Here is a 117,027-nt window from a genome sequence, read left to right as displayed (position 1 = left end):
GACCACTAATTAGATGAGTGAGAAGGGAGGGTGAGGTGAGGAAGGGATCTGGAATGTTCTCTGATTCTGGCTTGAGTCTAAGGAGGTACTATTCATTTACCGAAATATGGAGGAATAGTTCTGGAGGCGAGAGAGGAGATAAGTTAATTCAGTTTTGGACACGCTGGGTTGGAGATGCCTGTGGGACACTCAGGACATCCAAGTAAAGATGAAGAAGGCAGTTGGAGTTTAGAGTTTGGGACAGGAAATCAGAGATGGAGATCTACATCTGGGAGTCAACAGCAAATAAAGGACAGTCACAATAGAAGTGTCATGTTCACAATCCTGGCTCCATACAGGGAAAGTTACAGGATGCTGTCCTGTTGAATTTGCAGGTTAGAATCAGGGAAGGTAATCTAGTTCTCCAATTTAGATCTTTTGTTAGAATTCTGATCTGGATAATCTTGACTTGGCCTTTGTTTAGTTTTAATTCTTTTGTTCCTATTGTGGGTCTATGTCACCATTAGGGCCAAATGTAGTAAAAGAATAATATAAAAATAACCAACTTTTGTTCACAACAAATTGTAGTCACATTACTGATGTTTATAATGCCAAAATGAACAAAAGACAAGAGTGTTTCCTACTCACTTCTTTCAGAGCCAGAATTAACTGTTTGCCTAAGGCTCCATCATGAAGGCCATTAGCATCCAGAATCTGAAGGAAAGACGATTTTTACCCAATCAATACCAGATATTAAGTCTGAGTCTCTATCCTCTCTCTCTCAAAAGTGAGGAGACCTGTGGAAACCTAACTTAACTTTTAGGATGGAGGCCCACCAAAGAAATTACTGGGCAAAGCAGGCACTGAAGTGGAACAAAGCCTGAGGAGTCAATTTCCCAACAGGGGCCAAGTTAAGCATGAAGGAAGGGAGAAGAAAGGAAGGAACTAGTCCTCCTAACACATCTTACAGAGTTCCTTACTGGTGTAACTGAGGGATGATAGGGAAAATACATTTTTTTATTCACTTAGTCATTACTGGAGGCTTCACCTCCAGCTACGTAGCCTAACACATTGATATAATCTTGTTGCTCTGTATTAATCTGAGCCACTATGTATTCCTTCCCCTTTCATTTCAGCACTTCTCTAAACGGCACCATCATTTCCCAGTCCCTAAGTGGAAAAGAGTTCAGTGTTTAAGTAGACCACTGTGCATAAGATTGGTTCCTTTCCTTACCATTCCTTATTCAGACTACCTTTTTGTTGGCAAAGGTAGTTGAGTTCCTGCTCTATAATCAACTCACCAAGATCTTTAATAGGAAGTGTCAAGTTTAGTCTCTTTCACTGTATCTTAACAAGGAAAACTTACCGAAGAAATAATGCAGGCTTGGCGAGCCAAAGAATCAAAAGAAAGATTTCTTAGACTCTCAAGGTCTGGTAGCAGTGTTCCTTTATTCAGAGAATAGCATGGGGACAGGACCCATGGGCAGTGAAGAGCTGCAATGTGTTCAAGGTTAGGGCTAAATTTATAAGGCATGGGTACGTGACTTATTTTTACCAGACAAAGGAAAGATGATGTAAAAAGTCATTAAATGGTTTCAGTGCAGGTGGGGTCTGGTTATCGTTTGGTTGTATAACTTTAGATATGAATCGGGTCATACAGATTCAGCATGTAGGCCAGGATACCTTGGGTTTCTCTCCCTGGGTCAGCCTTGATCCACATCAAACAATACTGGAAATTGGCCATGGGCCTTACCTGAACTTAGATTTGAAATAATATCACCATATGAAATAAATTTTTAACATTTTTGTTCCTGGTAGTCATTCTATAAATTATATGACGGAATGTGGTATACATGTAGAATGATGAATAATGGTACTTGTGGACAAAAGCTCTGTTTTTGGAAATTCGGAAGGTGAGTTGAGATTTATGTGACTACTCAGTCATTTGAAAGGTGCATATCAACTTAATGAGGAAGGTTTTCCCTTCCCCACATATATTTGCATAGGTGCTACACATCCCTTTAAATGTTAATACGGAAACAAAATACTTTCTCCTTACAAACTCCTAAGGGATATCCTGCTTCTTAAAGGTCTTCAGTATTAAAGAGCATGTTTTTCCTGATTTAATAGGAATAGTAATGGTTTTTTTCCCCCTTAATATTTTAGAAAGTTAGCTTTAAAGAATTATTTCAAAAGGATATCCACGTACTGTATATACACTTAATGAACCCACCTCATCCTCCAACTCACCAAGCTCACAGAACGCAGGGCCAAAGCAAAGAATCTCTTGGTCTTCTTCCCCATCCTCACCCTTCCTTCTCCATGTCTTCTAAGCCTGACTCAGAGGAAGAGTGACCCCTCAATAGTCTGCTTCTTGAATTTCAGCCGGATTTATCCTGGGCTCTCAGAGGCAGTGGTTATCGTGGGTTTGGGGTATGGCTCAGTGGAGTCCGACTACCTGGGTTCTAATCCAAAGTGCTTCTTAATGGCTGTATTAATAGCTGATCATGAGCAAGATACCCTCTCTGTAACTTAAGTTTCCTCATCTGTAAAACGCGGATCCCATACATCTACCTTATAGAGAAATGAGCTAATTCTTATAAAGCGTCTATAATAGTGGCTGTCGCACAGTAAGTTTCGAGGCTTAGATAGTATTATTATCACAGAGCTCAGTCCACGGCTACGAATCACTTTGTTGGACTTCTCTTAAAAGTTGGGCGAACACACGTGAACAAGGGAATTTGGAGAGGAAGGGCCGACTTTCTAATCCTGACTCACCCTTATTTAAGGCAAATCTGCGCGCAGCTGTCCTAGCAAGGAAACAGAAGAATCCTAAAACCACCGCCTGCAGAACAAACTGAAAGGCTGGAGAATGTACAAAGGGCGGGGACAGGACCGCGGCAGGCACAAGACAGCCACTCGTCTGGGGTCCTTCCCAGCGAGGGCGGAAGTGGGCTGAACACGTTCGGATTGGGCGGAAAGAGCTGCCAGTCATGGCAGGCGCACCATGGAGACCAATCGCCCTCGGGCTCCGCCTTCAGAGGGCGGGAGAGTCGGGACGTCCACGCGCCTTGGGCGGGGATCTGCGCCGCTTACCCCTCAGCTGTCAATCCTGCTTCGGTTGGTTAGCTGCGCTCTGCTCCAGCAGGGTGAGCGCGGGAAAGGTACCTGAAAGGGGCCAGGGAAAGGGGTGAAAAGGGAAAGAGAGGACATATGACCGTCGGAGCTGAGAAATAGGAAGCGATGGAGAAGAAAGTTAGAGAGGGTGGGAGCGTGGGAGGATCCGGAGTAGTGGGGAGAGGGAGGAAGGGAGGGTTGTGGGAGGAGCGGCGTGGTGAAGAGGTGTAGGGGACAAGGAAGGGAGAGTGCCGGCGGGGTATTGAATGGGTAAGGGAAAGAGTAGGATAACTCACCCGAGTATGGGATGCCCTAGGGGTTCATCCCGAGTGGGACAGTAAAGCAAATCCTGGGAGAGTGTTAAGAGTCAGAGCTGTTGCCCGGGCCTGTCTGATCACCTATAGCCACCCCTTTTACCTCAGATGGCGTGCACATTAACCTGATGAGTGCAGAGGTGGTGTCTGGCCTTGTAAGACAAGACTGCTGCTGGGAGTTTTCCTTGGTCCCTCTGAGTGGGACTGTCATTCTCCTCAAAGGACTGGCCCTAGACAGCCAGAACAGCAGATTCAACCTCTAAGTTACTGCAAGATCACCGGTCACGTCCTCCAGTTTTGAGAAAGGAGCATCTCTCTTCTAATGTCTGCCTTTACAGGACCTGACACTTTGACTCCCGCAATGCATTCTCTGACATAAACTCCCTGAAGACAGTCGCTACTGGTTTATCTGCCATCTTTCTGATGAATTTTCTTTCACTGACTTTCATGTTAGACTATTTTCTGTTGTAGTTCACCCTCCCATCCCACCTCCACCTAAGAAACCTGTTCTTGATCTGTAGACTTATAGACTGGTGAAGCAGGAATGGGGCTTTTGAGATAATCTGGGAGGGACCCCTCATTGTTAGGTGAGAAAACTGAGACTCAGAAAGGTAAGTGACATGTAAGGAGACCTTAGGAAGCACCAGGTGCTATGCATATCTTATATGTGTTCTTCAAAAACCTAGGCTGTAGGTACTATTGTCGCCTTTTTACAGATGAGAAGACAGGCTAAGAGGGATTAATTTGCTAATACGTGGTGGAGCTGGAATTTGGTCCCAGGAGAGCTGAGTCAAACCCCCCTGCTTAACCAATTGAGTAAAAAGAATTACTAGATGGTGGCGGGGCTGTGACTCCAAGTCAAGTAGCACACCTTTTTTTTTTTTTTTTAACCACACCGTGGTTTCTATTTCTTAAGTCCAAGGCTCTTTATATTTTTTGCAGGTTCGGTTACCTAATAGTGTATATGCATGGCACATAAATCTACTTCTGCTGTGCTGCCTCAAACTCGTTCCTTCAGTTTAGTCCTATAAAACACTTAGTTTCAAGAAAAATTTACATTTTGGGCTTCCCTGATAAATTAGGAGTTAGAGAATGCTGACTTTACAGTTCTTACTGTAGCGGTACATTTTGTTATGGCTACTATGGAATAGGCAGTTAGGCAGGGGTGGCAGAAAGTTGAGAAATAAAGCTGGTAATTATTGGAATGACAATTGCTGGCACTTCAGAGTTTAATCTATTGGATTCCCTTCTACCCAAGGCTGCCAAGTTTTAGGAGTGGCTTAGGCAAACTCTAAATCTATAAATAATTGTCTTATACTGTAGGTGCCAACTTCTACTTACATTGCTTATCATGAAGCTAGAGTTGGCCATCTTCCTATTACCATTTTTCCTGCATGTGAAACTCTTGGTACAATGAGCAGCACCATAATTTCTGGCATGTCCTGAAATCATGCAATAATCTCAAGTCCTTATCACATAGAATTTGTCCTTTTCAAACTGTTCATTGCCTTTTTATAATTTATCCTTTTTTCTAATTATAACTAGATAGTTTATCTTCCCAAGAGCAACCCTCAGTGATGAAGCAGTCATCTCATATTTTAATTTCCAGAAAATGGCATGGTATATATATATATATATATATATGTAGTTTTAAATTATATAATACCTGAATTAATGTGTAAAAAATTAAAACGAGAAGAATATAGAGTAAATGAGAAGATCCGATTTTACCTTATCCTTGTAATCTCACTCCTTTTCCTGAAATAATCACTGATAATAATTTGGTGTATTCCATATTGTCCATACATTTACATAGAGGTGTGTATGGCGTGTGGATGTGTGTGTACACACACACACAGTTTTTGGAAAACGTAAATGAGATACTGTATCAGCTAGGGTCTCAGTCAGGAGACAAGCTACACATTAAATAGGAAAAGTTTAATACAAAGGATTATTAACTAGTAGCAAGTCACAAGTAATTACTACTAAGGGGTAAAGAGAACTCTAAAAGAATACAATAGCAGATACAGGTAACAGTCACCAATAGGGTTGCAGCAAGGTGCTCAAGGGAGGAACAAATATGGAAGAGGTCCTCTTTCCTCCAAGACTGATAATTAGACTTTATGGGAGATTGTGTGATGGATGGCATCACTGGATGACGAAATTCGCTTCTTTGCTGCTGATTGGGGCTGGCATGCAGGAAACCACAGGCTGAAGGTATGAGTTGGAGTGCTGACGAAACTCCCTAGGTTGTCACTGAGACTCTGGGAAGCTGTTCACAAAGATGCTGTCGGAATAAAATGGGAAGACACCCACAGGATACTGTTGAAAGTCACTGGGAAGCCTCCCGGTGGGGTGCTGTTGAAACTTGACTGTAGGCAAGCACCACTGGGTATTCCCCAATACAAAGAAAAAAAATGAAGAAGGCGTCCAAGAGCTAGGAAGAAAATCTTTCTTCCTCCTGCAGTGTCCCTTCAGCGCCCTCTACTGGTAGAGCTTAAAATTCTATCCTCTGGCAAAGGAAAAATGTTTACAATATCCAGTATCACAAAAGTGCGTACTGAAGGATGGATTTGGAGCTGAGGAGTGATAAATTGATAACTGGCACAGATACACAACTTACTTTTTTCATTTAACATCTTAGAGAATTCTCCATGTTGATACGTAAAGATCTATCTTATTCTTTTTGATGATTTCAAAATATTTCTTCTGCTTTAACTTCTTTCGTTGATAGACATTTGAGTATTTCCAGTTTTTCACTGCCGTGGTGAACATCCCTATACATATCACTTTGTGTACATGGCACCTATTTCTTTAAAGATTTTTATTTTTTTCCTTTTTCTCCCCAAAGCCCCCCCCCCGCCCCCCGGTACATAGTTGTATATTCTTCGTTGTGGGTCCTTCTAGTTGTGGTATGTGGGATGCCGCCTCAGCGTGGTTTGATGAGCAGTGTCATGTCCGCGCCCAGGATTCGAACCAACGAAACACTGGGCCGCCTGCAGCGGAGCGCGCGAACTTAACCACTCGGCCACGGGGCCAGCCCCTGGCAGCTATTTCTTTAGAATTGATTTCTAGAAGTGGAATTCCTGGATAGAGGGATATAGATGTTTTAAACCTTGGTAGATATAATACAAATTGATTTTTCCACTGGTTGTGTATGATAATGCTAGTTTAGTCAAATTTTCACCAAAATGGATAATTTAAATCTTTTCTTTTTTTGCCGTCCGATGGGCAGAAAATGATATTATTTTAGTTATGTTTTCTTGATTCTTAGTGAGCATCTTTTCATATGTTTTTGGCCATTTTTTCTCATTCTGTGAACATTATTTTTTTAATTGTAAAAGTGATTTTTGTAATAATTCAGTGTCAAAGTATATAAGGTAGAAATGATAATGGTTAGCATGTAATGAGCATTAACTATGTGTCAGGCACTATTCTTTACATATATTAACTTAAGTACAGTCTCTCAACCATTGCTCTCTGAGGTAACTGCCACTAACAGTTGGGTATGTAGTCCTCTAGACTTTTTTCTAGGCTAACACAAGCAGATATACATTTACAAAATGATGTTTCTTGGAACTTTTTGTTTGATTTTACAAAAATGGAAACTACTATGTATGTATCTACTATGTACATATTGCTCTCCATTGTGCTTTTTTCCCTACTTAATTACATTTTGGGCCTCTTTATAAGCCAATATGTAAAAATCTGCCTCACTCTTTTTGTTTATTTATTTTTCATTTTATTTTATTTTATTTTTTGAGGAAGATTATCCCTGAGCTAACATCCACCACCAATCCTCTTCTTTTTGCTGAGGAACATTGGCCCTGAGCTAACATCCCTGCCCATCTTCCTCTACTTTTTATATGTGGGATACCTGCCACAGCATGGCTTGACAAGTGGTACATAGGTCCACACCCGGGATCTGAACCGGCCAACACCTGGCCGCCGAAGCAGAGTGCACAAACTCAATTGCTACACCACAGGGCTGGCCCCTACCTTGCTCTTTTTAATAACTTCATAACATTTCATTGTATGGAGTTACCATAAATTATCTGTTTCCATACTGGTGGATATTTACTTTGATTCACTTTTTTTCTTTTGCTAAGAGAATCAATGGTGCAATGAGCATTTGTATGCATACAGTGTATACTTGTTAGGCTAACCTTTCAACATTATTTTCTAAGAATTAAAATGTTAGATTACTGCTTCATTAATCTTCAGATTTTCCTATCTGTCCACTGTAGTTCAATTCATAGAGCTCAAATGTGCATGTGTATGTATATACTATACAGTATCCACACAATGTATAGTTGTAATCCAATCCAGGTTTCCTCTCAAATTGCTTGGATTGGTTTAGGATTTAAAGCTTTAATAGTCTCTGTTAGGGGCTGGCCCGGTGGTGCAGCAGTTAAGTGCACATGTTCTGCTTCTTGGCAGCCTGGGGTTCGCCAGTTCAGATCCTGGGTGCAGCCATGGCACCGCTTGGCAAGCCATGCTGTGGTAGGCGTCCCACGTATAAAGCAGAGGAAGATGGGCACGGATGTGAGCTCAGGGCCAGTCTTCCTCAGCAAAAAGAGGAGGGTTGGCAGCAGTTAACTCAGGGCTAATCTTCCTCAAAAAAAAAAAAAAAAAATCAGTTGGCCATAGGTTATGGGTTTATTTCTGGACTCTGATTTCTATTCCATTGGTCTATATGTCTGTCTTTATGCCAGCATCACACTGTTTTTAGATCACTGGGACCATGTAGTAAGTTTTGAAATCAGAAAGTGATCCTCCAACTTTTCTTCTTTCTCAGTATCGTTTTGGCTAATCAACATCCCTTACAATTCCATGTGAAATTTTAGAGGATTGGCTTTTCCATTTCTGCCAAAAGGTCTGTTGTTTTTAGTATTGTCTCCTCGTCCCTCAATTACTCCTTCAGCTGATACCAAAATTTCCTACATTGTAACTCACTATGCTATTAGGGGAGGAAGCCAGAGCAAGCCAATTCTCAGAAGGCCCAGGAAAGTTTAGGCATTGGAGGTACTAGATATCTGAAAGGGGGAGTGTGAGTGAGACAAAAAAAATATGAGGCATAACTGAGGACAGGGAAACTGTACTGAAAATGGGAATTAAGTGAAAGTCAATATTAGATGGTGACATCTCAGTCCCCTTCTCCAACTCATCTCTGAGAATGCTAGCAACCACTTACTCCATTCCGTCCTCAGCCTACAGGTGATTGGATAATTCCTCACCGGGAAAACTTTCCAGCCCAAGAGGGGCCAAAACTCTGCCATGATAATAAGATCAGCCTACACTGACCAGCCCAACCTGCTACCTTGCCTCACCCCTGCCATTGGTCTCTTTGCTCTTAAATGGACAATCAGACAATCAAGGAAAGCTTGCAGCGTGAAAGACCAACATGAACAAAAAGAAACTCAGAGGAAATAGAGGCAACGAAATTGGCAGGAAAACTTGTTTTAAAAAACTCTATTGTCTATCCTTGTAGACATCCTCTGCCTCCCAAAAGAAAGGCTTTAAAAAGGAACATTGAGAAGAAAAAAGACTAATATAAATTGGAAATAGTAGAGTAGAAATGAAAAATTCAACAGAAAGGAAGGAGAATAAGGTGAGGAGCCCTGAGAACTGAAACCATGTATGCCCACACAGCTTACTGTTGGCATTCACAAGACTTACTCTTTCACTCATGTCACCAATTTAACTTTATACAGGCAGTAAAAGATGTAAATAACTTCGTTTATTCTGGGAATTTCCTCCCCCAAAAACCCATTTAAATGAACATTAAACTGTTCAGCTTACCAATAGATAGCACCAAACCACAGTTTACTCCTCAAGACTCTTTGAACCTCTCATCTTAGAATCCTTGCTTGCTGAGTCCACCAAACCTAAACTCTTACGCTTGTCCAATGCTAATCAAGCCCTAGCACTGAAAGACCTGCCTTCAACCAAATTTCAAAACCTGACAAATATCTCAACTCTGCCCTTCCTCTTCTGAGAGGCTGCTAAAACTGTCAAGTCAGTGCTCTCCCTTACTTCACTAAGAGTAGGCTCAGCGTCGTTTTATCAACAGGTTGTTTTGGTGATATTTTGGTGGAGCCACACCATCACCTCTGAAAAAGTAGTAAAAAAACAAAAAGACAGAGAAGGGGAAAATGGGAGAAAAAGGATAACAAAAAAGATCAATTCAGGAGATCTAACATCCAAATTATAGGAATTCCAAAAAAAAAAAAAAAAAAAAAAAAACAGAAAAAATGGTGGGGAGAAAAATATCAAAAAAATAATTCATGAAAATGCCCTAGAACTGAAGGACATACATTTCCAGAATAGAAGGCATGATGGATCACAGGAGACTCATACCAAGGTTAAAGTCGTAAAATTTCAGGAAAAAGGAGACAATAGAAAGCAGAGGGAAAAGTTCTTGGTTGCCTGTGAATTAAGATTATTGCCACCAGGTGGCAGTACTGCCTCAAAGGCCCTATTTCTAAGATTGCATTTTGTTTTTATTTCATAAAATGTCTTCATTTCTTTCCAAAGCATTAGAAAGAGGTAACTCAGTTTGGATTCTTCTAGTCCTGCTCTATCAGAGCTCTCACTCAGATTTCTTCCTAAAAGGCTCTGCTAAAAGGTCACCATACAGTCAGTATGAAGGAAGAAATAAGACTCAATCCTCTTAGAGGAATGGCTCATGTAGCTCTGAGGGGAAAAAAGTCTTTTTAGGGAGTGTATTCTAATCTATCCTTGTCTGTTGTGAACAGGAGGACATCTATCATGCAGCTATTCTACAAAGCATTCATTCATTCTCTCACCAAGTTTTATTGGTGCCTGCTCTAGCCAGGTACTGTGCTAGGCACCAGGAACACCCCAGTAAAAAAAAAAAATCAGACATGGTCTTTGTCTTCTCAGAGCTTACGTTCTGAGAGGAGAAATATCCAATAAACAATTACGTCTATATCTGAGGAGTCTGATAGAGACGGAAGTAAGCAGACTGGTTAGGAAGCTATTGCAGTTGTCCAGGTGGGAGATATAGATGACTTGGACTGAGTAATGCTGGGGGAAAGGAAAGTAAAGGAATTCAAGATATAGTGGAGGTAAAGTTGACAGGACTTGGTAATTGTATGGATCTGAGAGTTCAGAGAGCAGGTGCATTAGCATCCCCAGACTGAGCAAGTGGCTGGGTGGATGGGGTGCTGTTTTCTCCGGTGGAGAGAAAGAGGTGTTGGAGGAGGGGATGGTGGTTAGAATCAGGAGTTCAGTGAGGAATGTTAATTAAATTGGGCTTTCTCCCCAGGCCTTTGGGTTCTGGAGGATGTCGCTGATCCTGGCTAGGATGAGGTTTGCTCTGATTACTGCTCAGTAGGATGGCTTGGTCAGGCATATTTAGTTTAAATTGGCTCACCATTGGTGTTCACTAAGTTAAAAATTGCTGTTAATTCAGTCCACTACAGAGCAATAGCAAAGTCAGCTTAAATTTGCAGTGTTTTTTCTGAGGTGGGCAGTTGAGAGTTAAAGAGAACAGGCCATTTTAATTTTTGTACTCTGTTCAGAAAGCGCATGCATTCTCAAAGACAAGAATCTTCTAGCAAATGCAAAACTAGTTGTTTTGGTGGATAGTAACCTTTCAAGTTACTATGTATAGGTAAGATCCTGAGTGTGATTCTGAGATAGATGAAAACTTCTTCCCTTGACTCTGATTGTCTTATTTTATCCCCAACATAGTGGCTGATACATATTTACTCAATAAATTATTTGTTGAATTGAAGCCGCTCCATCTGGATTTGTTTCCCAGCCTCCAGGTCTGAGTTGAACTCTCCGTAGGACTTGAAATACCTCGTCTTACATATTTCCAAAAAAATTGTTACACAGTAAGCCGTAGACTGGGAGGAGGTGCCTCTCCAGACTCATTATGGCTTAGGACCACCTCACCAGATGTGTTAGAAAAAGACGTGTTTCCTCCCTTTATCCAATAACCCGCTCCAGGGGAATACTTTGCCGTCATCAACAGTGTTAGGGCAAAGTTTAAAATTAGCTCGGCTTGGGGCCAGCCCCGTGGCCCAGTGGTTAAGTTCACACGCTCCCCTTCAATGGTCCAGCGTTTCAACGATCCAGTACGGATCCTGAGTGCACACCTAGCACCACTCACCAAGCCACGCTGAGACAGCGTCCCACATAGCACAACTAGAGGGACCTGCAACTAATATATACAACTATGTACTGGGGGGCTTTGGGGAGAAGAAGGGAAAAAAAAGGAAGATTGGCAACAGATGTTAGCTCAGGGCCAATTAAAAAAAAAAAATCAACTCAGCCCTCAACCTCAATGTTCTCATTTGTAACCCAGAGTTTGGGTATTCTGTACTGTGCCCATAGTCAACACTTAACTCCATCTCCTTTTGTGATTCACTGTTTGCATTCTTTTTGTACCTATTTGTTTGCACCTATGGACTACGCTTTTTTGAGGGTAACAATTGTATATATTTAAACTTTATATTTTCGTATAATTTAGAACAGTGCTTTATAGCATTAGCGACACAAAGGAATGACCTAGGAGAACTTTAGCTCCCCCCATCAATGTTCATAAACCCCACAACCCCCTCCAGAATCATAATTAATATATAAAAAGAAAAAGCTTGTAAATTATAAAGAAGCATCTTTAGAAAACACATTATTATTTTTTTTCAAAGATTGGCCCTGAGCTAACATCTGTTGCCAGTCTTCCTTTTTTTCTTCTTCTTCTCCTCAAAGTGCCCCCAATACATAGTTGTATATTCTAGTTGTAGGTCCTTCTAGTTCTGCTATGTAGGACGCCTCCTCAGCATGGCCTGATGAGCCGTGCTAGGTCCACGTCCAGCATCCGAACCCGTGAAACCCTGGGCCACCGAAGCAGAGTACGAACTTAACCACTCAGCCACGGGCCTGGCCCCAAAACATATGTTATTTTTATCGTTGTGTAACATGCAAGCTAAGTAAAAACAACGTGCTTACGATGCAGAAGCAGCACTAAATTAATACAAGTCCTCCAGCTTCCCCTTGCCTCCAGATTGCTACCCCTAAGCGTTTCCCAAGTGAAAAATCTGACACTCCCACTGCTCAAGAGATTGTTAACAACTGTTGCTAAAAAAGGGGAGCCAATGCCTGGCAAAGGAGGTAGCATTGCCCTGAAGGCTGGCTCTCTCACTGCTTGGCTTTCCTTCTGTTCCCGTTAGGTTATGTTGTTTTTTGCTGTGGCCTGTATTCTGGATTTTCAGAGGACTCTGTCCTTATTTATCTTTACATGTGTGATTCTTGTTTTCCTAATCCAGAGTTTATTTTGTAATAAACTCTTTGGGGAAATGATATGTCTAAAGTCCTGTGCAAAGTCCCCCTTGAATATTTGCCTAAAATGGTAAGTAAGGAAAAAGTCAGGCTGCCACCTGGAAGCCAAACTCTGTTGTAAGTTCTTTCAAGGCAATGCAGATATGAGATACTTAAGCTAAAATTCTGGGGAGCTTTTTATTTAGCGAGTTTTGGTTCAAAGCATTTCGGAAGGATAGTTTGGAAACATCACGCTACATGTATACCTCAATCTAAATAATAACATTTGTAAAATAGTTTTCCTATATATTATTTTCCCCCAATTCAGAAGATGTTTCCTAGTCCCAAGTTTTTCTCATAAAAATAACTGCTTGATAGACAGTGTCATCTGTCAAAAGAACAAAATAAGGGGTTTAAATCTTGAAAAGGAGGTGGAAAAATTATTATTTGCTGATGACCTTGTGATATACCTGGAAAACCTTAGGGAATCAACTTAAAAAGTTTTTAGAAATAATGGGAGCATTCAGTAAGGCAGCCATTACAAAAGAAATGTATAAAAACCAATAGTATTCTTGTATTTCAACCAAAACCAGTTCATCAATATCAGAGGTAAAATTATTACAACCACAAATTAAAACAACAATGGCAGCAAACCCTAACAGGAAGTATGCAGGATAGGTGAAGAAAAGTTTAAAACTTATTAGAGGATGTAAAAAGGCTTGATCAGAAGACTCCAAACTATAAATGTATCCATTTCTCTTACGTTAATCTATGGATTCAATGAAATCCCAGCAAAAACTATAACTGGATTTTTTTTTGGTAACATTACTTGATTTTCAGCCAAACAGGAAGAGTAATTATGTGAAATTGATCAACAAAATAAATAAACGATTATGAGGGAAGACTTAGCCCTGGTAGCCAACCTCCAAGACAGACCCCAGTGATCTCTTGTGTGCCTTCTGGTTTTCACACCATTGTGTATCCCCTCCCAGATTGTACCAGCGTAGGGTTACCAGATAAAATAGAGAATGCCCAGTTAAATTTGAATTTCAGACAAACAACGTGTAATATTTTACTGTAAGTATGTCTCAAATATTGCATCGGACCTACTTATACTAAACATTTTTGTTATTTTTCTGAAAATCAAATTAAACTGGGAATAGCGTATTTTTATTTGTTAAATCTGGAGCCCTATTAAACCAGGGTTGGTCTATGTGACCAGGAGCGTATGACAGAAGTAATGGTATGTCACTTTCAAGGTTCAGTTATAAAAGACTGTGGCTTCTGTTTGGACATCCTCCCACTCCCTGGTCTCTCATCCTGGAGGAAGCAAGTTGCCATGTTGTGAGCAGCCCTCTGGAGAGACCTACATGGCAAGGAATGAAAACCTCTGGCCAACATCAAGTGAGGAAGTAATGCCTGTAGGCACATCACAACTGAGCTTAGAAGTGGATCCTTCAGTGTCAGTCAAGCCTTGAGATGACTGCAGCTGCAGCCAGCACCTCCATAGCAACCTTGTGAGAGACTGAGCTAGAACCCCTCAGCTAAACTGCTCCCAGATTCCTGGCCCTTAGAAATTGTGTGAGATAATAAAAGTTTTAAGGTGCTAAATTTTGGGGTAATTTGTTATACAGCAATAGATAACTAATACACTGACCCAGTTACAATGATAAAAACAGTTTGGTATGTTATGCAGAAATCTACTTCAATGGAATAGTATTGAGAGTCTAAAAATTGAGTATGTGTATGGGAATTTCATGTATGATACAGACATGATTTCCAATCAATATGGAAAGATTAACTAGTAAATAAATGACATTGGGATAATTGCCTAGCTATTTAGAACCTTGCCAATGATAAAGATGACCTGCTGTCTCTAGACTAGGCTTTTGGATGAAATGAAATGGAAATTTTAGGATATAAAAAAGGAAATAAAGTTCAAAAGATTTTTTATTGTTCCTTTATTCTCTAAGACAATGGTAAGCAATATTTATGTATTATTTGCACTACTTTTTTAGTCCTCTGCCAGAGGTGAGAATATCCCAAGTGTGTGCAGTCCAGGACCCCCAGGCTGATAGTTTTCGGTTCACAGTAAAATTGAGAAGAAAATACAGAGATGTCCCATATTCTTCCTTCCCCCTCACTCACAGCCTCCTCCACTATCAACATCTCCTACCAGAGCGGTACATTCATTACAATCATTGAATCTACACTGACACATCATTATCACCCAAAGTTCATAGCTTACATTAGGCTTCCCTTTTAGTGTGCATTCTATAGGTTTGACAAATATATAATGACATGTATTCACCATTGTAGTATCATCCAGAGTATTTTCACTGCCCTAAAAATCTTCTATGCTCCACCTATTCATCAACCCTTCTGTTCTGCTCTAAGCCCTGGCAATCACTGATATTTTTACTGTCTCCATAATTTTGCCTTTTCCAGAATGTTGTATTGTTAGAATCATACAGTATGTTTCATATTGGCTTCTTTCACTTTAGTAATATGCATTTCAGTTTCCTCCATGTCTTTTCATGTCTTGATAGCTCATTCCTTTTCAGCACTGAATAATATTCTGTTGTGTGGATGTACCACAGTTTATTTACTGATTTACCTACTGAAGGACATTTTGTTGCTTCCAGGTTTTGGCAATTATGAATAAAACTGCTATAAACATCCATGTTCAGGTTTTTGTGTGGACATAAGTTTTCAACTCCTTTGGGTAAATACCAAGGAGTGCAATTGCTGGTTTGTATGGTAAGAAGATGTGTTACTTAACTGGATGGGGGAGTCTTTTCACAATGTATATGTATATCAAATCACCACAAGGTACGCTTTAAATACCTTACAATTTTATATGTCAATTATATCTCAATAAAGCTGAATTTTTTTTTTTTTAAAAAAAGAGTATGTTTAGTTTTGTAAGTAACTGTCAAACTGTCTTCCAAAGTGACTATACCATTTTGCAGTGTATGAGTTCCTGTCACTCTACATCATTGTCAGCATTTGGTGTTGGCGGTGTTCTGGATTTTGGTCATTCTAATAGCTGTGTACTGACATCTCCTTTTTGTTTTAATTTGCATTTGCCTGATGACATATGATGTGAAGGATCTTTTCATATCCTTATTTGTCACTTGTCTATCTTCTTTGGTGAGATGTTTGTTAAGGTCTTTTGGCCCATTTTTTAATCAGGTTATTTCTTTTCTTATTGTTGAGTTTTAAGAGTTCTTTGTATATTTTGGATAACAGCCCTTTATCAGGTGTGTCTTTTGCAAATATTTCTTACTGGTCCTTGGTTTGTCTTCTCATTCTCTTGACATTGCCTTTCACAGAGCAGGAAGTCCAGTTTATCACTTATTTCTTTCATGGATCATGACTTTGGTGTATCTAAAAAGTCATCACCAAACCTAAAGTTGTCTAGGTTTTCTCCTATATTATCTTCTAGGAGTTTTATATTTTTGCATTTACCTTTAGGTCTGTGATCCATTTTGAGTTAGCTGTAAGGTCTGTGTCTAGATTTTTTTTTGCATATCTATATCTAGTTGTTCCAGCACCGTTTGTTAAGAAGACTGTCTTTGCTCTATTGTATTACCTTTGTTCCTTCGTCAAAGATCAGTTGCCTATATTTATGTGAGTCTATTTCTGGGCTCTGTATTCTGTTCCCCCAACCTATTTGCCTATGCTTTTATTAATACCACACTGTCTTGACTATGTAGCTTTATAGTAAGTCTCTTAAGTCAGGTAGTGTCAGTCTTCCCAACTTTGTTCTTTTTCTTCAATATTGTGTTGGCTATTCTGGGTCTTCAGCCTCTTTATATAAACTTTAGAATCAGTTTATTGACATCCACAAAATTATTTGCTGAGATTTTTATTGTGATTGTGTTGAATCTATAGAGCAAGTTAAGAAGAACCGATATCTTGACAATATTGAATCTTCTTATCCATGAACATGGAATATCTCCATTTATTTAGCTCTTCTTTGATTTCATTCAATAGAGTTTTGCAGTTTTCCTCATCTAGATCTTGTACGTATTTTGTTAGATTTATACCTCAGTATTACCTTTTTTGAGTGCTAATGTAAATAATGTGTTTTTAATTTCAAATTCCACTTCTTTATTGCTGGTATATAGGAAAGCAATTGGTTTTTGTATGTTAACCTTGTATCCGGCAACCTTGCTATACTTGCTTATTAGTTCCAGGAGGTTTTTTGTTGATTATTTCAGATTTTCTACATAGAAAATTACCTCATCTGTGAACACAGACACTTTTATTTCTTCCTTCCCAATTTGCACACATTTTATTTCTTTTTTATCTTATTGCATTAGCAATAACTTCAACATGATGTTGAAAAGTAGTGGTGAGAGGGGACATTCTTGCCTTGTTCCTGGTCTTAGTGGGAAAGCTTCTAGTTTCTCACCATTAAATATATGTTAGCTGTCGGTTTCTGTAGATGTTCTGTATGAAGTTGAGGAAGTTTCCCTCTATTCCTAGTTTTCTGATAGATTTTATAGGAATGGGTGTTGGATTTTGTCAAATGCTTTTTCTGCATCTATTGACACGATCATGTGATTTTCTTTAGCCTGTTGATGTGATGGGTTACATTAATTGATTTTCAAATGTTGAGCCAAGCTTGCATAACTGGGATAAATCCCACTTGGTCATGGTGTAAAATTCTTTTTATACGTTATTGGATTTGGTTTGGTAATATTTTGTTAAATATGTTTGCATCTATATTCATGAGAGATATCAGTCTGTGGTTTCCTTTTCTTGTAATGTCTTTGTCTGGTTTTGATATTGGGGTAATTCTGGCCTCATAAAATCAGTTAGGAAGTAATTCCTCTGCTTCTATCTTCTGGAAGAGATTATAGAGAATTGGTATAATTTCTTTCCTAAATGCTTGGTTGAATTCACCAGTGAACCCATCTGGGCATAATGTTTTTAAAACAAAATTTTAAAACAAATTTAAACAACCCTAAATCTACATTTTATTTATATTGAAATAAGCTTATTTCACTGAAATAAAAATTTACTTAGATTGAAATAAAATTTATTTTTCTCACTAAAAATAATAGTCATATTTTCTGTATTGTTCCTAAATAAACCACAAAACATTTATGTTTTGCAAGTTTTCCAGATCAAGAGGAAGAAGTAAATATAGTCATAGAAAGAAAGAAAGAAGAAAACAGATGAATCAGTTGTCAGTATCCATGTCCTCTGATTCTGGGTTGAGCATGATACGGAAGTATTTATCATATACCTGATAAAAAGCTTATGATACAGGCAGGTGTAGGCTCAAGAAAGTAATCTAAATAGCAACAACCAGATGTGAAACAACGATAGGCTCTTCTATTCGAACTTCAATTGTAACTTGTTCCTTTGGGTTCACTTGATAAAGACAAAACCTACACTGACACCGTTGTCTAAGGAGCTCACAGTTTTTCTCTCTTCCCTTACAGATTTTTTTTTTTTTTAAAGATTGGCACCTGAGCTAACAACTGTTGCCAATCTTTTTTTTTTTTCTTTTTTCGTTCTGCTTTTTCTCCCCCAAATCCCCCCAGTACATAGTTGTATATTTTTTAGCTGTAGGTCCTTCTAGTTGTGGGACGTGGGACGTGGGACACCTCCTCAGTGTGGCCTGATGAGTGGTGCCATGTCCGCGCCCAGAATCTGAACCAGTGAAACCCTGGGCCACCGCAGCAGAGCAGGCGAACTTAACCACTCGCCATGGGGCCGGCCCCCTCCTCACAGATTTTTAACATATACTTAAAACTTCAACTAGTCAAAGGTCGATTGTGAGAGACATTGTAACATTTTATAAAATGTATTCCTTCCTCCTACACCTCCTCCAAATCTATTCCTTCAAAGAACTGATAACTCAATACAGTTGGATCCATAGTGATGATAAATGCTGTGTTTAAAATGACTTTAGACAATTCCAGAGTGCCAGTATCAGAGATCATGCAGAAATGAAATTTGGCACTTTCAGTACTATCTCCTGAAAGAATAGCTAAGTCTTCAAAGTGTGAGCATTAAAACAGTGGTTGTTTAAACAGATAGATTATCAATAGCTAATTTATTCAATTGGAGCCCTATAGGCAAAGAAATTTGGTAACTGGCCTATGTATACTTTACAGCTTTCCCCCTAAATATTAAACATAGGAGAAAACCTATTTTTAAACATTCCCTTAGGTATTTTTGAGAGTTTATGAATTATCTATAGGAAGCACCGACTTAGATGTATAGATTTTGATATATATGTCTACAATAAATCCAGATCATGTTTTATATAAAAATTTTTGTTAAGCAAAACTAAGTTACTTGACCTTCAATCTGTCAAAGTGTTCCTCAGGTAAGCTTTGAGACTCATCCATTTTCATGGCACTTATTCTCAGCTTTCATCACAGGAATAGACAGGACCTTCAGCAATGCATAAACGTTAGGAAAAAACTAGAGGTCCGGCAGATGGAGGGCTTCATACGTGGTGGATGGAAGCTCTCTCTCTTTCCTTCTGTTTCTACTTGATTCTCCAACAGTGACACTGTGCTGGGAGTGTGTCAGGATTGGCTAAGTCACTTCTGTACAAGTCAGCCTGGTGTCCTTCTGATGTGTTGAATTTGAGCTGTTCCATGACAGACGGTACCAGAGATAAGCGTTTACGAGCTTTGGGGTGTTGTTCTGAGAATATATCGTTAAGTTCCTGAGTAATGTGCTCCACTGTTGGAACACTTAGGAACTCTTTACAGTCATTTTCAGAGGTTGGTTGAGATTCCAGGTTACCTTGCTGAGCTCTGTGGAGTTTCCCAGGGAGTTTCATTTGAATATCAAATTTGGTTATCAAATTTATAGCTGCCTCAAATGAAATACATGGTAAGTTTTGATATTTTCCAGCACCTCATTAGTGAATGCAACACTGCAGTGAAGCTGCTGACTGCAAAGAAAACATCAAAGATTCGCCCCCCGGAGATTTTTTCCAAAGGCTCTTATAAAAGATAGGACAATTTTTTTAAAGTTAAGATAGGACATTCTCAAGTACAAAAATGAGATAAAAATTTGTTGATACACTGCAGAGGACACATGCTCTGCCAGCTATACAGTTATTCCATCTAATATTTGTGTCACTTATTTATACCTGAACATGAAACGAGTGCTTGCAGGAGAGCTATTAAAATTTCAAAAGCACCATGCCTGTCTGTCCATTGAGAATGACAAATTTCCTTCAGGTCATTACCCTTCATTATTCAGAGAAAAGAGGAATTACATTGTCAAGTTATAAAAGTGTTGTGGTAATTGAGGGATAAAAGAACAAACTTCTTCAGTTATTTCCAATGCAACAGATACTCCCACAACAGGCACTGGTTTTGCCAGTCACATATTTAAGGCACAGGAAGATCTGAGTATGGAGGCAGCTCAGGGATATTTCTCCAAAAGTCGAATCAGCAACTGTTTTTCTTTTTTTTTTTGAGGAATATTGGCCCTGAGCTAACATCCATGCCCATCTTCCTCTGCTCAATATGTGGGACGCCAGCCACAGCATGGCTTGACAAGTGGTGCATAGGTCCCCACCTGGGATCCAAACCCCAGGCCGCAGAAGCAGAATGTGCAAACTTAACTGCTGCGCCACCGGGCCAGCCCCACACCTTTCATTTTCGAAGAAAACCTACTGGACGCAATATATGCCACGTTTGGTTACACGTTAGTGTACTCCACGTTTAGTTCCCACTTCTCAGTTATCATACAGTGAAATTGCACAACCAAAATTTCTGCATCAGCTTCATGAGGCAGGAAGCCCACAAATTCTTCTCTTGATCATCAACAAACCTCACCAGCATGGGCTGGTGTTCTTCCCCTGCTGTGTCCACACATCGTTAGTGATCATGGAAGTGAAGTGTCTCTCACTTCCCGGAGAGTTTCTTCCCAAAGGCAGCTCTCACAGATCTCTAGAGTCTGATTCTGCTATTTTCCAATGGAACATGTTAATTTGTGTTGTCTCCAAGTGCTTTCTCAGGACCTTTTCACCAGAACTTATCCCACACTTCAGCAGTGCTTGAAAGCTATCAGGAGTAAAGAGAACTTAAGGGATTTCATCATTCTCATGTCCATTCAGAGGTAGGTTTTGTTTACTTAAGAATTGAAATTTCAAATAATGATTTTAGGTGTTGTTTTCCTTCTCCTCGAGAGATGCACATAAAAGGTCTTCATCCAGTTCTTCACCTCCTTCTTCTGCACTGGGGTTCTGAGCATCATTGTTATTTGTGTCCTTATATTTTTGTTCCTGTGCAGAAGTTCTGTCAGTTTTTTTTCTGTTTGTTTTTATGTTTCAGTGTCCTCATTGCATCTTCACTCAATTTTTAATTCATTTTCTGTGTCTATTATGCAGACTGTTCAGATGACTGATAAGGTAAATAACTGTCCTGTAAGGACTAGTTCTATAGATCATGTAACTGAGCAAAAAGGGGCTCGTTCTGCTCACTGCAACCTGGTGCCAATCAATTACAAACAAGCCGGTGGTTGAGAAAGGAAAATTTATACGATTAGTTAGCATAATCGGAAGATGGTCGACTAGTTTCCTAAAGAACCATCTTCAAATCATACGGAATCTTGAGACAGTGATATAGGGGAAATGGGCAGGGAAGGAGGGGGGTTAGGGATGTCGACCATCCAGTGTGATGAACTTCAAGGTACCACATAATCTCTTTCTTCTGTCATTCGTGATGGGTACCCACACAGAATTTTTCTTTCTGGAGGTTGTCATGTTCCTGGAAAACTCAGAGAACAAAGTTGTTTTATCACAGCTGGGAGATATACGTAAGCAGAGTCATAGAACTAGCAGATCATGAATTCTGTAAAAGGGAGAGGTGCTTAATCATCTAGGCTACATGCAGGCTAGAATGTATTCACAGAGACTAGTGAGTCAGGGTCAGAATTACTATATTGCTTCCTTTCCCTAAGATGTTAACTTAATGTTTCCCTCATGTTAACTTAAGATCCAGCTGTTACAATCATTGTGGGATCAAAGTGTTTGGCACACAACCAATAATGTTTTATCTTCTAAGTTTTATCTTTTAAGTCTGCTCTTCTGCAATTCTTCACCTACTTCTGCATCTGGTCAGTGGGCCTGGGGAACCTAAAGACCAGGCATGGCTCTTCCTCAAGCCGTTGGGGGCTGTGAAGGTGTTAGGTGTCCTCACCCCGCAGGTCCAGGTCTCCCTTTCCTGTCTTCTCAGGGTAGCCCACCCTCAGGTAGGGTTGGGGAGGAGAGCCAGGCCAGCACCGTCAACCTAGAATTCTGTAACAAACTGTGGATTAAATGTGAGAGTAGAAAAGACCTTTTCAGGCATGCAAACATTTAAAAAAAAAAAATTGCCTCTCTGTAATTTTTTCTCTGTATCCTGGGGTAGGCAGGCTTCTAAGCTGACCACTAATGATCCTGCCTTTAAGGCTGGGCTGGACCTAGTGGCTTGCTTCTGATAAATAGAATAAGGCAAAAGTCATGGATATGACTTCTGAGATTAGGTTACAAAAAACTGACATGGTCTTGCTTGCATTCTCTCCCTCCCTCTCTCTCTCCCTCCCTCCCTCCCTCCCTCCCTCCCTCCCCCCCTCCCTCCCTCCCCCCCCTCCCTCCCTCCCTCCCTCCCTCCCTCCCTCCCCTCTCTCTCTCTCTCTCTCTCTCTCTCTCTCTCTCTCTCTCTCTCTCTCTCTCTCTCTCTCGCTTGTTCTGATGCAATGAGCTGTCATGTTATGGGCCACCTCAGGGAAAGGTCAATGTGGCAAGGAACTGAAAGAGGCCACTAGTCATTTAGTCCTGAGGAACTGAGGAGGTCAGTTCAGCAGGAAACACTGTATTACCAACAAGAATAGCCACTACCTCCCCCAGTAGTAATTCCCTAGTATGTCTTCTAAGAGAGGAAGAAGAAAGAACATCATGTAGACAGTTCTATTTCTAATCCAGTGGTTCTCAACTGGGGGCTATTTTGCCCTCCCCCCCCCCCCCCCCCCCCCCCCCCGCAAGACATTTGACAATGTCTGGAGACATTTTTGATTGCCATGACTTGTGGGGTTGGGGGCACTACTAGCATCTAGTGAGGAGAGGCCAGGGATGCTACTAAACATCCTACCATGCACAGGACAGCCCCACAACAAAGAATTATCTTATCCAAAATATCAGTAGGGCCAAAGCTGTGAGAAATCTTGTTCTAACCTGATAGTATGGTTCTTCAACTTGATGTCCCACCTGTAGGTAGTTTGCCATGTACTTTATGTTTGTTAAGGCTGGCAAAGTGTAGAATATTGCTGGATGGCAACTAGTTGCAAGAATTTAACCATGGGAGGCTAATAGGGGTACTGGCAGTGAGACCTGTCAGCTATGACAGGTGAGTGCAAGAATGGAGCCATAATTTCAGGAAGGAATACCATTTCTTAATGGCTTCCTTCCTGTGATATTGTGAATTATAATAAGAAATATATATTTGGTCTTTGTCCTCATTTCTAGCACAGAGCTTCTAAAACACTTTGGAATCTCCTTAGTGGTAAGAGAGATCTTGGTACCTTTTGTTATGTTAATAAGGTAACTTTTGGAATGCCCCTAGGTCACCTAAGGATGGGGTCTGGTTGCCAGGGGAACCAACCTTATGACTGGAGGGCTGGAACTTTCAATCCTACCCCCAGACCTCCGAGGGGAGCCGGAGGTTGAATTGACTATGAATGGTGAATGATTTAGTCAATCATGCCTATGTAACGAAGTCTCCATAAAAACCCAAAAGGACAGCATTGGGAGAGCTGGGTTGGTGAACACATGGAGGTGCTGGAAGAGTGGTGTGCCCAGATAGGGCCTCCGCATGTCCTCCCACATACCTTGCCCTCTACATCTCTTCCATCTGGATGTTCATCTGTATCTTTTATCATAACCTTTTATAATAAATTGGTAAACATAAGTAAATGTTTCCCTGAGTTCTGTGAACCGCTCTAGCTAATAAGTCAAATCCAAAGGGATGAGAAGTCATGGGAACCACTGACTTATAGCCAGTCAGTCAGAAGTACAGGTAACAAGCTGGACTTGCGACTGGTATCTGAAGTCCAAGGAAGGGGGTCTTTGGAACCTCCAATCTATAGCTGATTGGTCAGAAGCACAGGAAACAACCTGGGCTTGCGATTGGCTTCTGAAGCCAAGGGCAGTCTCATAGGACTGAGCCCTTTACCTTTGGGATCTGGTGCTATCTGCAGGGAGCTAGGGTCAGAATTGAGTTGAATTGTAGGACACCCAGGGGTGTCCCGAGTGTTGCATGGTGGTGTAGGGGGAAACACACACACAGACACACACACACAGCCACGTCAGAACTGATCTTAAAACCATGCTCCTTCCCTGGAGAAGTCCCTGCAGCTATGCTCCAGTAACTCTTGCAGTATTTCTGATGAATTTTTAGTCTTTCTTTTAAATGCTTGTTCTATGTTGGCGGCTTAAGATTATACCCTTATCCCATGCCTGCTTTTTGTCTCTGCTGTGCCAGACTTGATTTTATTTGTGTCTCAGAGTAATGCTTTCAGATTTGCTTGAATCTAAACTCTGTACTTCTTAGGACAATCCCAATACATCCCATATCTGACACAGCCTCCCAGAACCCCAGCACAAAGATGACACTACAGGGCTTTGCTCGTTCAGGAGGGGAGTTTAAACACTTATAACAAATTGTTACTAATTTGTTAATCCATGTATTCATGAAGTTCAGCATTAGCGAATAGTAGGTTAGATTTTACAATAATTTACGTGCAATTAATATCATAGATCACACTACTTAAAGTTAGAAAGATTTTCTAGTAAACATTAGCTTAATAAATTTTTAGTACTACCTACGAGGTGTCTAAAAGCATAGCATAGAGGAGCATTCAATATTCTACAATACGTAGAAACTGGTTTGGCCCATTGAACTAAATTAGCTGATCCTAATTGCTCACTATTTTCAATCAAATAAATATTTAATGACTAGTTGGTAACTAGTCCCAGATTTGTTATATCAAACAGCCATAAAGCCATTGTTGTAGAATAATCCCAAATTGATGGGCAACTATATGTTTCATGTAGTACTCTAGAATTTATATTATTTATATGAACAGGATATTATAAGTTCCTTTAAATTTATTACTTACAAGCATAAATTGTTTTTGGAAAAAAAGAGCATATTTTCCATTGAATTCTCCAACTCCTGTTTTCTTTTCTAAAATTTTTAGCCTTCCACATGTGCTCTTAGAGTTTTCTTAGTTAGCCTCTGCTCCAGCCATCTCTTGCTACATAGCAAACCACCTCTAAACCTAGCAGCACGAAAACAACAGCAGTTTTATATCCTCACAGAATTCAGATAGGGTGTGGTAGGGATGTGTTGTCTCTGCTCTGCTGTGTTCAGGGCCTCTGCCAGGAAGACTCAATGCTGAGGGGTGACTTGAAAGACTGGAAACTGGAATCATCTGGAGGCCTCTTCACTCACATGCCAGGACCTGGGCTGGGATGACATGAAGGCTGGGCTCAGCCAAGGCTGTTGACCAGACCACCTACATGGGGTCTCTCTCACTGGCTTGGGCTTCTCCCAGGATGGTCCCTAGGTTCCGAGAGGGAGCTTCCTAAGAGTGAGTGTTCCAGCAGACACACGCAGAAGCTGCAGGGCCTTTTATGACCTAGCCTCAGAAGTCATATTGTGTCATTTCTTCCATACTCTATTGCAAGGATTGTAAACTATGGTCTCATGCCAAATCCAGTCGGCCACCTGTCTTTGTAAAGAAAGTGTTGCTGGAACACAGCCATGTCTGCTTGTTTACATACCGTCTATGGCTGCTTTGCAGTCAAGTAGTTGCAACAGAGACCGTGTGGTCTGCAAAGCCTAAAATATTTACTGTCTGGCTCTTTATAGAAAAGATTGGCCAGGGCCAGCCTTGAGGGATAGTGATTAAGTTTGCATGCTCTGCTTCGGTGGCCTGAGGTTCATGGGTTTAGTTCCCAGGCACGGATCCACACGCTGCTTGCTCATCAGGCCATGCTGTGGCAGCATCCCACATACAAAATAGAGGAAGGTTGGCACAGATGTTAGCTCAGGGCCAATCTTCCTCACAAAAAAAAGAAAAAAAAATTTAAGAAAAAATTTTTTAAAAAAAGAAAGAAAATACTTGCCGAGCCTTGCTCTGTTGGTTAAAGCAATCACAAGCCTGCTCGGTGTCAAGGGAGGGACTAGACCCCGCTCTTAGTGGGAGGTGTGTCAAAGAAGATGCAGCCATTAAAAAATCTCCTTAGCACCTGTTTGCCTCTCAGATTTTAATCCTTCTTTGGTTTTTAATTTTGTAAGCTATGTAAACTAGCTTTCTAACTATTTGAATGTATGCTAAAGTTTGTTAGAAAAAGTTAGTGGGATTCAACCACGTTATTTCAAGTTTTATTCCTTTACAATTTGCCTCTGTCAGCTCCTGTGGGTAAATATTTGGCTGGTAATTCTTTCAGAGAAAGGTTAGAAAGGTTAACCCGTGTTTACAGAGTTAATACCAGTGATAAAAAAAGACCTTTAGCTCCAGAAAAAAAAAAACAAAAAAAAGGTAAACAATTGTCCAAACAGTTAAGCTTCACTTGGTCAACAAGTTTCAGGTTTTAGAAGTCATTACTTACTTATTTATGAAAAAATTTGTACTTAAATATGCTATATTGGTCCCGTTTTCATTAAACCCCAAATCTGCTCATCTATAGAATGAGGGTTTGGGTAGGCAGTGGTTCTTAGCCCTGGCTATGTATTCAAATCATGGGGAGCCCAAGTCCCTAGCTAGATATTTAAATCAGAATGTCTGGAGGTGAGGCCCCCAAGGGTTTTGAAAGTTCCTCAGATCATTATTATATATATATATATATATTTATTTTTGGTAAGGAAGATTGGCCCCAAGCTAACATCTGTTGCTAATCCTCAGATGGTTTTAATATACAGCCAGGGCAGAGAAATGTGTGGTTAGGTGATTGCAGGCTCCTTTATAGACGGTAAAATTCTCTTGTTCTGTGATTGTAAAGGAGATACAAAACGGAAAATTTTCCCATGTTTTTTGCTTATGCTGCTGAGAAAATTATTTGGAATGAAAGTTGTATTTGTCTTAATATGATAACCAGCATGATTTCAATATCTCACAGTTATTTGGACTATCTGATTTAGTATAAACCTAAGTCAAATATTTTGATTATCAGATATTTTGTGCCCTGCTGATTCTGTCATTTCACATTATTCATTTGCTGAAGCAGACCTAAAATTTGTTTGTTAATGAACATGCTAGTATGACCCCCCTTTCAGAATGATATTGACAAACATCTGCTAATATGTATTAACACAGTATTTCTCAAACTTAAGTGTGCACATGAATAACTTGGGGAATCTTGTTAAAATGTAGATTCTGATTCAATAAGTCTGGGGGGTAAGAATCCGGCCTAAGAATCTGCATTTCTAACAAGTTCCCAAATGGTACCTATGCTTTCCATCCTTCATCCACGCACTACACTTTGAGTAGCAAGATATTAACAAAGCCGGCCAGACTGGCTAGTGTAACTTAGAATTGCAAGTTTAGGTCAGAATTGATTGAGAAAAAGAATGGAGCCACAGGAAAAAAGAGGAGTGTTAGAGGCATTTTAAAATTTATTATACTGTGCACGATGGCACTTTTTTTACTTTTTAAAGAAATAACCCTCTGAGAAAACTATGGAACTCTGTTGCTGGTTCTTCCCACAGGTTTTACCAGTAATTATTTTCTTCAGCTGTGTGATAATCTGTCCTCTACAATGTAGGCCTCACGCAGTGGCTAATCAGCGGCTGAGAGCTCACTTCTCAGAGACAGGATGGTATAGTGGCATATGCATTAGACTGGAGCTTACAGGACCTGGGTTCTTGCCTTTATCACTTTTTGACTGTGTGACCTTGAGCAGGTCAGTTAATCTCGTTGAGCCTCAGGTTTGTCTTTAAATCTAGGCTAATAATCCCTGTCTACCATACAGGGTATTAAAAAGAGCAAATAAGAACATTGTGAAAGTGCTTTGTAAATTGCAAAGTGACTTATACATGTAAGTTATTGTTATTATTGTTCACAGGGTATTCTTGACTCTAGACCCACATCCAAAAACACATTGGCTTTTAAGACTATTGACCTTCAACTATCTTTACTAGTAGAAGGAGCGTTAACAAGAATTAGATGATAAACAATTTTTCTCGTTTTGGAATGGCCTGGGTTCAAAGAATAAAAAGATGGAGTTTTAAGAGAGTCAGGAAAGAAAGTCTGCAGAAAGAATCCTAGGGGGAAATGGTGGTAAATTCAGGCTCTGTTACTCATCCTCCTAGGTACTTGACTGTGTCTAGCATTGGGAGCATCAGTGATGTTGATGGGAAGGCCTATAAAACTGATTGCGATTAAAAGCCAATTTTGAATTAAAAAAATGAAAGGAAATGGGTTTCTCTGATTCTTTCAAGGAACTCAGTTTAGGGAAATGGTTAACACCATGTCTTTCCTTCACTCTCTAGAGTGTTTGCTGCAGACTGATGATTTACTATCATAGAGCAAAGAGGCTTGGCTTTCATTACAATATGGGAATAAAAATATTAATTTAGAAAAAAACGAATTCAGCTTCTGTGGTTGGATAAAAAGTCTATCTGATGAGATAGTTAAGTTCATAAATGACCTCAGGGTGATAATCTGCAAGTGGAAGATTGAATTAACTCCATGTGTTAATGGCAATGAAGCATTTTCCCCTGAGCTGGTTCAAGTAGCCATCTGTGCACTGGGGAACCTTAGGAAAGACCTGAGAAGGAGCCCCATAAAAAGTAAATTCCAGGGAGACTGACTAAAGCAAAACTAGTGACCCGATCAGTAGACTGACCCATAGCGTACCAGTATGTAGTTCTAGGAAATAATTTAAGTAGGAAGGAAAAGACATTTTTATTGTGTTTATTTTGCTGTCTTGCTTGCAGACTACCCAGTTAATGTAGGTTACTTTGGGCACAGTAGCCACAGAAACTCTGTGTGGCAGGAAACATTTTTTGTGAGTATATTAGTGGCATATATCTTTTTCATTATATGACCTCAGATATTTTCATAAACATGTCTTAGAGTCCTCAAAGCTCTGCTGGGTGTAGAAGGTTTCTCAACAACTTTCTTGTAACTTTCCACAATGATAGAAATTCATCCTTGCTTTTCAGTTCACTTGGGGCCTTCCTGATGGTTGACTACCTAATTCTCCAAACTCAAGTTCCCACGTTAAAATAACTTGCTCCTTCTACTTCTGGGGTTGTTTCATGAGCAGTGTAGCCAGTGTTCTTTAATTTGCTTCTGCCCACACCCTGATCCCGATTATCTTTCTTGTTTGCAGATGGAGGCACTTCTAACTCATCCATACACGGCAGACTGTTGCTCTCTGAAATCCATGCCTTTGTGACTGGGGACTTTGCTTCCACTGCAAGAAGTGTGCTGGATGTCTACATGTCTGTTGTTAAGGCTTTGGCAAAAGCCAGAGCACCAGACAATGATCCACTGAGGAAATGTAAGCTTTTAATATAGCATATTAGACATGTAATACGGTTATTTGCCTGTCCCTTCCAGAGTATTGAATCTGGAAGATGATCTTGGCATTTTCTTACTGGTTTTAATAAGCACTTTGGTCCTTTAGGGAAGACCAAGGTAAAAGAATGAGAACTCCAGGGGAATTTCCCGTTGAATTCCTAGAACACAAGTACCCTAAATATGGTATTCTTTTGATCCAGCCTAATTTATCCCTGGGAACATTATCTGAATATGAATAACTATTTTCAAGGTAGTCTAACTTTCCAGTACAGTATGTTCCGGAAGCCACCATTATAAGGATGTTAAGGAATCCTTTCAGTGTACTTGTCCTGCCATCCTGTCCTAATCTTGGGGGGAGGTTGGGGAGTGCTAGTCTGTCCACAAACTTTAGGGTGTCTAAGGGATCTCTTATGCCTTCAGGATAGACCCAGAAAATAAGCCTTTGGGTGAGATGTTCGCTTTAGTCTTGTGTTAGCTACTAAGGAGAATTCCAGTGGCAGAGTTTTGCTCTAGCCATCTGAGCATTTCTTTTTCCTGTAAAGAATTCCAGGGCATTCCAGTTTAGCTCAGAATATGTGGAGCTTAACTGAAGTAAAAGCAGACCTTTCTTGGAGTAGCTGGGCTAGAATAATTCCAGCTCATCCCTACCTCTGTCATCCTGCATCTTCCAAAGTTTCCCTGAGGTTCAAATGTGGGTTACTCAGGGACCTACATACTCCCCAGGGATGCCAAAAGATTCAGATGCCATTGTAGCAGTGCTTATCTGATACAAGTAATATTTCTTTAATTCCACCAGTTAAATTTTACCAGAATTAAGAGAATAAACAAGCATCACTATGTACCGTAATGGGGACTAATATTCCTACTGTCTAAAATGAAGTTTAGTTCTTGCTTGATATGCCAACACTAGGAATGATACAACAAGACTCCAATGTGGTTATAGGAAATACGTCAAGAAAATACATTGGGATAATATCTTTTAAAGTTTATGAGTTTCTTTCTCCTCTAATATTTACTGAACTCAATGCCAATTTGTACTCAGGAGTCATCCTAGACATAGTAGTGGGAGACAGAGCATTCTCATCAACCAGGAAAGTTAGCGTAATAAAGAAATCCCTGTTACGCTGACCTTGCCAATTGGCTCCTCATCTTTGCTTGCTTCCTCTAGAATGGCTGCACCTTGAGCCTTTGCCTATCAAAACTGATCTACCCAGAACTGGAAGAGTCCAATTTTTGGAAGGATAAAAAGTAGACAAATGGTAAAGGAATAAAATAAATTAGCTTCCACATTCCATTTCACATTGCTATCCCATTATAATAAAAACGTTTTTTCTTGACACATCCCCTCTGACATTTTACTATATTCATCTTTGGGTGGAGTTTTTTCTTTCTCATTCTTTCTGGAATAATCTTCTTTCTTGTCAGACACAATGGACAGACACTTGGCCGTGAAGTCTACTGCTATTTTTCCCCCCCAAATTTCCCTGTGTAGGGTATTGCAGGTTTCTCCAGCGGAGTTGTTTATAGGCCCATAAAACCTTAACAGTTTCCAAAAATGTGTCATAAAAATAATTTCTAGGGGCCAGCCTAGTGGTTAAGTTTGGCATACTCTGCTTCGGTGGCCCAGGTTCAGTTCTGGGGCACAGACATGTGCCACTCATTGGCAGCCATGCTGTGGTGGCGACCCACATACAAAATAGAGGAAGATTGATAACAAATGTTAGCTCAGGGAAAATCTTCCTCAGGAGAAAAAAGAAAAATTCTAACAGTGAAAACAAGGAGGCTCAGAACTTCATGGAAACTGCTACCAATGGAGCATCAGCCCCATTCTATGTAGCTGAGATGGTAGGAATGAAATGTCTCTGGATGTTTGTGACCTATCAGCAGCTGTCCCAGTGTAGGAATAAATATCTCTCTGGAATAGAAGAATGGGCAAGAAAACAATAACAGTACATTTCTTTAAATAGCCTACCCACAGAAGCATACAAAGTTACGTCCATACCAGTCTGTTCACAGTGAAATATGGAAGAGAACAATACAATCCCCTCAGTGTTTTGCGGAAACCAAGACAAGGTTGATGCAGAGAAATGAAGACAGAGCTATGGCTTCCTGCTGCCCTGATATTTCTGAAGGCTGTGTTGTTAAAATTACCATTTTGAGTTTCTTTATTGCTATCACTTTCTTATTGAAGAAGCTTTTTTAAAAAAAGAGTCTTGGATAGTCCACGAGAAAGTCCAAAACGGCTTTGGCACACATAAATATAGAAGTTAGAATAAAATCTAGAAAACTACCTGGTGTGTTCTAATTCCTTAAACAGCAAGTATTTATACCGAACAGAAGATTTATGGGATTCAGGAAGATGGAATCTCACAAATGCCAAACCAACCGTTTGATTTCATGCACAAGATTGTTGGCAATTGATAAGTTTTAATTATAGCCAATAATTTTATTCTTTCTTATTTTAGCAAAGCTTCTATTAAAAGGACAAATTTTAATTCTTTAATTTGAATTTTAATTCTTACCCTGTTTCAGCCCCTGCTGAAGGTGCTAATGAGCACCAAAATTTCTCTAAGTAAGTGGAGGGCAAAGAGAAAGAGAGAAAAAAGGAAGAGCCAGACTTGATAGCTGGCCCTTTAGAACTGACCATTCATTCCTTTCCTAGTTAATCCATCTCACTCCCAGAAAATTACGGATATTATTGGCCCCCAAAATATCATAAAATAATTTTCAAATCCATAGCATAAAGAAAGCCAGGTTCCCTAGCCTGCCAATAAAGCATAGTTATTTCTATCTCTGACAGTTTCCCTTCCCTTAATCTGTGTTTTTCTTAAGTTTTTCCCATATAATTGGGATGATGGGAACATCTTTGGTAGGAAAAACAAACTTCTCATATATATTTTCTCTTTCTCAGGTAAGAGCAGAAGCTGTCATGTTTGTCCTTTGTGGGTTTTCCAGTCTGGGCCTCCCTGGGATCACGTCAGGAGACCTGTGAGCACAGCAGACACTCTCAACTTCTTTTCCTCCTATTAAACCTCTGTGGGGCTACAGATAACTTTAGAAATGGGTATATAGATAGTTAGGGCAAAAGTGAAGGCCCTGGGGAAAGCTTTGGTTCTATGAAATGAGAAGTATGAATACTAAATTTATTTAAACGATCAAGACACAGGAGAATAGAAATAGAAATGGTGTCAATTCCCTGTATGCTTGCTCAGTAGACAAACACAGGATTAATAATGGATGGCAGAACGAAAGAATGTTTCTTAAGAATACATGTTGTTATTCACTGAAATTTTAAAAGTTATAAAAGATTGGCAATCAGAAAAGAAATAAGTGATGAAGAGATAGGAATTAGATGTTTAGAAGGAATATTTTAAAAGAACACTTTGGACTTTTGCTATCTCATGATAGATTTTGGCTTAGATTTGCAGAGCTGGCATTCTAGAAGTTGTTTCATTTCTTCCTGGGTATTAATTAAGCTACCACTGGACATCATTCTCACAAACAGTGGTTAACCGGGTCAAAGATTGGCATGCTTTTAATTTTTTAAAAGAAAAATAAAGGAGCTAGACATGAATAATTCCTAGAATTATCCTCAAGTTTAAAGAATTATACACAGTTAGAAGCAGTTTCAAGGAATACCTAGGTATAATTAATTATATCCCATACTTACTTTGAAATATTATCAATCATTGCTTATTCTAGTGTTATTTGCTTACCTCATTTTATCCAAACCTTAAAAAGGAAAAAATTTTTAAACTCACCCTGAACTCTTCTTGAATTTGGTCTTCTGAGGGCCCTGGTCACAGTTCTGGGACCTTCAGCAGCTTTGTCAAGTATCAAATGCTCTTGCTTCTTCTCCCGAGGTTTTAACAGCGTTAGGCTGGTGTCTGCTAATCTGGAATAAACTTAAGTAACCTTTCTCAGTGTACTTGATCATGTCCCTAGTATTCAGAGTTGTTTTCCTTCCTCAGCTAAGAAGAAATAGAGGAAGAACATTCTTTGTTGATTCCTTTGCAATGGTTAATTCTGGGTGTCAGCTTGGCTAGGCCAAGTTGTTGGTTAAACATCAGCCTAGGTGTTGCTGTAAAGGTATGTCTTTTGGAGGGGATTAACATTTAAATTAGTAGACTTTGAGTAAAGCAGATTACCTTCCCTAATGTGGGTGGGCCTCATCCAATCACTTGAAGGCCTTAACAACAAAGACGGAGGTTGCCTTAAGGAGAAGGAATTATCCTCAAGACTGCAACATAGAAACTGTGCCTGAGTTTCCAGCCTGCCAACCTGCCCTACAGATTTCAGACTTGCCAGCCCCACAAGTGCATGACCCAGTTCCTTAAAATAAATCTCCCTCTCTCTCTGTATATACATGTATATATCCTATTGGATCTGTAGCTCTGGAGAACCCTAATACCACCTTTCTAATAAGAAAATTATCCCTAGTGAATTAAGTCAGACAAAAACAAATGCTGTATGATCTTACTTACATGTGGAATCTAAGAAAACTGAACTCATAGAAATAGAAAACAGGTTGGTGGTTGCAGGGATGAGGGGATGGTGGGGAAAAATGGGTGAAGGTGGTCAGAAGGTACAAACTTCCTGTTTATATAAATAAGTTGTAGGGATGTACAATATGGTGACTATAGTTAACAATACTATATTGTATATTTGAAAGTTGCTAAGAAAGTAGATCTTTTTTGGTTTTTTTTGAGATTTTATTTTTCCTTTTTCTCCCCAAAGCCCCCCCAGTACATAGTTGTGTATTTTTAGTTGTGGGTCCTTCTAGTTGTGGCATGTGGGATGCCGCCTCAGCATGGCCTGATGAGCGGTGCCATGTCCACGCCCGGGATCCAAACCGGCAAAACCCTGGGCCGCCGAAGCAGAGCACATGAACTCAAACACTCAGCCACGGGGCGGCCCCAGAAAGTAGATCTTAAAAGTTCTAATTATAAAAAAATATTTTTTAGATATGTGAGGTGATGGATGTTAACTAAACTTATTGTGGTAATCATCTCCCTGTATACACATATATCAAATCATTATGTTGCACACCTTAAATTAATACAATGTTAGATGTCAATTACATCTCACTAAACCTGGGAGGGAAAAAGGGTTATTCTTCTATCTTTACTTTAAGCATGTTCTTTTGAAACTAGAATTGCACTTCTAATTTGCATCAATTAGTTGTATTTATTTGCAAGCGTTTCTTCATGGGTTCATGGATTTCCTCAGTAATAGCTCTAACAAATTTCTACTGTGCAGCTTCTTTTTTTTTTTTAAGGAAACATCATTTATTTGTCTTTTCTAGAAAAGAACATTTCAAAATTACATTTAATAGAAAATAAAGTAAAAACATAAACCCAAAGTGCTTCTTCATACTTCTTTGTCACAGTTTTTTCAGATGCTCTTAAAAATATTTTAAGTCTTTGAGGAAATCTATCCGATAATGTTCATTTCCTTTTTTACAGAATATAATTAATTATATTTGGTGGATTATGGATGGAGGCGAAGAAGCGTATTTGAATGAATTTATGACATAAAAGACTGCAAGATTGATAGTAAGAAAGACGACAGAGTACAAATGCCAATTTGCAAGGGAGAAGGTAGAGCTGTCAATAGTGATAAATTAAGAATCTTTAGAATTTCTCCTAATAAGCTGGTAGCACATAGAACATGGCTACCTTCAGTTCCTTTCTCCTAACCTCCCCTGTTACCTGAACCTCAACTGTGTCCCACTGGAAGAGTGACTTTCCAAGACTGTCATGAGTGCCTTCTTTTTTTTTGCTTTTTTTTGGGGGGGGGGGGGGAGTTTAGCCCTGAGCTAACTACTGCCAGTCCTCCTCTTCTTTGCAGAGGAAGCCTGGCCCTGAGCTAACATCCATGCCCATCTTCCTCTACTTTATATGTGGGACGCCTACCACAACATGGCGTGCCAAGCGGTGCCATGTCCGCACCAGGGATCCGGGCCGGCGAACCCCGGGCCGCTGAGAAGCGGAACATGCGAACTTAACTGCTGCACCACTGGGCGGGCCCCGTGAGTGCCTTCTACACCGGGACTTGTGTGCCAAGTAGGTACTTTGAGTCTTGGTGATAGAAACACATAGAAATATGGTTTAGTCCTTAAAGATTAAAAAAGAACCCACCCAGTTCCCAAGTGGGAGAAAAAATTCAGAACAATCAGCAAAATTTTTTTCAAGTACCCGTCTATGCAAAGCACCTTACTCAGGCACTTTGGAGTGGTTAAAAAGCAATGTAGAAAACACTTCTCCTATCTTCCAAGAAATTACAGAGGGGCTGATTTTGTGAGAAGACATCTTACCATTTAAAAACTCCCAGAGGGCCTTAGATTCTACATCCCACGTGTGGTAGCTCTTTTCCCCATTACCATCATTTCTTAGGATCCTCTATGTCCCAGCAGAGGGAAAGCCAACTCTGTTTCTTTCTTCAATACAATCATCCAGCAGCAACTGTGACAAGTATGTGTGCTGCAAAGAACTTTTCCAGAGTTAGGTGTCTCCAGGGCCACAGAGATCCCCCTCAGCACTTTGTGGGGAAGTTGACCATTTGAGAGTAAAGGATAAGAGAACCCTGTGTGAAAGCATTTGGATGCGTATAAGTAGTGTGTGTAAAGGGAATGTAATGTCCAGACTTGTGTTTTTCTTTTCTTCTTCCTGCTGGAACGAGTCTGAATATTTGTTGCCCAGTTAGTAGGAGAGATTACGGGTCTGAATAGAAGTTTCCTCGTCGGTCCAAAGGGTGATTATAGCTGATGGTTGGAAGTTTGGCATTTCCAGAAAGGAAGAGATGGCAGCACCCTTTTACAACTTTTGGACAGTGGTGAGAATTCTGGCCCTTTGTCTTTAAGCATTATATTAAAAGCAGACTTTGACTTTTTCTTTCAACATTTTATTCAAGAGAAAGGAGTCAAGGATGGGTCCAAAATATGTAGCCTGAGCCATTGGAAGGATGGAATTACCTTAACTAAATAAACTGAAGCAGACTCAGGGAGAAGCAGGTTCTGGGGGAAAGATGAGGAGTTCGGTTTGGAACATGTGAAGACTGAGATGCCTACTAGACATCCAAGTAGAGATGTTGAGCAGGCAGTCGAATACAAGAGAGCAGACCAGTCAGGACTGGCAATATGAATTTGGATGTCATCTGTGTACGTGACAGTGAATGAGATCCCCAAGGGAGAAAACGTAGAGAGGTGAAGACAAAGAGCCAAGACTGAGCCCTGGACCACTCCTGTGTTTAAAAGTCAGAGAGACAGGAGGAACCATGGAAGAAGACTGAGGAGTAGCAGCCGCTGAGAACGGAGGAGAGCCGGGAGGGGGGCGTCCAGAAAGCTAGAGGAAGAAAATGTTTCAAGGAAGAAAAAAGCGATCAAGTGTTGAGAACACTGCTGATGGGTCCAGTGAGGATAAAGAAGGAGATTTTCCTAGGGTTTTGTAATGTGGGAGACATCAGTAACTGCAACAAGAGCAATTTATGTGGGGAGGTGGGGGTAGATGCCTGAGTGAGGGGGTTCAGGAGAAAATGGGAGAGGAATTGCAAGACAAGGAGGAATAGATGATTGTTTTGAGGAATTTTTCTGCAGAGAGAACAGAAACAGAGCAGGAAGCTAGAGGGGTAAGTGAGGTCAAGAGTGGTGGTTGTTTTTGTTCTTTTTAAGTGGAAGAAATAGTACCATAATTGTATTCTGATGGAAATGTCTGGTAAAGAGAAAAAAAAGTGTTGACGTATCCAAAAGAGGGGAGAATCGCTGGAGCAGCTTGGAGAGTGTCTCGCAGAACTGAAGACAGTCTAACCTTGCGCCAAAGTTTGTTCTCATTCTCTGCACAACAAATACCAGCAATTCTCATTATGGAAATACTTTTCGTAGGGACAGAATGGAAAGAGTTTGCAAGGCTCGTTTGCAAGCCACAATCTCTGTTCCTGGAGCCCAAGGAAAGGGCGTGTGGATAAAAATGCTGACCTCAGTGTCTCAGCTTTGGCGGAGGGTACATTTTTCTGGGCGTCCACACAAATACCACCCAGGCATCCTTTCTGTGGGTCTTTCAATGTACTAACACAGATTTTACCATTGTGATCATTTGAAGCAACAAAATCAAAGTTTCTTCTTTTATTTCAGAGAGAGTTGTTTTCATAGGAAATTAAGTCTGTTTAGATAATTATACGGGAAATTCTGATTAGTTGTTTTTTTCTTTTGAGGAAGATTAGCCCTGAGCTAACATCTGCCGCTAATCCTCCTCTTTTTGCTGAGGAAGACTGGCCCTGAGCTAACATCCGTGCCCATCTTCCTCTACTTTATATGTGGGATGCCTGCCATTGCATGGGCCAGCCGACAAGTGGTGTGTAAATCTGCACCCGGGATCTGAACTGGCAAACCCTGGGGCACTGAAACAGAATGTGAGAACTTAACTGCTGTGCCACTGGGCTGGCCCCTCTACTTAGTATTTAAAAAGGTTTCAGGCATTATCTTTGATGTATATGCAAACAATAAATTTCAATTTAAGTAGTGAGTTGGGTTAAGCTCAGGCTTGCTTACATCAAATCAGTTCTTTTTTTCTCCCTTCCACAGAGGTTCTCTATTAGGCAATGCTTTCCTAGCCGACTCTGAATTACTGCACTATAGTAAGAGAAAATAATAAAACCACTATTTGTGTAAAATGCTGCTATTGTGTACAAATGTTTTATTAGTCTGATTTTTAAATAACTGAGAAAAATTTCCCCCATGGGTATGGTTTAGAGGAGTTTTAAATAATTCATACCTTCCTAAGCTTTCCGTAAAAAAAGAAAACCAATTCAATCAGGACATTTCAATATTTTCCACCAATTACCCCTACTAGCAGCGGAGGGCAAATACATAATCTGAAGAGTACAGGGGCAGGGCGAGTGAAATCATAAAATTTCTTTGAAGAAATGTTGGTGTTTTGTGTGGATCACAAGCGCAGCATTCCTTAATTATTTCTGTTATTTGTCACAATTGTTATTTAAAGAACCACGTATGTATTACATGAAAACGTTATGACTTTTCTCTTAGTTTAAATAAACTCCAAGGTAACTGAGCTTCTAAAGTACCTTTCTGTTTGCCTGATATCTACTTTAGCAATAATTTTTTTTTTATGACCCTCTGACTCAACAAAGTAAATAAAAGTATATTTTATCACAATTAAAAAAAAATTTCTGGGGCCAGCCTGGTGGTGTAGTGGTTGAGTTTGTGAGCTCTGCTTCCTCAGTCCCAGGGTTTGTAGGTTCAGATCCCAGGTATAGACCTAGCACCGCTTGTCAAGCCACACTGTGGTGGTGTCCTGCATAAAATGGAGGAAGATTGTCACAGATGTTAGCTCAGGGCCAATCTTCTTCACACACACAAATTATTTCAAGTCTCCTTTTTAAGTATTAAAATCCACATTAATTCTTCATTTTATACCATAATCATACCATTTAAAAATGTATTAAATTATATTTAATATTTAAATAAATTAAATATTGTATTTAATAAATTATAATTAATGTTTTAAGTTATCATTTGGAGGAAAAAAGTGTCCTACTTATCTTGTTGGTTGAATGAAGAAGCTGCTTTTCATGGATTCTGTCCATGTCAGAAAACTGGGCTGACAGTCCACTTCCCCTATCCAATATTATTTTGAACCAAATCTTAAATATCATATTATTTTATCCATAAATATTTCAATATACCAAAACATTTGATTAAGAGCAATTATGTTAAGAAATTGAATTGATTTGTAGGAGTCAATGGCTTTGTGTATAATCCAGGTATAATCACGTGATTTATAAGGTGACAGACTATTCTCAGGTAGATACAAATATCTATCGTACAATAGATATTTCAGCCTTCTTGGACTCACTGAGAAGTCACATGTTCCAGTTTGTCTACTCTGGTCAAAGCCCAAACCATGTGGACCACAGATCTGCACCAAATTTGTTCTTGCCTCATAGAGCATCTTGCATTCACTTAAAGAGACTCCAGAGCTAACATCAACGGGTTCCCCAATTACACCAAAAAATGTCAGAGTTTTCAACCACTCTCTATACATAAACATTTTCTACTCTAAAGTATGCATTCAAGAAAAACACAAGTTCAACATGGAAAAGCAGAATTTTGCTTATTTTATTTGCACGTGTCACGAAACCCTTTTAAGGGGGAAAAAATTTGAAACAATTTTCTTCCAAATCCTTGAATAATACTGACACTCTCTGAAAATGTGCCATAGTTATCCTAGAGCTTTGAGAACCCAGTTATAAAGCTGCAGTCATAGTATATATAAATATAATATATACAACCCCAGTTACAATACTCCAAGAAGAAGTATGCCCCTGCTTGAGACCAGACGGAAGCTTGAAGGCTGGCTTGTGCATGTGTGTACTGGCGAGAGGAGGAAAGGCGAGGAACGCTGCGGGGGGTGAATGTGTAGGGCCTCCTGTTGATCTCTCTCCATGTTAGCACGCATTAGGGCATGAGTTTCTTGGCTTGGAGAAGAGTGCAATAGAGAATTATTTTGGTTTCCCTCCCTCTTCTCTCTCCATTTTGTTTTTCATTCTTTGACCCACCCACTGGATCCATCACTCTTTTCTTATCTTTCCTCCCAACTTTGGACACTGGAATGGGGGAAAAGAGAGGTTTGTGAAGAAAGCAGCCCTTCCAGGAGTTTTTTTCCTAGAGTCTCTCTGCCTCTGCTTTTGAGTAATTATTGATAATTTCATTCATTTTGTAGGTGCTGATCAAAGTGTAATTATGGGGAAAATAAGTATACCACACCCACCTCATGAAACTCTACTGCTGGCAATGCTATTTATCAGGATAAAACTGTCGTGACATTAATCTGTATTCATTCATTTAATAACTCTTGTATGCCTATGGAGTACCTACTAAGAGTGAGGAAGCAAGGAGGAATCAGAAATTAATTTTTTAAAATGGTCCCTGACCACAATAAGTTTACAAAGGAGATAAAACCTGTACATAAAAATTATAACACAAGTTGGCATGTGGTATGTTCCATGTCAGTATTTCTTTTAAAATGGTCTGAGCCTCTTACTCAGTCAGAATCTCCAGTTGTAGGACTACATTTTAGCCAGACTTCCAGGTGGTTCTCATTCACATTAAAGTGTTTTATTATGTTTAAACATTTTTCTGGGAGAATATAAGAAGAAAGAGATAATTCCAGCATAAAGAGAATCAGGAAAAAAAAATAGAGAAGAAAATCAGGAAAATTTTGTTACTTTCTCCAGTAGTGATTAAATGACTAGGGAGAGAGAAAGTAGTATTAGACTCTTCTCTGGATGGTTGACTTCTTACACGTCATCACATTGCAGATTCATCACTGTGAATTGAAGATTAGGTAGAAATTCCTAAATTGCAGTTAAATGGATTTTAAAATATGGAAATTTCCTTTGTACTTGCATGAAGCTTTGAAAAACACTGCTGGAACTGTAGTTCAAGCTCAGAAAATACATCTTTGTATAAAGCAACTTGATATGACTTGTGGTTGAAAGAGCATTAGTTGTCATTGAAAAGACTTTACCACACTATGTTTTGCACGTAAGCACTGTTTTGCCTTGTAATTTTAGGTTGAATTTATTAAGAAACACCATCAAGTCTGCTGCAAAAGCTAATTTTCAAAGCTATTTAGTGTTCAATAATTTTAGTTGAAGGCAGTTCTCTTTCAGAAAAATTTCAATCTCAGCTTGAGCTCAAACAATTGCAATAAAGATTTTACCATTGCTAAGCCACTGGCCTACTCTGTGGGAGGTTAAGTCAGGATAGTCGTACAATTCTTCAGTCATGTTAAATTCGGCATTGATTCCTTGAATAATCAACAACTGAACAGTATTGGTAACATCCACTGACCCATCAAGAGCCAAGAAAAACCGCTCAAAATCATTTGCTTTCTTGTTTAACTGACTATTGATGTTGCTTCTAATGTCCTCAACTCTCAGAGCGACTCTTCACATCAAATGGCTCATACCTGGTTTTAAACTAGTTTGTTTTTTCTGGACCCTTTTCTTCAGCTGCTGTAATCAAACACGATTTAATTAACTCACCATCAGTCAATGGCTTTCCTGGCTTGGCTACCAAATGAGCCAGTAGGAAATGTACTTTTGCTGCAGCCTTATTTTCACTTTATTTTTGTGAAGAAATTTTGCTGTGATGAGATATTCCATTTTAAATTTTCTAATTTTTCTGACTATTGTTCTCCTGTGAGTTGGGAAATATTATTATCAGTTCTTAGTTTAGTAATGTCAACATATATTCTTTTAGCACAGCTATAAGTCACTGTAGAATAAATACAATGCTTTGCCATCTAATTTGATCAAAATAATCCATATTCCCCGTGCCTTAAAAGCATGACATTTGAAGTCCACTTTTTTGTTTTGACATGATGTGTAGGCACTGAATATTTTTTACGAAATAAAAAATAAAATATCACAGATACAGTGATACATAATGCACTTGAAACCCTGTCTAGTTGTAACTGTGTCAGTATGATCTGTCAAGTTATAACTGTCAATGTGATTCACTGTATGCCAGCAGCAGTGTGAAGCAATGATAGAACCACATAAGGTCTCTGTCCAAACTACTCAACTCTGCCATTGTAGCCCAAAAGCAACCATAGACGATACGTAAATGAATAAATGTGTCTATGTCTCAGTAAAGCATTATTATTATTATTATTATTATTTGCTTGAGGAAGATTTGCCCTGACCTAACATCTGCACCAATCTTCCTCTATTTTGTATGTGAGTTGCCACCACAGCATGGCTTGAAGAGTGGCGTAGGTCCGTAACCAAGATCCAAACCCGTGAACCCAGGCCACCAAAGTGGAGGGTGTCAGACTTAACCACTATGCCATGGGGCTGGTCCCCACATACAGCATTAGTTTTGGACACTGAAATGTGAATTTCATGTAATCTTCACATGTCATGAAATATTCTTTTGATTTTCTTTCAACTATTAAAGAATGCAAAAACCATTTTTAGCTCACAGGATGTTAAAAACAAGTGGCAGTCCGGGGCTGGCCCCGTGGCCAAGTGGTTAAGTTCGCACGCTCCGCTGCAGGCGGCCCAGTGTTTCGTTGGTTCGAATCCTGGGCGCGGACATGGCACTGCTCATCAGACCATGCTGAGGCAGCGTCCCACATGCCACAACTAGAAGAACCCACAACGAAGAATACACAACTATGTACCGGGGGGCGTTGGGGAGAAAAAGGAAAAAAAAAAATAAAATCTTTAAAAAAAAAAAAAAAAATAAGTGGCAGTCCACATTTGGTCTGCAGGCTATAATTTGCTGAACCCTGCTATAGAGGATGAACCAAGGGAAGAGTGTTTCAAGAGAAAGCCTAGAAAAGGGCCACTAGAACTCTCAGTTCTTTAATGAACTCAGAGGAAGTGAGACCAGAGAGCCAGGCAAAGAAAGGGTTACTGAAGATCTGATCAAAAACTAACATGGTCTGTCAGATGTTTTCCAGACAGGAAGAAACTATGGGTTCTGTTTTGCAGAAATTGATGTCCCCATTTTGCAGATCTTGCTATCTTACACAGAAACTCAAATGTTTGCAGCAAGACTTCTGCAAAATGTTCCAGCTTCAAGCCTTCTAAAGTTACCTTAAGCTCGTTAGCATCTTACATCCTCCTCCTCTGGGAAGGTCCAAGTAGCCATTTTCAGATCACGCAATGTATGTAGAAGCATGTTTACCGAAACCACTGAATTCGCTTACAGATGCAGTTTCTGACAACGTCGTGGGGCAAATTTCAGATGTAAGTGGATTGAAGTGAATGGTAAGAAAATGGATATGGGAAACATAAGCAATCGTTTCATGAAATTTTGCTCTGAAAAGGGAGAAAGAAATGAGAGCTAGCTGGGTAATGATGTGATTTAAAAGAGAATTTTTTATTAAAATAGGAGAGATTTGAACATGAGCACTTAACCTTTATTTTCTCTTTCTTTTTTAATAAGGACAATAATACCCTTGACGTTTATTAAAAAGGTCAGATGAGGTAAAGTTTGTTTTGTACCCAGGATGATGCCTAGCTCATGATAGGTTCTCAATAATAGGTGTTAATATTTATATATGCTCAGTATTTTTTTTTGTAAAAAACCACTGAGTTCACGTTCCTCATGTTACTTTATTAGGTTCTTAGACTATCTTATTTAAAATCAAGATTGTACTCTTATTGAGGTGTTTTGAAAAATCGTTAAATAAATCGGAAGTTAACCAATTGGTCACTATTTTGTAACCTCAGTCATTTTGGTTTTGTGACTTCCTCAGTTTTCCTCCTTCTAGACTGAGTTCTAATCTATTTAGTCTATCTTCACATGGGAGTCACTTTTTCCCTTAGATCATTTTCATTGTATTTTTTTGACCATAATACAATCATACAAATAATTGTACACATGAATCATATAAATCATGCTCTGATTTGGTACATTAGTGGGTTTATTTTTATTTTTATTAATTTTTTAATGTAACTTTTTTTTTCTGTAAGTCATACATGGAATTACCATATGACCCAGCAATTCCATTCTATACCCAAGAGAAAGGAAAGCATACGTCCATGCAAAAACTTGTACATGAACATTCATAGTAGCATTATTCATAATTGCCCCAAAGTAGAAATAACCTACATAATCCATAAAATGTGGAACATCCATACAAGGGAATATTATTCAGCCATAAAAAGGAATCAAGTACTGATATGAGCTACAAAATGGATAAGCCTTGAAAACATTTTACCAAATGAAAGAACCCCATCGCAAAAGACCACATATTGTATGATTTCATTTATGTGAAATGCCCAGAACAGATAAATCTATAGAGCCAGAAAGTAGACTAGTAATGGCCTAGGGCTTGGAAGAGAAATGGGGAGTGCCTGCTAACGGGTTTGGGGTTTCTTTGCAGGAGGATACTTTAGAGGCTATGTCTGATAATCTGCTATGTGGACTCCCTGTGGATATGTTCCTGTTGATGTCGTTTTGCTGAAAGGGTCTTTTCTCCTCCTGCATCCATCTATCTTTGGTTGTGTATGGGACTCTGTATATGTAATTCTATTTTTAGAGATAATTTGAAGACTAGATGGATATTATATTTCTTCAAAGAAGAATGTTGATTGCTTTTTTCGGGCACCTGGGAGTGTCGGCAATCAGGTAGCATCTTAATCCAATTCCAGGCTGGAGATTTTCTGAGCCACCCAGATGATTGGAAGCTGGGGGGGGAGACAGTGCAAAGGCTGGTTTACCTCCACTTCCCCTTAATTCCTAGTGTGCAGCTGGTGTCATGCTGTGCCACATTGGAGCCTGAGGCAAAAGAAACATCAGTAACACTGATGCTCTTTATTTAAAAATTTGATATTTTGTTCATCATGGATTGATTTTATTAATTAATGTTAATAATATTGCATTAAAGTATTATTTATCTGGATTACTAAGTTTTCTGGTCCCCCTAAATTGTGTGCCCAAGGATTCCTTCACTTACTTCACTCTACTCCCAGCCTTGAGATGTTTACATCCTGAGAGCTTGAAGCGAGAAAATTGTGGGTCTCCCTAACTTCCTATAAAGTCTCATAAAGATTTGGGAGCACTCCCTCAATTTCCTCCTTTATCATGCTCTGTAGACTTAACTGTCTAAAGACTTCCACACAATAAGGGACTGAAGCGGATGACACACAAATATTTATCTTCACTTTCCCCAGAACCAGCCCTAAAATGATAGCAGCAGGATAACAGAATGAAAACCCTTAGGGACTAAGAGCAGGGAAAAGAGGGAACAGTAAATGAGAGCTGCCCAGAAAGTTTCGGAAGACAAGACAGCTGATGGAGGAGTGATGACTGATCTAGACAGCAGGGTGCAGGAAGCAGAGACCAGTGTCTACAGAGATAGATAAGAAGAAGTCAGTCACTTCACCCCACAAAATCCCACAGAAAATGTGTTGTTCTCAGCATCAGTTGCCAGGGAGAGGCAACAGCAATTTGCATTCACGTGTTATGGTCTGTAATATGCATTTACTGCACCACCTCAGGATATTTGAACTCTCCCACGTATTGTCACAGTCTGCAGGTGGGACCTAGACCTAACACAACTGGATGTGTTCTAATACACTACATTGATGATATTATGCTTGTCTCAAAAACTGAGGGTTGAGCTAAAAGAGACGATACTAAGGTCATAAATGATATGACTGATTGGGGATGATGGATTAACTCCAAAAAAACTCAGGGCCCCACGCAGACTGTGAAATTTGGGGGGATTTCATGAGCTGGAGCAAGCTGTGGCATACTGCAGACAACTAGGAACAAATTGTTGTTGCTTCCCACCTCTCCGACTAAACTAGGGACTCAATATCTAGTGGGCCTATTTGGCTTTTGGGAAAATCATATCCCTCACTTACGGATACCGTTAGTTTCAATCCATAAAGTTACCCAGAAAAAGGTTATATTTGATTAAGGCTTAAACAGCAACAAGGCTTCTTGGAACCGCAGACGGGTGTAGCCCAAATTATCCCGTTAGGACCATATGATCCTAATGACGAAATATAATTACAAATATTGACTGCCTGCACTCATGCCAACCAAAGTCTCTGGCAAAAACCCATAGCCACTGCTCAATGGTGACCTTTAGGCTTTTGAACTAGAAAAGTACCAAAGGCTCCTCTCTAGTATACTCCTTTGAAAGACTGTTACAGGCTTATTATTGATCATTTATGAAACAACCCCAATAACTGAAGGATATAGGATTGTATTAAGGTCAGAAATACCAGGCATGTGAGGGGTGATGTTAGAAAAGTATTCCAACAAGGAGGACGATGCCCAAAGAAGTGCCATCCTAAAGTGGAAATGGAAAATACAGCACACTACTGGGAGTCTCCCAGGAGGAACTCATTGTATTCACAAGCCAGTAATCAATCTCTTTTCCCCTAGGACTGACTATGGAGCCTCCTGAGCAGGATTTGCCAGCTGTTATTTGGCCCCTTGATGCTCAAACTCATAATAAAAATTGCCCTATTTGCCAAGAGGAAAGGCAGGATTTTCAGTTCTTTTGGAGAAGTATTTCCAGGAGGAAAGGTCCATCATATAGCTGGCAGGTAGCTTACACTGTCCCTTTACCTGTCATTTTGACTTAAATATTGGCAGGACTTGATACATATTCTAGGTTTGGCTTCCCACACCAATGGCTAAAGCCAATGCTGCTAACACCATCAAAGGACAACAACAACTATATACATACACCCATCCGGTCTGGCTTTCCTGGTTCCATTTCATCAGATCAGATCAAGACACTCACTTCACTGCCTATATCCCATGAAACAATGGGCAAAGAAACATCATGTTCAAGTATCATATTGTCCCCCTCAAAGTCATGGGTTAATAGAAAACTAGAATGGACAATTAAAACATCTGCTTTTAAAAATGAGGGGTAGTGATTGAAGGGCTGGTCCACAAATTACAGCATTGTGTCTTGCAACGTATCATGAGAGGTATTAAAGGTAGATCTCCACTAGATAATTAGGTAAAATTAATATTGTAGAAGCTAATAAAACTTACTGATTTTGATGATCAAATGTGCTGCGAGATTGAATTAAAACACCCTTAGGATATTATTCCTGGGGAGAATTGGTCTGAAGAAAATTTTCACCAGAGCAATGATAGGTCCATTACAGTTCCCTAATCCCTCAACAGACACACACCATAAAATACTGACGGCTGTAGAACAGGCAGACAAACAAATTGTAAAGTTAGTTCAGAAATACGAGAAAGTTCACCCTGGAATTTTTGGATGGTTCAGCTGTTTAAATCCATCCCAACCCCTCACAGGTCATTACAAATGTGTGGGATATGCATGTAGATTTCAACTGTCTGTTTGATTATATGATATTGTCAGACAAGTAATGGCTCTCAAACTGAGAGGGATCATTCTGTCATAAAAAGGCCTTGACGGTGGATCAGGGGGATGGACTGTGCTGTGAGAGTTAATTCCTGCAGGCCTGAAATTGGCCTGAGCTGTTTTACTAAAATAAGAAATGTAGTCACATGACATTGACCTCTGGTCCAGGTACAAAGTCTACTGATTATTAGAGCGGCTTTGTAACCATGGGTAGGAGGAGTTTCAGAGCAAGCTGTTTGCATCATTTATTGATAACAGTGAAATTAATGATTTGCACCTGGTCTGAGATGCCCAGAGGATTCTGTCATTGGAGCTAGTACAAAGCAAGTAAACGCCCACATGACCAACAGGGGATGAGAAATCCTGATCGAGACTCCATTTTGGGCTCCCTGGTTCTGAGATGGTGCATGCCCACATTGGTAGTTCCTGATCTGAGAAAGTGTGTATAGAGGGCCCTTACAGGAGGATAACAAATGGAGCTCGAGCTTGGCTGCCCTGGACCTTCTGCTGTGAAGCAGCCTTTGGCTGAGATACATATCCTTACTTTAGTGCTGATGCTATACTGTGTTACACTTTTTTTCTTTTGAGGAAGATTAGCCCTGAGCTAACTGCTGCCAATCCTCTTTTTGCTGAGGAAGACTGGCCCTGAGCTAACATCCTTGCCCATTTTCCTCTACTTTATATGTGGGATGCCTACCACAGCATGGCTTGCCAAGCAGTGCCACGTCCACACCTGGGATCCGAACCGGTGAACCCCAGGCCTCCAAAGCGGAACGTGAGCACTTTAACCACTGCGCCACCAGGCCAGCCCCTACCGTGTTATACTGTATCCTTCTCCCGCAATAAACTGTAGATTTATAAGCACTGTCATTTTGAGTCCTGCGAGTCTTTAGCAACCAAACCTCATTTAACTGTCACTGTAGGTGCACTAAGTGATGGGAATCTGAGTATTTTTTATATTATTCTAATTTCTCAAAAGAAAAAAAAAAAGATTCTATGCATCCAAAAGTTGACCAAAAAAATCTGAGGTGGTGTATTTTTACATTCTCCTGAACTATTGGGTGATATTCCTATGTAGTTACAAGTTAACACACAATAGCGGTCAGATGCATAAGCTTTATTTTAGAAAGGCTATTCCTGAAAGGAATATCATGCTTTTTACTAGGAACTAGACCTGCCCTACGATGTCAATTTTAGATATTTTTATTTGAAATTAAGTTTATTTTTTATAACAATGGGTTTGTCCTAATGTGCATAGCTGTTTCCTTTCAACAGTGAATTACAAAGGGGCTTGGTGTTCACTAGGAAGAGTGGCAATCCGAAGATGTTGGCATGTGATCTGGAAACCTGATATCCATAGCAGCAGATGGTGAGCCTTCTGCCTGCTACAGATCACAGAGAAGCCACTGGGTTGCAGGAGTGGTGAATGACAGAAGAAACCTGATGGCAACTGTGTGTTGGAGACTAGGCTGCTTGTTTTCCTCCACAACCTTGACAAGACAGCAAACCCACAAGCAGTGTCAGAGGATCTAAAAATAGAGACTTTATTAAATCATTCAATTGAGCTTTGTTGAAATAATTATTTAATCACAATGCGAAGGGTCAATGGAAAGAACAAGATGAGATGGGGAAGAGTGAAGAGTCCAGGATGGCTTGGCCAAGTGAGTCAACTGTGATATTGTGTTGAGCCTGTGATGCCTTTCCACAACCAGATAATGTCCACAGGGAGCAAGACCTGGAGCTCAGGATAAGGTCTAGACTAGAAGGACTAGGCATAGGGCCTCCCCTCCCACATAACGCCTGGGACTTATTAGTGGATATGAGGGAGGGGAAGACCTGTGCACAGATGAGATCAGCCAGGAGGATCTAGGTGAGGAGAAAAGGCACAAGGACAGGACCTTGTGAACATCCACCTCTTAAGGGTAGGAAGAAGGCAATCCAGTGAAGGAGCTGGAAAATCAGTAAGAGATGGGAGAAAGTGTATCACAGAAACCCAAAAGAGGAGAGACATTCAAAGAAATGGTCAGTAAGGCCTGAATAGTCTCCACTGGAAATGACACTTAGAGGTCAGGTCAGGGCTATCATTAGTACTTTGCAGTAATAAGGCAGAAATCATATAGCAGGAGATTGACGATTAAATAAAAGTGAAAATGTGGAATAGTATATGTATTCTTTCCGGAAGCTTAGCTCTAAGGGAAAATGCAGTTGTCGGAGGAATAGTTTTTGTTTTGAACATGATTTTGAACATGACTATGTGCTGAGAGAAAACACACACAGTGGCTGGAGTTACAAGAAAGACGATAAGTGATGCAGCGAGTTCCTGAAAGAGGAGAGCAAGGTTAGACTCAAAGGACAGTTGTGGCTTTGCCCGGGTAAGAAGGCTCACCTCTCCTCCTGCAGCAGTGAGAGAAGTGGCTCTTGGTAGAGGTTGAGAAGTAAAGGCAAGTGATGAGATGAAGGCCTGACTTTTCTCCTTAGAAGCTTAGCTAGTAAAGCCAAGGAGAGAAAGAATGTTAACCAGAGAATGCAAATACAGAGAAATCTACAGGGGATCGGAGCAGAAAAGCTGAAGGAAGTGACACCTGACTTCTATTTTCTCTGTGAAAAATGAAAAAATATGATCAGATAAGAGAACACAGTGAAGGGTTGGAATAGCCACTGGGGAAAACGTGGAGGGGATGTCATAGAATTGCTGAGCAGTAGTTAGGCCTGGGAATATATACCCTAAGCATGCACCAATTCACACGATTGTATAGATCTCTTAAGTAGGATTCAGTACAAGTGTAGCAGTGGTTTCTGTGGTGGACAGAAAAGGACACCAGGATACAAAGGAGTTAAAGGTGTTGGAAATGGCGTGGTCAAAACCTATTACTCTCTTGAAAGCACACCTCCCCCAACCCCCTGAGTTTTCATGAGTCAACACATTGAGCACCTTGAGAACGGAGACTTCTTTTTTGGGGGTGCCTAGGATTAGTCCCTCATATTTGGAAGACATTCAGATATTTGATTCTGATTCTGTGAATAAATAAATAAATAAATAAATTCTGACTCTGCTAAACATTTCTGAGTACAAGTACTAGCTTTAAATTTTTATCTCCTAGGGATGAATATAGTGATTATTTCCGAACATTAGAATTCTGTCCCAAGAGCTACATTCCTATAATTTACTTATGATTAAAATAATTAGACTGATGCCAGACTCTGATAAAAGCCATTCTGTAACACAAAAGTTTATTAGAGTAAAAATCCATGTGCAATATCCAACATTAAAATTATTTCACATCGCATGTAGGTTTTACCTCCATTAGTTTTTTTAATGTTTTTAAAGTCTGCATTTTAAATAATTTGCACATCTGTAAACAAATCTTAGTTTACCAAAGATACAACGTACCCATTAGATATTGAACATCAAAATTTAAGGATAGGAACTGATAGTTATATCCTATTGCACTAAATATTTCTGTAAAGTTTTGGACAGAGAAGAAAAAGATATTCAAATAAATCACTTGAAATGAGGTAAGTTGTATGAAAAGGTTTTAGTAGCAAATATCACCAATGCTGAGATGAGAATATTAAAAACATTTATGGAAAATTCACTTAAATGTTTGCATAGTCTGTTATTTTTTTAAAAACAAAAAATTAAAAGTTATCAAAATCCTTAGTAGAAAAAGAGAGAATTATCTAGTTCTACTTAAGATCTGTGTACATTCTTTCTCTCATTTAGAGAAAAGAAGTGATACAAACATTCAAAAGTCTAGCAAAAAGGAAAAAAATAATGAAGATTAGGACCAACATTTCAAGCTGCCTTTTGGAAAGAAAATTAAAAACAGAGGTAGATGGTTAAATATTAGTGGCCAAGTTACTCAAATGACTAATTTTTGTCTTGGAACACATTCACCAAATTTTTACGCTTCAAGCCAAATAGTAAATTTAGGAGTGGAGAGCAAGACCTAGCACGAGTTATTTTCCTTATATCGAAGAAAAGTAATAAAAATAAACCAGGCTTAAGACCCCTGTTAAGGATATGATTGTTTAAAGCACTACAGTTCATGCAGTTTTTAAAGCGAGAGAGTGAACCTTATCCCTAAGCTTCCTAGGTTTATTTGCGGCCAAGCCACAAGCCCCACCAGGCCTGATCAGTCAAAGTAGGACTGCAGGGTGCCTCGGCGCCGGACATCGCAAGTCCAGCAGTGGAAGCCTCCTCCCAGGGAATTGGCGTTCCGAATGTTAACCTTAATGGTACTGATACCTGCATTGAAAGAGAGAGACGTGGTCAGTTAGACGGACTCAGCTGGAGATGCCCTTGTCGAAAGGAGAGCCTAACGATGGGCAGGGACCTTGAGGTTCTAACCCTTAAGTCTACCCCAACTCAGGATAGTCTTTCAATTTTATTGTCACCAATTATACTTCATCTAATCTATTCTACTGCTAATATAAAACCTTCACCAGAAAGTCAGCGGACTCTGAAGTCTATTTCGTTCTATTGACAATTCGCAAGTCAACAGGTTGGATGAGCAGATGTATTTGTCAAATGTTCAAAAATGATCGAGCACTAAAATTTCAAGCCCTTTTAGAATTACGCTTTAACTATTTTGTCAGACTGTTTCTAATTTTATTATGCCAATTTAGTAGGAAAAGTATAATTTAGCCAACCTGAAAAGTTGACTTTACCTACTCACATATGAGCAGAGTTTACCTAACACAATTAACTTTACCAGGCCACCTTAAGGAAACGATGGACTAGAGCTCGTATGTTAATATCTGGGTTGTGTGGTCATACAGGTACCAAAGCTATTCAGACAGTAAATCTGGCACCATTTGTACTGTCATGGCTATGATGCGCATGGCCCAATCAACCAATGGTATTTAGGAAGAATCTGTTGTGTTTGGTAAAATGGGGTTTTAAAAAGAAAATCTATTCTCTTCAAGGAACTTAATATTTTGAGGGAAAGATGAGCTACAGAGCCACTGATGTGTCCACTGGTATAGTCAGGGAGGGGAAGGCAGCAGGAGCCATCAGGAAAGACTTTCTTGAGAAAGTGAAACTATCAGGGGTGTGAAGACTAAGAATAGGGTTTGGCCAGGGGCAAGGAATGGGCTTGGGAGAAGGGGCAGGCTTTTAAACATGAGCATGTTTTCTATAGATAGACATAGCTATCTTATTCAGATGGCTAAAGCTATATTAATACTGAATTGGAGAGAATTAAGTTGCGTGCTAAACTCTGCTTAACAAATTCCCTGTGTCTAAAAAAACTTTATTAAAAATAAAATTATCAATCAGATATTTGGTACTTAATAATTTTTTTTCGTGGTGAGGAAGATATGCCCTGGGCTAACATTTGTGCCAATCTTCCTCCATTTTGTACATAGGATGCCACCATAGCATGGCTGATGAGTGGAGTAGGTCCATGCCTGGGACCTGAGACTGAGAACCTGGGCTGCTGAACTGGAGCATGTGAAACTTTAATCACTCAGCCACAGGGCCAGCCCCCTTAAATATGATTTTAAGTTGAGAAACAATAAAATCTTAATGGACAAAGAACCCGAACCCAAGCAATTGGGTTATTTAATGAGAAACAGAAAAAAAAGTGGCATAGCATGAAGGGTCAATCTAAAATTGACAGGCCAATCCTTTTAAACTGATAGTACATTAAGGAGGGATGTGTCAAAGGGTCAGATAATTTCTTCTGAGTACTATACCTGAAATATAAGACATAGATCAAAACATGACTCCATTTCAACAAGCATACCTGGCTTTCCTTGGCACTTAGGATATGTCAAGTATGCTGAGTGATAAACAGACATGCTTCTATACTCTACATAAGAGCCATGTGAAAACCCTTTCTTTCAACACTTTTCTCAATAATACTAGAATAACTAGTCTAAATTTTGAATATCAGGGTAAGCAAACTCCGACTCAAGTAGATACCTGTTCTGCCTCTTAGTTCAAAGCTGAATGACTTAGTGACATCCTCTACTGCCATTTCATTCCTTTGTTCACCGTGCTTATCACACTAATAACTCACTTCTGTATCTGGACTCTTATAAGTCCTTTAAAATATGTAATGACAATTAAATTACTTTTAAAGGACCCTCAACAATTTCCCATTTGGGGAAGGGCTGAATACTCTATATGCTCATCTCCACACATGGGCACCGGGAGGCTAGAGAAGTCATAGGAGATTGATAAACTTACTGCTAAGGGGATGTCTAAGGAGCCTGGCATATATCTCCAACCTTTTGAGGTTACAATTGTTGAAAACAAAAATATTGTGCATCTACAAAATAATAACTTGGTACCTCTAAAAGGAATGGAAATTGAACTAGATATATCATACATCAGACTTAGCATGTCCTTTCTTCACTTCTTCTCCTTTGATATTTTCTTGTACGACAATATGTTTTATTTATTGTACATACCCAGCTTTTCAAACATCTTTTGAATCGGGACTTCATTGGCATCCACCATAACACGCTTTTCATCTAGCATTAAGACATTCATGGAAAGCCATTTGGATGACATCCAGAGCGGGTGATCTAAAAACAGCAACAACTGTTAAATCATGTCTGCTATCGTTGTCTAAAGCAAGACTGTGAAAGCGAAGACTATTAGAGTGACAGCTCAATTCTTTCAGTAGTTCACTTTCCCTTGTAAAATTTTATTTCAACCTTAAGACAATTTATCTATAAATGTTATGAATCAATCTATACTCATTGTACATCGGGATTTCACCTTGTTTTCTTTAAAAAGTCATTTCTTGCTTTATGTGATGTTGTTTTATACCGACTTTTCCCATCTTCTCACTCTCATTTTCTAGGGAAGGAGAGGTTGTGAACACAAGCCCAGCCTTGTTCTAGTATGCACAAGTCCCAAGCGCCAGTTTCCTCCTTACAGGAGAAATCTTTTCTCTAAATTGCGAAAATTTGGGCTGCTATCTGTAGGTGAAAGATCCTCGGTCACTGAAGGAATCATTTTAGTCTGTGAGTATATAAAAGTAAACATACCATCTGGGATGACGGGTATTGGAGGAGTCACTATGGTCCATCCTGCTTTCTTGAAAAGATCAATCTGCAAGACCAAAAAGACCCCCCAAAACCCAAAGAGACTTAAATCTACATATATTATTCTTATTCTTGGTTTCTGATAGCCCTTATGACTAATAATTCTTTTTGAGAAGCTGTCTTCTCAACTGCCAAAATAAAGAAATTAAATTTTCAAAACATTTGGATGATTTTGTCTGAATCTTAATTAAAAATATACATAAAATCCTCAGACTACCAGATTGAAGTTAAAAAGTAACAGAAATGTTAAAGCTTTTAAAAATATCCTCATGCTTTTCTCAGGTCTCAGAGATTTTAAAATGCCAAACATGCTTTCCTTGAGAAATTATCATTAAAGAAAATGAAAATATTTCCTACGTAATTAGTTATAAGAAAACAAAAATGTGACTATGTCAAATCCACAGTCCATCTACTTCATAGTCCATCACTGGGTGTCTATCACCAGGGTATAAAGACAAATGTTAGGGATGTACTCCCAAGGAGCCATAATTGTCCTTAGTGACCTACTATAACTCAGCCATCCCTATGTTCACATAGCCACTTAGGATATCAAGAAATTACATTAAAATGAAATGAATAAGTAATTTTGGTCATTGAGTCTAAATATATGGGATAGAAATAAACAGTGACATGGTAAAATAGTGATTTAAAAAGGTGTCCTGCAGCCTAGCAAATAATGCAAAATGACTCACTGCCCAACGGGAAGTAGGCGCAGCAGGTGGAAGTAGGAGACCACAGGTGATGGGGATGGACCAGCTGCAGTGCAGCGGCTCTGCTCCCCCCTGCTGGGTGGGGCTGGCTGAGGGGTCCTGACCTACTGGAGAGAATAAGATACCCACTGCCCACGGGCACTGCCCTAGACATGCAGAGATCATTGTACTTGTAACTCAGCTGCTGTGGAACTTCGGCTGCAAATTATGAAATCATACCACTCTGTTTGATAAAAACACACACAAATGCATAAACTTGAGCCTTTGACAGTGGCAGGCAGGCAAAGTCTGATGCCACTATACTAATGATCATGGTTACAACATATATTTGTGAGTGTTGGACGTGTTGTAGTAAACATACCATAAACAACCCAATGTTTGATCACAATAATGTTGAGCATTGCTGAATTTGTCATTTAGAACCACTAGGAACCATGGAAGTAATTAAAATAAAAATGGCAACTACTTCAGTTGCTAGATGCTATAGCTTTTCAAGAGTCCTAAAAACTCGCTTACCTGGTGACATGGTCGATCAGGGTTGGAAAGCACAAGACCAGGTCCAATGATATTGAAGGTGGCATCAATATGCATTGGATTGGGATCTTTAAAGGAGATGATGTGCACTTTGTAGTCTGGAGCAAGATGCCTACGCATCCATTCAATGCCCAGGTAGTTTGTAACCTGAGAATAAAAGGAGGACATAAATCTATAAAGATTTGGTTCTATGTTTAGATAACTAAAAATTTTTAGGATCAAAATATTTTAATTTGGAAATAAAAAGTAAAGTAATAGAGTGCAAAATTTCACAGGCAGCCTTTATCAACCTGGCTTCTTTGTGCAAAAATATCTCTTCCAGCTCGAATGAAGTCAGCAGCATCAAAGCATGGCTCAAACTCAGTCGTCACAAATTTTCCCTGAGCAGCCAATTTGTGTCTGTCTTCTACAGAACGGATGGGGTAATCCTGGTTGGAACAAGAATGCACACACACAATGCACTGGTTCATGAGGAAATTATTTATAGGGCATCCATTACTAAGAAAATTAGTTCAACATCATCATTTCCCAAAATACTACTACCCTGTTTTAGACTAAAACACGCATGGGGAAGATGTAGGTCCATGCTAACCAAACCAAAACAAACCAACCAACAATGAAAAAGAAAAACAACTAGGCACGACAGCAATTTCCCGATCCTTAGAAGCAAGTGGTACAGAGGCAGTAATGATTCTGAAAATATTCCATGACCCATACATTGACTTATGTAGCTATCTACAATACTGAAAGTCAACAGGATGAAGTCATTCTCTTCTTTTAGAAAAGAAATTTGGTCCTGAGCCTAACTCATACATAAAATGAGATGCCATGTAGCCCCTGCCAGATTTGACTGGGTGTGGTGGAATGATGGCATTACTTATTTCTGTCTTCAGATCCCAATAACAAATTTTGATTTTTTGATTCTTTTTATAAATAATCAAATAGCAGGTGATCCTATAAGAGACATACACATCTTTTACTATGAGTTTGGCCTGTAGACCAACTTCTTTTTCTAGAAGAAGAGAATGGAGTTCAGCCTAATGACTTTCTGTCTCCACCAGTGAATAGCTGTGTGCCTTCAGGCAAGTTTTCCTCCCTGTAATGGAATGATGCTACCCCCTCATGGGGTTGCTGTGAAGAATAAACAGGACTGAGGATGTAATAATGCACTTAGCTAAAGACCTGGCACATGGTAAGCACCAAGTAAGTGTTAGCAATCATTATTACTATTACAATATTATTTACTCTTGTTTTCATCATAAAACAATCATTTCTTTAAAAGTAGGTGATGCTCTCAGTTTCTGATATGCATAATAAATACAAGGTATCAGTGAATTTCTATCCCACTCTCTGTGGATTATCTAGAAGAGTTACTAATAAGCTCACCTATAATTAGGGACTCACCTGGTCATAAAGCTCATCAGCCATTGTGGGCTTAGGAGCCGTTGTCCACTTGGCACCACGGTGGAAGTAGTCTTTGATAATTGATCGGTATGCACGGTACTCAAAGAAGCGAGCACGCCATGCCATGGGAGCCTCGATGATCTCATTTCCCACAACTATCAGGATGTCTCGAGGCATCGCACCATATAAACCTGTCAGACCAAAAAGGTCCAGAGGAACCTCAGTAATGATAATTTCCAAAACAAAAAAAATCTATATAATACAATGCCATTTTTTGGTTAAAAAAATGTACAGAAAACCTATATGTGTGTGCACATATATAACTATGTGCAAATGGAAAAAAATATGGAATGATACATACCAGACAGGTAACGTGAATTCTGTGTGGGGATGGTGAAGCCAAGCCAAAAAAAAAGGAAAAGAAAAAAAGACTGAAGCAATCAAGTCCCTGTTCAAAAAGATCTTGAACCACCAAGTTTTCACCTTTTGTAAGCTCCTTTCTTGCTACACAGAAACAGAGTTCTTCAGGGAATATCAGTATCAGGAAATAAAAATTGGGCCAAGGATCACTTCTAGAACTATAAATTAGAACACCGACCTCAGGCACAAGAAGACTGTGTAGCAACGTCAGTTAGAAATAAACTAGAAATGTTTCTTTTCCACTCTTCTGTTCTTGAGGAAAATTAAATGGAATCCACTGTTCTTATGTAAGGAAATGATCATAAAGTTTAGAAAAACTGCTGCTTTCGAGGAGATTTCGATTTACAATGGAGTTTAGAATATATACATCTTAATCATATCAAAAAGAACCAATTTTTTCCTAAATAATCTTTGAAGTTTCAAAGGATTATGAAAACAAAAGAATCTCTGAGAAATTATCTGAGTTTTCTCCTTACACATTAAGAAAGAATTAAAAATTAAGACACTAGCAGTTTGGGTATCTGACATCACTTACCCGTAGACTCAAAATCAGGAGTTTTATACTTCACGGACCAGTCAATGGGGTCAGGCCTCCTCACTGTCACTCCCTCCATTTTTAAAATATTGCACATTTCTTCAATTTCAGCGACAGCCTTTTTCAAGTGATCTTTGGGAAAATAGTTGCCTCCACGCTTCTGGTAAAATGGCCAGTACTTTTCATACGTGTTGGCCTAGAAGCAGAAGAAAGTAAGCGAAATACTTATAGGAGAAAAATATGACTTATGATAGGTTCACAGGTGGTGAACAGTGATTTATATAACAACAGAATTGGGACTAAGACCATGCCTTGCCCAGTGTTGACTCCCAGCCCAGAGCACACTGCCTCTCCAGGAAAACACTCGATATTTGGTGAATGAGGAATTCTAACCCCCCTTGATGTTTTGAGATCTTTTGTTCCTTCTGCCTGAAATCTCATGCCCTACCACTCACAGCATACCGGCCCTGAGACAGGCTTGCAATCCTCTAGGGCCAGGTTTTACAAGCTTCCTAGATGAAACAGGACACAGATGTTTGCATTAGACAGTCTCAACAAAATCAAATAAGAGAAGAAACAAAATAGCATAAGAGAAGAAAAGCACACCTATTCTAAGGTGAAACCGTGGGCTATCCAGGCATTCTAGAATTCTGTCTAGAAAACAGCACTTCAAGATACTTTTTGGGAAAATGGGACAATGCCCCCTTAAAGGTTAGAGACATACTCTTAAACATGCTTTCTTTCTCTTAAAAACCCATTATTGATTTCTCATTCATATAGAATTGCCACTTGGCAAAATTGAGCTCCAGTGCAAGTCTGCCTTTGGTGCTTTCTACCCTTCCCTGCCAGTGTGTCTCATCCCAGCCACACTCTCCGCTCCCCAATCCATCCGAGTCTCATATTGCTTCAGGTCCTTTTGTCACAGAAGAATGTGATCTGATAAATGAATTCACAAATTTTTAGCAGCTCGAAAAAAGCTTCATATTTAGAAAGTGTTCAAGGGTTATAAGTATTTATATATGTATCCAACTGAATGGAAAACAGTTGAATGCTTTAAAAAGGCTCAATTAATTTGCTAAACATTACCGTTGACTTAGGGTACATACAACAACTGTAAAATTTTGGTTTTCAAAGTATAAAAATCTAGAAGGATTCTTCATTCAAATTGTTTTTCATGTGCCTAAGTTCTCAGCAAATTTAAAGAAATACATTGGGAAATGCAGGCGATGCGTATGGATGTAATTTATCAAGATAGATGAAGCAGAATTCTAATCAGAAGATCCAAATGCTAAGAAAAAGCCTTGGACCTTCCTCAAAAGATTAGTAAAGCAATGCATATTTATATATTTTAAGTTTTAAAAAAAGTTTAAAGCAGGTATTTTAAAAAATATTTCCTTATATCATTGATTAACTGACCAACTACCAGTCCTGACCATATCATATAAAGGTTTCCATCGCAAATCAGACAAGTTCAGATGGTGGTAAGTGCTATAAAGAAGGGGAAAATTGGGTAATGAGATAGAACGTGTCTAGATGTCTAGCTCTTTAATATGAAAGACAATGTCTTTTCCAGATTTTCTCTATTTCCATTTTCTCCTCAGCCTGATAACTATCAAGCCTGTGGAAGCAGATCTGACTCTTGTTAGTTTAATATCTAGGCTCACGTCAGTTAGGCTGGGGCCGAGCCTCCTAGAGATGGAATAAGGATCTGAAAAATATGTCTTCAGCAAACACAAAGGATGCCAGTGTATCTCTAAAACGGGCTGGGAAACTTAAAAGTCCACAGGCCAAATGTGGCTCGCTGCCTGTTTTTGTAAATAAAGTTTTATGGGAACACAGACACACTCGTTCATTTACACATTGTCTCTGGTTGCTTGTGCACTACACTGGCAGAGTTGAACAGCTGAGTAGTTGTGACAGAGACGGACCTATGATTTGCAAAGCCTGAAATATTTATTATCTGGCTCAATACAGAAAAACTTTGCCGACCTCTGTCTAAATTATTAGTTGCTTTACTTCGAAGATCTATAAGCAAACAACAGGCTCAAGTTTTGGCCCATAAAAAATGTTTTCAGGGGCCGGCTAGTGGTGCAGCGGTTAAGTTCACACGTTCTGCTCTGGCAGCACGCGGTTCGAATCCTGGGTGCAGACATGGCACCACTTGGCAAGCCATGCTGTGGCAGGCGTCCCACATAGAAAGTAGAGGAAGGGGCCAGTCCCGCAGCCGAGTGGTTAAGTTCCCACGCTCTGCTGCAGCGGCCTAGGGTTTTGCCTGTTTGAATCCTGGGTGTGGACATGGCACTACTCATCAGGCCACGCTGAGGCGGCATCCCACATGCCACAACTAGAAGGACCCACAGCTAAAAATACACAACTACGTACCGGGGAGCTTTGGGGAGAAAAAGGAAAAATAAAATCTTTGAAAAAAAAAAATAAGAAAGTAGAGGAAGATGGGCACGATGTTAGCTCAGGGCCAGTCTTCCTCAGCAAAAAGAGGATTGGCAGCAGATGTTAGTTCAGGTCTTCCTAAAAAAAAAAAAAAAGGGGGAGGGCCAGCCTGGTGGCACAGCAGCTAAGTTCAGACGTTCTGCTTCTCGGTGGCTGGGGGTTCACCAGCTCAGATCCCGGGTGCGGACATGGTACCACTTGGCCAAAGCCATGCTGTGGTAGGCATCCCATATATAAAGTAGAGGAAGAAGGGCATGGATGTTAGCTCATGGTCAGTCTTTCTCAGCAAAAAGAGAAGGATTGGCAGCAGTTAGCTCAGAGCTAATCTTCCTCAAAAAAAAAAAAAAAGAAAGGAAAAGAAATGTTTTCAGTATTAAAAATGTGAGTCCTTTTTAAGATCAACCCACTCTTTTAAAAAACAAAGCAAAACAAAAGCATTCCACTGTTTTCTACTCCTAGGAAGTCCTGCAGCAGCAACCAGAAGGAGAGGATAATAATGGGTCTTTATATTCCTCTCAGACACGTCCTGGTACTACTCATCCATTCACCACTTTCCCCTTCTCATGCAGGGCACATCTCTTACGGACCACTAAGGGACAAGAAGCCTTTGAAAATTTAACACTGGGTTCCAGCAGATGCACAGCTGTGTTGTCTTGCCTGACACATTCCAAACTATCCTGTGTGACTGTTTATGCAGACTTAAGCTTGCCTTGATAAATATAAAGTAAACTTTCCTGGGAGAAAAACGTTATTTGAACAAGTGTGAGTTTCCTTGTATAGCTCATACTTGGCTAAAGTTGGACAAAGTCCAAATGATCAGGGCACATGACATTTTCCAAGAGATAGTTGGAAATTGTTTACACTTCCTTTATAACCCTGCTAAATGAGTTAGCAATTATTTACCAAGTATCTGCAAGATAAAAAACACTATATATTAAATGCTGAGCATATGACATTTTTAATAATCTATTGCAGAGATATGGCTGCATTCCTAGAAACTTCATAGTCTTTCAGAGCCTAAAATCCTTCAGGAGTGTTTGCCAAGTGAATTTTAAATACTGTCTTCGGAAGGCTACGAAATCTCAATAGAAACTTATTTATCCAGCTGTAAACTTATAATACATTAACCTTGATCGACTTTCTATTTTATAAATGGTCTGTTATCAAGGGCTTCATTAAAAAAAATATAAAAGCAAAACAAAAAGCGTATACTTTATGGAAAGCATTAACTGTTTTGTAGCATAAAAAGCCATATGGCTTTTAAAAATTGTGCTTCCTGGGGATGGCCCGGTGGCACCGCGGTTAAGCTGCCATGTTCCACTTCAGCGGCCCAGGGTTCGTGGGCCAGATCCCTGGTGCAGACCTATGCACCACTTGTCAACCTGTGCAGTGGCAAGCGTCCCACATATAAAATAGAGGAAGATGGGCACGGATGCTAGCTAAGGGCCCAACTTCCTCAAAAAAAAAAAAAGAAAAAATTGTGCTTCCTGACAACGATGTTCCTCACTCCCATAAAATTTCTCTAGCACTTACATCTTCCAACACATCTTATGCTCTGCTTGCCTATACATAGTTTACTATATTACTTCATCTTTCATTGTTCCCAAACTGATTAATATATCTGTGTCATTTTTCTCCAACAAGAAGGTAAGGCCGTTCCTTCCAGGGGCCACACCCATCTTAGACCTACTAGGTAACTTTCCTCTCCCTCAATACCAGTTTAGTATGTAGCATAAAACAGAAATAACCAGACAAATGAATGAAATCAATACGGCTGATGCTAATAAAATCTACAACCATTACACCTCTAACGTACTTTTGTAACGTAATTGGCAAACGGGATCCAGACAACTACAATGAGTTGTGGTTTTCTCCTTTAAAATCCTTAACATGTAACCTTTTACTTTCATATTTAATCTTGTTAGGTAGATAGCAAACCTCTTAATATCTTCATTTTACTGAGGCCCAGAAATTCGTGGAATTTTGCACAAGATTAAACATTTGATAACTGAGACTAGCTGTCAAGCTTTTATCAAATACCTAATTCAACCCTAACTCAATTCAGTCTAGCATATTTTCCACAAGTCCATGAAATTACAAAGTCTAAAGTCATAAATCAAGTGACAAAGAATTCAAAATAATGTCTGAGAATTGATTCCATCTGATCATATGGTATAAAAGTCAATAATTTTAAAGACAAGTGGAAAGATAAATTATTGCCTGAATTTGAACCTTAACTTCACCCAGTTAAAATGGTTAGGAGATGGGACTTCTTTTCAACCAAAGACTTAAAAAGATCATGCCTTTTTAAAATACATGGATGGAATATAAATTAATGTGAACAAATTTCAAATATCAGAACCAAAGATAGTTTCAGAACAATTAAATGTTAATAATTTTTCTATTACCCCATCTTCAAGGTCTAACTCCAGAATTATTTTCCTCAAGAAGACTTCCTGACTATCCAGCACTTGGTCATTGCTTTTTCCTTAGCTCTCCTGGCACTTCAATTCAACTGCCTTGCCAGCTACTTGGCATAAGATACTTAGTATTAGTCTTCATTTCTATGTGAACATCGCATCTCTCCAAATAGAAAGCAAATTCTTTTGTGCTAATACCTCTGGAGCCGTGGTACAAGGTAGGCAACATTTCTGAGGATGATGCAATGACGTAACAGACTTACTTCCTCAATCCACCTTACAAATAAAAATGTAAACATTCAGGAAGAATTTAAGTACAATGAAAATATATTTGTAACCCATTATTAATGGAAGCTCAGGCTGTGTCTGCAATGTGGATGGCACTCCCTTAGATTTGGGATTCTTATGCAGTATACAACCTAACACCAGCTCACAGAGGCCCTGGCCATAATATTACAGATAAAGAACATTAGCAGTTTAAAAAAAGGGAGATATTAGTTGTTGCTAGGGAAATCCTGTAAGGCTTTGTGGAAGGTTCCACTGGAGCTAGGTGGTAGTAAGAGGGGGAGGTTTTAACTGCAGACTGGAGGGGTGCAGGAAGATAGGTGGAAGAGACCTAGGTGGGAGCAGAGGCATGAGGCTTGTCTGGGGAACAGTGAGTAGTCTAGTTTGGCTGCTTACATGGTTATCTTATAAAGTCTGCTGAAAACCAAGGTGGAACATCAGAGGTGAGAGGGACTCAAACAGGAACGAACATCTGCTGACCTGCCATATTAACATACCTCTACGATGATCCAATGATTGAAATGGGGAGTCCTGGCAAGGCAGACAAGAGCCAGATTATGAAGGATAATGAGGAATCCTAAGCAGTAGGTGTTAGGGGTTGGAAAATAGGGGAGTGATAGGAGCAGCATGAGTAACATGGTCAAATTTTGGTTTAAAAACATCATTCTGATAAAAGCTGGAAGGTTTGGAGAGAAGAGCGAATGCGGGAGACCAGTTAGGAGTTAACTGCAATGGTCCAGGCAGATGAGATTCTGACCTAATGGAGTGGCACAGGGATGGAGGCAAGGTTCATTTTGGCAAAAGACTTGTTCCATTTTAGAGAACGGATGTGGAGGATGTGACTGAAGGAGAAATAGATGATTCATTGATGTTTTAGTTTGAGTAAATAGGAATGCCAAAAACTGAAAGGAAAGCAGGCAGAAGGGTCCAGTTTAGCAGTGGCTGGCAGCTGAACTCAAGATAAGCCCGTGGCAATATCCACTCAGGAGTTTAACATGTTGATCTGGACAGAGTTCAGGAGAGAGATGTGAACCAGAGTGGCGGTGGGACCTGCAGTTGTGAGAACAGCTAAGAGAAGAGGGCCAAAAGTGAAATTCTGTTCAACCCCAGCACCACAGACAGTGCAGGAAGGTGTGAGAAATACTGAAAGAACTAACATCCCCAGAAACGGTGTCTCAGAATCCAAAGGAAGAAGTCTCATTTGTGTAAATAGTGTCAAATACTAGATGTTTCAAGTAAGACAACTTAAAATCAACCACTGGATTTGGGAGGTCCGAAGTAAGTAAAGTGACAGCAGTTAGAGAGGAGAGTGGGAGCAGAAGGCAGACTGCAGGTCAGGGGGCCCGCTTCGCCACATGAACAGCCTTGCTTTACCTTCACCTCCACGGTGAATGGGGGAACACAGGCATTTTCTGCTCTGCCCACGATCACTTCCTCTAAGGGGTCCCATTCGTTGTAAGAGGAGACAGGGCAGTCTTTGGGAAGATCATCAGTGGCCTTGTCATCAGCTGCACAGGAAGTCCGGGGGGAAGCTGTAGCTGCCTGGGTGCTCTGGAAAGTTCGCTGCACCCATCCTGTTAAGGTTCTTCCAAGCTTTCAAGAACAAAGAAAAGATTATTGTGTAGTCCTACACAATCCTCGTGGGGAGAAGGAAGTAGAGGTGGGATGAAAACCCAGGATAACATAGTCAGACACTTAAAATCCGTTAGGAGAAGGTAAACCTAGATATAGATAGGTGGGTAATGGAGTTACAAGTGAGTTTTACCTTCTTGTTTATTTATACACTATCTTTTTATCTATTATGTTAATTGCCATAACTCTCTAAAGCCCCTCAGACGTCTTTGTCCCCAGTGAACATGCACCCCCGTTTATATCTCAGAATGGTTTTTGGCAATCAAGCTTTAATTAACTCTTCCACAGATGACGGGTCGCCCTCTTCCCAGAAAACCACACAAAGCTGTTCCAGGTCTCCCTGCCAAGTTATGCTGGGGGAGGGAGGCTCCTTTACCCCTCAGGATCAAAGGTTACCAATATTAGGCTTTTTTCCCCCCCAAATGAAAATGTGGAAGCATTTGTAAAGGACCTTATCTTTCAGAATAATCAGCTTCAAACCAAAAGTTTGTCGTTGCTGAGACATGCTTCAGATTCTTTGGCACTTCAATTCTGAGAGTGCCCCAGTGCCATCTGCTCCATTTTACGAATGGTCCACAGTACCCCAGCCAAGATCAGGATTAACTCTGGCACAAATTTAAACAACTAGAAAGGAGATCTAAGAACTTCAAAAAAGCCTTTTGAAAATGCAGGGCTTATAAAAATCTAGAGCTGGGTGAGTCTCTCACCCGCTGGGCCAACGCCAACCTCCTCCCCCCACCCCCTCCACCCCGCCCCAAATCTTTATCCTACTCTGTTAAAAGCCTCAGAAAGGAGGCAGGAGGGGAGCCAGGGTAGGGACCAAAGCAAGAGGGAGAGTGCCAGCTGTCCTGGAACCAGTTGCTGGGGGGGGGGGGGGGGGGGGGGGCAAACAGCCCTATTCCTGTCCTAGGAGCTAGGGAGGGTCTGCAGGCACGTGCTTACAGACCAGGGAAGGGGAAGGCGGGGACGAGGCAGAAACGCTGGGTACAGACCAAACTCGCTCCAATTCCTCTCGCGACTCAGGACTCCACGTTACACTTGGAGTGGGCCTGACCCCGCTTCCCACTTTGCAAGCCCAACCCCGTCCATTCACCCGACACGCATGCCCAACTCTGTGTCCTCTCCGGGCAATGAACGCCAATAACGCCACCCTTTTGCTAAGTGGTGTTACTTGTCGCCTCCAACCCCCTCACCCCGTGCTGAAAGCTCCGTGGAGCAACCGAGGTCAGGTTGGGGAGGGTGGCGTCCCCTGCTCTGATGGCAGCCGCGGCAGGAGACGCGCAGAGTAACTGTACCCAGCGGGTGTGGCCCCAACGCATGCCCCACCTTCCCCGGGGACACCGCCAAGCTCCCGGCAGCCAGTAAGGGATCTTGAAGCCGAGCTTCCTAGGGGGATCATGGGGACACTGTCATGCAATGCCGGCGGAGGAAAGCGAAGGAACGAGAGCGGGAGAGCAAGAAGCCGCCGGAGGAGGCGGGCGAGCGCACGCACCCGAGAACCTATGTAGTGCACCGCTTCAGCGCCGCGGCTCCCGCCGCGCAGACACCGCACCCGAAGCATCGTCCGCACCCTGCTGGTCCACGAGCGGAATGTTCCTGCTGCTCCGCCGCCTGCGTCCGACCCTCCCGAGAGCGCGCCTGCAGCTGGGGGCGCCGCGCGCGGCCTTTTGTAGCCTCGCCCCGCCCCGCCCCGACTGCCCTGCGCTCCCATTGGCTGCCGGCACAGGTGGGGGCGCCCGCGCAGGGGGAGCGGGTGCGGGTCGCGCGCCGGGAGAGGGTGCGGAGCCGGACCCTTCGTAGCCTGTGGGTCCAACGACTGGCTTGTGCTGCGTTGCGCGAGGAGGCCGCTGGTGTCTCAGGGAAGGGTCGGAGGACGCGCCTTCTGACGAAGGAAAGCTAATAGTATACACAGATATTGTTTTAAGTTTACATTCATGGATTTAAGTATGCAGAGCGTTTAAATTCATCCGTGTGCACTGACTCAGCCCCTTCATCTTACAGTGAACGAAACCACCCGAAATTTAGGTGGCTTCTTAGGGCAACACAGATTTGAGACTGGAGGGGCCTAAGTCTGGAACTCAGGTCATCCGCTCCCCGACGGGCTGCGCTCTCCACCCACTAGGCTGTTAGGCTTTCTTCGGAGTCCTTGGGGTTTCAATAGTCTTTGGCCATGTGCCCCTGGCTTGAGAAAATCATGGGAATAGAGACAAATGTGGGCCAGAAATAAGGGAGGACTACAGACAGTTTCTTCCCTTCCATTTCATGTATTTAATTTTTTGTTTCAATTTGATTAGGATACATTTGTTAGAAAAGTAGTTCCCTGACAGAGCAAAGTCTTAATTGCTGCGGAATGTGCAAAACTAGAGGACTCAGTGTAACGTTTAAATTCCTAGCAGGAGAGGGGGCGGAAAGATCTGAGTATTTCATTTTTATACCTACAAAATATGTAATTGTTTGTTTTTAATGAGCTGTCTTAAATTCTCGTGTCGCAAACTTGTTTTCCAGAGTTCATGGATGAAAGGCACAGACAGGCAGGATCGCATGGTGGAAAGACTAGCGCAGAGGGAGTTGGGAGAGCTGGTTGCTAGTCTTCACTCTGTTATAGACTACTATGTGTCTTCCTGAGTTGCAATCTTCTTATCCTCAAAGGGAGAACAATTGCAGTTATTGTCCCTAGCACACAGGGTCATTGAGGGGCCAAAAGGAGAGATTGTACATGCAGAACTTGGTGTGACACTAAGAGCTATCTGAATAGGAGGTAATATTTTACCAGCTCTGAAAATAAGGAGCCCTCTAAATGTGATAATAGAGTGAAGGGAGTCAGTAAGTCTTGGTTCATATCTTAGCTATGCTACTAACTTGCTGTGTGACCTGGAACCAAATTCCTCCACCTTTCAAATGAAGCTGTCACACGTCTAGTGAAAGCATTGGGAGATCATTTTTCAAAATTTAAAAAGTACCTTCTCTCAACAATTAAATGCAGCCACCTCTAAGGTCTAATTCTGTCAGTGTACATAGGGTGGCCAGAGATGGGCTCCTCCTCAATTTAAGAGTACAGTAAGTACACATCACACATGGTATTGACATCACCCCATACCATTTCTGTCTGAGATGTGAGGACATCCTCATATCACTCATGGCACACACTGTTTTAATTTTGCAGATATAAGAATTGGGAGTGCCTCGGTGAGGCCAGGGTGTCATTAAGTTTTATATAAAGAAAAACTCATTATAGCCATAGAACATACCCTTATCTCCTGGAATCCAGGGGAAGTGTGTGGACAGAGCTACCTAAACCAGTCCTACTGCTATAAAAGCAAATCAAAGCACTCCCTGCCTTTTCCTGTCTGATTTATTTTTTGCCCTTGAAAAAATTCTGGAAAAAGTTTTAGATTGACCTCATCAATCAGAAGCACAAGTCTTCCATATTGGTTTGTTTAACATTGGGCCAACTCTGCAAAGCGTCCATGGTGATACCTGGCAATTCCTTGGTCTTCAGTTGCTACTTTTTAAAGAAGAAATAGAATAGATTGCGAAATCTTGCCTTCTTCTCCCTCATTGGCAATAGGCTAGTGTAACACTAGTAACTTTGATTGAACCAATAATTTTAGGATCTTGGTGGTCTCATAATTAATGGTTATGCGTATTTAAGTCTAATAGTAGTTTACTCTTACAGGTTAATCTAGAGGCATGATTTATGGCAGCATGCCGGTAAAGGATGAGGAATAGGAAACACATCAGAAGCATGGCAAATGATTCTGCTCTCCAATTTTTCCTTCATCACTCTTGCTTTGGGGATAGGCCCACTCTACCTGGTTCCAACCAACAAAGTACAGCGTTTCTGAAATGTGTCCTGAGATTAAAATAAAACAAAAAGCTAGTAAAGTCTTTGGGTCAAGAAAATGAATGACAAAAGAGCCTATTGTAAGAATTCATTATTTTACTATCATGGTTGACATGAGAATCTGTACATAGGAAGCAACTATAACGTATTCCTAGGACTTAGAGATTTAGCTACTCTCTGAAACTGGTAACACACACACACACACACACACACACACACACAATGGATTACATTGGCTATCTGCTGAGGCCACCCATTCTAAAAGACATTTGTACATATAATTTAGGGGACAGGATATCTCTCAAATTAAATCGGAAAAAATATGGGATTACTCAAGTTTGAACAAGGTGGCTAAAGTATATTCTCGTGACTGAAATGTAGTTAAAGAATGATGCAAGTTTTAAAAAAGTGTTATTTGGACTCATTAATAAAATGTCTCTGGAGGGATACACGAGACACTGATAACACAAATTATCCATAAGGTGGGATCTGAGTGACTGGGGGACAGGGGCAAGAGGGAGATTTTTCACTGTATACCCTATTGTACTTTTGAATTTTGAACATGTGAATGAATTACCTACTAAATAAACAAAAAAATATTTAAAAGAATGCATTTACAGAGGTGTGATTGTCAAAATGGAGTTTTGTTTTTTTTAAAAAAAAAAGGAACCTTGGGGCTGGCCCCGTGGCCGAGTGGTTAAGTTCGCGTGCTCCGCTGCAGGCGGCCCAGTGTTTCGTTAGTTCGAATCCTGGGCGCGGACATGGCACTGCTCATCAGACCACGCTGGGGCAGCGTCCCACATGCCACAACTAGAAGAACCCACAACGAAGAATACACAACTATGTACCGGGGGGCTTTGGGGAGAAAAAGGAAAAAATAAAATCTTAAAAAAAAAACAAAAAAAAAAGGAACCTGGAGTGCACAATCTATCACAGTCTATTCATCCAGCTCTATCTCAGGATGGAATCAGAATATTCTGGTCCCTGGAAAGGTGAAACCTATTGAGGGCAAGAATAATTTCATGGGTTTTGAGGAAATATCCTTTAAGAATGTTTGCCTCCTCCAGCTTCTGAGCTCACCAAGCAACCTTCTCATTCCTGAGAACATTGACATGGGGAAGGGGTTACCCTGCAGTTTAAGCACACGTGATCTGGTGGCTGGAAAGATAGAGTCCTCCTTGTAAAATATTAAATCAGTAGTCTAGTTTATCCTTCATGGTCTAGTGAGTTTGGTATGTATAGCTCAGTCTTTGCTCTCAAAGTATGTTCCTCTTCTTTTTTTTTGTGAGGAAGATGGGCCCTGAGCTAACACCTGTGCCAATCTTCCTCTATTTTGTATGTGGGATGCCTCCACGGCATGGCTGATGAGTGGAGTAGGTCTGCACCAGGGATCCGAACCTGAAAACCCAGGGCTGCTGAAGTGGAGTGCACAGAACTTTAACCACTCAGCCATGGGGATGGTCCACATGTTCCCCTTCTTAATGTTCTCCATTTCCTGCCTGCCTAGTCAATTCCGGGTAAACTGATGAAATCCAGTTTCTGGACACATGCTGTGGGACTGGCTTGCTCCAATAATACTGTTCTCCTGGCTCACAGCACCTATCATACCATCCTGGAATTGCCTGCTTGTCTGTTTGTCTCTTACCAGACTGTTGGCTCCAAAAGGGCAGGGAGCCTCTTTCAGTCACCACTGTATCTGAGCACAGTACCTGATACAACACAGGCTCTCAATCAATCATTCAGTGAAGGAAGTGCTCCTCTGAAAGCCCAGGCTGGAATAACTGGGCCTCCTTCTTCAACATCTACCTTGCAGTCTTTGATTTCAGCATCCTTTATGTCTCTGGAAATCCTCTCACATAACTTCAACTATCCCCACTATTCAGATGATGTCCAAGTGGTTCTAGCACCACTTTCTCTCCTGGGTGCCTGATCTACATTTCCAACTACCTGGTGATCAGAATGTTAGCCTAGGTGAGCCGGCCCCGATGGCCTAGCTGTTAAAGTCTGATGTGCTCCGTTTCGGTGACCCAGGCTCAGTTCCCAGGTGTGGAACCACACCACTCACCACTCATCTGTCAGTAGTTGGTGTGGCAGCAGCTCACATAGAAGAAACCGGAAGAACTTACAACATACACAGCTATGTACTGGGGCTTTGGAGGGGAAAAAGAAGAAAAAAGGAGGAAGATTGGTAACAGGTGTTAGCTTAAGGTGAATCTTCCCCTGCAAAAAACCCAAAAAACAAAAGAAAGAATGTTAGCCTAGGAGCCTAGATATCAATTTTCTGCTACACCTTGGGCAAGTCATTCCTTCTCATTCAGCCTGAGATTTCTCATCTGAAAATAAAGGCACTGGTCACTAGAAAATCTCTAAGGTCCCTTCCAGCTCTGAAAATACTATGCTTCTACACTGGTATTTTGTCAGCATCTCAAACTCAGTCTGCCTGCAGTGGAACTCCACCAGCCCTTCCTCTTAACTCTTGTCAATGGTTCCATCCTTTTCTAGTCATTTAGTCTTGAAATTTCTCCTCGCATCTCTGTCTCCTCCCCCTCATCTAGCCCTCCATGTCTCATGAGCTGTAAAATCTTATGAAGGCCTCCTCTGCACTGACGTTTTACAGATCCTTTTAGGATTTTTGTTAGTTGTCAATAGCTGCGTTATTAATGCGCATCTTTTCTCACTGAGGGGGACCCTTCATCAGATGACAACTGCAAAACAGTAGCTCCAACTAACTTAAGTCCAGCTTTCTCCCAAGTATTTAAAATAACCTCAGCTTAAGTCAGCACTCAAACTGATCTGAGTAAGAAAATTGAGGAGTCTGCTCCAAGGAGCCTTCTTATTTCTTTCACTTCAGTCTTCAGATACCATTATGGAATTCAAAGCTGTAAACACTTCTCCTCTCTGAGGTCCTGAGTAAAGTTAAACTAAAAGGCAAAGATCATTGCATCTGATAGTGTCTTGATATCACGAGTGTATGGCAGGCAATTTTTGTTAATACAAAAACAACTGCATCTGTTCCAGTCTCATCCTAGCCTTCTTTTTTTAAATAACAGCTTTATTGAGATATAATTCACATAGCATAAAGTTCACTCTTTCAAAGAGGAGAAGTCAGCAGTTTTTAGTATATCCACAGAGTTGCGCATCTATCACCACCATCCAATTCTAGTACGTTTTCATCATCTCCAAAAGAAATCCTGTACCCATTAGCAGACGCTCCCTTCCTCCACCTCCCAGCCCCTGGCAAACTCTAATCTACTTTTTATCTATTGATTTGTCTATTCTGAGCATTTCATATAAGTGGAACCATACAATATGTGGTCTTTTGTGTCTGGCTTCTTTCACCTAGCATAATGTTTTTAAGGTTCATCCATGTTGTAGCATGTATCAGTACCTTATTCCTTTTTAAAGTCAAATAATATTCCATTATACAGAGATACCACATTTTATCAATTCATCAGCTTATGGACATTTATATGGTTTTCATTTTTAGCTTTTACGAATAATGCTGTTATGAACATTCGTGTACAAGTTTTTGTGTGTATGTATATTCTCATTTCCTGTGGATATATCCCTAGGAGTAGAATTGCTGCATCATATGATAAGTCCGTGTTTAACATTCTGAGGAAGTGGCAAACTGTTTTCTGAAGTGGCTGCACCAGTTTTACATTCCCACCAGCAATTTATGGGGGTTCCAATTTCTGCACATCCTAGCCAACACTTGTCTGTCCATCATTTTGATTACAGCCATCCAATGGATGTGACATGATATCTCACTGTGGTTTCAATATGCATTTCCCTAATGATTAAAATGTTGATCATCTTTTCTTGTTCTTATTGGCCATGGGCACATCTTCTTTGGGTCACCTCAGTCTTAGGACAAGTAAAAATTGAAATGCCTTTATTTGGGGGAGGAACTGAAGCCCATTTAGAGGAACTAACATCCTGCTTTTCAAAAGGCAAAATTAATAGTTGTTTTAAAATACAAAGGAGGAACACTTCCTTAAATACATTGCATAGGACTCTGGGGTTAAAAACACCCTTTTATCTTTAAAAAATTATGAAAGGTAACCTCAGAGCTAAATGATTGCAAGGAAATTTCTCTTTTAGAGTAGATAAATAAGTAGTAAATACAGATGACCCTTAAAGAACTAAACAATGGGCTTGTAAGAGACATTATCATCAATAATCCTCTCTTTTGGAGGAGCCTTTGAGACTTGCTTAGAAGTTAGTAGACAATGTAACAAATCAATTCCACTGCCTTGCAAAAGGTAATCATTTTAATACAAAGAATCTATACAGAGAAACTGAATTTACATAAAAGATAAAGTGTATGTGGCAGCGGGAGACTATCACAGTGCCCTGCCCTATAATAGTGCTCAATTAATATTTGTTGACTTTAATTAATTTAAAATCACTTCCACTCTACTTAGCAATAACAGTTACTATTTACTGAGTGCTTACCACGTGCCAGATACGAGCTTCACATGTTATCTCATTTACTCACGTATGAGGAGGTATTCTTGTAATAATCTCGGTTAGATGAAGAAACTGAGCCTTAGGTTAAATAAATTGTCCAAAGTCAAACAGCTGCCAAGTGACTGACAGAGCCAAATTCAAATCCAGACCTCTAAGACTTGAAGGCTATGCCCTTAACTTCTATACCTCTGGATTTTCTCGCAAATTCTCAGAGAAATATCTACTGAATAATACAAGGTATATACGTAGTTCAACTACTTCCAATATTAGATAGTCTCCTGTAAGCTTCATGTTGTGTCACAGGCTTCCATTTACCCTTCAGGATATCTCTGCAGTCTCTGACATATTGAACTTCTGTAGGTCAGTTATAGTTAAATGCTGAAGATAGAGAAAGACCAGAACATAACATGAGGCCTCTAAACAAGCGCAGGAATGGCTTAGACACTTTATCGAGAACTCTGCAGAGGCATGGAAGGTATTTTAGCATAGGTGTAGCTGCTGCCCGCTGCGCTGCAGTCAAAGAAGGAAGAACATTAGGAAGGGGAAGGATGCTCCAGAAGGGTCTGTCCGGTGGGAATGGCTCTAGAAATAGACTACATATTCACTCACAATTGAGTCCAACCTTAAGAGTTTTAGCAGGGGCTAAAATAGCTTCACCCACCTTGCTGAAAAAGCTGTATCTCAGATTTCCCCCTAAGTTGGCACTTCTCTTTCCTAACCCAACAGCTACTTGTGCTGGCCAGGGGTAGGTCACATCTAGTCACACTCAAGAGTGAGGAAGGCATATTGGCCAGTTCCAGAAATGATGCAGAAGTTAGTAAATCACCAGCATTATGTTACATAACATCAGCACCACAAAGATTCCTTTGCCCGGAAACGCTTCCTGGTTTTGTAGGAAACATCATTTGAATGCCTTAGTGGTGGGAAAGCAGTTGTTGCTGGACCATCTCCCTCATCTCATTCTTTCAGCCCAAATTCCTCTCCCAATATTTTTTCAACCCTCTTCTTCAAACTGACTCTCTATTTTCATTTCTGGCCTAGATCCTAAGAAAAAAAATGCTATGAAATAAAAAATGGATTGACTGACCGACAACTAGAGAATGGTTGAGGAATTTCATTACAACGTATTCAGCATTTAGAGGAGTGTCTGACTCTTAAATAAATAAATAAATAAATAAATTTTTCTTAATGAATATTTCTTAAATGAATGAGTAAATTTAGAATAAATAAATTTCATCATAGGACAAAAATGCAGCCACTAAGAAGGATGTTTACAAAGAGTTTTAATAATCTAGGATGATTCCAACATCATGATATTAAGAAAAAAAAGAACATGAAATTATACCTATAGTATTCTCTTAACTGTGTTGAATATATATGCATATAAAATCCTGGAAATAAATTCACCAAAATTTTAATAGTGACTATCTTTGGACAAAGATATAATGGGTATTCTTTATATTCTTTTTTCTGCCTTTCTGCAACTTGTTCAGTTTTCTCTAGGAGCCATTATCAGAAAAAAACCCGTAAATGCCATTTTTTTAAGAAGCAAAGTGTTCTGTGTATTCTTAGAGACAACTCGCTTATTGTCACAGATGTTTTCCCTTGCAGCTCTGCCCCGAGAAAACTGTGGACACTGCTCTGGGAGAAAACCCCCTGTAGCCACCTGGCTCCTCTCATGTCCACACACGTGGTTGATCTGGCGGGATAGGGAGATTAGTGTGGGAAGGTACTTCTGTCTGTCTGTTGTGCACTTTGCTCAGCTCTCTCAGGTCTGTGTTTGCTATTTTACTCCTATCTGTCTCACTTGTTGCTGGTGAGGAATTTTCCAGAATTATCACTCCCAGCAAAAGGCACTTCTCTAGTTGGCCCTTGGGAAATGGAGAAGTAACATTTGCCAGTTTTCTGTGCTCTCTAGTATTCCTACTTGTCTTGGGCAACAACCCAGGAGAAAGTACTAGAAAGGACTCCCCATTCCACAAGATCATTTAAGTGTCAAAACTTCCCTGGCAGTCATGTTCTCTCTACTAAAGAAAGGTCTGCCCAAACAGAACTATTTAGAATTTGCAAGCTTGGGATCCAATCCAAGTGGGAGCCAATTTTGAACTCTTGCTTAGGAACCCCAAATTTCTGTTTCTACAAAGCTATTCAGTATTTAAAAGCAAAGCTATACACTAGGACTGAGGATTGCAGGCCTAAGCCACAAATATTCAGCTGTAAGATGGAAATGAAATGATCTGAGAGGCCTGAATTTTTTATGAAAGACTGATTTAGAAATGACAAAGTATGACAGTCAACACGTGATCTTTTCTAGAAAGTTATGTTGTTCATGTGACAGCAATTAAGTCACCTCAGGGGACAGATTCCATGCATATCAACATTCCCAAGAAAGTACATCTGCAATGTGAGACACTTGTTCTTTTCTGGCCCAGCTCTGGAGCAACCAGATTTCTGACTCAGCAGCCAATTTATGGCTGGGAATATCCAATAATCCCAAATTTTCGTACGTAGACAATTAAGATAAGTGTTTACCACTGTAGGACTGATTCTTCACTGACTCTGGTTAGATCAAATAGTGATATTTCATGGTCTTCCTAGTTTCTGAGGTCCAAAGCCTTCTCTAGCCTCTGCAGGCAGAGTGCAGGAGTCCCTACCTGGGCCCAGCACACCCTGTTAATACCTCTATTACAGCACTTATCACATGGCTGCCACAGCTTGTTTACAGATCTGTCTTTCACCAGACCGAGACCTCTGGAGGGCAAGGGCTACAGCTCTTGCATCTAGCCCAGTGACTGCCACTTAATAAATGTTTGTGGAACTAATTGCCTAATCAAATGTTAATATTTTCCCCTCAGAATTGATACCACATGTTAAAACAATGTTTGAAATATATTAGAGAGGCATATTTATAGAATTTTAGAACTTGGAGGGACCTCATTTTGTAGATGAGATAGCCATGGCTCAGAAAGGCCAAGATGACCCATCCAAATTCATCAAACATTGCTGAGCAGTGCAATTCTCTTTTTCAAGAGTTAAATGAGCTTTAGCAAAATGGACTTTGATTTTACTTTCTGGGAATTCAAATCTGTAAACCTTTAACTTCTAGGTTTAGCAAAATGGTGCTATAGACCTCAAGAAGGGTTTTAAGTGTGGATATTATAGGTAGGTGTTTTGTGTAAGTCTGCTCTCTAAACTTGTGGAAGCTATGTATCAGAGAAATTTTATTTTAATAAGTTAAAACTGTTGTCATGAGTTTGTGGGAAATTTTATTTTTACTTTCCATTACAGGTTTTAGATTTATAGTAAAATTATAAATATAGTACAGGGTCCCTATATACCTGTCACCCAGTTTCAGTTTCCCCTAATGTTATCATCTTACATTACCATGGTACGTTTGTCAAAACTAAGGAACTAACACTGTGCATTACTGTTAACTAAACTTCAGACTTTATTCAGATTTCACCAGTTTCTCCACTAATGTCCTTTTTCCATTCCAGGATCCAACACAGGATACCACATTACATTTACTTGTCATGTCTTCTCTGGCCTCCTTTGGTCCGTGACAGTTTCTTAGTCTTTGTTTTTCATGACCATGACAGTTTTGAGGAGTACTGGTTGGGTTTTTATAGATTGTCTCAAATTGGGTTTGTCTCTTATTTTCCTCATGATTAGACTGGGATTACAGGTTTTTGGAAAGAATACCACAAATGTGAAGTGCCCTTCTCACCACCTGATATCAGGAGGTAAATGATACCCCATGGTATCACTGGGGATGTTAACCCCAATCCTTTGGATAAGGTGGTATTTGCCATGTTTCTCCACTGTAAAGTTAGTATTTTTCCCTTCCATTCTCTATTCTTTGGAAGTGAGTCACTAAGACCAGCCTAGAAGGTGAGAGAGGTTCATCTTCATATATTATTTGGAATTCTTTTGTAAAGGAGATTTCTCTCTTCTTCTCCCTTCATTTGCAGAAATTTGAGTTTAATAGATAATAGCAGTTTCTTGATTTGTGGGAAGTTAATCTAAAATTATAGTTGTATAAGACAGTGAGTTTGGCAGATACAAAGTAAGCATATGGTTCAGAATTTGAATTTAAGAGAGAAACATCTCATTGGGGGAAACCACTATGGCTGAGGCATTTCATATCGATACACTTTCCAGATAACTGAAGTTTATTCCTTCAATCATCAAAAGTTTTTTAAATATATAAATTTCTCCCATTCCTATGACTGCCTTTCTAAGATGTATCATATGCTTTGACCTTCTTGAACAGAATATCCTGAATACAATTTAATCATTTTACAAAAATTGATCATTATCCTGAAATTCACAGCAATAACGATGGTTGAACTTGATGATCTCTAAAGTTTCTTCCAATCCAAGTTTAATAACTATCAGATAAAATTAATGAAGTTATGTCTGCAGATAACCAAAGACTTCTTGTTTCCAACTTAAGGTTTTTACCTTTGGGGTGGGGATGCTATAGGCTCAGCCTTAGTTCTAGACCAGAGAGAAGCAATAGGTGTCCACATAAAAGCGTCCAGGATAGGACATACGAATCACTTGGGGGAGGTTATTAAAAGGCAGATTCTGATTCAGGCGTGAGGTTCTGCATGTCTAACAAGCTCTCAACTGATGCCACTGCCGCTGGTCCATTGATCACTCTTTGAATAACAAGGACCCAGGGAACCCCACATACCTAACTTTGTAGTCTGGCTGTTGACAGGGCTTTATGAGGCCAGGGAGTGCCTGGGTCAGGGCAGAGCTTTTCTCTCATGCTGCAAAGACCTTTGTATAGACAGGGATCACTCGCAGAGTTTAGTCAAAGCTTAGAAAAAGAAGGAGTTAAGCGACAAAAATAAGTAACTTATTCTTCTAATATAAGCCAAAGGAAGGAAAGAGAATTCTCTTCCTTAAGAGAACTACTTTTCAGGCAAACATTTCCTCAACTGTGGTTCCTTTGATGTTGAAAAGAAGAATCTAGACCGCATCAAAAAGACAATAAACTAGTTTTATGTAAAGATCAGCTTTGTGGAGAGAAGGTCCACTTCTAGAACTTGAGGCTTCTTATCCTAAAATCACCCTTGAGGATTTTAGGACAGTACGAACGTGCGTTTGATATGATCGCTTCTACTACTATTTTCTCAGAAACAGAAGGTGGTTTTATCTGTCCTTCAAGATCTTAGCCACAGCAGCCAAACCCTTACCTGCTTTCATATTAAGCTAATATGACATACAGAGTCTACTTATTTAAATATACATTGAAATGATGGTTCCTGAGTGAAACGTAGTATCTTTATTAGGGCAACTCATAAAGGGCTTGTTGACTGGGAGAAGTGTTTCACATCACCCTGTGCATGACAGCAGACTTGTCTGGGCTCTAGTCAGAAATGCAGGGCTGAGGAAAGAATGCTATGCATGCCGCAATGGAGACCTGAATTCTAGCCCCTGCTTGACCATTAACCACTTGGATAATATCAACTACTTGGACAAGTCTCTTAACCTTTCCAGGCCTAACTGTACGAACTAGTTAATCTCAAAGTTTCTTTCAAGTCCTAGTTTTCCACCACTCCATTCTGATATCTCAGAAAGATATTTTGCATACATTTCAAAACAATGCCCATCTCTATTATAATGCCATTAATAAAGCTGGTTCTGCCAACTTTGAGCCTAACCCCTGAGCAAATAGCAGCTTGAATGTTATATCAAGTGATCATCAGAGGAAAAATAGCTGAGATTTTGACCTCACTTCTTCGTTTTTTGTGTGTGTGAGAAATATTGGCCCTGAGCTAATATCTGTTGCCAATCCTCCCCTTGTTGCTTGAGGAAGATTGTTGCTGCTGCTAACATCTGTGCCAATCTTCCTCTACTTTATGTGGGATGCCGCCACAGCATGACTTGATGAGTGGTGCTAGGTCCACACCTGGGATCCAAACCCATGATACCTGGGCTTGCTGAAGGGCAAGTTCATGCTGGAGCGCATGAACTTAACCACTATGCCACCAGGCCAGCCCCATTGACCCCATGTCTTTTTTTTTTTTTTTAAAGATTGGCACCTGAGCTAACATCCGCTACCAATCTTCTCTCTTTTTTTTAAAGATTTTATTTTTCTCCTTTTTCTCCCCAAAGTCTCCCAGTACATAGTTGTATATCCTTCGCCGTGGGTCCTTCTAGTCATGGCACTAGGGACGCTGCCTCAGCGTGGTTTGATGAGCAGTGCCATGTCCGTGCCCAGGATCCAACCGGGCAAAACCCTGGGCCACCGAAGCGGATGGCACGAACTCAACAACTCGGCCATGGGCTGGTCCCTGACCTCCTTTCTTAAATAGATATGTTTGTGGTTGTAAGCTAGCTAGTGGTTTAGTCAATATTACACTACAGAGTTATTGCTAAATTCTCCTTTTCCCCAGATAATGACCAAAAATTAAAGTTATAGCATAAATTATTACCAGTCAGTAAGATTCTGAATTTATCATAACTGGGTAACAAATATTATATTAGAGTTCATTTTAGACCAAAAAAAAAAAGATTCTAGTCTCATTGATTGAATTATAAAAGGTAAAGAGGAAAAATGCTGCCTGAAAACTTTTAGCTTGGTAAATATGTATCTAAGATTGTGGCAGCCACTTACGGCAGAGGGGGATGCAGGACAGCATGGTAGTAAAGAGCCTGGGCTCTACAGCTGTACGGCTAGATTTGAAGACTGACTCTACCACCTACTGGCTGCAGGACCTGGTGAAGTGATTTAATCCCCCTGTCTCTCAGCTTTCTCGAATGTAATAGGGATAACACTAGTACAGAACTCATAGAATTGTTATGACGATTAAATGAATACATGCAAAGCACTTACAACACCACTCCCTACAAGTTAGCATTGTTATTATCATCTTTAGGAACTGAAATGGGGAGAAGGGGAGCTAGTCAGGACTGGAAGGCAAGCTTGGTCACATCAAGAAAGAAAAAGACGCAGAAAGCAAGTTCAGAAATGGGGAAGATAGTACTTTCCACATCTGCTTCCTATATTGAGTATTCTCTGCACATGACTATAATACTCTTGAATAAAACTCTTCACTATTTGCATGCGCGTGCGCGTGTGTGTGTGTAGTATTTCAAAGTGATTTCACATATATCATCTCATTTGATTAACAGCAATCTAGGGAGGTAAAGTCTCTCATGCACCCAGCAAACACTGCTGAGTCTCACAGAATGTGGGTAGGGCAAGCACAGGTGGACCCTGAGAGCCCCAAGGCACAGTGCAGGAGAGCACAGCAGAGCACAGCAGACCATCCATTCCCACCTGGATTCTGAGAAGGGTTGCTGGGCTCTTCGTATGTCACCGGAGATGGGATGCAGAGCTATTTAGTTTCCCAAGATGATCTCCTCACACGTTTCCTGAAAGTACTATATTTGATCATCATATCTTCACGTTCACTGACTATACTTCACGTTCCTTGGCAGTAAGCATATTTTGCATGCCTTCCCCAGCCTTAGCTATGTGTCAGAAAGTGGCCATTTAAAGCACTTTCTCTGTTTAGCTCTGATACTTGTATTGCTGAGTTTCGTTGTGCTTTGTTTGTTTTTGCTATGGTAGCAAGGCAATATTCTATAGAACAGTGCCACAAAAATGTTTCCAATGGAATTAGGGGACCAGTAGAAAATGGCTATATGGTGATAATAGTGAATACAGGTACCTGAGGGGCACTGTAGATATTAAACCAACTTGCTATTTTTCCTGTTTAACTTGAGGGGTGACTCAGGGGTCTCGAGGATTTGTGAGCTTCTTCTCCAGAGGATTTGTGAGCTTGTTTGCAGAATAAAGAGAATGCCTTTGGGGAGGCTGCGATCAGAAATGGCAGGTCCCCAGCAGCTCCTGAAGCCCAGGAGTCAGATTGCCCAGGGGCTTATCAGAGCGACCCCTTTGTTTCCCAGAAGCTCCTCCTGCCAAACCCCTTAGTTTTGTAAAACCCTCCTGCTTTCTGTTCTTGGGGAGGCGGATTTGAAAGAACCCAGGCTCCTGCCTACACCTTTTGGCCAATTCCAATAAACCATTCTCCATCTCCCAGCACTCATGTCTCAGTGTTTGGTTTGCTGTGCTTCGGGCACATGAATTTGAGATTGAAGGGTTCAGTATCAACAGGACATAATCCCTAGCCAAATAATACGAAATATGTATCAGTGAAGTTATTGGCTTATATTATTGATTAAAATAATAATGAACATTGACGTTATATGTGCCTGGCAGTATGCCAAATGTTTTATGTGAATTTAATCATCAGGATACTATAGTATGCAAACAATAGGAGCTCCATAAATATTTGTTTAGTAAATGAATCTATGAGGTAGGAATTACTTTTATCAATTTTACTAATGATGAAGATTAGGTTTAGAATTTTAAGCTTTGCCTAAGGTCATATAATGCTTAAGTAACTAGCGAACCTAGTCTGTAGACCCCAATTTGATTACAGCACAGCCAAGTGTAGTGGTTCAGAGTGGGAACTTTGGAGCCAGCCCGATCACCTAGTTTTGAATCCCAGCTCTGTCACTTACTAGCTGTGTGACCTTGGGGAAGTTGCTTAACCTTTTTGTGCCTCAGTGCCTTCATCTTTAAATTAGAAATAATTCCAACCTCCCAAGATTATTGGGAAGAGAATTAAATGAGATCATACATGCCAAGCACTTAGAACTGTGCCTGGCACTCTATAACTGTTTAGTAAAGCCATATATTACATACCAATAGGGCTTTCTAATTTGCAAAAGAAATTTCCATATATTATCTCATAATATCCTTATAAGGTAGGTAATAGTAATTATAATTAATATAATAGTATGTCACTTAACCTTCACAATAATCCATTTTATAGATTATAAGAATCAGGCTCAGAAAGGTTAAATAGATTGCTCAAGATCACAAGCAAGCCGGTAGCTGGCTCCTGTTAGGAGAAAGTAGAATGAAAGGTTAAAGATGACTAACAAACTCTGTCAACTCTTATAAATCAGAAGGGAGTAGAGGGAAGACAGGTAGGAAAACAACAGCTCATTCAAGACAGAATGAAGCCATGTGTTAAAAGGGGTGCAGGTTACACACTGAGGAAAGCCAGAGGAATCCATGGATTCTGTCTGAAGGTGGTATGTTTGCGTAGAATCATCCCAATGGCACCAGACGGGGTCAGACACTGTTTCATGATAATGAAACATAGTGAGTTTACTTGAAGTCAGAAAAGTTTGAAGGTCTGGAAGTAGCAGAACAACATGGAAAGAAGTTTCCCAAAGAAAACTTCAAAAAAATGCCTAGGCAATCATGGCCACTCCCACACATTTCTGGATGTGGGAGGGAAACAGTGACCCTCATTTCAACGGACAAACGAAGTATTCAGTACCGAGGATAACGTGAACAATGCGATTATTCTGAAGAAATTCCCCTATCTGCTTGAGAAGATTCAGAATATGTATCTTCCTCCCTTTATCTTCAGCTTTGATGCTTTGGAACCCAGTGGATCCATTTCTTCTGGAGTCAGTCCTCCCATTTGGAGGCCAAAAGGTTATGAGATCTCTCTTTCTCCTCTCTCAGGGTTTGCACTCTTCCAGCAAGGTCTTGCCAATCAATGAGATACAATGATGCAGGAAAGATATTTCTGTCTCCTTGGCCTGACCTTGGTGCTTTGGAAAACAGAACTTAAAGATTTCATTCCATTCTTGGATGGGGTGTAGCAAAGGACTAGCGGAAACTTTGATGAAGTAGAAACTTGTGAATTACTAGGAATAAACTATTTTCAGATAGGTCTTCCCTATTTCTGTAGACTGGCCTGTTTCTGGCTCAGTTCCCAAAACCAGATCTTATTTAATATTAGGTTATCTCCTAGCCAAGTTTGAGAGTATGAAAGCTCTAGGATTCATTATGATTGACTAGAATTCTCGAACCTAATATATCTCAGATATAATACTCAAACCAGATTTTCTGAGATTCTTCAAGCTCATTCTCCTAAATTCAAACCAAATCTCCACTAATTGAGGGAAGAGACATATTTAATTATTAAGCACCTAGCATTTTGCTCAATGTTGGGGGTGGGGAACAAAAATAAAACATGGAAAAGAGTAGTACAAACTCCAAAATGCCTTAAAGATCTCACTGGAGACGTAATTCAAAGTCACATTAAATAATTGCCTAACAACACAAACAGAATGTAACTAGATACCTAAATGTATGGATAGTGCTACAGGATCTGAGACTAAGGCAAGAGCAATTTGAACCAAAGATGTGGAGCAGGAAGTTACATTTATGTTGAGGATTTATAAAACAATGGACTGGAGTAAAGGGTTTATTTGGGAGAATGAATACTATAATTCTGTCCTCTCCTCCCTTACGGTGCTTTGGATGTCACTATCGCCCATTTCTTAGCACATTGCCTGGCACACAAAATGAACACATTGAAATAGGCATTCAAGGCTTTCCACAACTGAGTCCCATTTTACCAATCCAGCCTTGCGCTACTCAGTCATTCGTTCAACAGATCTTTATTCTACACGCACATGCTTCAGGCTCTGTGGTAGGTATACAGCATTCAGAGAAGAGCAAGACATATTTTCTGTCCTTAAAGAGTTTAGACAGACAAGGACAGCTATGATACAGTAAGATAATCACTCTAAGAGTTATGCATAGGGTATTGAGGAAACCCAGGGCAGAAACACTTATCTTGGAGGGGGGAGCAGGTCAAAGGAAGTTTATTAACTTTAAAGTGATGAAAAATAGACTTTTAAAATAAAGCTTACTAAACTTTATAAACTTACCTTGAAGCCACCATTAATAAACCATTTTCAGATGGTGTCTTCCCTATTTCTGTATGCTGGACTTCTTTCTGGCTCGGTCTCGAAGATTAGATCCTACATAATATTGGGTTCCCTCTTAAACAAGTCTGAGTGTTTGAAAGATCTAGGATTTATTAAGATAGATATAACCCGCAAATCAGACAAAGTACAGCAGTTTCCTAGCTGGATTAATATAGTGGCAACGTGAGGAGAGACTGGAGGGATGGAGTTTAGTTAGGAGGCTGTCGCAATAAGCCGATAAAAGTGGTAAAGACTCCAACCGATAGTAGAAAGAGAAAAGGGAAGATGAATGTTTACACAAGTCAGCGGCACATGGGTTTCCAATTCGATGTTATACCCAACCTTAAGATACAGTATTTGAACATTAGCAATGATTATGGCAACAATCCTGAATTTTAACAGACTATTATAATGATTGATTTATTGAATTTTTTAAAATTTACTGACATTTTTTAAATGTCAAACGGGGGAGAGATGAACGATAGGAGTGGCCGGAGAAGCAGCCTCAGTCAGGAGCAGGGACATCCTCCTTGAAGATCATTACCCTTGAGGTCTACCTGAGTTTGCCCTGAATAGTGTCTGATGTGTCTGGATAGAACAAAATCTAACCCCCATAGCATGGGTCACCAGACTCCATTCCCTAATTTCAAACAAATTCAATTCAACAAGTATCTACTGAGCACACCTACATTCTAGCACACTACTAGATTCCTGTAAAGTTACCATAGATAGATTTGTGTGTGTGTGTGTGTGAGGAAGACTGGCCCTGAGCTAACATCTGTTGCCAATCTTCCTCTTTTTGTTTGAGGAAGATTGCCACTGAGCTAACATCTGTGCCAATCTTCCTCTATTTTGTGCATAGGATGCCTGCCACAGCATGGCTTAATGAGCCATGACCAGGATCCAAACCTTCGAATCCTGAGCCACCAAGCGGAGTGCACAAACTTAACCACTATGTCACTGGGCCAGCCCCGACACATATTTTTAAAATTAGTTTCCATCCTTAAACAACTTGCTATTTATTCAGAGTAACAAAATATCCACTATATGTAAGACCATTAGAAAAAAATAGAATGTAAGTGCCAAAGGTATGGTAAAGACAAAACTTGCCTTCTTTTCATTTCTTAAACGCAGCCAGCATTTTCTAACATCAGGGCACTGGCTAAGGCCTTTCCCTCTGACTAGTATCCGCGGCCCCCCCCACCCCCACCCCGGCCCTGCCCTCGCCCTCCATCTCCCATTCTTCTGCCTGGCTCCTTCTCATCCTTCAGGTTTCAGCTTAAATGTCACTTCCTCAGAGAGGCCTTCCCTGCTTTCCGTGTAAAGTAGTCTTTTTCTGTTTATTTTCCTTCATAGCAATTTTCATCATCTTTAATTTTATTCACTATTGAGTCCTTAAACGTCTGACTTCTCTGCCAGACTACAAACTTCAAGAGGGTAAGGATTCCATTTTTTTTTTTTTGCCACCATATACTCAGCCTCTGGTACTACCTGTAAGTAGCACACAGTAGATGTTCGATAAATATTTGATTAATAAATACATGAATATTTTTATTACTTTTATTAGTCAAATGGTTTGAACAAACATCACTGGGAATAATTATTTTAAAGACTTAACTTCTAAAAAAATGATGACATAAGTGGTTTCCCGAGAATATGCAAGGACAGACTGTCAGAATGGTGTTCTGTGAACTCTTGTCTGCAGGTCATTTGTAGTCTAGCAAAGATTTCTTTTCTTTTTTTATTTTTTGAGGAAGATTAGCCCTGAGCTAACATCTACCACCAATCCTCCTCTTTTTTTCTGAGGAAGACTGGCCCTGAGCTAACATCCATGCCCATCTTCCTCTACTTTATATGTGGGACGCCTACCACAGCATGGCTTGCCAAGTGGTGCCATGTCCGCACCCGGGATCCAAACTGGCAAACCCCAGGCCTCCGAAGTGGAGCATGCGAACTTAACTGCTGCGCCACCAGGCCAGCCCCCAGCAAAGATTTCTGATGACTCTAATCACCTCCCCCTTCCTCTGACTCTCTATCTTGTAAAAAATAAGTCTAGCTTTGACATATGACAACAACTAAGGGTTGAAAAATTTAAAGAACAATTTTAAGGATGTCCTATTTTAGAGAGTTTTCATTATATACTTTAAAATAAGAAAATCTGTTTGGTATATTAGCTATCTGTGGAACTAGGTCACTTGATATCTCTGCATGAACATGTTGAGATGAAAGCATCTGCAAATCATGCCTTTTCAAGTGTGCTTAAACGAATCTCTATACTTATCTATTACAACTCATAATCATTGCTACCTTTCAAATATATTAGGGTTGAACATAACACGAAAATGGAAACATAAGAAAAATTAGCATTCTGGGGTATATAGATGACTCACGCTACCGGCTTAACCATTTTCTTTAGATTTTTCACAATTACAGTATGTTTCACACCCTGAAATACACTTAATATCTACTATTATTGACTGCGAAGCCACACAAATAACGTACAATCATTATTCTAAAAAAGAAACAGGTTCCAACTATTTCTTTCGAACTTTAGACTTACTGCTAATGAAGAACGTTTACAGTTAATTTACTAAAGACAGATTGTAACCTTGAATGTAGCAACTGAAATCAAGAGAAAGTATTTGTTAAATGCATCTCTTCAGGAAAATCGCACAGAAGATTTTGTTTAGCAAGACTATTTGAAACAATTCAAAGCTAGACTTATTTCTAGGCTATAGCAAGGTAAGTTCAGTTTGTTTGGATTTTGATCCACCACTAAATTTTGGATTTGTGGAGAGTCTCATTTTCATATTTAATACAGCAATTAAATTATAACTTGGAAAGTGAGTTCTACATAGTCTGAGGCATGTAGAAGTTATGTAAAAATAAGTAACTATATAGACAACAGACAATTCATACACCTGGGTGTGAATCTTGGCAAAACCTAGTAGAAGCCACAGTTGAGAACACTTCAAATTCCACAATCCTGCAGCCTTTGGGCTTATTTGGTTCTGGACTCCCTCTAGTGGTTCAAACTTTTGGTGCTTTAATTGGCACTACCGTTCACAGAATCAGCAAATATGGGGTCTTATTAAAAATAAATAAGCAAAAGAACCACACAATTCCTATTAGAATAGTTTTCCACAAGGAGAAGACTATGTCATCAAATGGTATGATAAATGTGGATATTAAGATAGTGGAAATAGTAGTAATAATTTTTGGTTTTTTATATTTGTTTTTTTATTATTATAGTAATAATAATTGGTTTCTTATTTCAGAAAATACACAGCTGTTCTTGAAAAGCCTGAGTTTGCAGGTCTTTGTTCTTCAAAGAGAACAAAGCCAATAAGACTAAGAGAAGGAAGAAAATAGGATCTAATGGGTGACATCCATTTCGGGACCTCCTCTTAGTATGCTATTTTCTGATTCCTTTTAAGTTATTCTCTCTAGCACTGGAGCTGGAAACATACAGCAGAAACCAGACAAGTGACTGTGGAATCCAGAAGTCAGCCAGTGTCTGCCCTGAGGTTTGGGTAGAGTGAGGCCAGGAAGTGGCATTGGTCTTAAGCTCCCAGGTCTCACAGTACCTTCCATTGAGAAGACATTGTTATAGAGACCGCAATTGACAACCTGCGCAGGTAGGGGGGAAAAAACCCGGTCCCCAGTGATTTAAGACTCTATCTGCAATCTTAATTTTCTAATCTCATAAATTTGGATTGCAGAGAAGGTGGGAAAACAGAGGTAGCAAGGTGTAAGATAAAAACAAAGCATATTTTCTTGACTTTGAATATCTGTAGCTCCTTTTGACGAGCAGAATTTAAAAGGATGGGAAATGTATTCCAGCTGATACAGAGGAAATTCCCTGTGGGGAGGGGAAAGAAAAGGTGGAAAGACAATGGCAGGCAGTAGTCTTAATAATGTAGACAAGCATAGTCTCTAATACAGGACTTAATACTGCTGTGCCTCAAAAAGACAATAAGCATTCATCACAGGAACAGAAAACGTTATAATTAAGCTGTTGTCAAAGAACACTCAAAGGAGTAAATCGGGAGTCTGAACAGAACAGATTGTGCCACAAACGCGTCAGATGGCCTGCTCTTCCTTCTTTCCCGTCTCGGAGGGACTTAAAACGCTACACTGTACTTCTTTCTTCTTCTGCTGGTGCTTTTCTATACGAAGGGCACGCCTGGACCTTCCAAGCCGGTTGGAACCCAGGTTATCAAAGGCGCCAAGGCTGTCTCAGCTACTCCAAGTCGCCTAAGTAATTAGCATCAGAGCACCCCACAATGCGGCAGCCATGGGGACTGTCGAGGTTTCTTCATAAAATAGCAGAGTCTCTAGGCTGATACTCCCATAGCGCAGGTGATGCTGCTCGAGTCCCAGCGCCAGGGTAAGAGTGTGCTATGCCGGTGACTCCCAAACCACCAAGGGACACGCTTAATGACCCAGTGAAGGTAGCTTCCGCTGCCTCCCAGACACCCGCCACGAAGACCTCGTCAGTTAAGCTCTGGAAGGGGCGACTGGACTTCATGAAACCGGACACCACAACAAACTAAACCCGAGCGGCGGCCGGAGCGTCGTCTAACTTCCCGATTGGCCCTCTCGGCCTCCACTCAGAGGCTAGCAGCTGGGCGTCTTCCCTGGCGCATGCGCGTCCCCTTCTTCCGGCCGAGGAGCGTGGTGTCCTCGGTTTTCCTGCCCGGGTGGAATTCCCACCCAGCTTTGCTCGGCCTCGTTTTCTCCCTGTGCGATGGCTCCGGACTCAGGTCCCTTTCCCGAGGGGCCGCTCTTAAAACTGCTACCCTTAGACGCTAGGGACCGGGGCACGCAGCGCTGTCGCCTGGGCCCGGCCGCCCTCCGCGCCTTGGGCGCGCGCTTGGGCTCGGCGGTGAGGATCTCGCTGCCTGACGGCGGCTCCTGCCTCTGTACCGCCTGGCCGCGGCGGGACGGAGCGGACGGCTTTGTGCAGCTGGATGCGCAGTGCGCGAGCCCCGGGGCGGCAGTGGGGACGCCGGGGGCGCGGGGGAGCCTCCGCCTGAGCTGCCTCCTCCTGGTGCCCTGCCCGCCCCTTCAGCGCCTCACCGTGTGGCCGGTGTTGCGCGAGCGGCCGGGGGCGCTGGGTGCCCCGAATGCAGTCGCGGTGTTGGAGGCGGCGCAGGAGCTGCTGAGGAACCGACCGGTCTCCCGGGGCCACGTGGTGACCGCTCCGCCGGGCGCCCCCGGTCCGGTGGCCGCCCTGCACATCGTGAGAGGGGTGCCCAGCCCGGATCCGGCCGGCCTGGTCACCCCTCGCACCCGCCTCGGTCTCGCCGGGGAGCCTCCGTCGGAAGCGGAGCCGCAGGCCGAGGTGCCCTTGGGGGGCCTGTCGGAGGCGGCCGACTCGCTGCGGGAGCTCCTCCTCCTGCCGCTCCGCTACCCTCGCGCCCTGAGCGCACTGGGGCTGGCAGTGCCGCGCGGGGTGCTCCTGGCGGGCCCCCCCGGCGTGGGCAAGACGCAGCTGGTGCGGGCGGTGGTCCGGGAGGCGGGCGCCGAGCTGCTGGCCGTGAGCGCCCCCGCGCTGCAGGGCGCCCGGCCCGGGGAGACCGAGGAGAACGTGCGGCGGCTCTTCCAGCGCGCCCGCGAGCTGGCCAGCCGCAGGCCCACCATTCTCTTCCTGGACGAGGTGGACGCACTGTGCCCCCGGCGGGGCGGCCCGCACCGAGCCCCGGAGAGCCGCGTGGTGGCCCAGGTGTTGACGCTGCTAGACGGCATCGGCGGAGACCGCGAGGTGGTGGTTGTGGGATCCACCAACCGGCCGGATGCGCTAGATCCAGCGCTGCGGAGGCCTGGGAGGTTTGACCGAGAGGTAAATAGGCCGGGTCGGTTACCCCGGTGCCTCGGGATACTCTACCTGTTCTGGCCTTGCCTGAAAGTCGGGGAGGCCGGAGTGGGGCTCTTTGTAATGCAGAGAACACATTCTCTCTCCATATATGATCTTTGGTCTGGAACCTGTTTTTCCCCCCGAGTCAAATTATTCTGAGAACCAAGGTGGCCAATAGGGATTAGTTTTATTCAGTTCCTAAAGATGTAATGTTAATTTTTAAGGGACTAGGTCCGCTACAGGCTTATTAAACTGTTACGGATTTGGAATGAGAGTCTAGAAGGATAGCCTCAAGAAATAACTATGTTGACATAAAAAGGGAGAAGGCAGGGAAGAACCAAATCAGAGCAGACGTGAACTCTTCTGGATTTATTCATTCCTTGTCAGGATACCAGCGTCCTGTCCCACAGTTGCTCCCTGAGTTGCCAGAAAGGTTGAGTATTCAAAGCTGTCCTATTTTATAAGCTTCAGTCCTAAATTGATTCTTGATTTCTATTAAATTGTGTGAATAGTGGTTAATTTAAGTGATGTTTGAACTTTGTGGTAGGATCTAAAGAGAGATGATAGTTGCACACATTGAGCTTAATCTCTTTAGAACTTGAATGGATTTCTTCCTTGCACCGTCTTAATACCTGTTTCCTGAATAAGCTCCATAAGGGCAGGGACCTAGATTATCTGGTTTGCTGTCGGATCCATGGCTCCCTTGGTAGGTTCTCAAAAATAACAAATAAAAACCTATTAAAAACATATAATTTTCACTGCACAACTTTCTAGCCAGTGATGCTCCTCTGGAAAATTAGGATTTTCATATATTCAGAATCTAAGCCATGCTTAAGAGTGCTTAGTAATAGTTCTGAGTTTGTTCACTAAATTATTATACATGTTTGTGAGGGTAAAAAATATTTTAAACCATAAACTTTAATATTTCTTTTTTTGCTTTCTGTATAGGTTATCATTGGGACTCCCACGCTTAAACAAAGAAAGGAGATTCTACAAGTGATTACCTCGAAGATGCCCGTCTCCAGTCAAGTCAATCTGAGCCTCCTCGCAGAAATGACAGTGGGCTATGTTGGCGCAGACCTGACTGCACTCTGTAGGGAGGCTGCCATGCATGCTCTGCTTCATAATGAGAAGGTAGAAATAGTGATTTATCACCATCTACATTAATCTTTTTATTAATGTAAGAGATTAATATGGGGATAAAAAAAGTAGTAAGTACATTTTCTTGGAACTTTTGATATCTTCCACAGCTGTTTCTTACAATACAGTCAGCCCTCTGTATCTGCTGATGGTTCTGATATCAGGGCCGACTAAGGGACTTGAGTATCAGATTTTGATCCTGTAATCGATCCCCCGTGGATACCAAGGGGCTACTGTATATTTTTACATCTCAACTCCATATAGATAGCAAATGACTGAAAGTGAAGATGGATGGCTGAGTCCTCCAGGTCTACCCAGGCCATTTTCCCCCACTCCCCTAGTAACTCCCCAGTGCTGAAGCCCAGAGCAGTCAGGAAAAAGTGTGGCCCCAGAAGAATCAAACATTTCTTTTTCATTTCGAATTTTGTTTGTTTTTGAAGAACTTTTAGACTTAGAGAAAAGTTGCAAAAGTAATATAAAGAATTTCTATGTATCCTTCACCCAGATTCTTCGAATGTAACATTTTACCACATTTGCTTTATCATTCTCTCTTCATGTGTGTGTCTTTATATATGTGTGTGTGTTTTCTGAAACATTTGAGAATGTACTGCAGCCGTGATGCCCCTTTAGCCTTGAAAACTTGAGTGTATATTTCCTAAAAACAAGGACTGTAACCACAGTGCAGTTATCAAGATGAGGAAATTAACACTGACATGGTACTTCTACCTAATCTATATAGATCTTATCCAAATCTCACCATTTGCCTCACTAATTTCCTTTATAGCAATAATTTAAAAAGAAAAAAAAATTATTTTCTAATGCAGGATTATATATTGCATTTAGTTGTCATGATTTCTTAATCTTCTTTAATCCAGAACCTTTCTTCAGTCTTTCTGTTATGACTTTAAATTTCTAAGGGTACAGGTCAGTTATTCTGTAGAATATTCCTCATTTTGGGTTTGACTGATGATTCCTCATGATTTGATTCAGGTTTTGTGTTTTTGGCAGGAATATCACATAAATGATACTGTGTTCTTCTCATTGCATCTCTTAGGTAGCAAATGATGTCTCTTCATCCTCTTACTAGTGAAGTTAACTTTGATTTCTTAGATAAGGTGGTATCTCTGAGTTTTCTCCATTGTCAAGATACTGTTTTTCTCTTTGTAGTTAATAAATATCTTGTAGGGAAAATAACCTTTTCCGACTCAGGAGAAGATTGAGTGCCTGGAATTTTATTAAAATTTGTCTTTAACAGTCTAATCTTTAATTCATGTCTACCTTTCTTAAAAATGTTTAGGATATTTGCTTAAGTATTATAGTTTTCAACACTATGGATTGGAAAATTTGTTCACTTTTTATGTTATAAGTAATCTTGAATCCCTGAACTCCTTCAGAAAAAAATCAATGTCAGCATGCTGAGGATTCTGGGACAAAGTTTTTAATCTCTATTGTAACATTAAAATTGTCCTTTGCTCTTGTAAAATTTTTTTCTTCTCTGAGGAAGATTACAGATGAGCTAACATCTGTTGCCCTGAGCTAACATCTGTGTTAGTCTTCTTCCACTTTGTATGTGGGTTGCTGCCACAGCATGGCTTACAAGTGGTGTAGATCTACACCTGGGATCTGAACCTGTGAATCTGGGCTACTGAAGTGGAGCACGCCAAACTTAACCACTATGCCATGGTGCTGGCCCCAGATCGTATAATTTTTAAGACTCAATTTTGAGTTTATTTAAACTATAGAAGGCTGATGTATCATCCTAAATTTTGAAAATGTTTTTACCTGCATAATTTCTGTTCTTCTTCATTTCCTTTTCTTTATTTTTGCTCTTACAATGAAGGTGGGGAAGGAATTGTGTGAACTTGTAATTCCTCATCTTCTGGGTTTAGAACCAAAACTGCTTCAAAGTCCCGTATATAAAGGTGTAAGAATATATGCCTTTTGAGGGGAGGATGAGCATACAGGGGATGGGAAAAGAGATTTACACTTAGGATTCCCTCTGCTTTGAAGTTCCAGGTTTGACCTTAAGCACCTTGGCTTAGGTGGACCAGCCAGCTGCCGTCTCCTAGGGTGGAGCCCACTGCTGCTCCAGGAGGGGCCTGCCCAGGCGTAGTCACCACAGGTGATGGCTGAGTTCATAAACAACCAGGGGCAGTGGAAGGAAGAAAGGCAAAAAGGAAGAAGGGACAGAGGCATCTGGGAAGGTACTGGTTCCGTCCTTTTCTTCTTTACCCTGCCAGGCAGCTGAGGGGGCAGCTGCTGCCTCTGTCTGTGCCATGGCAGACAAGGGACATAGTAAAATTCATTCAGCTTTTTGTGACGTATTCCCATTAAGGGATTAGAAATATAGTTTGGCACATACACATATACACACAGAAAGGAAAGAATTTTATCTGTCTGAAAGGATTATGAGAATCAAGTGAAATAATGTACATCCAAGTGATCTTGAAGTATAAATGAGGTCTTCAAATGTTAGTTAGTTACTAAAAATTAATTAATTAGTATTCAGGTACCTAACATCTACTACTGCTAGCTAGTAAGGAAAAAAGCTATTTAAAAAATTATTTAATAGTGTTCTTTGTGAGAAATTATACAAGATAAAAAATTATAAAGAAAGTAAAGGGTCCGGCCGTGTGGCTGAGTGCTTAAGTTTGTGCACTCCACTTTGGCAGCCCTGGGTTCACTGGTTCAGATCCTGGGAGTAGACCTACACACTGCTCTTCAAGCCATGCTGTAGTGGCATCCCACATAGAAGAACTAGAATGACCCACACCTAGGATATACAACTATGTACTGGGGCTTTAGGGAGGAAAAAAATACAAGAGAAAGATTGGCAACAGGTGTTAGCTCAGGGCCACTCTTTGTCACCAAAAAGCATAAAAAAAAAAAAAAGAGTAAAATTTGCCTGAAATCTCACCTCCCAGAGATTATTATGATTAACATTCTTTTGTTACACTGTTCAGAATAGCTCTATACCTATGTATTCACTCGTATAATCTTACATATATGGGATAAAATAGTTTGTTATTGAAAATGGGAATTTTGGGACAACTGAATGTTCAGAATTTGATATCAGAAGGCAAATACTTAAATATAATACAGATACTACAAATAGAAATATAGGGAGTCTTTAACTGTAACAGAAGATATGCTTCACTAGAATGATAAAGGAAATTGCAAGAAGAGTTCTCCAAAATATAATTTTAGGGTGAAGACAACCTTTCTAAGCATAACATAAAACCTAATAGCCAAAAGGGAAATAATTTACTAATTTGACCGTTTTGGAATGACAAAAAAATATGATAAGCAAAGATAAGACATGAGAAAGACTGGGAAAAATACTTTTAGCTATGACAAAAAGACCAGTTTCTTTGATATACTTTGATATAGAAAGAGCTCTCACAAATCAGTTAGACCAACAATCCAAGAAAATGGGTGGTAAGATATGAACAGGTGGTTCACAGTAAAAGGATTATGAATGGCCAGTAAACATGAAGAATCTTCAACTTTACTTTCTTTAAAAATTGGTCTCTTTCAGTTCTTTTTCTTGTTTAAATTCTTTGTCTTGAAATAATTAAAACTTCAGGGAGGAGTTGCGAGATAGAGAACTCCCTCTAAATCCTTTATCCAAATTCACCAATTTTTAACATTTTGCCAAATTAGCTTTATCAGTCTGTCTGTCTTTCTCTCTCTCTTTATATGTATACATATTACTTATTTTTTCTGAATTGAGAATGTATTGCATACATCATAACCTGTTGTCCCTTAATGGTTTAGCATCTGTTTCCTAAGAACACACTATGTTCCCATACTGACCATAGTATGGTTGTGTATAATCATTATATTCAAGAAATTTAACATTGATACAAAATGTTGACAGATCTACAGTCCATGTTCTGATTTTTGGAATTGTCTCAATCTTTTTAACATTTTTTTCCTCCAGTACAAGAGCTAGTCCAGGATAATGTATTGCACTTAGTTTTTAGTTTCTTTAATCTTGAATGCTTTCATAGCTTTTTTGTGTGTGAGACATTTGATGTTGACATTTTTTAATAGACTGTCTCTCAGTTTGGGTTTGTCTAATGTTTCTTCATAGCCAGATTCAGGTTATGCATGCCTGTTGGGAATACTACATGAGTGACAGTGTGTCCCTCTTAGGGTTTCACAGGTGGAGGCACAAGATGTCCTCCTGCCCCTCATTGGTGATGCCCCTAATCGGTGACTGATGTGATCAACCAGTCAAGGATTTGTCCAGTTTACCCACTGGATAGCTGCTGTTTTTCTCTTTGCAACTAATAAGAAATCTGTGAGGAGACCCTTTGAGATCATGCAAATATCCTTTTGTTTTTAATAACAAAAGACTGGAAACAACCTAATGTTTAACGGAAGGATGTGGTTAAATTATGTACACTCATACAATAGTGTCTTATGCATTTATCAAAAAGAGTGACATAGAACTGTATTAGTTGACATGAAAAGATTTGTAAGATAAGTGAAAAGTACAAATTAATATGTAGAGTATGGTCCCATCTGTGTATCTTTTTGAAAGTATATACATATGCTTATTGTCATAAAACGTATGGGAAGAATACACAGGAGACTGCTGACATTCTCTGGGGTTGAATATTAGCGGGAGTTGGGTGGGAGAAGCATTTAATTTTGTGTACTATGTATATAATTTCTTTCTAATGATAACAAAATTTACAAATTCAAAAGAAGATTAAAAAAAATTAGGCCCACCTAATTTTTGGGTTGATTTTTCTTTTTTGGGTGTATTTCTTCAGAACCAGGACAATCCGATGATTGATGGAAGAGACTTTTTTGAAGCTTTTAAAAAGATTCAACCCTCATCATTTCGCAGTGTCGTTGGACTGATGGACATAAAGCCTGTTGGCTGGGAGCAGATTGGTGGCCTTGAAGATGTAAAACTGAAGTTAAAACAGGTAAAATAGAGAGTGCTTAAGCCAGTAGAATATTAGACTTTAAGGATAGTGCACATATGAAGAAAACAACCTACGCTGACACTGTTCTTGCTGCCGTCACCAATGTGATCCTGATATCTAAATCCAGTGGTCACTGTTCAGTCCTTGTTTAACTGGACTTCTGTAGGCACCAAATACCATTTTTTGTTTTTTCAACCTCACCCTCTTTTTGTTTGTTTTTTTGCTTTAAAGAACTTATAATCTAGAACAAGGGTTAGCAAACTTTCTCTGTAGCGGGCCAGATAGTAAATATTTTAGGCTTTGTGGGTCATGCGGTCTCTGTTGCAGCCACTCAACCCTGCCATCATAGCGCAAAAGCAGTGTAGACAATACATAATGAGTATTGTGTTCTGATGGAACTGTGTTTATGGACACTGAAATCATTTAATTTTCACAGTTTTCACATATCACAAAGTAGTAGTCTTTCTTTTTTGAGCATTTAAAAGTGTAAAAACGATTCTTAGTTCATGGGCCTGAGTTTGCCCTGGGACTGGTAAAAGCACAAAATTAGAATAAACAGTCTCTGTGGCCTGGATGGCTACTTGATCCTGGTTCTCATGGCGGGTGTTGAGAGACACTACCCCCCAGATCCTCTTAGCTGCACTGCAGTTTCAGAAATTGATTTTGCCAACTTACCTTTGGGTGATCTAATAACACACACAAAAGACTGTGATTTATAAGTGTTGATTATAATTTATTTGTCTTAATTAGGAGCTATATCTGCATTGAACCCTGAAATCCTTGTGTCCATGGATAAGCACATTTATAATGTGCCCTAACTTTTTACATGCATTGTCTCATTTAATCTCACGAAATACATGAGAGAGATTAGCCACACCTTCCCATTGGAAACACTCTTTAGCTGTGAGATGTTAAGCTTTCCTGCCTTTCTGAACACTCCTTTCCTGTGCCTTCACTGTTGGTGCTCCAAGCTCCTGGGAGTCCTCTTTTGCATTCTCTGAGTAAGTCCATGATCCCCTCAATGTCCAAAGCTTCAACTGTCCCCTAAAAACTGTTAACTTAAAAATCTTTATATCCAGTGCAGATAGTTCTTTTGATCTTCAGAACTACTTAGCTGCCTGTCTACTGGATAACTCCCAGGGATCTCAAACTCAGCATGTCCAGAGTTCAGCTAACCAACTCCACGTCTATACCTGGACTCCCTCCTTCAGTGAATACAGCCAGCCACCCCATTCCCTAAGTCGGAAACCTGTCTTCTCAACGCATGGATCATGTCATACATGCATGCACCTTCCCTCTGGATTTAGAACTTAGTCCTTGTGTAAAACATAATTACATTTTATGTTTCAAATCCATCCCTTCGACACCATCTCTACTGCCTGTGACACATCCAGCCATATTACTTCTGTAGTCTGAATCATTGGAAAAGACTTCTAACTAATCTCCCTTCCTCTAGTTTGACTTCCTTCCAGTCCATTCTACATACTGCTTCCTCCATATTGACTCAAACTTTGAAGGCCCATTGTGACCTGACTCCTTCCTCCACTTCATTCCTTGCCCCATTGTTTTCTGTTTCTGTTTCCTGTTAGGGGATGAATTAGACGGTTTCATATCTCTCTGTTTGTATTGTTCCTTCTCCGTGGAATGCCCTTCTCTGGCCTGGTTGTTAGTTTGCAAGCCTTCTCTCCAACTAAAATATGAGTTCCTTAGGGACAGGGGTCTTGTCTTATCCCCCTTTTGTAGAGAGGCAGTGTATCAGTAGTCAGGACACTGCCTGGGGTCAGTCTTTGTTCTGCCACCTCCCCAACAACATGACCCAGTGGAAGTTACTTAACTTTTCCAAGCCCGAATTTCTGCATCTGTTAAATTATGACAGTAACAAAACCATCTATCACAGAGGTAGTGAGGATTTATTTACCATTCAGTTATCATTTATTGAGCGCATATTTTGTGACGCTGTCATTCTAGGTGCTGGGGATTTAGGGGTGATCTTTGCTTACATTCTAGCAGGAGCAGAATGACAGACCCAACATGGGAACGTAATAGTTTCAGATAGCGAATGAATAAGTGCTCCAAAAGCAACAGATGGGGAGTCAGTGCTGATGGCCTAGTGGTTAAAGTTCAGTGCTCCGGGTTTGGTTCCTGGTTGTGAAACCACACCCCTCGTCTGTCAGTGGCCATGCTTTGGTGGCGGCTCACATAGAAGAACTGGAAGGACTTACAATTAGAATATACATCTATGTACTGGGGCTTTGGGGAGGGGGAAGAAAAATAAAAGATGGCTAGTAGCTTAGACTGACTAGGAGGAGGGTCTGCTTTAACTACACTGGTTAAGGAAGACCTCCCAAAGGAAATGACATTTGAGACCTGAATGATGAGGGATAGTCACACAAAGATCTTGAGGGAGTGCTCAGGCAGAGAGAGAAGAGCAGGTAAAGGCCCTGAGGGGAATGAACTGGGGTATTGGGGTGACGGTCAGGTTACATGAGGCCTGTAAGCAGTGGTGGGAAAGGAGTCTGGGTTTGGACTGTATTCTAATTCTGATGGGAGGTCACTGAAGCAGGAAGTGATGTGACCTGACTTAGGTTATAAGATCGCTGGCTACTGTGTGGAGGATATACTGCATTTCCAGCTCATAACAGGTACCTGAGAACTGTTGAATGAACAAATGAATTGACTGAATTATTTAATGTTTGATTGTTGTACTAAAACAGCTGTCTCTTTTTGTGTACTCGTAGAGCATTGAATGGCCTCTGAAGTTCCCTCAGGAATTTGTTAGGATGGGCCTGACACAACTGAAGGGAGTTCTCCTGTATGGTCCCCCTGGATGTGCTAAAACCACCCTGGTGAGGGCCCTGGCCACCAGCTGCCGGTGCTCTTTTGTTTCCGTGAGTGGAGCTGATCTCTTTTCACCTTTTGTTGGAGATTCAGAAAAAGTCTTGTCTCAGGTTTGTTTGTTTTTTTTCCCTCATGTAGTTAGGTTTACTTTTGAGTTTTCATTTCATGCCTTAAGGGTAAACCTTGTTTTTAAAAATAGTAACTTTTTTTTCTATTAGAAAAGTTATACATATTTATTTATAGAAAATATAGAAAAGTGTAAATAAGAAATCCTCTATAATATCTCTACCTACTATTCATATTTTGGTGAATTTCCTTGGTCTTTCTGTTTCCTTGGGCAGGAGATATATGTACATATATATATTGTCTAAAGATATATTTATCTTTATTGTGATTTTTTTAACTTAACATTATCACTTTTAAAATTCCATAATATTAAATATTCTTTAAAAATATAATTTTTAACCCCTACGTAATACTCTGTGGTTCCTTGTTTATTCATTCCCTAATTCTTAGACATTTAGAATCTTTCTCTTCTGTTTACATTTTTAAAATTATAAATAGTAATGCAGAAAACATAACAGTCACATGAATAAGGCATAATGTGTGGCTTTTTAATATTTTTATTTTCCTAACAAAAGGTATTTCGACAAGCAAGAGCAAATACTCCAGCAATTGTGTTTTTGGATGAAATTGATTCAATCTTGGGCTCTCGATCAATCAGCAAAACAGGCTGTAATGTTCAAGAACGTGTTCTTTCTGTTCTCCTGAACGAATTAGATGGTATTGGGCTGAAGACTATAGAGAGAAGAGGAGGTCCATCAGATCAACAGGGTAAATACAAGGAGCTGAAAAAAAATGAAGAGGTATTTATTAGCCAGAATGCACCCCAAATCCAGGCCAACATTAAATAGAATGCATCTGCCGTAGGTTTTCCTCTGCTGGATTCATCTCATAGAAAGAATTATATAATTTCAATTCGACTCTGTTAGAATTTTTACAGAGCTGGTAAAAGTTGTAATTTAGTTGGGAAAGGTGAGGTTAATTTTATAATAAATTATATTAGACATATATGAATGTGAATTTTATTTTTCCTAAGTTTTAGAAATGTAACTTTACATATTGCTAATGGGGAAGGGAGTTTCTTCTTATTTCTATATCCTGAAAAACCGGTGTTCATCCCTTTCTAAAACTTTTTATGTGGAACAAAACAGACAGTTATTTCCAGTAATCTTAGTGATTGACAACTTCCAGTTTTCTTGAGGACTGGGTTTCCTCGGTTTTAGTGAAGTTAAAATGACCTTTGGAAGTCCCCTTCCTTCTGAGTCTTCTCCAGATAGAGTTTGGTATCCTTAAATAATCCCTGACAGTAATTTTTCTTTTATTCTTTTCTTGTTCTTACTTGTTTCCCGTTTTTAAAATTGTTCCATGGAAGGAGAGTCTTAGAGCTCCTTAAGAACACATGCCACTAGAATTCGAAGAGACCCAGGAGGTTTTTCTAATCCAATCTCAGAATACAGGAATTCCTTCCACAGCATCTGAGAGGTGTTGCCCAGCCTCTGCTGGAATTCTTGCAGACACAGGGAACTCTCTGCTTTGAGAGATCGTGCTGCTGAAGGACTGCTTTGATTACTCAGTTCCACAAACAATTTTGAATGCTGAGCGTGTGTTTTGAATGCTGGCTGCTTTTAGATATTTCTTTTCTTCATCAAGGATTTACAAACCTGCAGCTTATGTTAATTGTCATATTTCTGTCTCTGGAAAGAAAAATAAAAGTAAAGTAAAGCTCCCTCTTAAGGACAGGAGAGCCAGGACTTTACAGCCATACATCTCCACGTGTCAGTCATATGCTTCTGTCTTTGCAAGTTGTCCATTTAAGTTGTAGTCATTTACTGGGACTCAGGTGCATTCAGATCACCAGGTCGATGTTCTCCTCTGGGATGTAAGGCTTTTCATCGGTTCTCATATGGAGAGGTGTCCCTCAGGATTCGTCACTCCATTCACCATGTGCACAAAGTAGCTCTTTGATTAATATCTGTATCTGGGGTACCTTGATATTGAGAAGGTGGTTTGGATAGGAGGTGTAAGCATTCTGGCCCCAAGAAAAAGATATCCCTATTTAAAAGCAAATGGACCTGGGGCTGGCCTGGTGGTGCAGTGGTTAAGTGTGCACGTTCCACTTCGGTGGCCCGGGTCGCCGATTTGGATCCTGGGTTTGGACATGGCACTGCTTGGCAAGCCATGCTGTGGTAGGCATCCCACGTATAAAGTAGAGGAAGATGGGCACGGATGTTAGCTCAGGGCCAGTGTTCCTCAGCAAAAAGAGGAGGATTGATGGCAGGTGTTCGCTCAAGGCTAATCTTCCTCAAAAGAAAAAAAAACAAATGGACCTTCTGATTTGTAATTTAAAAAAATACCTTTAGTAATTAACAATGTATTGACATGACTTTGTGTTGTGTGTTTTCCCTCAGTCAGAGTTTCAGGAAGTTTTTAATCGAAACGTCATGATTGTCGCAGCAACAAATAGACCTGACGTGTTAGACGATGCCTTGTTACGGCCCGGAAGATTAGACAAGATTATTTATATTCCACCTCCAGATGAAAAGGTAATCATTGTACACATATACTCTGCGCGCGCATTCTTAACAACACAGCAATGTCTGAACTCTGAGGAGCCTGGCAGCATTGAATCCCACACTCCATGTGGGTGTCCATGGTGTGTGTCTTACACCGGGTTCTGCATTCTTCCTTGCCTGGTAGCCCTTCCTAAATCATCCTTCTGATCTGCTTTTCCTGGGTACTCAGGCCCTTTTTTCAGAGAAACATATGCCTAAAAGTAAGGTAGTTATTTCAGTGTTGTGGCAGATGCAAAATACTGAGTTTTTTTAGTCTACTCTACATTACTTTGCAGCTAGAGGGGAGGAATCCTAAAGTGTTAAAAGGGTTTTGGAGATTATCTGCGTCAGCATCCTTATTTTACAGTGGAGAAATCTGATATTACAGAGATTTCAAAATGTATCCATAGCCAAAGTATCAGTAAATCCTTTGCTCTTAACATCCAGACCCTCTGGCAGGGAGTGTGAAAGACACAGAGAACGAATTTTTTCCTTTCTTGGGCTTTTATCAAGTTTCAAAAGGATGAAAAAAATTTTTTTAATGTCTATTATATTTTTAAATTGTGTCTGATAATTCATATATTTGCTTTTAAACCAGTCTGATGGCACTGTTTGTACCCAAAAGGGAGATTCATCATGTTTCTTAAAGAGATATATCTACGGTTGGCTATTTTAAAAATTGATTATAAAAATATGAAAAGTTTAGGGGTTGGCCCCGTGGCTGAGTGCTTAAGTTCGCGCGCTCCGCTGCAGGCGGCCCAGTGTTTCGTTGGTTCGAATCCTGGGCGCGGACATGGCACTGCTCATCAGACCACGTTGAGGCAGTGTCTCACATGCCACAACTAGAAGGACCCACAACGAAGAATATACAACTATGTACCGGGGGGCTTTGGGGAGAAAAAGGAAAAAATAAAATCTTTAAAAAAAAAAAAAATATGCAAAGTTTATCATGATGTCATTATTTTTACTGTTGTCATATGAGCCATTGATGAGTTACTCTTTCTTACCTCTTCAGAAATGATTCTTATATGTACTTTCCCTAATTTGGTAGGAAATTCCAACTTGAAGTGTTTTAATAGCACATTGTGTCAAACATAAATGTTATAAGGTTATAAGCATATTTTTAAAAATTTTGTTCCAGGGCAGGCTTTCTATTTTAAAAGTCTGTACAAGAAACATGCCACTGGAGCTTGATGTTTCTTTAGAAAACCTAGCAGCAGAAACCTGTTTTTTCTCTGGAGCTGATCTTGGAAACCTCTGCAGAGAAGTAAGTTAATTAGTGAAGAAACCTATGGTTGAAAACATTTCTTCATTTATTCAAATCTTCATTGACTGGGTGGTATTTACTGAAAGGCTTCCGTGTGGCAGGCACCGTGTGAGCTGAAACAGATGTGGCCCCTTCTCTCCCTTCCCTTACAGAGCTTACCCGCTGATGGTGGGGTGGGGGTGCAGACAGGCAAATCGTAGTGCTGAATTGGCAACTGAAAATATGTCGTGAGTCAGGGAAGTTTAGGGTGCTGTGGGAGCACCCAGGAAGGACACCAACCCAGACGTGGGGGTGTCAGAGAAGGCTTTCTGAGAGTGGACGTGTGTGAACTGAAATTGGAAGGATGATTAGGGTGTTAGCCAGGTTAAGGGAGGGAAGGGCAGTGTTTGGAGCAGAGGGATTGCAGGGAAGAAATGACGTGAATTATTGAAGAGGTGGATCATCGCCAGATCACATAGGTCCTCGGAAGCCACTGTAAGGCACTTAGACTTTATTTTGAGGGCAAAAGAAGCCATTGTAGGTTTTTCTCTTTTCATAAACTTTCATTAAATAAACAGAAAGTGAACACACTTGTAGAACCACCACTCAGGTCAAGAAAGGATGTTATCAACACCCCAGAAGCTTCCCTTGGGCCTTGCTACTCTCTGTCCCAAGAGGGAGCCACTCCCCTGACTGCCAGCCCTGGAGATGAGTTTTGCCTGCTGTTGCACTTCCTATAAAGGGAACCATCTGGTATACTCTTCTGTCTGCTTCTTTAACTCAAGGCTATGTTTGTGAAATTCATCCATGGTTTTGTGTGTAGCAGTAGTTTGTTCATTTGATCACTTTGCAATATTCTAGAATATGAATATACTACGTTTATATATCTTATTTTTGAACATTCTGGTTACTGCTTTTTTGCTATTAGGAATTATGCTTCTGGGAACAATTTTGTACATGTCTATTGGTATACATGTGTATGTATGTGTGTTTCATATACTATATCCCTACAAAGAGAATTGCTGGGTCATAGAGTTTGTGTTTGATCTGTTCCTTTGTGATCAGTGTTGTGCTGTTTAAAAACTTGTGCTCTGGGACCAGCCCAGTGGCAGAGTGGGTTTGCATGCTCTGCTTTGGCGGCACGGGATTCATGGGTTTGGATCCCAGGTGCAGACCTATGCACTCCTTGTCAAGCCATACTGTGGTGGCATTCCACATACAAAATGGAGGAAGATTGGTGCAGCTGTTAGCTCAGGGACAATCTTCCTCACCAAAAAAAATAAAATAAATTAATTAAAAAAATAAATGAAAACTCCTGGGGCCAGCCCAGTGGTGTAGCGGTTAAATTTGTGTGCATCGCTTCAGTGGCCCAGGGTTCACGAGTTTGGATCCCAGCGTGGACCTATGCACTGCTTATCAAGCCGTGCTGTGGCATGCATCCTACATATAAAGTAGAGGAAGATGGGCTCAGATGTTAGGTCAGGGCCAATCTTCCTCAGCAAAAAGAGGAGGATTGGCTATGGATATTAGCTCAGGGCTAATCTTCCTGAAAAATGAAAAAAAACCGTGCTCTGAGGTCAGGAGGATAGTCTCTCATCTTTAAAAAATGTATATATATGGGCTCATAATGTATATATTATTCTGTAACTTGCTTTTTCTTTTTTCCCATTTAAGGCTAGAATTTAATGTAGAAGAAAAGATGGTTTACCAAGAGGACTTTTTAGTGTCATGAATATTGGAATTCTCTGAAGTGGGACTGAGATTTTTGCATTCGTATTTTAAATTATTCCCATATATTGTAAAACAAAAATGAAGCCAATTAATTACTTCCTGTTGTGTGTCTCTTATAGGCTGCCTTGCTGGCTCTGCAAGAAAATGGACTAGAAGCAACCACAGTGAAACAAGAACACTTTCTAACATCACTTAAGACTGTAAAACCATCCTTAAGTCACAAAGATTTGACTTCATATAAAAACTTATTTCAGAAACAAGAATTTTCTAACTTAGAGGATATTTAAAAATTATTTTACATACCTACTCAAGGATTAATTGAAATGTGAGCTTGCGCTATAGTTTGCAACTTCACACTTTAGAGTTTGTGTGTGTGTTATTTCCTGTAAATAAAAAAACTTGTGCCTGATAAGCTAGGATTTATCTTATTTCCAAAAGGTATATTAAAATACCATAATTTAGGAAGAAAGGATATGTATGTGTGTTGATTTTGTACTGGGGGTGGTGGTGGTTGGTTGTTTTGATTGCGTTTTTTAACTTTATTTTGAAATAATTTTATACTTATAGAAAAGTTGCAAGAACAGTACAAAGATTTCATATATTCTTATCCCAGATTCACCAATTTTTACATTTGGCCGAATTTGCTTTCACTCTTTCTCTCTCCCCCAACACACGGGCAGTATTTTTCTGAACTATTTAAGAATAGATTTTATACACCATACCCCTATTTCCCCTTAATACTTCAGTGTACATTTCTTACAAATAAGGTTATTTTCTTATATGACCACAGTACAGTTATCAAATTCAGGAAATTTAACATTGATACAATATTTTAATCTGTTGTCCAGTGAATTTAATCCATTGTCCCAATAGTAATTTTTTTCCCATTACAGTATCCAGTCTAGGATCATACATTCTGTTTAGTTCTTTTGTCTCTTTAGCTTCTTTTAATCTGAAACATTTCCCCAGTCTTTCTTTTTTTTTTATTTATTTTTTTTTAATTTTTTTTTAAAGATTTTATTTTTTCCTTTTTCTCCCCAAAGCCCCCCGGTACATAGTTGTATATTCTTCGTTGTGGGTCCTTCTAGTTGTGGCATGTGGGACGCTGCCTCAGCGTGGTTTGATGAGCAGTGCCATGTCCGCGCCCAGGATTCGAACCAACGAAACACTGGGCCGCCTGCAGCGGAGCGCGCGAACTTAACCACTCGGCCACGGGGCCAGCCCCTCCCCAGTCTTTCTTGACCATGACATTTTTGAAGAGTACACACTTAGTATTTTATAGAACAACTGGTTCCTGATTTGTGTTTGTCTGATGTCACAACATGACAGATTCAGGTTATGTATCACCAGTGGAGTGCTACAGAAGGGGTGTCATGTCCTCAGCGCAGCTGGAGGCATGTGACATCTGCACATTATTGGTGATACTAACTTTGATCACTTGTTTACGGTACTGTCCAGTTTCTCCACTGTATAGCTACTATTTTTCCTTTTGTAATTATAAGTGTTTTTTAAGGACATAGATTATATATACATTTTTATTTTCCTTTATTACAAAAGTAATTAGAATTAAAAAGTAATTGGTAAAAGTAATTAGAATGCTGGAAAGTACAGATAAACATGAAGAAAACACTTGGGTATTTAACTTTCCAGTACCTATGCATGTATAGATAATTTTTCAAAACCCAAAAAACGTAGTACTTGTACCTCCTATTTTTCTCACCTAACAATATCTAGTGAGCATCTTACTGAACCATCACTCAAGGTGCCATCCTAGGTGCTGGAGTGTAGTAGAGACAGACATGGCACCGATAGGGCCACTGGGAGCATGGACTTCAGGGAATTCAGCACAGCAAGGAGACGCACTTCAACAGATGGACGGGGTGTGATCACAGCACAGTTTCTGAAATACAGGAAGTCATCAGTGTTAGGCCTTTGTTGGAAAGTTTGCTATTTCTGACTGGAGCCAGGACTAGTGAGTAAGCAAAACCTCACTATTTGGGAAGAATTAAGGAAAAGACGTGTCTTGTTTACAAGTACAAAGTATAATGCAGTTAAAATTATTCTTACTGACTCCTCGCTTTTGAGGAGTAGGGAAAATACCTAGAAACTTTATAAGAACTCTGACAATTTTCATTCATGTTCTCTATCCGTTATTGATTTTACGTGACAAGGAAGCTGTGAAGCCTTTGCCATCCCAAGACCTGTCTGGCCTGAACTCAATAATTCATACTCTAGCTGTGGGCCCCTTGTTTTTTTGTAGAAAAAGTTTCTTGTGGTTAGGCTGGAAATTTAGGACCCATTCTTTAGTTTGAGGCTGAGTTTTGATTTCAAAATGTCTTTTTAAATTGCAACTATAACTTCTCGACAGAACTTTAGAAGCCTGAGGACAAAATTCATGTGTCTTCTCTCATCGAAATAATAAATGATGAAGGCAGATCAAGGTTTTCTTTGACTCAGTTGTAATGTGATTTAAGGATGGCTCTGGGCAACTTCCAAAAGCTGTGTTCTTAATCAGCGAGAAAATTAAAACATTTCAGCTTCTAAGCACCTGGGCAGTGTGAACAGTTTTCCCTACACTGAGCTCAAGCTCCTTTCTGAGCCACATTAACAGCCTTAAACCATATGGACCTTCCAAAATTTAACAAATCCAGGATTTGCTAAACCTGATAACTAGGTGGCCACTGAAGGATGGGCAGAAAGAATTTTCAACAAAAAATATTTCATAAAAGAATATGCTATTTTCATTATAAAACCTGAGCTGGGCCAATTAAAATCTAAATTTAAATTCCTGGAGTAGAAACCAAGCAGCCATGGCTCCATGCTCCTGCAAGCCTGGGTTTCGGCAGCTAGAGAAAGTTCTAGACGTTTCTGGCAATTGGGGTGGGGCAGGGAAGCTCCCCTAAGGGATTATTGGCTTTGAAGCAGCCACAGAGGATGATGCTGGTGAGTGTCCTGAGTTGGTTCCTTTGGGGGCCGCCAGGGTTTGAAGAGTGGGAACTGTGCCTGCTAGTCATCCTGGGAAAGCCCAAACTACACGTGGACCTCGCGTCTCCCACAAGCTCAGTAAACCTGGGCATTAACTGAAAGACGGGAAAGTGGCTTTCTGGGTCTAATTCTTATTGCTGCAAATAGAAATACGCAGATCCTAAAGGTTATATGGGCACATCATATCTAACTGTATACTCTGTGAATTTTTTTTTTTTTTGAGGAAGATTAGCTCTGAGCTAACTACTGCCAATCCTCCTCTTTTTGCTAAGGAAGACTGGCCCTGAGCTAACATGCATGCCCATCTTCCTCTACGCCTGCCACAGCATGGCTTTTGCCAAGCGGTGCCATGTCCGCACGCGGGTTGGTAACCAGCGAACCTTGGGCCGCAGAGAAGCAGAACATGCTCACTTAATCGCTGCACCACGAGGCTGGCTCCTACTCTGTGAGTTTTTAAAACATTTTATTCTGAACATTTTCAAACATGCATAAAAATAGAATAATAAACTCCCACATACCTATCACCTAGATTGAATAATTATTTTGCTGTTTGCTTCATTTGTTTTTATTAACTGAAGTATTTTAAAGTAAATCCCAGACATCATATTTCTTCCTTAACTATCTCCATATGCAATCTCTTAAGGTTTTCTTTTCAGCATAACCATAATACCATTTATCATAGCTAACAAAATTAACAATACTCTTTAATATTATTTCATACCTGGCCTAATAAATGTCTCTTACAGTTGGTTTGTCTATTTGTACATTCAAATAAATACCCTCATCTTTTATACATTTTCTCAGACCTCCTTAGAATGAATTATCTGTGGAGGGGTTGTTACTTGTGGGCACTAACTTGTAAGAACCCTGAAGTAAAAGACTTGTGTCATTAATCTTTTAAATTTACTGTGTCCCCACTGCCGGAAAAATGCCTAGAGTACTAGAAAACAGTACTGCATCTTGAAAAGAAATGACATTGGTCAAGTAGGGCTCTGAGTTTGAGGTCCTTACCAGGCAGGGGCTACACATTTTAATTTCTTATAAGATTTCTTCCTTCCATTCTTCCTTCCCAGAAAAATTATCTTTAATTAACAAAATGAGGGGTTTTGTTTTTAAATAACTTTCTGACAAAAGTAGCTTTAGAAATGTCTCCAGTTACCGCTCTGGGGTCACACATTAAGAACCCCTGTCATAATGAGTGGGCAGGAAGCTACATTTACGATCCGCTTCATATAAAACAAATCTTTTCAAACCATAATTACTATTTGTTGAGTGCCTACTACAGGCAAGGCAGAGTGCCACGTGCTTTACATACATTTTTTCCAATTCCCTCCTGAGCTAGGTTTGTCCCATCTGACAGATATATAAACTGAGACTCATAAAGGTGAAGTAGTTTCCTCGAAATCAGTCTGGTAGTAAAGTGTGGCAGGGGTGGGCTCTGAACTCAGGTCTGTTTGAATGCAGAGCCCTTGTCTAGAATTAAATGAGGTTGAAACAGAGCTGGGTCTGGCCCTTTCCACGGAACATTAAGATGTTTCTGTTTTAACGTTAACTCATAGCTTGGACTTCAAATAGTTTAAAAATAGTTGTTTTTAAACAACTGAGCTTGCGCTCTTGTCTTAACTGCAGTAGCTAAGAGCAGGGAGCAGAAAGAATAGTGATGTCGATGCCAGACAAACCTGGGTTCTGATTACATCTCTGCCTCTTACTGGCTATGTGACTAGAGCATCTCTGAGCCTAAATAACATACCTTGCAAAAATGTGGAGAAGATTCCAGCACAGTGTCTGGCACACAGCCGCTGATTTAATGGAATTGTTGTTCTCCTTATTTCCGTGGTTTTGCAGCCGCCTGCATGCTCTGTGCAAGGCCAGGCTGCTAGCTAAGGGGCGAGTTAAAAGGGGACCTCAAGACGAAGCCAGCCGTCGGGGTCGTCTCAGAGATAGATCTTCTCTCGGAAGTCTTTCAAGCTGATTCTTTTTATTTCTTCTCCCCTAACCCCCTGACTTTTTTCAACGGGAAAAATCAGGATACCATGGGAGTTATTCTGAAAGCACTTTACAATTTAACTTCACTTATCACCATATGTGCGCTACATCACGTTTTGCAGCTTTTAACGTCATTAGATTTAATTCTCATTTACCTGCCTGCACCTGGGAGCCTCCCCTAGGACCCCTGGCTCGGCGGCTTCTTTTCCGGATCCCCTTTTAGAGGGGTTGGTTTTCACCCCTTGTTCCCAGTACCCGACCCTTGCAGGCGCCGGGGCTGGCCGGGAACCATCCGGAGCGCCCACGCCCAGCCCGGGCTCGCGCGGGGCGGCGGGTTAGAACCCGGGCGAGCGGCAGGGGGCGCCGGCGCCCGCGTTCGGCTGCACAGCGTCTGTGGACACGGCGGCCTGCAGGGGGCGCCCGGGAGCCGGCGCCGAGCGGGGAAAGCGAGTCAGGCAGGTCCCGTACGCCCCCTGCCCGCCCGCGTGACCCCAACGCCCGGGCCGGCGCTTCCGGAGCGGTTGTGGTTGGGATATAAGGCGCCGAGGCCGAGGCGCGCTCGGCTCTGGGCGTTAGCTTCGTCTGCGCGGCGCCCCGCCCGTCCCCCAGGTGAGCTGCCCGCGGGCGCAGGCGCCGGCGAGCCGGCCCGAGGCTCGGCTTTGGAGAACGCTGGATGGGTCGACGCCTCCCAGGTTGGGTCCTAGGGGCTGAAGTTTTGATCAATATCTTGGACTTTTTAATTCTAGATTTGGCATTCGACACTGAAGTCATCATGAACTTTTTCCAACTCCTGAGGAAAAAGAAGGAGGTAAGTTTCTAAAGCAGTTGAAAATCTCGACTGAAAATATTAATTTAAAAAGATGAACAGAGGGTGCAAATTTTGAAGAAAGTGTACAATGGTATATAGCAATTCTGTTGTAGTTCACGTTGAAACATCGGAATATTTACTCTCCACCTGTTCTCTGTTAGCTTATTCCTTTGGTGGCGTTCATGACCGTGGCGGCGACTGGAGCTACGTCTTTTGCTCTATATTCCCTTCGAAAAACCGATGTGATGTAAGTAGGCACCATTTATAAAAACGCTTGTGGCAGTGTTAGGTTGACCTTCGGGTTAGGAAATGCATGGTATCAGTTTCCTGGTTTTTCTCCCCAGGATGAGAATGTTAAATTGTGAACTTGGAGTCAGGGCTAGAAAACATCCTGGTATCAAAAGACTCTTAAATTATGCTATGAATAAAATTAGTTTGTTTCCTGTATCTAAATATCCGTTCATCCATTGACCCTCCTCCTCTTCTCCTGCAGCGTAGTTTGATTGTTTTTCTTTTTAAGTTTTGAAATTTAAAGTTCTTAAATGGTATTTTGGGATATACATCATCAAAATTAAATCGTCATTTTAAAGAAATTTTTGCATTTCAATTTGTTAGAAAGGTCTTTCCTAATTCGGTAGAGTTTATAGATTCAGTTGTCGGCAATGAACCCAATCTCAGCTCTGGATATAGGAAGGTAAAATACCACACATCCTGGAATAAGAGCAAGAAAAAGACTTGAAACTGATCTGGGCCTGGTGCAGGGCTGGAAAGGCCAGTAAAGCTCGCGTCTGACAGAGGGACCTCGTGCCCTGCAGTTCACCACCTTACAGCCTTCAAGTCCAGCCCTTCTGCTGGTGCCAGAAACCAGGGCAAGAACACTTTTGCTTGTTCTTATCCTGGCGCTTCCACCCTCGTTGCTACTCATCTTATGGGAACATTCTCCAGTGTGGCCCAATGAAGGGAATTTGACCTCCTACCTGTAGAGGTGTTGATCCTCAATGTTTGAGCCAAACAGTGAAGCTCCTTGAGTGCAGATTGATAGGAATCTTCCCTCACTTTCAGTTAATGGATGAATGCCTGGGTAGGCAGTCTGGGTCTGTCAAGATCAGAGTTGGTTTAAATTCGCTGACTTTGTTTAATCAGCTTTCTTTTATTTTTAGCATTGATCGAAAAAGAAATCCAGAACCTTGGGAAACTGTGGATCCTAGTGTACCTACAAAGGTATTGCTAAATTTGAAAGTGATTTACAGTTAGCTCAAGCCTTAGCACCCTTGTCAGCAAAATAAATGTAATACCTTTCACTTTTAGGGTGCTGGTGAGTGTTAGAGAAGGTGCTATGGAGTTTAAGAGATCTAGTGCAAGTCCTTGTTCCATCATTCACAGGTGATGTTAGACAATTTGCCCTGAGACTCTCAGAATGTATAAAATGGGCCCTATAATAAGGCTCTACCTCAGAATTAAGAGGATTAAAGAGGATAAAACACACAGAGCCCATTAGTACAGTGCCTCGCCCATAGTAAGCAGTCAAATATTAACTTTTATCATTATTATAATACATTATCTCATTTTTATGCTTTATTTATCTAAAGTTAATATAAGGTCTATTGTAATAAATAACAGGAGTTCCTGAAAACAGAAATGACATTCTCTTTAAGCAAAATTAGCTAATACCTGCTCATTCTTTTAAGAGTAGTGCCAAGATTTTTCACATTTTAAATATTTTGGAAGTAAGAAATATTTACTCTGTTGGAATGAATACTACTTAGGTCTGTCAGGAAAGATATATATATATATATTTTTAAGTATACTTTTTTTGGTGAGGAAGATTGGCCCTGAGCTAATATCTGTTGCCAATCTTCCTCTTTTTTTTTCTTTTTCTCCCCAAAGCCCCAGCACACAGTTGTATATCCTAGTTGTACGTCATTCTAGCTCTTTTATGTGGGATGCCACCACAGCATGGCTTGGTGAGTGATGTGCAGATCTGTGCGCAGGATCTGAACCGGCAAACCCTGGGCTGCCGAAGTGAAGTGTGCAAACCCAGCCACTCAGCCACAGGGCTGACCCCTATATGTTTTGCTTTTTTTTTAACAAAACTTTCTAATAACACAGTTTGACTTAGTGAAGGATGTTTAGGATCTTTGAAACCACCTACATCTCCTAGGTCCTGGGGTGATACAGAACTTGTGAGGATAAATGAGAGTCTCTGCATATGAGTCCTTTGAAAGTCAAGGACTGTCCACAGCTCTCTCCCTTTCCCTTATGTATGACTTAGATCCCTTGTACCTTCACTGAGTAATTACAATGAAGAAATTTTGTCAAGAGCCTACTGTGTGCCAAGCCCCATGCTAGGAGCATTATCCATCCACTCATAAGGAGCTGATGCACTTTTTTGAACTTATAGGTCATATAAAGTCTTGGGAAGTTTAAAAATTTAGAACTTGTTAAGTGAAAGTGGGGCGAATGTATAATACCCTTCTCTCTGATCCTATAACAATTAGGAACCCCAGGGCTCTTTAGAGGGATAGAGGGATAGAAGCCAACCTGTGTTACTGTTTTGTGCATGTTTTAGAGATGGGAAGAGGTGATTCTTTGACTACAAATGCCGTGGTGGTGCTTTCTCCAGAGGGGAGTGTGGACAGATCCCAAAAGGGGACGAGAGGAGGAAGGACAGATCCTAGCAAAACATTTTTATTTTCCTTTTTTTTTAAAGCTTATAACAATCAACCAAGAATGGAAGCCCATTGAAGAGTTGCAGAAGGTCCGAAGGGCAACCAAATGACCAGCCCTCGCCCCTTTCTTCCCAAGAGTACTCTATGAATCTAGTGGAAACACTTCTGCACAAACTAGATTATGGATACCAGTGTGCGGAAATGCTTCTGCTACATTTTTAGGGCTTGCCTACTTTTTCGGACTCTGGATAAGGAATTTTAAAGATAGTGCAGTGATAACCACGTAGTCCAAAAATAAGTTTCTATGTTTATTTTCTTGTTGTAAGTTTGAATTTTGTGTACTGAAATTTTTATGTTTATGATGCCTGACTGTTTTCCTTGAAATGTATAAAGATTTGTAAATTAGATTGTCTGTAATAAAATACCATTTGTGCAAGATTTCTTAAAGATTAGATACATATTTAAATGGAGGAGAAAGTCTTTTTTTATGGGAGAGAAACACATTTTGAAGCACAGAGCTTCATCTTTTAAATAATATCCAGTGCAAATTTCTGTGTAAACTTTTCTTCCAAGTTTATTCATTCACCAGAAATTTATTGAGCACCAACTGTTAGCTGGGGACTGTTTTTGTGCAGATGAGATAAAGTAATGAATAAAACTGAATTCTGGAGGGAGATGAAGAAAAGATGGTAATAAGTTCAATGAGGAAAATGAAGAAGAGATGGGGTATGAGATTGCATAAGGATGGGTCCTGGAGGACGTGCTGGGATTCTGGTGGTGAATAGGAAGGTGGGGCGTGCTGAGATTGGCCCTAAAGATGCCAAGGCTGACAATGGTGCTCCTGTGAGGGTTGGGGAGGGAAGGAGTCTGGGGCGCCTCTTCTCTCTGGCCAGTGGTGACTCGGAGACTGAAGGTGCAATCAAACCCAGCATGCCTCTGGGCTTCCCTCCTTGACTGTTCTTGAAAATAGGACCAAGCAGAAAATTGCTTTTCATTAACTTTAAAAAAAAATTGAGATATAATTCACATACCATAGTATTTATCCATTTAAAGTGCACAATTCTATGGTTTTCAGTATATTCATGATGTTTTTCAACTGTCTCCACCATCTAATTCCAGAACGTTTTCATCACCCCAAAAAGAACCCTGTAACCATAGCATTCATTCTGCCATTCCTGACCCCTCTGCTTCCAGCCCCAGGCAAACACTGATGAATTTTGTCTTTATGGATTTGCCTGTTCTGGATATTTCGTATAAATGGAATCATACATTATGTGGCCTCTGTGTCTGGTTCCTTTCACTTAGCATAATGTTTTCAAGATTCATCCATGTTATGCCTTCTATCATTATGTCATTCCTTTTTATGACTAATAGTCCATTGTATGGATGGACACATTTTATTTATCCATCGGTTGGTGGACATTTGGATTCTTCCCACTTTTGGGCTATTATGGATCATGCTGTCATGAACAGCCAGGTATAAGATTTAGTGCAGCCATATATTTTCAGTTCTCTTGGGTATATACCTAGGTTTATTAACTCTTTTAAATAAAGGTGATAGATGCTTTTTTCTTAATTTCTGTTTAAATATAATAAAAATTTAAGAGAAGGCCTAAATTCTCATCACCGTCAAGGCAATAAAAATAACTAGCTCTTGCTAGAGGCTCAGCAATTCTGAAAGGATTAAAGCAAGACTACTTCTGCCAACCTCTGCTGCTTCCTTGTGGCCTCAAGTTTCCTCAGATTGAAAATTTCTCATGTTTCATCTCAAGGAAGTACATGTACCAATTAGGAAGCACAATTTTATTTGCTTAAACTTCTAAAGTGCAATGTGATACCATTTAGGAAAATAAAACTAAACGGTCTTGTGATAGTTGGCCAATGAGGAGAGCAAACTGTAGAGTGTTTTATGAGGGGTGACCATGCCTTTCAACTTTAAAACACAAGCTTCATTGAAATGCGGTGGCTTTAAGGGTGAACGCGGCCATGGAAGGGAGCAGGCAGCAGGTTTGGGAGGGAGAAAGGCCAAGAGTCATATTGACATTTACATTTCAAAAGATTTATTGATTTCATTTTTGGTTGTGCTCTTAGCATTTTCCCCCAATGTCTTATTTCACAAATCTTCAAATATGCAGAGAAGTTGAAAAATTAGTACAAAGAACACTCAACGCTTTTTATAAATTAACATTTTGCCACCTTTGCTATATCTTTCTGTATATTATGCTCTTTTAAAACAGAGTCTTTGAAAATGAGTTGCAGATGTCGTAAAGCTTTTCATGCCTAAGAGGAAGGACATTCTAGCTGACTGTAATACAGTATCCTCCCTAAGAAAATTAACATTAGTACAATAGTATCACCTAACATACAATCCGTTTCTATTTTCTCTCCTTGTAATGTCCTTTATAGCTGTGGTTTTAGGTCCAGAATCCAATCCAAAGTCCACTTGTTGCCCTGAGTCCTCGATAAATATTGGGTCATGAGAACAACTCCAGAGGAGCTTGTTTCGAACTGCTGTCTCTACAGAATTTGATCTGGATAAGATTCTCTTTGATGTGGACTTTGACCTTTTTTAATGTGAGATATCATAATGACATTCTCGTATAATTTAAATATTTAAGAAGTTGTACGATTACTGAGCATTCATTATGTGGAGGGCATTGTGCTGGCCTCAAGGATCTGACGTAGGAAAGGGAGACACACTTATGAACAAATCAAAGCAATACAGTGACAATAAAGCCAGGATAGAAAGAAGCACATGGTACAAAGGAAAGTTTTCCCAAGAAGATGGATCCTGAAAGACTAATCAGTCTAGTTTCTTGAAAAACCAATAGTGAGAAGTCAGCAGGGCAATTGAAGTAGAGGTGCATATTGACCAAGGCATAAGGGGTCAAAACAACATACTTTCTGGAAACTTGGAGTAGTATAACACATGGAATTTAATATTGGACTATAAAGCAGGATAGGTGGAATACATAGGACCTTTTATGCTATTATCCTGCAGGTACAAAGGAACCAGAAAAGGGTTTTAAGTTGGGGAAAGAGAGAATACAGTTTACTTAATGGAGTATGGGCTATAGCAACGAGAGGTGGGGGGTGCGCATTGGAAGGGACTTTGGTTGGAGGCCAGAGACCAGCTGCTGCCAGTGGCCCAGGGTACAGACAGTAAGGCCGTAACCAACCAAGGCAGTGGTGGAGGGAATGAAAAAAAGAGGCTGCATTGGAGAGCGAATGACGAGAACACCTCAAGGCTCATTGGATGTAGCTGAGGGATATCCAAAATGACTCCAAATTTCTCACCTGAGAGTCGCTGGGTGCGTGGTGCCAAGACAGAAAATATAGGAGGAAAAAAATAGAATGTTCAAGGGAGGGGCAGATAAGGAAGAAAATGAGTTAGGCCTTGGAATCCTGTTGGGAGCCAGGGAGCTATCTATGTAAATTACTTCTGGAGAGCTGCAACGGGGCGTGAGCTGGAGACAGTTTGTGGGGTGGTAAAACCAAGGGCGTGGATGAGATTGCCTACTCGGGGCAGAGGGGAGAGGGCATGTAAAGTGACATGAAGACTGAACAGAGAGTGACATTGTCATGAAGGACATGGGCAGGGGAAGAGGGTCTGGTCCCTGATGGGGATGGGGAGAAATGGTTAGGGAAGGAGGAGGACCGGGAGATGCGTCCTGGAGCCTAGAGAGAGAGGAGAGCTCTTCCCTGTCAGGAGTTGTTCCCGTTGGCAATTAAACCAAAGCCTGGAGTCCTTTCAGCTTTATGGCCGTGAGCCTTACGCCAACATCTATAATTCTCTCACATGAGAAACAAGATGTGAAGGAAACTTTCTGAATAAAAAACTTAAAAACCTGTTCCATATCGCTAAAAACTGGAGTGAGGTCTAATTAAATACTCATTCGCCATCATTTTTTATTTTCTTGGGGAAATTCTCTCACATTTTAGTTGGGACTTTCTGGTAGAGAATGAAATTACATGCTCTGAAATCAGACCTCTCTGCCACTTAGTACCTGTGTCGCTTTGGACAAACCTCAGGTTCCTCATCTATAAAATTGGGTTAATTTGTACCTGCTTGGGTTAGTTGTGAAGATTATGTGAGATAATAAAGTAGTTAACGTGGTGTTTGGTACTAGTTATTCAATAAGTGTTCCCTTCTCTCTTTTTAAAAAATCATTATCGCTATAAAGTAGAACACTCTTAATGTGTTTAAAATTATATTCTTCCCTGAGTGGGAACATTGCCTGTTTGAAATTCACACATAGCTCTTCTGGTGATGGCTCCACCTTAGTTCACAACGCCCCAGTGATAAACCTTTGCTGGAGCACACCCATAGGTAAATGCACCCCACCTTGACGCCAACCTGTGTAGACACCTGGCCAAAGATAAGAGCCACTGCGTCTATGCCCACATAGAGGATCTCCCATCCAGAAAAGACATAGCAACAAAAATAGTTACATATA

The 117,027-nt window shown here is 40.5% G+C and overlaps 3 protein-coding genes and 2 pseudogenes across 4 annotated transcripts; 2 read left to right on the top strand and 3 right to left on the bottom strand.

The window, feature by feature from the left end:
* Positions 1-18,889: 18,889 nt before the first annotated feature.
* Positions 18,890-20,348, bottom strand: LOC139044582 (52 kDa repressor of the inhibitor of the protein kinase-like; annotated as a pseudogene).
* On the bottom strand, positions 19,560-34,685 carry LOC139042660 (52 kDa repressor of the inhibitor of the protein kinase-like; annotated as a pseudogene).
* Positions 34,686-50,372: 15,687 nt separating this feature from the next.
* On the bottom strand, positions 50,373-66,295 carry GATM (glycine amidinotransferase). The gene is made up of 9 exons (XM_014847032.3): positions 66,101-66,295; positions 64,351-64,569; positions 57,824-58,019; positions 56,869-57,059; positions 55,755-55,892; positions 55,447-55,611; positions 54,164-54,227; positions 53,579-53,695; positions 50,373-51,407 (listed from the first exon to the last, which is right to left on the bottom strand). The coding sequence occupies exons 1-9, from the start codon at positions 66,167-66,169 to the stop codon at positions 51,295-51,297; spliced, it is 1,272 nt and encodes a 423-aa protein (XP_014702518.1). The 5' UTR covers positions 66,170-66,295; the 3' UTR covers positions 50,373-51,294.
* A 19,025-nt stretch (positions 66,296-85,320) lies between these two features.
* AFG2B (AFG2 AAA ATPase homolog B) lies at positions 85,321-104,591 on the top strand. Of its 2 annotated transcripts, none has more exons than XR_011501642.1 (8): positions 85,321-89,594; positions 90,558-90,743; positions 95,534-95,692; positions 98,431-98,640; positions 99,172-99,364; positions 101,002-101,136; positions 102,287-102,412; positions 104,242-104,591. XR_011501642.1 is itself a non-coding variant. In XM_014847031.3 (8 exons), exons 1-8 carry the CDS (start codon positions 88,500-88,502, stop codon positions 104,407-104,409), a joined length of 2,304 nt encoding a protein of 767 aa, XP_014702517.3. In that variant the 5' UTR covers positions 85,321-88,499; the 3' UTR covers positions 104,410-104,591. The 2 variants fall into 2 exon arrangements, 1 of the variants encoding a protein (XP_014702517.3); XM_014847031.3 differs by having other exon boundaries at positions 99,172-99,396.
* Positions 104,592-109,514: 4,923 nt separating this feature from the next.
* Positions 109,515-113,843, top strand: C2H15orf48 (chromosome 2 C15orf48 homolog). Its single transcript, XM_014847028.3, has 5 exons — positions 109,515-109,702; positions 109,840-109,901; positions 110,063-110,148; positions 111,062-111,122; positions 112,612-113,843. Exons 2-5 carry the CDS (start codon positions 109,866-109,868, stop codon positions 112,678-112,680), a joined length of 252 nt encoding a protein of 83 aa, XP_014702514.1. The 5' UTR covers positions 109,515-109,702; positions 109,840-109,865; the 3' UTR covers positions 112,681-113,843.
* Positions 113,844-117,027: the final 3,184 nt, after the last annotated feature.

The sequence above is a fragment of the Equus asinus genome, chromosome 2 (assembly GCF_041296235.1).
Source record: "Equus asinus isolate D_3611 breed Donkey chromosome 2, EquAss-T2T_v2, whole genome shotgun sequence".
Lineage (NCBI taxonomy): Eukaryota > Metazoa > Chordata > Mammalia > Perissodactyla > Equidae > Equus > Equus asinus.
The sequence above is the reverse complement of the archived record's forward strand: the minus strand, read 5'-3'. Positions and strand labels throughout refer to the sequence as shown.

Excerpts from the sequence above, each read along its gene's own strand:
- AFG2B (XM_014847031.3), top strand. The coding sequence starts at position 88,500 with ATGGCTCCGGACTCAGGTCCCTTTCCCGAGGGGCCGCTCTTAAAACTG. Across the intron at positions 90,744-95,533 it reads CTCTGCTTCATAATGAGAAG|AACCAGGACAATCCGATGAT; the intron begins GTAGAAATAGTG and ends GTATTTCTTCAG. Across the intron at positions 95,693-98,430 it reads TAAAACTGAAGTTAAAACAG|AGCATTGAATGGCCTCTGAA; the intron begins GTAAAATAGAGA and ends GTGTACTCGTAG.
- C2H15orf48 (XM_014847028.3), top strand. The coding sequence starts at position 109,866 with ATGAACTTTTTCCAACTCCTGAGGAAAAAGAAGGAG. Across the intron at positions 109,902-110,062 it reads TCCTGAGGAAAAAGAAGGAG|CTTATTCCTTTGGTGGCGTT; the intron begins GTAAGTTTCTAA and ends GTTCTCTGTTAG. Across the intron at positions 110,149-111,061 it reads CTTCGAAAAACCGATGTGAT|CATTGATCGAAAAAGAAATC; the intron begins GTAAGTAGGCAC and ends TTTTATTTTTAG.
- GATM (XM_014847032.3), bottom strand. The coding sequence starts at position 66,169 with ATGCTTCGGGTGCGGTGTCTGCGCGGCGGGAGCCGCGGCGCTGAAGCG. Across the intron at positions 55,612-55,754 it reads TTTTTGCACAAAGAAGCCAG|GTTACAAACTACCTGGGCAT; the intron begins GTTGATAAAGGC and ends TTTTATTCTCAG. Across the intron at positions 51,408-53,578 it reads AAAGATGTTTGAAAAGCTGG|GTATCAGTACCATTAAGGTT; the intron begins GTATGTACAATA and ends CTTTCAATGCAG.